At 37.7% G+C, this 116,307-nt stretch overlaps 1 protein-coding gene across 3 annotated transcripts; it reads right to left on the bottom strand.

The window, feature by feature from the left end:
- Window positions 1-4,437: 4,437 nt before the first annotated feature.
- On the bottom strand, window positions 4,438-104,215 carry ROCK2 (Rho associated coiled-coil containing protein kinase 2). Of its 3 annotated transcripts, XM_086745970.1 has the most exons (34): window positions 103,470-104,215; window positions 63,316-63,397; window positions 52,668-52,768; window positions 45,830-45,967; window positions 42,986-43,246; window positions 36,323-36,467; window positions 32,566-32,704; window positions 30,803-30,894; window positions 29,880-30,039; window positions 29,205-29,268; window positions 27,432-27,511; window positions 27,021-27,069; window positions 26,142-26,277; window positions 25,917-26,008; window positions 25,417-25,663; window positions 24,889-24,995; window positions 24,085-24,244; window positions 23,312-23,472; window positions 22,713-22,897; window positions 21,516-21,585; window positions 20,065-20,168; window positions 19,746-19,932; window positions 19,317-19,410; window positions 19,108-19,202; window positions 18,271-18,450; window positions 17,871-18,039; window positions 17,303-17,479; window positions 14,713-14,783; window positions 13,639-13,727; window positions 12,794-12,872; window positions 11,871-12,132; window positions 11,011-11,224; window positions 7,800-7,912; window positions 4,438-6,545 (listed from the first exon to the last, which is right to left on the bottom strand). In XM_086745970.1, exons 1-33 carry the CDS (start codon window positions 103,617-103,619, stop codon window positions 7,813-7,815), a joined length of 4,440 nt encoding a protein of 1,479 aa, XP_086602096.1. In that variant the 5' UTR covers window positions 103,620-104,215; the 3' UTR covers window positions 4,438-6,545; window positions 7,800-7,812. The 3 variants fall into 3 exon arrangements, with proteins under 3 accessions (XP_086602096.1, XP_086602098.1, XP_086602099.1); XM_086745972.1 differs by lacking the exon at window positions 7,800-7,912; XM_086745973.1 differs by lacking the exon at window positions 17,303-17,479.
- Between the last annotated feature and the right edge of the window lie 12,092 nt (window positions 104,216-116,307).

Here is a 116,307-nt window from a genome sequence, read left to right as displayed (position 1 = left end):
ACCATCACTTGTGCTGGGTCCAACAGCGGGACCTTGGCAGTCTCACAGACCCGAGTCCTGATGGACCTCAGGCGTTTCGTGCCTGATGGCAAGACAGAGACATCTTCAACTTCCACCTTGGAAGTGGTTTGGGGCAAGCACCATCTCTGTCTTGGAAAAAATCCAGTCCTTGGACTGGGGACAAAATAAGAGGTTTTTTACGCTTCGTGATACTCTTGATTAAATTTAATTGGGGATACCTTAAGGACAATTTAAACATTTGTCATAATTTTGTTCATGCCCTGTTCTGCTTTTCAGCTCATTAGTTCTGTGTATTATGTGGCATTACTGACTCACAGGAAGGAGCTTTAAGAGGGCAGACATCGTGCTTTATCTGACAAGGTTCTGGAAATTAATCTAAAGGACAGAACCTGCACCAGCCTAAAATGCGACGGGGGAAGTCAGCTAATGATGATTATGATTCAAATTGAATAGTAACATGGCTCCACGCTGAAAATAAATTCTACTTACCACCTTCCTGTAATTGCAAGTCATCTGTGGATAGGCCTGCTCTGGGATGTACACGCTTTCTGCTTCTCAATGTGGAGGCTTTGGCCAGCGGTACCAAGATGCCGCCCTGTCTCATACTACGTGAAAAGCGTAACTGGAAAAACAGGCTTCCTGTGCTTCAGTGTCCCCTTGGTCATGTGAATCAGGACTCTAATGAAGCACAAATTGAGCTTGTGTAAAGTATATTTAATTTACCCAATTACTATAAATAAATTCTTTCACCTTTGAGAAATTGACTACATAAAGATTCCACTGAGCTGACTCCAAGACAGGAACTTATTTTGAGAGATTTTAAATTGTTTTTCCTGAAATGCAGGTCTCTGATGGTCTCTCTGAGCTCAAGACTATTTTTCTCTCTCCGTGCTGATGTTTGTTGTAAGCTTGTTTTAAATTTGTTTTAAGCTTGCACCTTCCCAGTAATAAAACTTCAATTGCTGTAGCTCTGAACAGTATAGGAAGCATACAGAGGAGCTCCCTTACGGTATTTATCAAGCCCTTCCATCACTCCAGAGCAGACAAGAGGCTACACAGATCCTACTGAACCCCAGTTGGCCCCCAGTACACCAAGGCTGTGATATGCTGGACAACCTCATGCAGGCGCATGAGGCCATGGGATCCGGCAAGTAGATGCAAGTTCTGAATCTGCAGCCAGACCTACACCTAGCTACAAGATCAGCTTACACAGCCATTGAAAAGTGGAATACAGCTGAGGTCAGAGACGATGTGAGATCAGCGAATGTGAGAAAGGGTTCAGACAGTGGGGTTCCTGGCTCCTTCAGTCTTCTTAGAACCATTAATGTATTAAATATTTCATACCTCCAAAAAAGCTTCTACCAATTCGCTCAAAAAAAAGTAGCACGTACCCGAGATACATTGCTAACATGGCAATTCAGTGCTTAAAGTCAAAGCAGAAGGACTGGCAGTGAATCCCACAAGCCTGATGTACTTCTTGTTGGGGGGCCGTGGTTACTGAGCTGTGCAACAGCATCCTGGGCAGAAAAAATCCCAAAGAGCCATCAAGGGTGATGCCAAATGACAAGAAGAGCTGGATGACTTAAGAGGCACACTGGGACATGACAATGTAAGTATACAAGTAGGCTCACATCTCTGAACAAAAGTTGAAGGCCTAAAACTCAAGATGGGGTGACAGGACTGCAGCATCACACGGAGTTGCCTTGGCTGTGAAAGCATGTCTACGTAGCTCCTCCAAGCTCCTCCTGCAGGGACACTCAATTGCTGCACTCTCTGCCCTCTCTTTTCAGGGTGAAGGTGTGTCTTTCCAGATTTCTTTAAGGTATACAGAGCTACATACACTTTAACTTTGTAATTTTGCTACCTTTCACTGTGACTTTCATTCTGAAAGATCACTTCAATCCTAGAGCTTCTGTAAGATTACTGGAGCAAAAGCAGTAATGGTCAAACCTAGCTTCGCACGCGCAATAGAAGTATCAGGTAGCAACTTGACTTTCTTACCCTTAGAAAACAACACCTCCTGCCTACAAAGGGGCAAAGATTCAAAACCCCAGTCTTCATAACAAGGCTTGGTAATTAGCATCCATGTGCTAATAAATTACAGTTCCTCTGAGCCCCCACTTCTTAGAGCTATGGTTCTACAGTGAGCTTTTCTATTCGTTGCAGTACTTTCTGGGAGAACAAGATCTGACAGTGTGTTATTTTCTGCTGCATACATCTCGGTAGACTTGTCTCATTTCTCAGATGAGCACGTCTGAGTACATCATCGTCCACTTTGTAGGCAACTTCAAGAAAGAACATGAATATGTTTCAGAGCCACTCCATCAATAACTTTTACAGAGATCCAAAGATCCCTGTCATGAGGGATGCTTCAAAGCAGCAAGCAAAACCCCACGATCCATGGGATGCTGAGAATCCCCAACGTGGTTTATTGGATCATCTTAAAAAATAACAAACAATGTTTTCAACCTAAAGTGTAGTACATGCACATGTGGTAGTTCACAAACTATTCTGAAGATCAACTGTAATCCACTGAAAAAAAAACCCAAATGAACCACTGTTTTAACCTGAATGCTCAGGAAAACTAACCAGGAATGCAGAGAAGACTGAAGTACTCCAATTGCCTGAACTGGACCACGGACTATTATGTTCTGCCCTAGAAACAGAATAGGGAGGTGGTAAGGGTTTGTAAGAGCGATGCAGGTAAGAAGTTTGTTTTCATACAAGTTTCCCCCTTTTCACAGCAGCATCCCAAATACAACCTCATAAGCACAGGATAAGTGAAGGCACTTTCTGCTTCCAAGGATGATTCTCTCAAAGCTAGATGGGAAGCTAACACATTGTAAGATTATAAATGCTCAAATTTCTAATGATCATCTGGCACCGCCTGAGAAACTAAAAAGAAAAAGCCTATAATTTCTATTGGCAGCTTTCCTGGCCTTGTTGACTTCAGAGAGCCACTGAATGCCCATCAAAAATGTAGGAGGTTCAGTGTCTTCAACAGAGGTTGTAACAGATTTAGACTTGCAGTGAAACTTCAGTGATGTTTTAAATTTGGCCACCGTCACTGACTGCCAAGATACTCGAGTCTCTTGCACGTTTCAAAGTCCTGTGTGGTACCACGGCCCACGTCATACTTTGGTTACAGCATCAACCGCGCTGAGAAGCACAAGAACCACAATGTTTCCTTCAGTACCCAGACTTGGCGCTGGATTGCTGGCAGGGCTGTAAGGGGTTGAGCTTTGGCTGGGACCACTAGAAGTAGGAAACTGCAGTACACATCTAGGACAGAAGCGGAAATCTTCTTGCAGAAAGGTCTTTGTGACAACTGACATGTTAACTCCAATGGGGTCTTCCTGTCCTGCTTCTGTGCTGGTGAGCTCTTGGATGGGAATCAAAGAGCAACTTCCCTACAAGCATCTTGAGCTTCTGGCTCCAAGTATGACCTCTGATTTTTCCAGGAGGTTAATCTGCAGCTTGGCTATGCTATTTGTTTACTCTTGTGAAACAAAAGGACCTGCAATGAGAATTTCTATAGATAAAGTCATCCAGATCATAAAAATGTCCTATTGCTGAGACAGCCCTGTTACAAAAAGAGTTTAAATGTTAATGACTTTAAGACAACTATTCCTTAGTTCAGGAATATGCTCTTCTCGCAAAAAAATTGTAAAGGTTACCATTGGACAATAAGGAAACAACACAATCACCAGGAACTAACGTTTAAGAGTTCTTTGCATTCCACAGATCAGCAGATGAAAGCTCTGTCTTGAGCAGAAGGACAAGTGAGAAGAACAGAAGAGCAGCTTTGCCTTTTGTGTCCTGGGTGCAAAAAAATGTTTGTGCACATCATACCACTGGCCAAACGTTCTCCACATCACAGCTCGACACAGGCCATGCTGTTCCTTTGTTTTGGGACAAACTCCATGAAGGACAACTGAGAAGTGCTATAATACTTCCATCCTAGAGGCACTGAAAACTCAAAAGCCTTGAGGAACCTATGCTAAGTTGGCCCTGCTTTGAGGTAGAGGTCAGACCAGAGGACCTCGAGTGCTCCCTATCAGCCCACATCGTTCTATGATAGCATCTCAATACAGCTAATAACTACTTGTACAAGTATAGAATGTATAATCTGCAGCTAGTAAACGCTGTAATACAGTACATTTCCTACAATGTCAGGTTTAACAGGGCCCCAGGGATTCACAGTAGATGAGGGCAGGCCAAGGAAAGTGCCACAGATCCAGCCCCAGCACCTGATGGCCTGCCAGAGCAGCTCCCTTGGAGTCTGCCTTCCCCCAGATGCAGCCTCTGCTCGGCTTCCTTTTGAGCAACCCTTGCCTCTCCCACATCTGCTGCAGTAGTTGCCTATATACTTAAGTATTTCAATTAATTACCAGCTTCTCAAGTTCAGGAACTATTTTTAACCTTACTCAAATAGTTTATTTAAAAATATATATATAATATTCTCCAATTCAGAAAAAGGATAGAACTTCCCACAATGTAACATTTTAATATATATATATAAAATATTTATGCATTCAGTGAATGGAAACAGTTTTACTGTATACATTTTTAATGTTGTACTCTATGCAAATCTGCATTACTTAAAGATATACCGTACTTCTGTAAATCAAAACAAGCAGGGAAAAAAACACTGTAGCTGTGCGCTGGGTTATAATACCTCACAGAAATGATACGAGAGTTTTTGTTTTGAATTTAAGAACTCACAAACAATATTTTACTTTGCGAGTGCATAAATAGAAGACTAAATACATTCTGGCTCTGTTAAACTGAACTGTAGTAGAGGTTACAAAATGTAAATATATTTATTCATTTTCAGTATTTCAGTGTTTCCAAGTCCACCTTTCATGATAGTGTTAAATAAATCATGGTCCTATCCTTCCAAACATTTCAACACTCTTTAAAAAACAAAAACAAACAAACAAAATTTTAAAGTGAAATGTCCTCCTTCATTGAAGTGTTAGATCATATTTTAAATTACTGCACTCCCACACAATATTTTATATATATATATTTTAAATATATATATATATTTATATATATAAAGAGACCAAATAGGAGACTACATTTTTTACTGTCAATATGTTTAACATCGCATACTGTAGTTGTATAAAACATGCATTTTCTGGGATAATTATGAACACATCATGAATGAGCCCACATAAATTATATTTTTTTGTACAACTCCCCAGTTAAAAAAAAAAGTCAGATTAAGTGCCTCTGAGGCCCTTTCTTCCCAGCTATCAGTTCTCCAAACACACTACTGAAATATTTATCTATGTCTACAGCTATGTGCTAGAGAACTAGATTTAAAATTTTAAAATACATCTACAGTATGTTTTAGTTTTCTTAAAGTTTGTGACAGTCCTTGGATATTGTGTTGTGAAATGTAAAAATAGTCACAGATTCTTTTTTTTTTTTCCAGAAATAAAAAACACATCTAAGAGTATGCAAAAACAAGGCAAAATGAAGTTTCATAGCACTTAATGAGGGTTAATATAAGTCAATAACTAATAATGAGGTTTGTAAAAAGGGCTGGATGAGCAGTTACATGTACAAGCAAATGGTCTCATCATTCCAACGGTATCAGACATTGTTTCTGTAACCAACACTTGTCCACCCTTAAAACCAGTCGATATACATTCAAAATAGGCTGACATTGATATACTTACTAGGTGTAAAAATAGTGCACTATTTTTTCTGCCACAAAGCAAAATTGCATCCTAAGAGCTGGTAAACCTTCTTTTTTTTTTCCTTAAATAGGGCAAAAAACTTGAAAAAAATTAAATTAAGGCAATTAGACAGGTAAAACAGGACTGCCCATGATGATGTAGCTGAAACTAGTATATACTTCAAACTTATACTAGCTGCTGAACACTGACATGCAGCTTTTGATAGACGTGTATGAATGATATAAACTTCAACGTTATGGCTTTATACAAGTGCATAGTTGCAACTGCAGTAAGTAACGGTATCTGATTAATAAGCATAAAAAAATAAAGTGGAAAGATTTTTAAAACCCTCTTGCAGTATTACAGTACAATATATATACACAGTATAATGGTCACTTCTTACAGATGCAGTCTATATCACTATGGTGGATCTTCCTCCTCCTCTTCTTGCAGACGTGCTGGTGGCATCTTTACGAAAGCTGAAAAGTCAGTTTCTTCCGTTTTACTATTCATTCCTCTCAATCCTTTTATGAAATGTAGTGTATATGTCTTGCCAAGAAAGCTTTTGTGGAACAGAGTTTAAAAGGTTACCTAACATATCCTTTTACTATTTACCAAACACTCCTCATTTGATCAGTCACTCAGGAGAATACAGGAAAACCCTCAGAGATTAGTAATTTATATTGCAGCAAAAATGTAAACCTCTGATATATATAGCACAATCTCTCAGGAAAATATATATTTTTAATATATTTTGGGATATGTTTCAGTCTTGCTGTAACAGGAAGAAAATGATCACCTTGAACTGTGTCTGCATTCATGGAAAGCAGTTAGCTGAAAAAGAAGCAGGAAGTTTGGTCAGTAAACGCAACCAATATAAATCTGACAAAAATATACTTCCTCAAAGTCTTCAGTTAAGACGGGCTCATCAGCATACTTGTGAGAAACGTCATTCCTCTGCATTCAACAGCATTGTTACTTAAGTACAGTACATCCTTACGCATTATGATCCCAAATCAATTAAACTCCCTTGTGATATATGAGGGTAAAGTACAATATGTACAATGTAACAGTCACTTCTGAAAGATTAGTAATTTGTAAGCTTTTAATACGTAAAGATGCAGTATATTTAATTAACGTAATGCTTGTTACAGTAAACACTAAGCCAGTTAAATTATACAAGAGCTGGTATCTCAGGTAACTGAGTATGCAGCTGAGGTACAGCCCTAGTGCTGCTGTCATCGCCCATTCTTTTACAAGGCTGAGACATACTTTATGTACTATTTAAAAGAACTCTTAGGAATGTAAAATTTAGGGTTTTTTTTCCTGTGTAAGCATAACATTGCATCAACATGTAAAATGATTAAACATTGAGAACCATAAAATAGTTATCACTATTTCCAGTACATTCACACTGCATATTTGAGTAAGCCATGGGACAAATTACATCAATAAAACGGCCGTATCTTTTCTAAAGCAGTCAAGGAAACCATATCACAAAAGCTGCAAAGCTCATTTGTTTATGTAGTTTTCAAACGCAGGGTTAGGTACCCCAAAAGCACAGCACTGCAAAGGAAAGCCAAGTCAAATTCACTTCATAACACAGGTAGAAAAGCAAAATGCAGAACTCTGGTGATTTCATGTCTGCTTGCCACAGATCAGTCAGTTTATGTTAAAAGCTTAAAAATGAAAAGTATTTGTAAATAATAGTTCTGTTTCAGCTAAACATCCAACTGCTACAATCTCCCTTTTAGCATTCAAAAATAATCTGCAGAGGTTAGCACTATTAGCACTGTAGATGAGCAACTACACTGACAACAGCAGGTTTTACTTTTTGGGCAGGCAGACATGAATTTTGAAAAAAAAAGATCTACAATTAGAAAAACAAAACCACTGATAAAGGCAATAACTTCATTTTAATGAAAATAACTCCTCTAAAGATTCATCGACATCATGAATAGAATCTCATTTTTACTGTTTAAAATATTAAAATGAGATCTTGCATTTTCTCTGCTTGGAGAAACAAAATCCAACATAGCATGCTGTATTCAAAGGCAAACAAATCCATTCCTCTCTATTTAGATTTACCCCTTATACTTCTTCAGAAATCAAACACATCGTCATCATCATCATCATCACCATCAATATCATCAACATCATCAAATGACCAATCCCAGTCCTTAAATGCCAGATCAAGTAATCTGCAACAGGAGGGTTTGATGTTTAATGTGTGTCATGCTTCTATAAAGGACTTCAGAATTCCATTTGTTATCACTAAACTTTTTAAAGTAGAAGATCGGGATAAGGTAGGTGGATTCCTTCCTTCGTCTCTCATGGAATATGAAGATAGAGTTATAGTGTACATGTAAGCCAGGAATTGGCATTTCATTGGAAATTTTATCTCACAAGTCATTCAATTCTATAGAACACTTACCATATTGATTTTTTTCCCCAAAAATTTCACTAGAAAAGACCAACATGTACATTTCATAAAACATTAGCTGCTGTTCTTCTTGACTGAGGTGCAGTTTTATGCTCTCCTGCTATCCCTTTCCAGACAGTAACACAAGGCTAACAGTTTTTCCAATAAAATAAAATAATTTTGATTGCTGAACAGAACATCAAATAAAATTGTGTCATCTGAATTTACAAATACAGTAGGATTTTACTCTGTCCCAAATACAGTGGGATTACACTGTACAGCTATCCTGTAGCTCATTAATTAAAGCTAAGCAATGCCAAAAGAGAGGATCTATCAACTTGTTCTCTAGGCGTCACTGCCTGTGTTCCTTCTACGGTTGGTATAGAACAAAGAAAGCAAGCAAGGGAAACCTTGTCAGCAATGAGTCATTTTACCTATTTTAGGCATTTATTTTGTGATGGGATGAATCACTGTCTAGAAGCATTAATCTCTTTCTGTTGTTATTGAAGCATCTTAGAGAAATATATTAAGTGCTAACTTCCCAACTGCTATAGCTACAAGAAATAAAACCCAGTCTAGTCATCTCTCCAGTGAGCTCAAGGGATTTAGATCAGGATTAGATGCCAACCATAGGAGGCAAAAACAGGAATCTTACGTTAACAGAGCATTCAGTGTGTTTTAACTAAAACATGCTACAGTGTTTAATATAGTTACCCACATGCTTTATAAAAATGAGTTTTAGAAGTTCTTTGGGTTCTCCAGTTTTAAAGTTTTTACACTTTTAAATGTGATATATCCCTGAAAAGGCTCAATATTAATTTATTATATGAACGATGGCTATTGTAATTTCTAAAACACTTAAAATAATTTATTAGGCACCAAAATATATTAAAGTTGATATTTTCAAATTTGGAATTATCCTTTTGGCACAATCCAACTGAATGGATAAGCACAAATTTTATGGTCTGTATCAAAAACTGGTTTGCCCTTTCTTAAATCATCACTAACACCAACAGCCATTAAAACCTTGGAGAAACAACCACTGTGTGAAATTTCTAGCAGGGACAGCATTTATAGGACCATGCAGGTTGGAAGGGATCTCAGGAGGTCTCTAGCCCAACCTCCTGCTCAAAGAAGGGTCAGCCCGGGCTGTTCAATGCTTTGTCCTGTTGATCATTAAAGCCTCCAGGGATGGAGCCTGTCGAGCCTCACCAACCTGCCTCCCTACCTGGGTGTCTGTGTTGGCTTTTCCTTCTATCCAGCTGGAACCTCTATTGGTTCAACCAAGCCCCTTGTCTCTCACCCTCCTATCATGCAGCACTGAAGAGCCTGGCTCCGTCTCCTCAATACCCTCCCCACAGGCAGGGGCAGGCTGCTATGATACCTCCCTGGAGATATCCTTCATCCAGGCTGAATAAGTCCAGCTCCCTCAAAAGCCTCCTGGTGGCATCCACTGCACTTGCCCCAATTTGTCCATGTCTGGCTTGAATTTGGGGGCCCAAATTCAGAGGTAGTATTTCACCACAGACTAAGGAGTGAACAGAGGGGGATAATCTCTTCCCTCAGTTGTATGGCTCTGCTCCTCTTGGTGCAGTCCTAGAGCCTGCCTTGCTGGCAGGGCCCACTGCTGGCTCATCTCCAGCTTGTCCCCAGATTTAACTGACAACTATGTCTTTATTCTTAATAAAGTTTGTAACAGAAAATTAATTATTCCATATGGTAAACGCTTACACAAAAGCCTCACAGACGCACCAGTCAGATATAAATTGCCCATCACAATTACAGTAATTTAAAAGTATGTGGTTTCCAATTAAAAGTGTTTAAATCCATACAAATTTCCACCGGTCTGACAGACATAAGGTGACAGGTGAGATGACCTTACAGAACTACACTTTTCCATCTGTTAAGTGCATCTGCAGAGTAACTTGGAAAGTTTAACTGTGAAAATTAAATGGTTTACACACAAAAATATTCATCCTCCTCCTTTTTCCCACCATTACAAAATATATAGATAGAAAAAAACAACATTCAAGAATGATGTATAGTGGAGGACCACCACAACTGAAAAGAATGGTAAGAGTAAATAGTGTGCATTTTTAAAAAAAAGGTCATGAAGATTGAAAGAAAGCTGTTAGAAGGAGAAAAATTATTTTTAGAACACTTAAGAATAACAGTGGAAAAGAACTAGAATCTAATAATTTACAATCCAAATTATGAGGCCTGACTTTCTTTTAAATATGTAAAGTAAATCACCAAAAATTAAACTATATGGAAGTTAGGAGGGAAGTGAAATTAAGTTACTTTGAGTCCTTTCACTATGCATTTCCACATATTAAAATACTGGTGGTGTTTTTAAGATCTAACTCTTCATAGCATAAGGCTGTTTTGTGATATCAGCAGCATCAGAGTAAGACACGGTTATGCTGCACTCCCCATTGTAACTCTGGTGACTCACCCAACCCAGTTTTCAACCACCCAGCTTTGATACTGGTGGCAGTCTGGTCACAGAAACAAGGGGAGCAATACTGTCTAGCCACTGCCAAATATCTCTCTGGTGAAAAATGTTAAGCCTCAGCTGAGCTGTCCATTGCTACCGGAATATTGCAACAAACAAAACAAGTCAGACCAAACTTTTCACAGGCTGTCAACAACTGGAGACTGGTATAACTAGCTATTAGCTAGGACTCTAGGTGAAGAAGAAAGCAAACTGAAACAACACAGAAATTCTGTACTGTACAATCACAGTACAGAGAGAAGAAGATGCTAGACCACATGTCAGTAGTCAACATTTGTGGTCAATTATCCTTATCAACATATATGACACTGGTTGTAGTAAAATGTTTAAAACAATAAACTAAATAGCAGGTCTTGTGTCACCTTGGTTTGTTTGGAGGAAGCTGTCGACTTGGTCGTCTGATGGACTGGTTTGGCTGTACCTTCATGGAAGTTCTGGGAGAAGATCGAGCAAAGGGATCTGGTGCTGGAGGCTTCTTGGGTATTTTTTTCACCAGTCGGCTCACCCATTTTTGCTGTTCTTCTGTAGAATTAGCTAACAGTAGTAGATTCTTTGCCGTTGAAATATCATAGTACACTGCAATAAGAATTTTAAAAATAAAAATGAATAGTTATTATTATAAATGTGTTCCCACACCAAAAAACAGATGTCAGATTACCATACTCTTGCAGTCAACACAAAGAGAAATCAGCAGAGAAATCAAAAGCAAAGTGAACCAGATTTTGCCAAACTAAGTCTCCTTGCTGCTCATAGTTCCTCCCCCTTACACTTAGAGGATAACAACTTGGTATTGTGGAAGATACACTCTCACATGTTAAAAAACAGAGAGATGTGCCTGAGCCCAAGAAACTATGTAACAGGAGTCAAAGGAGTCAACTTCACTGAATGTCATCAGTTTCATAACTCCCAGTAACACTGTTGCCTTGCATAGCAATGTGGCACAACACACAGCATGAGCAGACTTACAGCTACCACGCTGCACTGCATGGGACTGACAACGCAACAGGTATGCATGTACATTGTCCACATGCCTTTATCTCACAGCAGTGAGCTGATCCTCGTCCAGACTCCCTTAGAAAGGTTCTGATGGCTTTGTACTCATAAAAGAAAAATCTACCTGCTTATGTTCAGTTGGTGTCAGACCATTTCTGGAATCCTCTTAGCTATTAGAATGCCTTGTGACTCCAGTGACTATATGCATATTCAAATGCTTGCTATTTACCTTTGCAAGGTGCTATAATTTCTTCCTTTTTATCCATGTGATCTTTGTGACATTTGATATGGCAACGGCGACATTCTAGAGCAGGAGGAGGTTTAAACATATGCCACAGTGGCTTCATACAAGCTTCACAATTGGTTGGAAAGTGATAAAGAGTAGGTATAAACTCATGTCCTTTGTGACAAATGTAATTTGACTTCTCTCCCATGGGCTCCACAGGAAATTCTTGTTCCTTTTTGCTCTCTCCTTCATTAGCATATAGAATCTAGAATCAAAGCAAAATAATCTCAGTACTCCTAGATAACAATTCAGAGTCATTATCAGAGCAATTATCTAAGCAGACAGATTGAAGAACTACACTGGACTTGACTTTTTCAGTAATTTTTTAGTAAACATTTCATCTTCTCCCGCGAGATAAAAAAAGATGATAAAAGGGCTGGAGCACCTCTCTTATAAGGACAGGCTGAGACAGTTGGGGCTGTTCAGCCTGGAGAAGAGAAGGCCTTCCAATACCTCAAGGGGCTTATAAGAAAGATAGGGACAGACTTTTTAGTAGGGCCTGTTGTGATATAGGACAAAGGGTAATGGTTTTAAACTAAAAGAGGGTAGATTTAGACTAGATATAAGGAAGACATTTTTTACAATTAGTGTGATGAAGCACTGGCACAGGTTGCCCAGAGAGGTGGTGGATGCCCCATCCCTGGAAATGTTCAAGGCCAGGCTGGATGAGGCTCTGAGCAACCTGATCTGGTTGGGGATGTCCCTGCTCCTTGCAGGGGGGTTGGACTAGATGACATTTGAAGGTCCCTTCCAACCCTAACCATTCTATGGTTCTATGATTCTATTTCACTAGACAAAGTTACAAAATTTGTTTTGACAGTGTGTGAAATACCATGTTTGTTACGCTAGAGACATTAATTTATTACCTGGAATATCCTAGGAATTTCCTTGGAATCTGCTCTGTACACATCAGTCTGCGTCACTGGTCGGACATGGAAGAGTTTGCTATAGAAATTATTTCAATAAGGACAAAAATTAATGTTACCAAAATTATAAATTTAAATTAACAGATTAAGTTAGGATACAACACACCACGGTAAGACTTAGAACCATTTAAGATTTGTCAGTACAAATTTCTAACCACTTGATTAAACTCCTATCTTTTGATCCTGCACATGAACTTGCAAAAACCCTAAATAAAAAGAAGTCACAATTATCCAGCTATATTTGCAAAAAAAAAAAAAAAAAAAAAAAAAAGACAGCACTGAAAAACCAAAATCATGTGACTTTAATGATTGCTAGCAGCTTTCTATCAGTATCCTCTCCCCATGCTCCAACCTCTGAATATCCACATTCTGCATTTATTAAAAAAACCATTTAATTAACTATACAACCCATCTGCAAGGACATGTTGTAAGTGAAAGTGTACAAACATTGAAAATTACAGCCTCTATGCTATAATTTTCTTAACGTTTTTTGCTACAATGCGTATGTGAGGTAGGTCTGAGCTGGTGGAAGCAGTTCAGTTACATCAGAGCCCAAGAGAGCTCCCTGTAACAGACCCAGCACCACACTTCTGCTGCACCACTGCTTACAGCAAATGCAATTCTTCATCACAAGGGACACCTAAGGTCCTAGCTCTGTAGTCCAAATTACAGAAGTATGCCCCATTTGACGTTGTGCTCCCAGACTGGACTTCAAAAGGCCTTTTCTCAAAGTCTTTCCAACAAAGTTCACCCACAAATCACGGAATCTCACATACAATACTTACTCTATATCTAATACCATATAGGGATTAGATTGTTCTTTATCTTGTTCACTGTCATAGAACAGGATCTTCTTACTGCTTACAATTACATACTGTTAGGAGACAGAAAAGGATAGAATACATGTTTTAATGCAGCTCATCACAAACGTCAAAGATGTCACAGCAATTACCACAGATATCACAGCAATATTTTTCTACAATTTTATTAAATAGTAGCTAAATGCACAATAGTAGTACTGTATGCTAAGTCCATGATTTGCCAATAAATTAACTGCACAATAAACAAAATTCTGATTACCTGATAAATCAATTTATGTTATCAGATTACTTGATATTTAAACAGATTTAAGTATCTATGAAGAGATAAAAATGAAGGTCTGGAACAAAATAAGAGAAAAGCTTTTCATTTCTATTTTACTGATTTAATTTTCACTTGGACTGGCAGTGCGAACAACTGTCATCTTATGATGCCTATTTTACAAGTGCAGTTCACAACTAATAGGGATCATACTCACAAAGACCACTGTTATACTTGCCAGCATTGCTAGCAATTTTCATAAAAAAGCTAGTTACCTAGAAGACATCCTATTTCCAGAATTTCGTCTAGAATGACCAGTTTGAGCAGTAAGTGAGCTAGTATGAAAATGTGTATGTCACTCTCTGCGCAAAGACCCATCAAAGAGGCTACTGAAAAGCAGTAAACGAGCAAAGGCTGGACAAGGCAGATGAGTAGTTCTTAGTTTTATCTCCTAAATAAAGACTTTGTGAAGGGCACCTGCTTCTAGACTCTGTTGAATTCCAGCTACATAATATTGCTGTGAATGCTTACGGCTGAATGTACAAATGTTTGACGATCATGACTGGCAGTTCTCACCTCTGGCTAGACAAAGAAGTGTCTTAACCTATTACAATTGTCTTAACCTGCTCCTTTCAGACATAGCTACACTAGCTAACATATTTTATACATTGAAATAATGAGAGAACATGTATCAAAGAAAAATTGAAGTGTTAGAAACCTGCAGTTAGTTTAAAATCCAGACTACACATGAAACAAGATCACAAATCTTGTTTTCTTACCTTTTTAACCCATCCAAATTTTTTAGTGTTATTTCTAACAGGGAGTGATAGCCAGCCTTCCAATCTTGATTCTGAAAAAAAATATATATATCAAAGAACATATTCACAAAACATTTATTTTTGAGACTACCGTGCATTTAAAAATAGTTATCAAAGATCAATAATAAAGCAACAGAGCAAACATGGGAACACGAACTATTTAACAAAAACAGGTCTTGTAAACTTTATCTCCGTACATGTTCAGGAATAAATTCAATTGTGTATTCCTGAATACAGACAATAACCAACAATGCAATCACAAAAATGTAGTAAGCACTCAGAAGAAGAGGAAGAGTAAACTTGCAATTATAGCACACGCATTCTCTTTAGTAATTTTTTCAAGACTTAAAATGCTTATGTCTATCAATCTTTACCTTTTAAAACAGCGTCTGAAGATACCAGTACAGACCACACAACATCCAGCTCAGGACAAAAAAAGGCAAGCTACCACCATAAATAACCTATACCCTCTATACGCCACGTAAAATTTCAGAAGTTTAGTATACTAATTCATATTTTTGCGCTGTAAATTTTTCTTTTTTCTAATTCTGCCTCTATCTCCTAGGCTTTCTAAACCAAAATAAGTTATTTTTGGCTAATACTTAGATCTTGCCTAAATTCAACGGCCCTTTCACACACTTGCAATATTTTATATTACACTGGCGCATTAGTCAGATTGGATTTAACAACAGTATTAACAGCTCAGCTGTTGCTTGGCTAACACATTTCAGTAGTAACCAAAAGCTCATCAGGATCACACTTCCCTAGTGCTTGGTAATAGACAGTACCACATAGCCTTTGACCCTATTTTTATAGCTCCACTTCACACAAACATTTCTTCCCCCTATGTTTTATTAAGGGGAACTACTCAATTGCAAAAGTATTTTTCGAAGGAGTTTCCCACCCTAGCAGATAATCTCTACTGCTGCTGAGGAATCTCCAAGTCAAAAAACCCGAAGCTTTAACAAACACAAGCCCATGAAAGGCACGAAAACATGCTCCAAGATTGCAAAAGCTACTTTCTTTCTTTCTTATCAGAGGGCATTTGCTCATGTTTAACATAGTGTGACAAATAGATATTAGATATTCATAGAATTCTAATTTTGTCCAGAGAAACTTGAAGCAAGGTTACTTATTCAGACAGGCACTGTCTCCAAAGTTTATTGCTCTATAAGGATTGCTTTTGATGACACATTTTAATGTACATACCAAGTACATGAAGTAGTTCTATAATGTATATTTTGCCTCATATCTGTCACTTAAATTGTTCCTTTCAACTACACCTGATAGGAAGTGTAGCAAGCATAATGCTGATGCAAAAAAAATCCTTCCCCACATCCAGGAAGCATGTGTAGTTTGTTAATGGTGTGAAAATAATATGCATTAATATTTTTCCTATTTTTTCTGTAATCTCTAATACTACTGTATGAAATTGGACAAAATGAGAGTTTCTGATTACATTTCTTCATTTCTTGTGTCCATTCTATACTACCAGATCAGAGAATGAGCACAATATTCCAAAATTTTCACAGTACAGGCTTATAAGCACTAGGAGGGGAAGAAAACAACAAAACACAACCATCATACCTCAAATCTGTTGTAATTATGTCAGCAAAAAGTTCTAGCTTAGATATTATTTTACTTTAGAACAAAACAAAACCATGCAGATACCACAACAGCAGCTAACAAGGAAAAATTATGTATGTACTTAACGATTCCTTTATTAGAAGCTTCTTAGCAAAAAATCAGAGAATAAGGAATATAGAGGAAATACATTATTCTTTACTCTAGTTTGATGAGGTAATATTAATATCCCAAACCAACTTTTGGCTTCAGTGGAAAGGTATTCACATTTTAAAAAGGAACCTCAAGTGAAATACAGAAATTTGAATGTAATTTAAAAAGCCACCTCTGGCATTAACACTAAACACTTTTGTCCAACACAGTGTATGTGTAGTCACAAAAAAATGAATATAGAATTAGTAAAACAAAGCTCTGTTTTACCAGAGCCATATCATTTCATTATATGCTTTATGCATATGGAAAAATGAATAAATTTTGCTTGCCTTACCATACAAGGATCAAATACAAGATTCAAATTAAGGCAAAACAATTTAATACCCAGATAGAATTTCTCTGAGCAAATAATGTAAATTTAGATGGTGATGAGTCAGACATCTCCACACTCCACTTAAATACAAAGATTTTACTTTTTGGTATCCTGTATCTTAGAGTCATACAGATAGCTGCAGATAGAGGCTACCTTGAAAACAAGGCCACAAGGCTCATTTATTCAATGCTTTAATAAAAAAAAGCGGTTTTATAAATGGCAGCAAGCATCTGTAAACATTTAGAGAAAACAGAGCAGTTATTTGTTCATGCAAACTTTTTAATGTCTTTGATGGCAATGTTTACTGCCACTGCAGTGTGTTTACTGGCAGATTTATTTTTGGGGTTTTTTTTTTTTTAAGTAATGTATTAATAGTGTTAGTTTTGAAATAGAGAAAACAACACATTAAGAACAAAACCAAACAGTTCTCAAGGATGTCACCTGTGCTATCAACTTCTGTAGGGCTGTGGGAACAAGACAAAGGTTCTTCCTCTGAGTCAGAATCAGAATCGAGAAGCATGCGAGAACTGGAAGGCTTAGTGGCAATACTGACAGAGGTGGAAGAGTGCTGGTAGGTAAAAGACATGGATTCCATAGTGTGGGATTGAGTGATATGGACTAAACATAAAGCATAAAGGAGGAAAAAGGCAGAAAAGAAGTCAAAATAGAACCTCTAAGAAGAGAGTACTAGTTTTACATTTCATCACGTAAAACAGTAATTGCAAAGTAACCACCATAATATAGTGGAAAGAAATATTTCATTTTAATTGAGTACAATAGAACTTTTTAAAGAAATTTCTTTAAATAAATGTAAGATGACGTGTGATTACAGACAGATTTAGTTAGTGGGTGCATAGTGATCACTATCAAAGTATCAATAAGATGGCAGAAACACATGGAGATGAAAAGCCACAGAATCATCAAGAGCATTAATTTAATACTTCAGCTTCTATGGTAAAACATTGATATAAATCCAATTAATGCAGCAATATTAATAAAATTAACCTACCAGGGAACCCATCATCTGCCTCAGCATCTCCAGGTCCACTGCCTATGCTACTGTTGTCTAGACCAATGTGCAATGACTGCAGCTGTGAACGAAGCTGTTCAATGTCACTGTCTTTGCTGTCCAGAGTCATCTGGAGTTCAATCCGTATCTGACTCTCTTCTGCTATTTGCTGTAAGGATAAATTACAAGATTTCCTATTATTACAATACTCAGTTACTCAGAGAAAATATAAGTAGAAAATAACAGACTTTGTAGCCAGTCTCAATATATATACTGCACATTTATTTTGGTCGTAGGAAATTCAGGAATAGAGACTGTATACACTACTTTAAAGCCTGTATCAATTCAATTAGAATTACAGGAAATGCTATCAATGTTTATATTTGCAAAAGGATCTTACTGCCTGCATTTCATTGATTTCCTTCTGATATTTGATCATCATTTGGGTTAACTTCTCCCTTTCAGATTTCAGTTCCATATGCAGTTTCCTATTTTCCTTCTCCTTCCGCCGTACATCAGTGTCAGCTCCACGTTTGACTGGACCTTTCCGATTCATGATCTCAGCCAATTTATTCACAGCCTTCCCATGGGAAAGCAAACAAATGACAAAAGACACACAAATAAATATCCAGAGTTATATCATGACAAAATAAAGTCTTCTATCCATGACCAGGTACTTTAACTGTAAACTAAGACCTCTGCAATCTAGTACTATAAAGTTGCTTTAATTCAATGTATTACTCAAAATTGAAAAGAAGGTAATGATGCCATTTTCACTTTATGCAAGCATCAGCTGTGAACACTTCTACACATTTAAATATTTCCTTTTGTTTTCATCAGGTAGCCCCAAAATATATCTTTGGATTAAAATGCCACCTGTTCTAAAAAACAATCCAGATTAAAATCAGAAATAAACTGTTTTATGAAACTCATAAAGGAATAAAAATCAAGATGGAAAACAGTAAAATATGAATTCATTTGATTGAAATGAAGATTTTTGCTAGTGGACTGCATCTGGATTAGGAGTTACTCTATGATAAATCATGCAGATGCAGTTTCACTACACTGAAATTCTACTTAGTAGAAGCAAAAAAACGTTCAATATATTTTCTTTCAGGGACAAAAAAGAATAAAGCATTAACAGTACATATAGATAGTTTACCATGGAAAGTTTTCTATTAAAAAATATTACCTTCCTGAACACTAGCTCTTAATTCATTTAGACACATTTGCTTACCTGGGTTTTCAATGTTCTTTCATTCAACAACTGTTTCTCAAATTGTGCTTTAATATTTCCTATATTTGCTTCTTCTTCTTTTAGCTTCGTAATTTCTGTAGCAAAGTAATTAAAAAAAGTTCTATGAAAGCTCATTACAAAAGAAAATAGTAATATTAAGTAACAAAACTGGTTTCAAATTAAATTACATTGGTTTAGCGAATACATACGTTCTTGTACTTCCTTCAGTTTATTGTTTAGTTCTTCTTTCTCATTAGCAAGATTAGCCACATCACTAGTTAGTGTCCTATTTGCTTCCTCCAACTACAAAACAAAAAGTACACGTGACCGTGATCAAAACTCATTCGGCATACAAAAGCATTACAGGACAGAAGGAAATGCTTCAGAGTGAAGCCAGGATAAGAGGACTAGCTCTAAGAGGGGTAGAGGCACAGAAGAAAAAATGATCAGAGAGATGCATGGAAGAAACATAATAAGAGATTTCTTTTTTCAAATTTCATTCATAGAAAATAAATATTTTTAAAATGTGAGATATACTTGTGTATCACTTACCTCTAAATAACAATGGGTAACTCAAACTGCAAATAAAATTCAAGCTTATTTAAACCTCTACCAAAATTACAATTCATGTTACTCACAGAGGCTATGGTGGCATCTTTCTCAGTAAGTTCCTGTTTATGCCTAGCCATCATCTCTTTAATCTCCAGCTCTTTCATAATCTTCTCTTTTTCCAAATCAGAGTACTGTTCTTCAGCAATGGAACGTGCAAGTTGTTCTGAATCTGCTTTCGTCAAAGTAATCTCTAGCTGAGCAGCCAAGGAATCTCTGCAAATTATTGATATATATTATTAACTTAAGAAAGGCAGGTTACTGGGAAAAAAAAAAGAAATAAAAAAGAAAACAACAAAAAGCCATCCTAATCTTTTATGTATTAGTAGTACAACTAGTAAAACCTACCTCTCATCCTGCAACTCTTGTATCTTTTGCTGCATTTCTTTACAAAGTTTGGTCTTTTCCTCACATTCTTCCTTAAGCTCTCGAACTTGCGTCTTATACAGAGTCTAGAATTTAAAGTTGGAAAGAAAAGGACATGACTTGCATATCCTAGCTTGAACTACACAAAAAAAGGATAAAAGATGACATTGTATATAATTCTTTAATCACACATTCAATTAGAGTATAATTGTGCCATGCCTTCTCTAAATTTAACTAAATGTCATCACCATTCACCAATATGTTTCGGTTATTTTACTTTTTTGTTGTTTGGGTTTTTTTACATGGACATATGTATGATATACATTTTTTAAGTTTGTAAACATACTGTTAAAGAGACTCTAAATGGAAAAATCACTATTTGATAGAAAAGCAGAAGTATCAGAAGCAATGAAAATAATTAATTTAGGTAGGTATGTAGAAATTATACTTTAACCATACAAATCCATGAAACCAATATGACAGTTAGAGAGCAAAAAGAAATACAGGAGGAAGGGAAAAACAGATGAGAAAAGCATTTGAAATCCAAAATTTTTTGAAATCGATATAAATCTAGAGCTCTAAAGGAAATGAAAGAAAAATTATATTGCTCTGTACACTCAAATGACTGAATACAGGTAAAGTGACAGACAACTGCAAGTGGACTTATTGCAGGGATTTCAAGACAGACTGTCTCTGTCTGGCCTGTCCACAGCAGTCAACTGACCTCAGCTCTCCCTTTCTCTCCCTTAATACGTGCAACTTTTTGATCTTCTAAAACTTCATATAGTCCTTCTCCTCACTGACTAAAGACCACAGTAAAATCTTATGTTTCCTTTAATTCTGAAATAAGCCTTTTGGCCTCTATCTGCAGCGCGACTGGCTGTGCATTGGTAATAAAAATTGACCTCCATGTGGTAGTGATGATTTTTAAGTACAATAACAATTTCTTCTGTTGTATCTTATCACAATAAAGCAAAAACTCCCAACAAATCTCTACTAAGTTTGGCTGCAATTAAAAAATTTCCTTCCAAGGCTTAAGTGCACGTGTTTCGTCACACCATGTGATTCTGAGAATGCAGCTCTTCTCTTCCATGAGGCATGGAAGAGATGCTAAATGCAAAACGCTTGAAACATGCAGAAAATTATTCACACTGTGGAAAAATGAGCTGCTTGACTCCTCCCTCCCTCTGAACTGTGTTTGGGACTCCCTTCCAAAGCTGCGACATTTCTTAACATGAGCTCTTTCACACTGCTCAGTGATCAAGAACAAGGAGTGATGACAAGGCTGCAGACAAGACTGAAGACAGACACAAGAAAAATAATTAGCTTTAGGTTAGAGATGTGAAACACCTGATGGCCGAGGAGGAAGAAGAAAAGCTAACACTGTACTTAGTAAACAGATTAGTATAAAAATGAAGTAGTATAAAACATACCGAGAAGTACTGTTCAGCTTCAAGTTGGTCTTGAAGCTCTTTCATTTGTCCATCTGCATCTTGACGTTCCCTAAAAAGGAATAACAGACTTTAAAGAAAAGATATTACGATATTCCAAACCAGTAAATAGAAAAGAAAGCATTCACATGCAAGATCTTCAGTCATCTCCCGACCAACGTATGGTTGGTAATTAAACCTGAGGCTTCCTCTGCGTACCAGCTGAGAACACTGCACTAATAAAAAAATCAGTTTAATACTGTTAACACACTAACTACAACAGTGTCACATAGTTTAACCAGTAAGAAACACTGATAAAGCAAACAGCCACTGACAGAATCTTATTTCCATGTAAAACATCACTGATCTGACAGACTGTTTGGGGTGTCTCATTTGCTAAAGCTCAGTCTGTGAAAACAAGTCTGTATCCTTTGAATCATTTCTTGAATTAATCTGTTATTAAAACAACTCAGAAAGTCAATTAGTCAGTCCCAAAACAAAGAACAGTAATGTAGCAGAAAATACTTCTGCCAGTGTTTCACATTACAGCAACTGTCACATTACTCACTTCTACGTGAGTAACTGCATCTTGCTGACAGAGAAGATAAAGCACAAGGAGATAAACCATCAGAAATCATGAAGGAGCTAAGAATGAGTTTACATGCTAAACTTGTCTTTTCATTCACAAGAATATTCTTTATGTTTAAATATAATTATTTATTTACTTATTATCAAGTGCAAATATTACTTGTAAGACCTTGAAGAACTGCTGGGATTTAACATAACTCCTATTTGAAGGTCCAACGGATGTGTCATTTCCAACTCTAATAAGGTCTCTTGGACAAATAATGCCAGTATCCTTCCTCTCCATTGAAGTCCTATGTGATTTTGAAAAAAAGTACCTAACTTTCTGTTAAATAAGTGTTTCTCTGAAGTTCTCACCCTCTTGTGTTTTAGCTGTTTTGTTTTTTTTTTTTCAAGGTTTTCAGGACAACAAACATCTTTTACTACAAATCTATACATTGCTGAATCACTAGGGCAAATCTCAACTAGATTCACTGTAAATTATTTTAAACATTGCATTGTAGAACAGTATATTCTGTGCAGCGAATTTTTAAAATTAATATTGCTCTTAGCTTTTGCCCAAAACCAATTCCAAATCAGTAACATTACTAAAAAATATACAGCAACTTCGCGTACTTGCGGAGTTCGTTATTTTGTTTTTCCAGACTTAATTTGATTTCCTGAAGATGGTTATTCTCCTGTTTTAACTGCTTCTCTGACATTTTCAAGGAGTTGACTTGCTGCGTTTGCATCTTGAGGTCATTTTGAGTGAGACAGCGCTTTTGTGTTTCTTGCTCTATTTTTAATGTCAGGTTTTTTACCTGAAAAATAAACAGAAACCTGTGAATTTTACAGACCTACACGAGAAAGAAACATTTAAAGAGCGTCTCTTTTTGACTACTACTACATTTTCGTACAATATGCTTACATCTTTTGATAAGTCAAAGCTGTTTCCTCAATAAGGGCATTAGCACACAATAAATAAGCTATTTTTTCCATGTCAATCTCACATCATTTTGCACTCCAGAATAGAAACTTTTAAAGATCAATAATGCTGAAATATTACAGAAAAATGAAACCACACTCCATAGGCTTTTTAAAGCTCCAAATACAGAAAAGGAAAAAGTTGCTGCCACTTCCATTGACAAACATTCCTAAATATAGCTACAACAGAGAAAATATAGGACATTGAAAACCAGCTTCCACTCAAGACTCCTTCTGTCAGTGTTCCTTACATCTTCATTTAGTATATCCTTTTGCCTAAGGAGCTCATTGATTTTCTGTTGTGATTGTTTGAGATCACAGTCCAACATGGAGCGCTGTTTTTCAGCTTCTAACAACCGATTTTCTACTTTTTGCTTTAAAGCTCTCTCTTCCAAAAGTTTCTTCTCCATTTCTGTGAAGTAAGAGATTTAAGATGTCAGTTACTGTAAACTAGGGGATTTTGGAGGGCGAAGGGAGAAGGAGGTCTATCCCATATTAACAATAAGCAACATATTTGTCCTTTCAACACTGAAGAGAAAGATTGCTGAAAAATGAGTCATGACTCAGACTATGGAAGCCTAGCAAAGGCTTTGCTATTTCTAGCTCTATCTGGTCTACATATTTAAACTATTAAGTTGCTGACATATATTTTATTTTATTTAGGAAGACACAAAAAGGTATGAGTACACTGAGTAAGAACACAAATAAGCTCTTAACAAAAATGTTTCAAGCATTTTTAGTAATTACATTTAAGAAAAATTAATTCAGAATACACTAGCATAGAAAATGAATTAGTGGTGTGTGCAACGGAGAACCTGTTTTACTTTGAGACTAAAACAATGTCCCTTAACCTAGCAAAGCAAGGAGAAAGGGACTACTGATTTTTATGACACTAATTATATTTTAAAAGAACGGGAGAATCAAGGAAAAAAGCCTGCGCTTAGGCTTCCACTAGCATTAAAAGATTATACTATCTACTTCGTATAATTTACACCTAAGTCCAACTATGATGTCAAATACATACCTTTCATTGCTTCAGATTTTGCTTCCTCTATAGATTCGTAGATCTTATTTTTGTCTGCTAATCGTGCTTTTGTGGCTTTATGTTCAGCTTCTTCTTGTTCAAGGTTCTGCTGCATAACTTTGAATTTATACGTCATATCTATTTCCATGTTGCTCTTTTCCTGTTAAGAAAAAATGACATTGAAATAAAATATTAAATACATCAAGTTAAAGAGAAAATTTTGAACAACAGTAAGATGCTGCTTGTAAGTATGCTAAGAGCAGAAGAGAGAGCTCAGACTCTAAAAAGCTAACTGAGAATTCATTTCTACAAATGTTTTTCTGTGGTTGGCAAAGTGCTCAAAAAATGCACAATGACATCCCCAGTTGCAAACAACTACAGAATCACTGCCTTAACAACCAGCATTCTGTAATTAGAACAGCTCAAAGATTAAGTTTACTGAAGAATTTTTTCAATACTTTCAGTTCAATGACAAATTTGTCGGAAAAAAAAATATTAGCAGAAGCTTTTTTATTTTTGGCAATTTTGAGAGTTAAAAAGAAATCAGATGAAATTAAATGTTACTTCTGCACTGTTAAGCAGTGCACTGTATTATGATCTTGAGGGAAATGCTGTCTTTTTTTTCCCCACTTCTCATATTGCATAAACAATAAACAACAACAAAAAAAAAAAATCAAAGAAAAATAATAAACACTAAAAATAAGGTGCTTTTTTTTGCATTAGATTTTGTCTCCATGTCTCAAGTAATAAATTTTAAAACACCGTAAAAATGTTACACCAATGTTCAATTAGAATTGCTGTTACCTTTTCTAAATCTGTAAGTTTTTCCTGCAATTGTCGCTTCTCCATCTCCAGTTTGGCTAATGCACTCTTTCCATTTTTCACTTCTTCTTCCAGGCTAGAAATCCGACCTAAATATAACCAAAACATCAATGAGGCTGAGCAGTATGTCAAAAAAGAATGTACTTTATGTACTGATCTGGTTGGAGATGTTCCTGCTCCTTGCAGGCGGGTTGGACTAGATGGCTTTTAAAGGTCCCTTCCAATCCAGATCATTCTGTGATTCTACTTAGAGATAATTTTTTTTCAAATTTAACAGCTTCTAATACTGACTATCAAGAACATCTCCCTTTAGGGTGATTTTAAAAGTTATCAGTAACATTTTATAAGTGTTATCACTTACTTTCTCTTAAATCTCTGTCCACACTTACAGAACATTGTATAGAACAGTCTGCTAATCTAGTCACAATCTGAAGCTCAAACAACATAATCAACATCTATTTATTTCTGAAATGAGAAGCAAGCTTAACTTCAAAACACTTGCAGGAATACCTTGTAAATCACTGATAATCTCTGATCCATGACTTCGATCTCTCCTTTCCGATTCCAGAGCTGACTGAAGGTTGAGAAAGTCTTTTTCTAGTTTGAGTTTAGCATTCTCTAGCAGGCAGTTCTTATCTTGCAGCTCTCTATTATTAGCTTCCAGCTGCTGGATTTGCTTTGTGCTTTCTGTCTGATTCTTCCTTAACCTGGCTGCAGTATCAGACTCTGATCGCAGTGAAGAATTGGCTTCATCCAACTAGGGATTGATAAAAACATACTTCAGAAACAATTAAAACATAACATCTACCATTTCTACTACAGAATACTAGATTTTATGGATTAAAGAAATAAAAAGCAATGTTTTGTAAGATTACTTTTGAATACCAAAACATGACAAGAAAGCACAGCTTATAAAACTCCCTCACACATCTCAACTCCCTCCACTACTAGTAAAATCTGTAGTTCAAACAGCTATTATTTTTAAATATACATATAAAAAGTTGACATGCCTGTCTTTGTAGTTGATTGATTTTCTCATTGGATATTTGAGAGTTCTGATTCCTCTTTTTCAAATCTTCAAGCTGGTCTTTCAAACTGTTAACTATAACAAAAAAAAATTCAAGATTGTTAAACACTGTCATGAAAAAGCTTTAATTTGAGCTATATGCTGAAATTTATTTTATCTTTTAAAAACCCATATCAACACAGAACCCTCCAAGCACGGTTCAACATACCCTCATTTTCCAAATTGCGTTTCTTATCAGCTTCATGTTCTGCTTTTCTCTGGTATTCTGTATTCTTATGCTGAAGAAGAGCCTTCTCTCTTTCTAATTGTCTGACTGCAGACTCTACATTCTTCCTTGAAGTTATCTGGATATATTGAAAAAACCACCACTAATTACATACAGAATAGTGATATTCTTTGAATGATAAAAAGACAGCTCATGCACTCAGTTTAGTTCCTAACGAAGAAGGACACAGTCTATTTGCCTCCTGCAAACACAGCATATCAGAACACGTGATCAAATCCAGCACAGGATGACTACAGCCAGGAGCTTTCACAACTTAAGACTGTTTTATTGTTTAGATTTGACGATTCTGGTAAACCTGCCTAGCAGTGACTCAGGAAGCACAGAAACCTACGTGTAAGGTAAGGTCTTGACATGCGCCTGGATGAGCAGTACATTAAGTTGGACACATCCACTAAAGATGTGACAAATCTGTAGTAGGATTAAGATGCAAAGCTGGACAAGAAATAGGCTGCTTTTACTGACACTGAACAGTGCAAAGAATGGCCTTCCTCTTCTAGCAACATTATTCTTACATCTTCAATTTTTAGAATAAAATATGGGATATTTTTATTATGCTATCCTCTAAATTAAAAACACAGTAAAAACAGAGTTCTGGAAACAAATGTGTGGTTATAGTAGAGAAATCAAAATGAAAATATTTTAGCAGTGATAACAATTTCATGCTTGCAAATATCAAGAAATCAACTGGTATTACTTGCTATAAATACATAACTGCTCAAAAGTAATTTGCTGTTTCCTAAGGAAAAATCCACAAACAAATTTTACAGTTCTAATTCCAATAAGAAATAACTACTGACTTACCTCTTCATCTAGCTCTTTCACTATCTTCTCTAAACGTGTATTAGTAGACCTGAAAAAATCGGAAACATATTTTTAAACTTTGCTAATACAGAAATTAGAATGTTTGGATGTGTCTCATTAATTTTATGTAAGACACTATTTTCAGCAATCACACAAAACTTCAAGGACTGGGGAAATCACTCAAACAATAGAGGGATTCTTATAGAAAGTTAAGGAGAAGAAAAAAAGAAAAGAAGAAGAAATAAAACAGTAGTCACAGGAGTAGCAAGAATTAAGCCAGCAATATACAGTGAGGTCTGCTTACAGGTTTGGGAATCGTCAAAGTGGATTAAAATACTTTTAAGAATTCAAAACCAAAAAGTGTAACAAAACTCCTTTATAAACATACCAAACATGTCAAAACAGTCTCACCTGTACTTCTGTTCTAGTTCATCTTTGGCTTGTAATTCATTACTGAGCTGTTCTTCTAGCTTGCTTAGTTTTTTCTGAAACTGTGTAAAATGTCAAAAAAACACAGCCCGCATATAAAAATACTATCCCATAAAACAAGTGTAATTCAATTAAATAACAAAAAAAGGGAAAAATGAGGAAAATTAATTCAATCTTCCACTATATTATTTCAAAACCATCACTAGAAGGTTACATCTTTACAAGGTATTAATCCTGATGATTTTAAAGATACAGATCCATAGCAACAAAATTTGCCACATGCTACATTAAATCTACCCATTGCAGAATGATATGCCATAGATTGTGTGTGAGTCATAACATTTCTACAGGCAAAGAATATTGTTACTGGCTCTTTGTTGTACTCTCTCTCTGTAGACAGAGACTTTCCACTGCAGCAGAATTTTTGGGATAGTCTTTTCTAAAGGAAATTTAAAAATAAAAGGGGGACACATGATCAAATTGGACAATTTTCAGAGAATATTACTAAGCATACTCCATGACTATGCAGAAGCTAACAAACACTTTTCAGGTCTGGGAATGTTTTCGTTTGCTTACTAAAATTTAGAAGAAATTGTGAGTCAAGTACCCAAATATTCATGAAATAAATTACAAATAATAAATTTTTGGAATTGTCTCATGTCTTCAGGCTTCCCCCTCCTCCTCTAACCCCCAAACATAAAATAGAAAAATGTGGTTTTCTATAACACTTTATAATTGTTACAATCAGACAATTCCCAGAACTGGGACACTGAAAAGGACACCAAAACCAGAGATTCATTGCTTGAGAAAATATATTTAAAAAAAGTTGTCAGAAGCGAAATGCAAATTTTTACCAACTATGTTTACTATCACAACATAAAGCAAATATCATGAATGTGACACTATGTATTTTAAACAGCAGTAGCATTTCTTTTTAAAAGGCATACTCTAAAACTATCTATTCAGCAATGACAGGAAGGAATGGAGTCTAATAAACATTTGGATTCAAATTTACACTTGCCAATACATAATGCATTTCCTTTATTTATTTTTTAAACTTTGAAAAGAAGTTGTAAGTTTTAAGAAATGTTAAAAATATACTATCTACACCTGACTAATACAAATGTTTAAGTAACGTAATGAAGTAAGTACATGAAAATTCCATAGCATTCTCCTGTCATCTGCAAATTTAAATTCAATTGGCAATTTTCAAAAGCTGGATAAACATGCTCCATACACTCACTTCAACTGAGAGCACAATTTAAACATTCCTTTATCACTGCAGGTGACAATTTACTTTTCCAAACTCTGAATATATCAGCCATGAATCACTCAAACAAGTGTGGAACCAAAATCTACAGCCTTCCCAAGAGTGATGCTGTTTGTGGCAAACTGAGCCTTACAAAAATTCTAGATGACAAAAGAATTTGAGAACAATCTGTACTAATTTGTCTTTGTACTATAGTACTTTAATGCTTGAGTACAACTGTTTCAAAATACATTTGGTTTACTGTTAACAATTTTGTGAATAAACATTCAGGATATTTCCCATTCACACAAATTATGCAGGATTTTTTTTATTCCTTTCATAATTCAAATAATATACCTACCTCCTTGCTGTCCTGTAAATAGAAAATATCATTTTTATTAACGTTCTTTAAAAGACATAAAGCCCCTCACAAAATTTCTTGAAAACTTATTTTAGATTAATGGTAGTTAATCATACCATTAATGCTTACGAAAAAAGGCACTAACCTCATTTTTACTAGATTGCATGGATTCATTTTCTCTGCAAGACTGAGAGGAGTCACTTAGCAACCTGTCAAAAACAAAAACAAATCCGTCCAGTTCTTATTCTAGTTTTCAACAACACTGGCACCCTTGACGATCAACTCATTTTAATCAATTCTCTTAAGTCTTTGTTTGTACTATGCTATTCTCAGAATGAAGCTTGGTTTATTTCAGTGTGAGTGCATCTTTCTGATTTGAATCTTATTCTTAAGTGAAGTGTAACATATGTTTTCAAATCCATAGTAGCTCATAATTTTTTAATTAAGAGAATTATTTCTTAACTATTCAAGTTGAGTTCTAGCAAGCTACTATCTTGTGTAAACACTCTTCTAAAACTAACAAAAAGCCATTTTAGAACTAAAGTACAAATCTATCAGTAGTTTAACCCTAAAACATTTTTAAATAAACTATATAATTTTGTGTGTATAAAAATACTGCACTGAATGAGATATATTAAAATAATCAAAATAGTAGCAAATTACGTATTCTACTTAAACTCCGCATTTTGTATCTTCACAAATGGACATAAATTAATATAATGCAATTAATAAAATATCTATCTAGAGTGGAAAAAAAGGATAGGATATAACAAAAATCTGCAGGTGTATTTCTAGAAATGCGTATTAAAGTATCACATACAAATTCTCTCTATAGTAGGTAAATCCTATAAAAGGCAGTTGGTTTCCAACGAAGGCTTTGGGGATTGGAAAGGTTTCCACATCTCCCTTGTCGTCCTCAATGTCATCAAAATTACTGCTGTCTATATCACTGCTAAGCTCAGGAACAACAGGAGCAGCAGCTATAAAAAGGAGAGAAAATAATCAACTTCACTCCAAGATTGAGACACTTGCTAAATATTGGTATCTCTATAATGTTAAAAAGTCTATAATATAGAGTTAGTTAAATACGTATTAATCATGCAGCAGAGCTGTAAATATTACTGTGAACCCTTTTTTCTAGATAAATCTATTTTTTCATTAGTTGCCTAAAGCACAAAATGTATTTGCTAAGGTAATCACATTTGAGAATAGAACTCAATACAGTCGTCATTTTAAGAAACTTCAGTAAATACATGACTATAGAAGTTACAATCAAGCTCATGATCTGAACTGACATACTTCGGTTTTTTTTTGCCTAAAGCAATCAAATTTGTAATGCCTTAAATGGAAAGCAGTAAAACTGACAAGATCACTCTCAAACTACTGTTTTTAACTACAGAAGGTTAAAAAACCCAAAACAACAAACAAACCCAAACCAAAACAGTAAAAGCCACAAAGAAACAGAACCTAACATGCATTCTTTTTAGTTAGAATCCTGAAACATCCAGTTCTGCTGAATTCTATACATTAAAAGTAAGATAAAGGTGAGGGTAATTCCAGTAGGAAAAATGTTTCTTTACTAAGCTGTACTGGTAGAGTTTTTTTAATACAAATTATAAATACAGAAGTTTGAGCAAGATTCTTGATAGATAGAAAATAGTTAATTTATACAGCCTGAATTTTTTTTTTAATTTCTATTATTGCAAATACTGAATAATAGAACTTTTAAGCTAATTTACTTACTCTCTCGAATGTTGTCCCAGTTCCACTGATCACTCTTGAAGAAAGGGTGATGCTTTATTTCTTCTACCCCATTTCTCCCAAGTCGCACATCTCTAAACATAGCAATTAAGCCACATTCACATCAGGAAAAACAGCACTCGTTTTTTGTTACTTAAGTTCTGACTTGCTCATAAGCAGCAAAGAAGCTTTCAGTAAAGATTGTCTGTGTTAACCACATTAATAGTCAAATTAAAAAAAAAAAATAAACCACCAACCACGGATCTGTAGTTTCTTGTACAAAATGCACTCTGTTTCTTAGCATGCACACTGCTAAAACGTCCAGAATTTGGAGTCTGCCACGTGGGGAGTAAAGAAAGAAAGAGAGCACTGAGGCAAAAACTAAGAAAAAAACTGAAAACACAAACAAAAACCCAACACCCTCGGGGAAAAAAAACTGCAGAAGTTCTGCATCTGCCAAACCACATGACAAACCTTGAGACGCAAGTGAAGGAAGGTCTTAACTGCACAGAACAGTTATTCAAAGCTGGACTCAAATAAATATTTTAAGAATTCCATCCTCTGCCCCATAAGTGACCCTGACACATCTTTTGCTGATATTTGGAGGGAAGTAAACCTTAAGTGCAACAAGAAACTTTCAGTTTGACCAGAAGTCCCTCTTAAAACTAGCTACAAGAACAGAACATAAAAACAATGCATGTAAAAGAACTAATAAATCACAGAGTCGATGCTTATTCATTCTTAAGCGCTTCAGCAGTGATCACGCATATGGAAAGAAGGCATCTGTTTCAAATAAATTGCTCAAGCACTGTATTAAATATAAACAGGAAGACGGACACACGTAGTGGAAGTACACCTCGCCACAGTAACATTATTAAATTCTATTCATACTTTCTCTCTACCCTTCAGCTACTAAGGGTGAAAAATGCTGTTAAAGCAAATCCTTTCTGAGCAACCATGATCTTGCTCAAGGGAGCAAACAATCTCTCTCTGAGTGTAAAAACCAGTATAAGGCAATTCTATAAAGGCCAGATGCTGTGCTGCAGCCACGTTCAGGTGACCACAGCAAAGCGTAAGAAGGCATCGATCCACAGTTAACTACGGACCTACAGCGTTCTTCTTTTAAATGAGAGAAATTGAAGACAATCTCTGCTTTTTAGAACTACATATAAGTGTTCAGATGAAGAACAAGCTTACACAGCTTAATAAATGTCTCAGTTCCACAAAAGGAGATCTCTAGGATCTGTTTACAGACAAAACAATATCCTTCCTGGTTTGTTAGCTGTACTTGTCAATTAAAACAACAAAGCAAATGACAAAAACTTCTAACATTCTAACTTCTAACATTTCATTAAGAAAGCTTAAACAAACTCAGTAAACAAATTCAGATGTTTATTTTCATAAAAGTATTTGCTTTCATTTTTTTAAGCAACACTCGCTTAGACACTGAGCACAATAATTTGGTCCCTGCCTTGGAGCTTACAAATTAATTACATTTAACCTTGCAGGTTTGTTACTGTTTCATACACTGCAATTGGAAGGATTTGTCTGGCACAAATTGTGTTATTAACAAGAGCTGTCAGAACTGCTCATAGAAATAAAATACAACACCTGAAAAAAACACTCCAAAAGGAAGACTAACGAGCAGAAGATTTAGCAGAAGGGATTTGAAGAGAGATTAGGAGAAGTAATGGAAGGAATTAATTTTTGCAATGTGCATGTGCTAATACCATTCGAAATAAAAATAGTACCAGAATAATACATACCTGTCAGTTAAAAAGGCACAGATAAGGTTCTTTGCATGCTTAGAGATTTCCACATCATCTGGGAAATGTAATGAGTTCTTATGATCCATAATTTTACTGTATGTTCCTACTAATGAGTCTGCATAAAAAGGAGTATCACCTGGAAAAAAAAAAAAAAGTAAATTTACTGCATATTTGAGTCATATAAGTAGAAAAAGACAAAAGATATAAAGAAAAGTATTCAAGTAATTTTAGGTGAAATAATCCTTAAAAAAAAGCAGAGTACAAAATAATGTATGCTACTAAAAATACTCCTTCCCAAAATGGCTGTGTTAAAAAACTACACTGTTTTCCATCTTGCTGCATATCAGTACCAAAATCTTGCCCAGTGAAATACATCTTTTGTTCTACCTGAAGACTATCGCTGTGTTTTCTAATTTACATGATGGTTGACAACCACATAAATCCTCATCTTTAAGAGCTTCCATGAGTATAATGGATCAAAACTCATTAAAGATTTGCTAACACACATTTGTTGGAGGGAATCCACCAAAGTCCAAAGACCGTTTCAGAGGCACGCAGGTGTACCATGCCAAGCCCCAGAGCTGCCTAAGGCAAGTCAGCTCTGAGCAGGAGCCTTCACAGCATGTTACTGCACTGTTAAGCCCATATTAATAAATCTTGTTGACTGACAAATTATATGAGCTTGGGTGCCCATATTAACACGGTCAGGTGGCTCTTAAAATTATAGCCTTTCCTCACACAAAGGTTTGCAGCATAGGCTTTCATTGAGTCTAGTTTCTTTACAGACATCTCCTTAAGAAAGGTAAAATTGGGACAACTGAAAATAATCAGTATTGACAAAGGTAACTGACATTCAAGTTAACTGACAACATTCTGAATATACAAATAGTTCAGGTCAGTAATCAAGAGGCTGCACCTTTTATATAAATCCTTTCTCACAACTAATCCATAGTTTAATAGAGAAGGTGAACAATAAATAGCATGAGCTAGGCTCTTTCCTCCCTCCTGGTGTGCTGCGTGTGGGCAGGGATCACCTGGTGGGGCCATCAGCGTGCTGACTGCATGCTTCCAAAAAGGTACTAAAAATTTCAAAAGCTACTAGCTACATGAAAAAATGTACAAACAGACCATGGACAAAAACTACTTGGCTTTCAAAAGGAATATAAATGCAACAATCCTGCCTTTAGCCACCTTCTGTCATTTTATGGCAAAATAAGAAATTAGTACATACTAGCTTGAATTAAACTTCTAGTAAATTAATTAGGTTGCCATACCAGTACATCTTGGGGGGTGCGGAGCAGAATAACTGTGATCATCTGATTCGACAGGTACTTGCTCTGGCCTCCCTTTTTCCAAACCTTCCCCTTCTCTGTTGTCTTTGGTCTCAGAAACAGCTTTGATTTAGGCCACATCTCAAAACTGCCCTAAGTCACTGAACTGAAGTAGTGTTAGGATTCATCCTCTGACCAACGTTTTCGCTTTTAGTTAAGCGCACAACAAAAAACAGAACTGTTTTCATTAGTCCTGTGTCTTTACTAAAACCAGAAAGTCAGAATGCTTTCTGTGCTTTCTTCAAAGCGTAAAGTTTTAGAAGACCATAGAGAGAAACTGATAATGTAAACACAAACAAAAATAGGTACTTTCTACCAATGTGTGGGATATGGAGAAACTAAGTAACTTTACCAAGAGAAAACCAAGTGTGACAGTCCACAAAGGCTTTAAAAAACAATTGTTGTTAATGGGATCTTGGAACTGGTAAGGCTATTTAAGAATGGAAATTACAATATTAACATTGTTTTATGGTACAGGTTGTCAAGGGTGAAAAATAAGACATTTTCTAGTCAAAATACCATAAGATTATAAAGGGATAAGGGTTGCAACAAAGGTCAAAGTTACTCTGTACTATTCCCAACCATTTTATCACTGCCTGTCTCTTAACAACACATATGTGGGAGTAGAAGATCTGTCTCCTTATTAAGGGAGATCTTAAGTCTCATAATAATGAGACTACTAAGAGAATAATCTCGTTATTCCTAGTTCAAAAACAAGGACCAGAAAAGCCATATTATTATAAAAGAGAAGCTGCATGTTTTTCTAGACACTTTGTCAAATGAATTTGACCTGAGCCTCAAACACTGTGTTTGTAAACAAAGTCATTGAAGGAAATTATGTTGCACTGTCAGACAGGAAATCCAATTGAGATGGGAATATGATGACTGGAGAACAACAAATAAACAAAAGAATTACAGGGCATAACTAGGTCCAGTAACTGTGATTATCAGTAAAAAGGTGAAGCAAGTTTTAACATTTCAAGATGACTGCATAGCTAAAATAGAAAATCACATATCTATTTCAGAGGAAGAAAGAGGCTCAGATTTAAAAAAAAAAATAAAAACATAAAAAAGGCAGGAAGAAGGCTCCATGAAAAGCACAAAGAAAGACTATGAGAATTCAGCTGAAAGGGTACAGTGTTAACCACATGTAGGATTATGGCACGGCTAAAACTGAAACAGAAACAGAATTGTTATTGCACTCCCATCAGAAAAAGTGTGTGAAAAAATCACAAAGTTAATGAAAGCAAAGTTTCCAGTCCAGAGTAAACACAAGGAAAAAAGTTTCTTGGAGTACTAAAAACAAACAAACAAAAGTAGTAAGAATAGCATATCTTCCAATACTAAAACACGATATACTTCGGGAAGAACAATGAAATATGAAATATTAGAAATTTTCCAAAACACAACTCCAAACTCTAGGAATAACTACACCAAATAAAGCCCTTAAGCTCAGCAACTCATACTGAAACCTCAGAATAAAAACACAGTGTGTTGTACTGAAATGCAGATGTATTCTTGTCCTAATCAGGTACAGGCTGCTTCATATAATCTAGATCCTGCAGAAAACTGTACCTCTCCACAAAATGTTTTCATTAGAAGGATGAAAAGGGGAAAACCATCTCTCCCAGATACAAAGGCAAAAAATAAAAGAGGCTCTGAGAAAACATTCTGGACAGCTATGTCTATTATTTGAGTAACCAAAAAATTTTATTTATTGCTACGCTATGAGAGACTATTAATTATAAATCACACCTTTTGTAAGTCAAAATGTCTTAATTTTGAAAGACACAGAGATTGTAATAGCATCATATATCCAAATGTCTTTCCTGGCTCAGGATACCAGAAACATCAGATATATAATATTCCCAGAACATGCTGATTTGGATTTTTAATAATTATATGCTCAATTCCATCCTTCTATAATCAGTATTTTGCTACCAGACTATAATACTGAGCCTCGCTGTATTTTAAGATGCAGATGACTCATCTCCTTAACAGATTATGTTCTATGTTAGTTGCCATAGCAGTCCAGTGTATTTTACTGGAAAATCCTGACTCAAGCATGAAAGAAAGAATCAAGCCATACTTCCAGAGTCATTTTGACTTAACAGATGCCACTGCTACTGCCCCTGAGGAGGCATGAACATGCATGAGATGGCGAGGTAGCTGACCCCAGTTAAAACTATTCTGAGAATCAGTTTTAAGCCTAACCAAGTCAGAGAACCAATCACTGAGCATGCACGCAAACAGCTGTCACGGCATAAGAGTGACAGAGAGCGAAGGGAACAAAAATAAAACAATAGCATCAGCCAAAAGTCAGAAGCTGTTAGATGAGGTACAACCACCCCTTGCAGGGGTACAGCTGAAGGCACAGCAAAGACTCAATGATAATCTCATTAGCAGAAGAAATCACTACTTACCAACTAGCATCTCAAAAAGGAAAACTCCTACAGACCACCAGTCACATTCCCGTCCATAATAACCATCACCCCCTTGCGATTTCAAAACTTCAGGTGATATGTAGTCGGGGGTTCCCACAGCCGTATCGCAGCGCACCATACCTGTCTGTGCAACAGTAAGAATTCAAACAGCTCAATTAAAAATACTTCTGAGTCTTTAAACAATTAGTCTATTAGTAGACTAGAAAACCATAAAAAATATAATCCAAAATATTTGTTTTGAGGAATGTGTTTGAAAGTCTCATTTTTTTACTCCAGAAGCATATGGACTGAAACGACAATTCCTGATCATGTGCTCTTCCCTGGGTGGTTTTTCTGGATTACACCTTTCAAAATTTGACCAATTTTATTTTTACCATTAGTTTCAAGATGAAGCTACACACCAAATCGAACTGCTCCTTATCTCACTGAATTCAGGGACAAACTGCAAACTTCAGAACAACTTTGACAAGCTATGAGTTCTAGGTCCTGTATAGCACATAACGGTTTTGTCTAATTCAGACAATACATGAAGCGATAGGTAAATCTTTCTAGGCACAGCTTGGTTTTTAATTAAAGATAGAAGAAAAAAAAAAAAAGAAAAGCTATTTTTAAAGAACAGCAATGTTATGAAGAAGTAAGGTAAAATACAACCATCCAAGTGATTTTTATTAAAATATTACCACAGTTGTATTAATGGAATATTTCTTCATCCTCTTGCTTCACACTGAGACTAAAAATGCAGGTGCTAAATGATGCAGAAGCATTGTCAGATTTACCAGCATGCTGGTTCAGACTTATAAGCCCTGTTTCCTTTAATTAAATTCACTGCATTCATTACAGAGAGACCAGATGGACGAATGAAATTAAATCCTGGATGAAGTTAGAGAGGTACCAAAAATACACGCATCTTCAATTCTGTCTCTCAACCTCAAGTCTTTTCTAAGTCATCTTACAAAGTTCTTAGTGTTTTTTTGCCATCAGCTTTGGCTGAATATTAATACTGAATATTAGTAGCAACAGCTGAAGTCAAAACACATATTTAAGAAAGGAAGATAAACATTTTGCTTTTGGAACTGTATTGACATGTAAAAATCAGACACTAAATTACAATATTGCTTTTCATACACAATATGAACTGCCAAAAGCTTTTCTTCATGTACTAAACCAGAATCCTGGTAAGTCATGAACTGGCAGGCAAAAACTAGTGATGACTAAATACTGCAGAGACTACGGAGTATGTCAGACGTCCTCCTGGCAAATGCCTATCTTCTTCTACAACTCCATGCTGAAGCTAAAATTTAAAGGAAGTTTTAACTTCCCAGTTCTACACTGTGAACCAGATAGCACATAGCTTGATCACTCCAGAATAAGGAAATTAAGTTAACTCTTTTCAAAAGACCTAATACATTCTTTGAACATAGCTGAACACATTTTAACACTTAAGCCTCTCTTTGCTTTAAGCACTGGAGGAATCGCTCTAGGTTTATGTGATTTTCCTGACCTAGTAGAACTGTAGCATCCTAATGAGGCCTCCAACACTGGTGCATGTCTCTCTCTTCTTTATCCAAACACAAAACTACAAAGGGAAGTCTGAAACTTCACTCAGTAAAGAGCGGCTGAAGCAACCTGAATCTCTCCATGGGTAAGAAGCTTATTTAAAAACAAAGTCACCGAAACATTTCTGAAAGATTTCTCTGAAATGTTCAGAGTCACGGCCTCACCACCTCCACACCTAAGCACTTAATAACACCCCATTTCCCACTCCTCTATAATTAATACACACCAAAACAAGAACACTTTTTAATATGCTATACATGTCCATATTTTATGAAGTCTTATGCAAACAAAGCAAAGGTTGTGCCAAAAAAAAAAAAAAGCCAGCCCTACCAAAGTCCGATGGCTTGTATGTAGCAACATAAGAAGAGCTTCTAAGCAAGCTAAGAAGTTGTACAACAACTTCTTTCCAATGACATTACAAATGCTAAAGAACTCCAGGTAAAAATGCCTTAAGTTTTCAGGAAAGATGTCAAAGAATTGAACAGTAAAACAAAAACCCATATTTCTACAGTTAAAAGAGATCTGTGCGCTAACATTAGTTTTCAATGCACTGTACCACTCTGAAGCAGATGGAGTTGATTATACTTACTCCCCATAAAATTCTCTACTTACTGTCTCAGAAACAAATCTAAAAATGCATTCACAGAAGAACTACAAAACAGCCCAAGTTGGAAGGGACCTTGAAAGATCACCTGGCCCAGCCTGTCATGGGAAAGGGAGCTTAGATGAGATTATTTAGCAACCTGTCTGATTGCATCTTGAAACTTCCAGCAACGGGGATTCTACAACCGTGCCTAGGGAGCTTAGTCCACTACCACCTGAATATAATATCCCCAGATTTCTGCTCCTCTCATTTACACACTTGTTCTTTCAAAGAACTTGGGTGTTGCTCTGTATGTATTTTTAAGTACTAGACACTTTTAATACCACAGTCAGAGTAGCTTCTGTGATCTCTGGCATCAAAGTCAATAGGGACGTCCTCTCTGTGCAGTACACGGCATCCCGACAGTCCCTACATTCTGCACAATGACTTAGGCCTTCTGTATTTGAACATTTGAAGATATCTAAAGGGGGCTGTTTTCTCTGGACAAAGTGTTACTCCTGTGCTTCAAACACTAAGCCTCTGTTCTATGCCTGAGTAACACACTTACTATAGTAGTTCTCATACAAAGCTTCCTTTGGGAGTCTCAGGCCAGTGTTTTACCTTAGACTTTTCTCACCACCTCAAAAGATCAAGGTGGATCTTGGAACCCAAACTTGAGGGAGGCTCCTACACCTTTGTGAGAGATGTACAGTGTAGAATTTTTTAAAAGGTTGTCCAGGAGACAACAGCATGTTCTCACAGCTTACAACTTGGCAGTGAGGCTGTAGTGTTTCCTACCATCATTCGGAATTATGATATTCCTGAAGACAAAGTAATTCAGTTTTCATCCTCAGGAGGATCTCCCAGATACGAATGACTCGTTATCTTGGACCACGGATGAGAATCATAGAATGGTTAGGGTTCGAAGGGACCTTCAAAGGCCATCTAGTCCAACCTCCCTACAAGGAGCAGGGACATCTCCAACCAGATCAGGCTGCTCAGAGCCCCGTCCAATCTGACCTTGAATGTTTCCAGGGATGTGGCATCTACCACCTCTCTGGGCAACCTGTGCCAGTGCTTCATCACACTAATTGTAAAAAATGTCTTCCTTATATCTAGTCTAAATCTACCCTCTTTTAGTTTAAAACCATTACCCTTTGTCCTATCACAACAGGCCCTCCTAAAAAGTCTGTCCCCATCTTTCTTATAAGCCCCCTTGAGATATTGGAAGGCCACTATAAGGTCTCCCCAGAGACTTCTCTTCTCCAGGCTGAGCAACTCCAACTCTCTCAAGTCTTTCTTCATGGGAGAGGTGTTCCATCCCTCTGACCATTTTTGTGGCCCTCCTCTGGACTCGCTCCAATAGGTCCGCGTCCTTCTTATGTTGGGAGCTCCAGAGCTGGACACAGTACTCCAGGTGGGCCTCAAGAAAGCGGAGTAGAGGGGCAGAATCACCTCCCTCAACTTGCTGGCCACGCTTGTTTTGATGCAGCCCAGGATATGGTTGGCCTTCTGGGCTGCGAGCACACATTGTTGCTTCATGTCCAGCTTTTCATCCACCAGTACCCCTAAGTCCTTCTTGGCAGGGCTGCTCTCAATCCCTTCATCCCCCAGCCTGTTGCCCCACCCATGTGCAGGAGCTTGCACTCAGCCTTATTGAACCTCATGAGGTTCACATAGGCCCACTTCTCAAGCTTGTCCAGGTCCCTCTCAATGGCATCTCACCCCTCAGGCACATCAACACCACCATTCAGCTTTGTGTCAACTGTAAATTTGCTGAGAGTGCACTTGATCCCACTGTCCGTGTCATTAATGAAGATATTAAACAGTACTTATCCCAATATGGACCCCTGAGGGACACCACTTGTCACTGATCTCCATCTGGACACTGAGCTGTTGACCACTACCCTCAGGACATGACAATCCAATTCCTCATCAACCAAATGAGGCTTTCACTCCCTCATGAAGTTCTTTTCAGTAAACAAGAGCTGGAGAGTGCTTGCTTGGAAACACTAGGACAGCTCAGATCAGGTGTTACCACTGCACCCGGATTGCGCAGAGTGCTGCAGGCAATTAACTGAAGCAAGAAGGATCCAGCAAAGTCTTGGATGAGCTTCAATGAGAAATAAGCTGAGTTCTAAAAAGAGGAACACATTCCTTCTTTCAGATAAACTGCCTGAGCTGAGGCGATAACCCCAAATGGTAAAAATAGTTTCTGTCAGTCACATCTCTTTTCAACAGACAAACTCTAAACCTGAGCTATTCTAAAAGCTCAGTTAGCACAAGATAGCATTATGTATTGAGCCTGGCAGCACTAGGAGTCCCTGGCTTTATGAGACCTACTGAGGCTAATCATGCTACTGTTGAGTTTCTTACAGAAAATCTGAAAATTAGAGTCTGGTGAAACCCGCCTGGGGCTACCTTAACACCAAATACAAAAAGGGAACTACAATGCCTACTAAACCTTAGAGGCCAACTCTATTCTTGATTCAAGTATAGAAACATTCACCTCGTTGTAGATTTTTTAAAAAGCAGAAAATAAAAAAAAAAACCCACAAACCCTAAAACCATCACAACTGAGCTACAAAAACAAGCCAATTCTTTTAATGTTGGAAAAGATCACCAAAACACTCAGCAATTCTTTTCTCATAGTGGTAAGGAGGAATTCTGCTGCAAGTCTCTGGACTGGCCTGGAAGACTTAAGCGGACACTGACTTCAATTCCACATTAAAGGACAAAAGTCTCTCACCAAACTGCAACATAATTTTCCTGAGGTTTTAACAGCATAAGGAAGATGCTAATATGCACAACTGCTAAAAAACCTCCAAATCAGAAGAAATAAATGAGTGTCGGGTACGCTTATATTTTCTAGAAATCATCCTGCCAACATCAATATTATATTTACACAGCTGGGATGTGTTCAAGTTTTGAAAGAAGTAGCATGAGATTTGGAGAAAATCCAGAACCTCTCAACTTCTAAAGCTTCCTGTATAAAAAATTTTTGCCATTCCACTGAGTCTGAGAAACACGAAGAACTTAAAATGTAATCTGTTAAAAAATTAACTTATTTAGGAGATCACTGGTTCACTGACAATGCCCAGTCCAAACTGGAGCTCACTATAACTCTTTATGAGAAACGTGCATGCAATCCTCACGTTTGAAATATGATCTTAGGTTCATAAAAGCCTAGGTTCACCATTTCTGGGATCATCTTTTTTTGTAGATTTATATAATGAACTTTCTGATGCTTTTTTAAATTGTCTCATCTGTTGAACATTAGATTCCCTTAAGATCAACAGTCTATGGTCTCAAAACTAAGATTTTTTTTTTTTAAAGGATTAAATTAAGAGATCAAATACTACTTTTGATTTTTTCCCCCATTGAAGTCTACATTACTGTCTCCTAAAACACAAGCAAGTAAATAATCAAAGTGGAGGTAAACAATCTATATGTCTTTAGAATAACAACTACAATATCAGCAAAACTAAATAGATTACCAAACCTCAATAAACACCTGTAGTTGTTCAATTAAGTTAATATATTGTAAGAGGAAAGAAAAAACCCCTAACCAGAGACAGTACTTCCTAAATAGAGCTGAAGAGACATTAATTTAATGATGCAAATGTAAATTAAGTAGATTGAAGAGATTTTACCAAGCACTGCCTAAACAATACAGGAAAAAAATCTAACACATTAAAGCAAGTAAGTCTAAAAGGATCATCCTTGCCAACACTAATAAAGAAACCTTTCAAAGGCCAGGCACATGATAACATACATTCATATAGTTTTTTTAGAATCTGTTATATTTTTTCACAGAATAATAGATTGTGTAAATCACAGCATAACATTGTTTGTCTTTAAAAGGGCAAACTACAGAAGGTAGCTTTATTTTTAAGTCTCCTTTTAAAACATAAGGTATTACATCCTGTTAACATTTCTTATTTTAACAATGTCATTAGAAAACGGCTGTACACGGTAAAATCTAGACAACCAGAAGGTATGACAGCCTGATGAATAGCCAACAAATTTTAATCAATGTATCACATACCACTGCTGCCTTACTGTGACCTCATTTTAATGACCACTAGAGGATGCTATGAGAACAATTAGACAGAGGAAAAAAAAATGGACTGTATTTTGCCTATAAAATAATTTCATTTACAGAAAAATGTCAATTTATGAACTCTTCCAAGGTTACTAGCGTTGAAACCAAGAGTTGTCTCATAAGCTTTTCAGACATTTGGCAAAAAAAGTGAACCTCAGAAATTTATAAACACACATGCTTTCAAAAATAACAAAAAGTAAGTTTACTTCCTTCTTCTGTGTGCCAGAACAGTTTATTATAGACAAGGTTACACTATTTAAAGTTCCCTTGTACTTAAAACTAGGAGACAAGGAACAGCTTTCCAACCAAGTGGACTATTCGATGAATATTCCTTTGGGTATTATCATTCAGAAGAAAATAACCTTAGAGATAATAAATTATTCAGTTACATACTTACTTCATCCATTTTCATGCAAGTGCCAAAATCTGCCAGCTTCAGATGCCCATATTTATCTAAAAGCATATTGTCAGGCTTCACATCTCTGTGTATCAAGCCCATGGAGTGAATTGCATCAAGAGCAAGAACAACTTCGGCTGTATAGAACTTGGCCCATTTCTCAGGCACATCGTAATTGCTCATAAGGTTTACAAGATCTCCACCTGGCATGTATTCCATTACCATGTACAAGTATTTATCATCTTGAAAGGCACAAAATAGCTGCAACATTAAAAAAAAGGAAAAGAAAAAAGAGCAATTACTTTTCAGAGACAGCTAGAAAAAGAACAAAGCACTTTATTTTGAAGTTTCATCAAATCTGAGAATATACTTGCAATTCTGATGTAAAGTAACTTAATTTTTTACAGTCAGATAATCTACATTTTCTGTAAATTATGACAGTACCTTGAAATTTACTGAACTTCTAAACTCCCTCATTTTAATTTTTAAGAAAGCAAAAAAGATTTCCTGATGATTTAACAGTATGAGCTTCTGTAAATCCCTTGGCATTTATATATCCCATTGGCATTTTAATGCCAATGTTTCTTGGAATTAAAAAGTATCACTGAGTCAAAATTAAAAATATCAAATCTGAGAAAGGGAGCATCTTGTATTGATTTGAAAATAGCTCAACGGTGAATAGCAACTTAGATTGTTTCTAAATTTTGTATATTATAAATCTCCTTGTCTCTGTACATATTTAGAAAACCACTTGTCCCTACTGCTTTTGTAGTGACAAGTATACTGAAATAAGAAAGATAAAAAAACCCCTGAAGATAATTATAATAGAATACAAAGAAATCATCCTTAACAATAAAATAACCGTCTGGTATAGGTTGCAGCTAGCATGTTTCCTACTGGCATAATAGTGAAAGTAAGTTTAATCTCTTTAAAATTTCAGACCTAGAGTGCTGAAGTTTTAGAGATTTCACTCAGTGATCACCAAGTCTGAAAATGGCCCAAATCGGCAAAAAGCATTAATATCAAATGTTCAATGGCTGGTGTGAAAAAGTCTCTGAAAGCCTCTCACCTTATTTCTCGGGGAATACTGTTCCTTTACATTAAAAACTGAAATAATTCACATCTTTAAGTTACCCACACAAAATTCAAAGGCAATTGAAAAAGAGTGTGAGTGGAAAGGAGGAAATAAAAACCAGGGAGTTTGTGGAGTATGAGTGACCATGGAAGGCAGGAAGGTCATTAAGGAGATTTCAACTTTAGATTAATTTTTATTGTATGTAGTCACAGAAGACTTGTATTATAAATATATATTGTAATACATATATATTGCCCTGCATTTGTGTTCACAAATGGGTAGTACACACAATATATAATATGATAATACATTTGGCCATGAAAATCTAAAATAAAATCTGAAATAGTTTCTGTATTCTCACATGTAAAGATATTAATATTACACAATAGTAAAAAACAACACTATGCCTTTATACAGCACTTTCAGTACTTCCCTCAAGGAATTTCATTTAAAAAAAATAATCTAGGGCTCTGGTTTCACTTGTTTTTATATAAGAAAGAAGGCACAGAGAAGCAGTGTGATCTGTCCCAGTTTCTAGCTCAGAACAGGACCTACCTACATCTTCTTAAAACCAGACCAACGTCCTATCACACTAATACACTTCATCATAGAAGGCACAATTTCAACTACACTTTAATTCATTTGCTATTTACAAATACACACATACACACATATTTATATCATGCTTGCTATACTTTCCTTTGAAAACTGAGTGTCATACATTTCTCATTACTTTCAACTGCATGTGAAAAATAATTCCAGGCAACTATTGTAACTAGAACAAAACGAAAGAACTAAATAAAAAATCATCTATTTGGCTAATATTTCTGTTGAATACAGGCAAGAACACAGAATATGCTCAGAAGAGCAAAACATCTAAATAAAAAAAAAAACCTTGTAAAACATTTCTTGCATACATGAGGTAAAGTGCTACGAAGAATATATGGAAAGCATAAGGCCAGTCTTATTAAATATACACAAGGACGGCAATATATGTGAGAGTATTTAAATGTATTAATTATTTAACAAAATGAAGTACTAACAATTTCTCTAGGCATATGCTTTCGCTACTCATTTTATTAATTAGTGTAATTTACCAGTTACAACAAATTGCAATATTTAGTACTAATTCTTCCCAAAGGTATAATTCATATTACAAACATGATGATGATACATTGTCATGAGACAGCTGCAAGCAACTCTGTTCAAGATCAGCTGAAGAAGTCAACTCCCTGTTACTCGGGTATTACTTCTGAGCTGAGATGCAGTAATTGACCACTAAACAGAAGATGCTTTCAAGCAAAATCAGGCACACCAGGAGTGTGCACTCATCCATCTACCAAATCACAGCTGAAAAGACAGTAACTACTTAAAGCACTCTGAATACTAATTGCCTGTGATCAACTCACTGTATCATGAGGAGAGACTGGAATTAATGATGACATTTGTTTCTACATTTCTATACAGAATTTGTCTTAGTTGGAAAGATAACCATCCTATTACTCCTAATAATTATGTAGATATTTCAAAAATCTGTTTAATTCCATTTTATGATGCATTTGGAATAACTAAAATGTAAATTAATCTACTTTCTAACACAGCCAAATACATAAAACTCAGTGAAACTGCTGTAGATATGCATCTTTAAAAAGTAAAATCTGAACCTAAACCATTATTTCAGTTTAGATGTAAATCAAAAATCACCTCAAGACAAGGAAAGATTTATGGCTATATTGTTACTATATTTTACTCTTACATCTCTTCCTCACCTGAACGACCCATGGACTGTTGGCGAAGGCCATGATATCTCTTTCTTCCCAGAAAAAGGCTGAATCTGATCTCTTGATCATTTCAAATTTACTAAGTAGCTTCATTGCATAAACTTTCTGTGTCAATTTATGGCGAACCTGTTGTTTGAGAAAGAAGAGAAACAATATTTAAAAAAAGGATAAGTATCAGCACAGTACATTTCTGCTATACGCAAACTGCTTTCTGGGATGCAATGCCTCCAGGTCATCATATACCCAATTTTTCTACACAGTGATGATTTGAGAACTTCCAAACCTGAAAAGAGAAACCTAACAACTGCTCCAAAAAAACATAGCAGGAGTGGAATAAGATTATGCCAAATGAAGAAAGATATGCCAAATGAAGAAAGATATGCCAGAGCCTGGCCAACTGCTGCAGCTCCCACTGCAACCCTAGAAGAGGAGTTGCAGGGCAAGGAGAAGGACGTGCTGTGCCCTCAGGGCTGCAGGAGCTCTCAGGAGGTAGCTGTTTCGTTGAAGGTGCACCAGCACATGTTCTTCTTCACTATGGCTATGAGCACAAAAATGAAAGCTGACTCCAGTAGTCTGCTTATTCAAACTGAAACTACTAAAATAACTCCAAAAAAACCCAAAACTCAAGAAACCTAATCCAAAACTCAGAATGAGAAAAGCACCATCTTTCTCTAAAGAACTGGACTGCTCGTTTTAACACTTTATGAGTGAATGTACCTACTTCAAATCACTCATAACACTATTAAAAAAAAAAAAAAGATAATAATTCTGTTTACAGAATAAAAAGGAAATGCTTGTCTATTCCCCTTTCAGAAGTTCCATCGGGTAAGGAGAAATAAAATGTAACTATGTTTATATTTTCTTATTCTGAACACCATCTATCCATTGCATTCATTCATCCATATTAGAAATTCTGCAAGCAGTCCACTTCAGTCTCTCTCAATTTTTGTTTTTCACAAAAAAAGATTGCTCCTATTTCTTTACTTAAGTAGTTATTAAATTCACTCTAAGTGGTGCAAAATCAATAACATAAATCTTGTTGGAAAACTGAAACTAAAACTTTTATGACAAAATCTGAAAGTATTTTAGAAAACTTCATCTGAATATGAACATGAAACAAAATCCTTGAAGCACAGACTATAAAGTCTCTACTCCTGTTAACGAAACAATGTTAGATTTATGCTACTTTATGAAACAACTACTAAAGGACCAGTTTTTTAACATTCTTGAGTGTTCCTTGTAGAAATCAAGGTGAGAAGTATTCAGCTGTAAGATGTCTGAGTCAGCAGAGAAAAAAAAAAAAACCCTGCATCTTAAGTTTCTGCATATTTTCTTCACATTAACATAAAAAACTCTGTGGACTGATCAGTTAAATCAGAACCAAATGGTAATGACTTTCTGGTGCATTTAAAACCTCACATTTAGTAAAACAAACCATATACTCCAGCCTCTTAGTTTTACACAATGTCTATTCCCAAACAGCTGTAAATATTATCAGGTCTGTTACGTTTGCAGTGCAAAGCTTCAGAGAGGCACCTATCTGGAAGCATCAGTCTCCCGCTATGAGGAGCTGTAAACATTTATGCTGCTGAAGACAACAGGAGTGATCTGCCAAAACAGGAGAAGCAGGGGTGGGGTGGGGGCGGCTGGTGAGGAGGAGGAATCTTGGAAAGAGTGAGAACATGAGCAGAAACAGGATTATTTATGAATTTGAGATTGGGGCTTTTTGCTCTTAAGATCCAGCTACTAGAGTTTTAGGATTAGCATCTTGCATAGTTTAACACTAACCAACATCCCTCTGTACAGCGAGATCACAAAACCTTCAATCAGAACAAAACCACTGTTATCTACATGCATTAACAACTATGTAAGTGTGTATATTTTAAGATATTAACAGTTAGCTAGCTAGTGAAGGTGTCCTAAAAAAGGATTTTGAAAACTACTTCTTTCCCATTTGCTAATCCCACATGGGATTGTTCACAAAGACACCACAAACTACACTCCATAAAGGAGAACTTTAGTAATCCTGCTCAAAACAGGACGAAAAGCAAAGACTAGCAACCTCAAAAAGACACTGCTTAACTGAAGACGCGCTTTCTGTTGAAGTTCACACAAAGCTCTGCAATCTATCTGGTAGTTCACAACTCCCGAAATCATTGCGTACTCTTGCCTGGATGTAGTCAGTATAGCTGCCTTCATTTACAAGAATAACTGTCTCCCACTACTTGGGGAAAAAAAACGTCTTGCAAAGTCAGCACAGCCTGAAGCAGGCTCATGCAGAGGAGAAGCAAAGTAAACAGGGGTAGGGGGACCAGAAATCACAGCCTGTGCACCCCTCTGACGCAGTGCCAATAGGTTCTTAGTTGGCTATGTAATTTCTTGAGAAAATGTCAAGACAGGTTCATTCTGTGTACAAAAATCAAGGAACCAAAGCAACAACCAGCATACTGGCACACCAGGAGGCTGAGTGTGTCTCCACATGCCTTACAGGTGAACAGACCTACCGGTGATATTACTGCTTATATCACCACCATGGCCCCTGGAGACTGCTGATTTAGCTGCTAGCCACTCTGCTCCTTACCCAGAGCTATATTTGTACATACATATATTGGCTCATATAGCAGATTATTCACATATTAAAATGTCATGATGTTTCAATTTCTTCCAACTGTTTAAATGAACTGCCAAATTTAAACTGCAGCTCACCAGAGTAACTCTCAAAATAGGTAGGAAAATCCCTTCATGCCATCGGCACTGAGTAACATGGCCTCGTTTAACTTATGAAAATGGATTAAGAAATAAGAATTTCCCTCTATTCAGATTCATCAGTCTTAAGACTTGTGCATATTAATTTATTGGAAAATGCATCCATAATTTCTACAGCACTCGGGTCAGAAGACAATCTGTAGGCAAAGAAAATAACATAGCCATTTGAAGTTATCAGATTGAGTACACAGTATTGATAAAGGTACCATCTCTTTTATGAGAAAAGAAAAATAAGATCCTAGAGTGGAGCTGTGAAATGAACTCTTAAGGTCTGAAATAATCACAAATATCTTAAAATACTTAATAGAGCCATAAGAAATCACTACAGATAGGGTACCAAAGTTCACATGCTGACAAATTTTCAGGTAATAGACCACAACTGCTTTATTTGCGTTACTACAGAAGTGCATATCTGAGTGGCTGGGGAACTAAAACTAACAAACAAAGCATTTAATGGAAAAAACTAAGCCAGCATCTGTTTACATAGGCCATGACAACCACTGGCTTTCAACACTAACAAATCACATAGTAAAGACTGTCACCCAGACCATCTTTTACTACCCAAATACAAGAAAGAGTTAGCCTTGCTTTAGTTTTCTATTCAAGTACATGATGAAATCAGTTTGCTATGTCACTGCAATGTTACAGTACTTTGTTATTAGACCTGGGAGAGGGAACGGAGGATACGTTTCAATATCAAATCAAGAGGATTTTTCTTCAAGTGAAAACAAACAAGAGGTACTCAGGATGTGCTTTCATAAATTACTGTTTCTGCATAAACCACAAGTAACCTATTAGGCATCATAATTCAATTTTTCTGTCTGCCCTAGACACCAGTCACTTTAACTCACAGCACTGCATAAGAGAAGCAGCTATCTGGCAGCTGGTAATTATTTTCTTAGCTTTCCCCACCACTACAGACCCAGCAAAGCCAGCGGCCAGAGCTCAAGAGCAGAGTGTCATACTTCTGGAGTTATAGGAAATTGTTTTTCCAAAGTCAGACGCTCAGATCAGAGTCATCTGACCTCTTTACTGGACTAAATTTTTAAATTTGGGGGTGGAGGAGGAAGGGCAGAGGGGAAGCGCGGCTTTTTTTAAAAACCTAGCTGTAAGATAAAACAGTAGATAATGTGTTTTCCTTTCTTGTTAGAATCCAAAAAGCTGATCTCTCCACACCACTCCTCTCAAAACAAAATGCTATCTGGAGCAGAAAGCTTGGGGGGAAAAAAAAAAAAAGCCTAAATGAAGGAGGTCATACCTGACTATTTTATGCTACATGTTAACATACACATTTTTTGGCTTGTTATATTTAAATACTACAAATATTTAACAAATACTTGTGCTACAAATATTTATGCACAATGGCACACATTGATAACATGACATTCATGAATTTAACTCATATACTAAATCATGTGTTATTTATGGTTCTTTCTGTGTTTAGGCCCCACTGAAGCAAATTTCTATTTTGATCACAGAATGTGTTGCAAAATATTTTGATTACTGCAAATCCATCATCTGCAACTCTGGTGTTAACATTCTGAATGGAGTAGAAATAGCTATAGCTTAGCTCAATAGTTTAAACTTGTATCATACCTTGTGAGGCAAAACATCTAGGTATGTATGCCCTCATCACCAGCTAATATTAGTTCAGATCTACAGTTGTATTTATTAACCCACTGCTTTTTAGCCGTAAGACTAAATAGTATTATTGTTTTAAATTGGCATGAAGTACATAAGAGGTCTATATGAACACACAGAAGTTCCCCTCCAGTACCAAGCATTCTTAGCTTTTTTTATTTTGGGGCTAGAAGAGCTTATTTAAAGAATAATAAAAAAAATCCTATAACAACAACAAAAAACTCCCCAAGAAACATCATTATATGACCAAGTTACTACGTACTTTACCATTACATTATAATGATGAGGCAAATGAGAAGTAAAGTTTGTCATCAGATGCCTCAAACTACCTAATTGGAGCATGTATGCTATGAAAAATCATCTCTACTTTAGAATTTAAGTTGTACATGACATTGTGAATTTAAAAAAAAAAAGTTGCCATTCCAAGCAAAAACAAATTAAGAACTTATATTTAAAATTAAATGTTAAAAAGAAAATGAAAATTAGCTAGAAAAGCCCTCATGTTCTTAGAAATATAAATAAGAAAACACTCTGACTTTTGAAGCACATTAGATATACAATTTTCTTGGATGCTTCCAGCAAATATACAAGTGTGACACTCAAAAAATCACACATGATTTCTGTTATTGGGATCTTCGCTTTTTCATCTTACCGCTCAAACAAATGGATGAGGAACTCTGCTCCTTAAAACTTGACTCTTTGCTGACTTCTCATGCAAATGCATGAAAAAGGAGCTTCTCTATTAGCTACTGTAAATGGGTATATCTAAAATGATAAAAAAAGTCTAATACAAGACTTTCAAACAAACCATTTGACGTGACTGTCAGTGAAAAGACAAAAGTGTAGACTGCTTTCTTACAAAGCTCCCTGCAGCAGCCCCTTCTCAAATAAGTAAGGTTCTGCTGAAGGTTTTTGTTTTGTTTTTAATCTCTTGCCAGTAAGGATATAAAAGCATATGCAAGATACATATTAACTCTTAAAGATCTTGTTCAAAAGTGAGGATCTTTGGAAATACTCCTCTCCATACTTTATAAATCCTTCTGGATAAAAATAAAGCACAAATGACCCATAAAAAAATAAGGAAGAGGGAGCTACATTGTGGCTACACTGCCACACTTGGATGTTGCCTTAAAAAAAACAACATAAATGAATAGAAATTGCTGATTAACTGTTGTTAACTGCCACATTAATTACATCTAAATTTGCAAATTACTCATGAGTCATGCAGAGAGCGTTAGGCTAGTCGCAGGGTTTTCTTTCCCCAGTTACAACCAATTTTACCAATACTAATATGGAAAATTAAAATACAAATAATTTTATAAATCGATCGTAAATTTATTGCCATTATATGTTGTGTACCTCTGATAAGCTCTTCAGAGCTAAGATCTTGCCACATTCCTCAATAATACTCCATAAGATCTGTGTATTTTCCAAAATTGATGTATGTTACAAGACAATATGATTTTCCCAGCTTCCTAGTTCAAACTTAGCACAGAACAGTACAATGTCAGTTCCATGTCAAAATGCACAAGCAAAAGGGTAATTTTTGTTACCTTGTGGTAACAAGATAACAAGTTTCTATTGCAGCAAACTAGTTGCTCCTCTTTCCATTGACTTGCTTCACATCTCTCTTCCTCTAAAAAGTGCTTACACAGACAATTATTAAGGATCAGCTGATATGCAGTTATCTGTTAACTCATGATAACTTGTCCCTGGTGTTTGTGTTCTCAGATTCTATCTGGTGCTCACATCCATAGCTTATTTCAAATCTGACATTTCAATCCATCTTACACATATGCTCACATTTTTGTGCTATTTATCAAACTGTATAACTTGGAAGTCCAGGAAAAATAAAAACTAAATGAAAAGCAGACTATGCATGATATACTATGTTACTTTTTGTATTTTGATTACTTTTTTTCAAACAGAATTTCTCTGCAATGCAAATTTTAAAAGTAATCCCGTTCTTTCACTAGATATTATAGAGGATACAATGTTTAGTGGACAATGTTAAGAAAAAAATCTTACATGAAACATATCAGTTAAATACAATGCAAGCATCACAATTATAAGAGCAAAACTTTTTTTTTTTTTTTGGTTGCACTATTAGCTTGCTCTTTCATAGGAATTTTTCAGATATTATACAGTGAGGCTTGGGGCCAAAAAAATTTAGATTTGCCATGAACTGCCTTTTCCATTTTGATGGAAGGATAGCAAACTGTTAACCAAGTCCTTCCCTTCCAATCCACCATGTTTTAAACTCATATGTAGTGTTTACTATGCACAGAAATGACCTCATGATACAACGAAAATAACACTCTCTATAAGAATGCATTTTTAGATATAAAGCATGCAAGACTGAGGAAGGTTTTGGATAGAGCCATAAATCGGTCTAATTATTAATTCATCACATTCTTACCAGTTGCACTTCTCCAAAAGCCCCTCTTCCAATCACCTTAACAACATCATAGTCTTCAGCTTTCATTTGTAAAGCTCGGATTTTCTCCACAATCTTCTCATCTAAAACAAATAAAATAAAATTTGCGATAACACATGCATTAACAGAATACAATAATTTTCTTGAACACTTTTCATTTAGAGTCAAAACAAGCTATTTTTATTTAAATGTTTAGAGCCTTCTTCGTGATTCCTGAAATCTGTAGTCATCATTAATAGCTCCTTTCATTACTGTTTGAAAAGGGTTAACCATCTACCTTTAGTTGTAACAACTGAAATGTCTTTTGTGTTTTGCTGACTCTCATTTCACACCTTTAATAGTTACTCACGAGCTTACAGGAAGACTCTGGTGATGAAAAGAACCAGAAATGCCTATCCCGAATTTTCAGACAATTATCCATTGCCTCCCGCTGTGCTGCCAGGATCGGCTGACACTCCACTGATAAGGCAGGAGTGTGAAGTACCTGGTACACTCAAAAGCATTGCAGGCGCCACGTGCTCCCACACATCTGGAGGGTTCAACAGCAGTCAAACAGCGAGCAGTAACTCAGCAACAGCACTCAAACAGCGAGCAGTAACTCGGTAACTTTCAAGTACAACTTCAGATCGTGCAGAGATATGACTTCAGATCCACTCATTCACTCTGTATGAAATATTGATTCAGTTTACTTATGTTTATGTAACTGCTGGCTATCTCAAAGTATGTTTTAGTGTTCACTGCATGTGTAGCTCTACGCTTTTTAAAATCAGATCGACAATGTTCTTTGTTCAAGTATCCTCTGGTGCAATAAACACAGAGATCATCTGCAGAATAAGTATTTTTCTTGTCGTCAGTTGCAGGAATCTGCAAGGGAAACCAGTGAAATTCTGACGTCTGACAAATTCTAAAAATATGGAGGGTCCCAGACTCTTTAATTTTACAAATGCATGTGAGTGCATTCTTGGGTAAATGCATTTTAAAAATCTATTCTTATTACAAGGACAAAAGATAAAGGGAACAATGAACAGAATCCATAATACTGGAGGTAATCTTTCTTAAGCATGACAAGCTTTGACACTGCCCCCATGCATGCTTAGAGGAAGAACAAACCAAAGCAAATCAGGGTGGCTGGAGCAAGACCTCTACCAGGGAAGAGCATGAAATTGTATTAAGAGCTGTGGATCCTTATACTCAGAGAGGAGTAGAGGTACATATTGTGAGATCCTTGTTTAGGGTCAAAGACTGTGGAATTTGATCCCTAGAAAGGCATTACAGGCGATGTCAGATCTGAACACTGGAAAAAAAAAGGGATCAGAGGTACAGTTAATTCAGTATGACATTAAAGATTACATGGTCAGTGGGGAGTTAATGACAATGAACATCTAGTAAATAGTTGAACCATTCCTACATATACATGAAGGGCAAGCTGGCAGGGTACAAGCAATCCAAGAGATTCCTGATCATCAAGAACATTTCTTTTGACCCAAGTGTGCCACAAGCCCAATCAGGGAGATACTCCAATCTATTACTCAAAACCAAGAAAGAACTGTCCAAGGATGACGAAGTCTCTGTCAGACTTGGCTGAAGTAACCATACAATGGTGGAAATTAAGACCCTGAGAGAGCTGAGGAAGGAAAATAGCAGACCTTAGACTTCAAGACAACAGACTATGGCTTGTTCAGGGAACTCACAGGCAGGATCCCGTGGGAAGCTGCTGTGGAGGGCAGAAGAGTGGGTTGATCTTCAAAGATGACATGTTCATAGCACAAGAACAGCCTGTTCTAGTTAGCTAGGAATTGAGCAGGCATGGCAGACAGCCAGTTTGGCTGAATAGGCAATCTCAGCCTCAACTCAGGCACAAGTGAAGGTTTGGAATATGGAAGCGGGGACGGGCTACCCAGCAGGAACCTCCCCAGCATGCAAGGATGGAATTGGGAAAGCCAGGCTCAGCTGGAGTTGAAACTAGCCAGGGAACGGAAGGGGAACAAGAAGGGAAAACAAGAGCTTTACAAAAAAACTGGCAATAAAAGAAGGAACAAGGCAAATGTGGGCCCACTGCTCTCAGTGGGCTACTGGATCTAGTGCCAAAGAACATGGAGAAGATCAAGGTACTCAACGTTTTTTTTGCCTCAGACTCCAATGGCAAGCTCAGCTCACAGGCCTCCCAGCTCCCCAAAGCTAACAGCAGGGTGTGGGGCAGGGAAGTCTCACTGAAGAGGAAGTCAGAGTTAAGGACCAATAAAGCAAACTTGACATAGACCGGGCCATGAGATGACACACGATGCATCTGAGTGTGCTGAAGGAGCCAGTCAACACGCCTACCAGACTATGCTCTGTCACAACTTCATGGCAACTTGGGGAGGCTCCTGATGACTGGTAAAGGGCAAATATCATATCTGTGTTCTAGAAGACCCACAAGGAGGATCCAGAAAGCTACAGGGTGGAACAACAGCCTAACCTCACTGCCCACAATGATCATGGAGCAAATCCTTCTGGAATCTACTTCCAAGCACTTCATGGACAAGAAAGGATGGAAACAGCCAGAATGAATCTAAAAAGGACAAACTGTGTTTGATTAACCTGATTGCCCTCCATGTTGAGTTGTCTGTCTTGGAGAGCAGTACACATTTCCCGTCCTTGACTCTAACATGACTTTCAACATAGTATCTCAAAGTATCTTTGTAGCCAAACTAGGCTGACGTGGATTGCAGAAAGAAGTTAAAAGGTGGGTGGAAAACTTGCTGGAGTTACTGTCAGCAGTTCAAAGTTCAAACCTGATACACCAGAGGGCAGGGCTGCTCCTAAAAGGGACCCAGGCAGGATCTGTAAATGAGCGGACAAAACCTAACACAGTTCAACAAAGGCAAATGCAGAATCCGGTCACTGGGACGGAACTACAGCACAGAACAGTACAGGATGGCACTCGGTAGCTAGAAGGCACCCCTGAAAAAAGAGGACCTGAGAGCCCTGGTGGACAAGATGAACGAAGAGGAAAAAGCAGCAAGCCTTTTCACAGGCTGCATACAAGGCTGCATTGGTAAATGCATAGCCAGTGGGTTGATGGAAGTGATTTTTCCCCTCTGTTTGTCACTTGTGAGACCACATCTGGAATGTTATGTCTAGTTTTGGGCTCCTCAGTGCCAGAAAAAACCCAAAACACTCCCTACCTTAATGGAAGGCCACTAAGACTCTTAGAGGGTGGGACCACGTGACGCTTATGGAAAAGCTGAGAGAACCGGAATTGTCCAGCTTCGGGAAGTCTAAATGGCTGGCCTCAAGAGAAGCTGAAAGCAGGTTTTACTTCTAAGTGATGCAAAGTGAAAGGGCAAGATGCAACAGACAAATTGGAACATCAGAAATCCTCCTTTGTAGGAAAAGAATCCCTAGAATTGGAGAATGGAGCAGACTGTCCAGCTGAGCTGCAAAATCTCTGCCTCAAAAATTCTCAAATTTCAACTGCTCAAGAACCTGAACAACCTGATCTAACATCTAAATTGGTTTGGCCTTGAGCAGAGAGCTGGACCAGTTGATCTCCAGAAGTCCCTCCTTAACCTGTGGAATACAAAAATGCAACTAAAAGTTTCTTCCTCTGAGGAAAAGATTAGGTATGCAGGGTAAGGGGAGAGATTAAAAAAAAAAAAAAAAGTTAAGAAAAATCAGGGGAAAGAGCCTGCTAGTAAAGTTGTAAGGACAAAGGCAACTAAAACCTCAGAAGTAGACAAATTTGCTGCATTCAGTGTATCAATAAGACTGTGAAAGAAATCTGGAGGAAAAGCAGTTGAGAGACTGCTGAGGCTGTTTTCTACAGGGAATCATGAAAGATTTGACTGAAAGCACAGGACAGTAACAGTGCTTCACCGACATCAAATTCATTATTTCATTCACGACATGAACTAATTTTGCAGTTTGAGAAGGTAAGACTGTGCTTGGAAACTTACTTAATTGCAAACCAGAAGCTTTGGCCCAAGACAAGGAGGAAAAATGCAAATTCACAAGAAGCAGCAGTAGAGAAAGAATACCAACAAATTTCATGTCAGAGAGAATGCGCAATTATATATTTGAACACAACATTACGTCTCACAAGGGAAGGAAATCACATGAATTTATTTTTAAATATTTTTGAGATGTTTCACATGCTTTCAGACGCATGAGATGAGATGGCAAGGATTTAAACATGTTGTGAGAGTGAGATATAGTTTTACATAGCTCCATTATTGGTCAGAAACTCATAGGAATACCTCTGTGTTCAAAATGTAATACAGAAATTATAAATAATTTTAATACAATTCCAGTGAAACTGTTTAAGCATTAAACACTGCAGTTAAACAATGAAAAACTCAACAATATATGAAGTAAGCAAATGAGATACCAACAACCGAGGAGTTAACAGTTTTATCCCCCTTGTGAAATACTGAGGATAGAGAAATCCTACTTGCTCTACTAGAAAATTAAATAATGTCAGTTAAAAATAGTAAGCATCACCTAGGGATGCAGGTTTTGCGAAGGTACCAGTTATACAGATGGATTGTCTATTTTGTGATAAAATTTAACAGATATGGAACAGATATCTAAAGCATGGAACTAACCTGAAACAAAAAACAAGCTGCCAGAAGGCAAGCCCAGAGAAATCCCAAAGCAATGTCATAATTGCAACATGCTTGATATATATGATTTAGTTCACGTATTGCATAACATGATCTAATTCAAGGTGCAGGAGACCTTTCCAACACTACGCTTTTAATAGGACTGAATTTTCAGAAGGTATCACATAGATGAGTTTGTAGATTTGTGGTATCTGTATGCACAGTCTCATGAATTTGCAACAGCATAAAGCCCAGCAGAAGAAAAATGTCAGGCTTAAAGGAAGATATTAAATGGACTGTCCAGCCCCAGAATATAATGGAATCTTATAAAAATATTGTGACATTTGAGTAGAACTCCTAAAATGTGGGAATGTCATCACCTATGACTTAGGTTTCTCTTTAACACAAGAAAGATCAGGAATGCTGGATAGCAAGAGTGTTTAAAGACAGCTTTTGATTTACTACTGGAAAATAGCACTATAACCTTTAAACAAATGAAGCTTCGCTTTCTGAAAGGGCAGAGTGTTCGGATCAGTCACTGACAGCTGGCAGCAAGAATGTGGCTGAAGGTTACAAGTGCTTGTGAAAATGGAACAAATACCTGACTAGAAGAGTAAACAGGGATGGGGAGGAGAAGAAAAGCAAGCTTTCCTGCTTTTTAAGGAAAAAAAAAAACAAAACAAAACAAACCCACAACACTAAAAAATCAGTTCATATTCAGGTTATTTTCTTAAAAGTTAAAAAGAACGTGTATCAGGCAGTTCTGGGGTGTTTATATATGAGGAACAAAAATGCAAGGGAGTGCAATTTTATCCCCACAGACCAGACACATTCAGTCAATGAGTGCTGCTATGGAGTAGATTAAGTCAAAAGTTGCTGCCCTAGGCAAAAGTCTAGCCAGAAGTCAAACTGAAGTACAGCCAGGAAGTGCTGCAATCCCACACCCGCCCAAAACCAAACAAAAAGCACAACAGAAAGACTGAAGTAATTAGAGGTACATACATAATATCTGGTCAAAGGTGTGTGAGGAACAAGAAGTTGCTGGACACCTTGCAGAAACAGAAGAAACTAGAAGGCACAGCTTCAGACAGGTTAGTGGTTTTCCTTCCAGAGAAAAGAGAGGGGGACACAAGAAGTATTTTGTCTTGCACAGAGGAAAGGAGCAGAAGATAGGGAAACAGAAAGCAGCAGTCCTCTGATTTGCAGAGGACACATCCCTGACTGTGAGTAAGCCTGATGGCAGAAGTCAATTGCTTTGTATCTACCAAGTACTCAAATGGAAAAGTGGTTAATAACACTGACCTAGAACTTGTTTATACATCTAAGATATTCTGTCTTAAACATTGTGGCTCTGACTCATGTTTGCTTGGGAAAAGTTGCTTATTTGATACCTCTCCCATCACTACTCTTACCAGAACAATATCATTAAGAATGGAACTGGAGCCCAACCTGCTGAGATGACTGCAAAGACCCGACCAGGAGTGGCCTTAAAGAAGCCAAGAGAAAATCAGAGGCGCAGTTAGCTCTTTAACTCAATGTAAGTTCTACAGTGCACTGAATTTCTCAGATTCTTCTTGAGTTCTGACATTTCCTCTCTGTCACTGACAGGAAGTATGGGGTACAGAGAATTAAAGCCACCCTAGGCATGAACACCATAACAGACAACGCATTTCTGTTGGTAACGGCATGGCTGGCATTTGATTCAGCAACTTCAAGCGACATAACAAAACATAAGGGAACTAGAACTACTACTTTTGCAAGAAGTTCATCTTAACAGATAAATCTTCTAAGTAAACAGTGTCTACTGGGAAAAGAAAATGGCAAAAGCAAATTTCTGGGAAGTTTATCTAGGAGGTTAGCAAAGTCGCTGCATGAGTGACACATTTGTGCTAAAAGTTCCTTCTACTGTAAATATGTCCATTGTCATTACACTATAGAAGTTTGCCATCCTCCAAAACATCAGCAATCATTTTAACAATGGAGATTTCCAATTTTTGAGTTATGTCGGATAACGCATAGGAAGTCACTGATCTGTTCAGGGAGTCAAAGCTTCTGGATTGTCCCAGGCCTGTGATGGCACCACTCCCGCTGCTGCTATTTGGACTTCCCCAAAAATCCATTCTCCATGCCCTTCTATTCCTGATGGTAAGATCATAAATAATTAAATATTTTTAACTGTTGCTTAACATTGTTGCTTAATTATTTCTGCTCACAGAAAGTTAAAGCAGCTAACAGGTTATACAGTACCTGCACGGGAGACCACAAAAAAGGCACAAGACTCTAAGACATGAATCAATACTTGTCAAATCTGAGATGGCAGAAAAAGTGACTTGGAAAAATTTACTCAACCTGTTGTCATAGCCTAGATGATAGAATAGGAAAAGAAAAGACCAAGAAACATTTGTTAAACCAAGCCCATGCTGGAAAGCTTAAGCTTGTTTTCTAAAACAAGCAAGCTAGTTTTTGCTCTGAGGACTATGAGACTCCTCTCATTGTTTTGGGTATTAAATAGTACGTTATGCTTTCCTGTCCCATGAATACTCCAAAAAAAGCAGCAATTTAACCAGACTCCTAACAATTTATTAAAGCAATACAGAAGACTGAAAAGGAATGGCTGTACTTTTGTAAGAGATACTTATGTGCCTCTTACAATAAATACATGCTCTACTTTGGTACAATGCCTTGGAAAAAGTGGTAAGAAATTAACATAGTAAGGGAAAGCAGACAATGAAAAAGTTTCTTGCATATTAAAGACGTGAAGAGGCTGCTTCTGCAAAGCAGTCACAGAAATGGGATATACCAAACTCCTGTAGTATGGACAATTGATAAATTGTAGCTTTGTGAAACAAGCTGGGAATATAGTAGAAAATAAATTTTCTTCTCTAAGTGTTATTGTGGAAGAACTAAGTTATTAAATGAACTGAAAGTGTGATGATTACCACAGCGTTCTCAACAGTTTTTGAAGACTTGTGTAATACGGATTAAAACAGTCAGAAGCAACTACTCTGCCTCAGCTGCTTCACTTTGCACGGTAGAGTGCCAACGCACAAGATGGCCTTGCCACCCCTCTGAGGTTACCTCAGGAAGCCTGGAGGTGTGCTTCTGGCACAGACCGCTCACCAGAGTCTGTCAGAACCTTTTGATAACAATTCTCATCTAAGCATTTGCTACAGCTCTTCAGATGCTGAGAAAAATCAGAAGAGACAAGAACTCACTCTTCCTTAACCGAAGAGAGCAACAACTTACAGTTCCATAAATTTTTAATACTATTCCCAACTCTTCTTCCAAGTCCATGGTAGCGAGAGGCTTCAGCAAGAATGTGCATGCTCTTCCTCTCCATGGATACTTGCTACCCTCAGAATAGTTTCCAAAAACACATGTGATATGGGTTCAATAACTTTAAATTGCATAAAATGGCAATGCCAGTAAGAACTGAATTGTTCTGGTTTGTTGCACACCCGAGCAGATTCCTTGGTGCTGGCATAAATATTGCTGAAGCAAAATGAACATCAGGAACTGGCCTTTGCTTTTTTTTTTAGCCTGATTAGTTTTAACAAAAAGCAACAAACAAACCAAGTCCCTCACACTTTGCATTAATTCTGCTCAGCTTCCCCATCTGGCTCATAATAAACCAAACTCGCTGTGGCAGGACTGATTCTTTCAGTTGCAATGTCAAACTATTACCAGCTTCAAATGTTTACAAAATTATCATTTCACAAATATTTTTTTAAGTGTAAATCCCAAAGGATATGTAGCACTATTTTTCATTCTCTCCCAGGCAGCACAGAAATGGGAGAGAAGTTACATCAGTGATTCTTAAGAGATGCATGGCCTCACAATGCGCAAGCCAAACCAGCCAGCTCTTACATGCTTTTTTTAAAGTTCAGCAGGTAAGGATGAAGTGCACCCCTGAACTCTTAATTAACCACTGTGAATTTTTTTTGTAATACATCTCAGAATTTTCTTTAACTGGCTATTTCTGGTTATTTCAACTGTAAACTGTCAGCTGATTTTTTAAAAAGGCAGTAATAAAATTGTGAACCAAAGTATATTTTTGGATTTCTGCCATTGCTGATAACCTGCAGGCCACATCAGATGCTTAATAATACTTACTACAACAATGGGAGAGAAGCTAAAGTAGAAGGAGCAACAACTGTCAGAAAAGGGAAGACAGACAGCAAGAATGTTTCAGGGGCTGCGAAAAAAAAAAAAAAAGCTGTTTTCAAGGTTAAACTTGTTTTCCCATAGTTGTAATTTCTAATGGTCAGATACCAGCAGATACTGGTCTTCTGATTAGAAAAAGGTTTCTATTTTTGTCCCACTGCAAAAATAGTATTGTAATGTAAAGGTGAATCTGAAGAGCTCGTAGAAGTTACTGATACTGTCATTTAGGTCACTTTTGTATTTGCTGTAGACAGGGCTTTTCCCTCACATCACACTTATAATGCACATTTGCAAATGTGCAAAATTACTTAAAATGCTGTTCCTGCCCCTGTCATAAATACCTGCTTGAATTCCTTTGAATGCAAACTGAGAAGAATCCCATAGTACGCCTCTCCTTCCTGGAGAGGAAGGAAGGCTCTGGAGCCCCCAACAGAAGGATGTGGACCTGTTGAATAGGGTCCAGAGAAGGGCCGCAAAGATGATCAGAGGGCTCGAGTACCTCTGCTATGAGGACAGGCTGAGAGAGTTGGGACTGTTCAGCCTGGAGAGGAGAAAGGAGAAAGCTCCGGGGAGACCTTATAGTGTCCTTCCAGTACCTAAAGGAGGCTTATGAGAATGATGGGGAGGAGCTTTTGACAAGGGCATGTAACGACAGGAGAAGGGGTAATGGCTTTAAACTGAAAGATTTAGATCAGATCTAAGAAATTCTTCACTATGAGGGTGGTGAGGCGCTGGAACAGGTTGCCCAGAGAAGCTATGGATGCCCCATCCCTGGAAGTGTTCAAGGCTAAGTTGGATGGGGCTTTGAGTGACCTGGTCTAGTGCAAGGTGTCCCTGCTCATGGCAGGGGGGTTGGACTAGATGATCTTAAAGGTCCCTTCCAACCCAAACCATTCTATAATTTCTAATCTGCTGTTTCTTATTTATTCTGTGTTCATTGACTTCTCCAAATGAGACTCTGCTGTCAACTGTAAAGCTGTATGTCCAGCTATGGGGCTTTGCTAAAACTCACAGAGAAGCACAAATTCCAAACATAAGAACTCACCACAAATGGCTACACCAGCCACAATTCAACTGAGTAGCATGAGTGGATATTCAAAGGAGTACCAGAGCAACAACGGGCAGACAGACATAGCTCTTACCAGTAAAGAATCAAAAGAGGAGCGGCTGATAAGACTGCATCTGCAGTAGCCTTAACATATGCAATAGAAAAGGCTTTTAAAAAAAAAAAAAAAAATTGAAATAAGCTCCCTACAAAATATAGCTGTTCCGAGAAGGCTTCCTCAACATTTTAAAGCAAATAATCCACTATTTTTACATTACAAAGAAATTGTTTATATACATGGATAGAAAACACTTTAAAAAGACAAAATACAGCTACTCCGATGTAAGTGTCTTAGATTTTCATATGCACAATAAACTCCAAGATCCTGTCTAAATGGATTTGGCAAGAATCACAAAAATTTACATAAAGGTTCAAAAATGTACCAACAGATTTTAAGGTGCAATAATTTAGTTTTAAAAATCAACAGAAGGCTTCTCTGTTAGATTAAGTAAGTCTGTATACACAATGTTGACATTTTGAGTAATCAATTCCTAAAGAATAATAACTAGGATATGCTTTGCAAATTATGTTGCAGCACATACTTAAGATAAAATATAACATAAAAGGGTTTTTCCAACTGTAGTTGGAAAAATCACAATCCAGAGCTGGTATTTTCCAACATATTTTCAGCAATAAATGGTCCTCCATAGCCTTCTGAATACAGAAGCACAGTTATAAAAATTAGAGAAATTAAAATTAGCAGTGCACTTCTGACAACTCAGCTTCCTATGACTGAGATCACAACAATGCCATTGTTTAAGGGCCACTTGCAACTTACATCTATTTAAGAAATTATCGATGTTCTTGTTCTTCCTCAGCGCTGGATAATCCAGATCAAGGACCAAAGAATTCAAACCATCCTGAAAAGAAATAAAAATAAGTTAATTGAGTTCTAAAATTACAATTAACAATTTTCTTAAAACAACTACACTGAGACTGATTATACATCATTCAAGTATGCATTACATTCCTAGCAGGCAAATCAAACAAGCTCTCAAGTATGTTTATAAACCAGTCACTGCAACGGAGCTAAGACATGCTGACTGGCTCCAAGTTGGTCTATAAACAGTACGGATATGTTACCACTGATTAGTGCCACTGGAACGTAAACTGGAGTAGTAGTTTTAATCTTACCCAGCAAGTAATCTTACTCATTTAACACTGATTTAAGATACTCAGTTCAGTCAATCTTTTTTTCTAATTTCCATGACACTTTTCCTGCATATTCAAAAACTTTATATTATCTATATTATTGCCTTGATCACATTCTTTCTACCTTCTAATTCTGGATATTAAAAAAATCAACCGCACATTTTCTTCTTGGAAGCAAGACATGACCTGAACTTAAGACGACAATTCACCACATAATTCAAGCTCATGAGACTAGATTACTTTTTCTAAGCAACTCAACAGAAGACAAGCCAGAACACTACATGCTGTTCTGCTATCAATTATCAATGCCTCCACAGAAAACTATTGAGACCCCTTAAAATGGCATGGGATGAGATCACCAAAATCTAAACTAAAAATAGTATTTTAAGTGCCTGTGACAAGATTTAACTCAATTCCACCTTCCAGCAACCTAGAAAAACTTCAAAAATTACTCTTCAAAACACAGAGCCTTTTCCAGTTACGCAAGGACAAATAGAAATAAAAAATAGTTTCAGATCATAAGAGCCAGAGACTCCATTCATTCTCCAGAGTCCTGCCTGAACTTGTAATTTTGTTCATTTTTCTAAGAACAAAATCCTGAGATTGTTTCTTCAGGTTTTTGAGCCTTGACAGAGAATCATGGAGATTTAAGTCAGAGACCACATCACATTTATTAAGAGGCAGCCAATAGAACCAGACAGCTTTTCAGTCATCTAAATAACTGAGGCTATAGCTAACAACTTTTTTTCTCTATATATCTGGGAAGGGATCATTTCTGTTGCAAATTTCACTGAAATTGTTATATTAGTTCTAATAAAATATCTACCTGGACGGAGTTAAAGGCAAGGCCTGAAATTATTAAATACATTTTGAATGCCAGACGGTCCTCCTTATCTGTGGAGATGTCACTTTTCAACACAAAGAAAAACCCCATTAATTATTAGATAGATTTTAAAAATTAAGAGATTTGATTGCAATATTATTTTTTTTTAATGTCCTAACAAATGAAAGTTTCTTGGGAAGTACCAGTAGCAGCCACTAGACTGTATGGAAAACAGGACTTGCTTAAAGGCTGTCCACAGGAGAAGTGGACTACTGCAAAGTTCAACAAGGGGAAAGGCCAGGTCCTGCATCTGGGAAGGTACATCCAGGCACCAGGTACAGGCTGAGGCCTGACAAACTCAAAAGCAGCTCTGCAAAGAAGGACATGAGAGTCCTGGTGGATAGCAAGCTGATCACGACCCAGCAATGCACCCTCACAGGAAAAAAGGGCCAACAGTATCCTTGGCTGCAGCAGGAAAAGCATTGTCAGCAAGTAGAGGAAGGTGATCCTTCCTCTCTACTCAATACTGGTAAGGAAGGCCACACCTGGAGTGTGGTGTCCACTCCTGGACTCCTCAAACCCAGAAAGACAGGGACTTACTGGAGCGAGTCCAGCAAAGGGCCATCAAGGATTAAGGCACCAGAGCATCTCTGTTAAGAGGAAAGGCTCAGAGAGCTGAGACTTTTCAGCTTGGAGAAGAGAAGACTCATCAGTTTGCGTAAGTACCTGATAGGAGGGAATGAAGAGGAGGGAATTTTACTCTTGAATCTCTGTAACATGAACTGTGCCATGAAGGTCTTATACATCATGTTTTAGTACTTCCTTACAAAAAGAAACATAAGACACAGTGTTAACAAGGAAAAAGGGAAGTCAATGAAGACGAGACAGTATCAGTCATTAGTTACTTTAAAAATGATACTTAGAGGCATTATTTTAGCCTTGACCATAACTGTTCCTGCAAGACCCATTCAGGATAAAGGAGCGATGGCAGTAGGACATCGTACTCATCTTTCAGAGGGACAGAAGACTTAGCACCTATTGTTATGATGACATTTTTACAAAAGATACAATAAAACTAAACCAAAGTAGCAAAGTTGTTAAATACTTATGGATTAGTCACTGCATGAATTGCACAGGAACTGCCCGATAACCTGGACAAATCCAACGGAAAGTACTCTGACTTGAGGTGATTTCCTGCAAAATAACATAATAGAATCTGTAATACTAAAGTCTTTATTTAGCCAACGCTGCCTCCCAAAAAAGGATATCTCATTCTGTAGCACAGTGTGTCAGCAGAAATATGGATCTTCATCTTGTTACGTGTAGAAATGGACCACACTGTATGCCCTGATGGAAAACAGCTGGGCCATCTTTTATGATCTCACCTAGCACAATGAAGTCTTAATTCCAGTTAGTGGGTAGTCTACACACAACACCTACCTCCAACATCAAATACGACTTGAAGCTACACCTTCACTGATATATTTGCAATATAACTGAATTAATACATGACTGTAGATCACAGTATCAATTTACAGTATCAAAGAGCCTTTCTTACTCTTTAGAATCCCTTAATCCAATTAGAGTTTCACAATTGGTCTGGAATATATTTTTTCTGATTACTTACAGTCCCCATTTCTACTGCACAGATTCAAAAACAAAAACTAGTTCTTTAGAGCTCTGAGCACCTTCTTACTCTATTTCTCTCTTCACAGTCTAATAGCTTATTTATCACTCCTTTTACATTATCCTTTCATTGCTATTGAAACAATATTTTAACGATCACTAACAACTGGGTAGATATTTTAAGATGTAAAAGCATTTTGTGCTGACACAAATCAATAAGGCATAGTTTTGTTATTCATATTTTTAGGGGGGAGAGAGGTGAGGTCACCTGATATTTTAATGTTTTTCATGCAAAGAGATTTCAAAAGTTGACCAAGTAAAACATTTGTAGTGTGCTCTACTTATATCTTATGCACAAAGTCAGGGAAGAGAATAAAGTTATCACTCTCAACAGACATTTTAGTAAAGTTGGATTACGAGGTCCAAAACAACCATAACTTCAAATTCAAATGGAGCTGTGTATTATCATTTCAGATGTCACTGTTTTTTCCCCCCTGGGTCATTCTGATTCCACAGCCTTTTTGTGGGCTATAAAATCTGAGAACCATATTTGCAGCTAATTTTTTAATTAGCTCTTTCTGCCTCCTTTTCATGGACTTCTGGTAACAATTTTCACAAGTAGCTATTAATGAACAGAAATTTGAGAACAGTGCGACTGCCTCTCCTTGACTGTCTGGAAGTGTCCTAACTCTTGAGGACAGTCAGCTACAGCTGGTGTCAAAGAGAAACGATTAGTATCATCACGAGGAACAGAAAGTGTGTCAAGTTTTTCTATCCCTACTAACAAATCTTATTATCATACTGTTTTAAAGACAAGATTTTAAGCTCTTGAACATAAATTTAAGGTAAGGGATTTCAAGTTCGTATGAACATGTAATTTATGAAAGGCTTGTCTTTCACATTAGCATTTTGTCAAAAGGTGTTTCCTTAAAGCTTTACATTTTCATAAAAGGCCTAGTTTACATTACTTAACACAAAAATTGCACTATGATTAAGAAGCTCAAAAAGGTCAAAAGATTACACAGTAAAACAGACCGTTCAAACTGAAGAGAAGTAATCCAGGAAGTGACATCTCCTCTGTCTAGGCCTCACAGATAAGTCACTTCAACCAGGAAATATGTTTTTAAAGTGATTTCACTGTTCGCTTCCTCTTTCTGCCATTACAAAAGGCTCAGAAGCTAACAGGCCAAAAATAGCAGCTTCCAAACAAATGCACTGGTGGCAAAGACAGCTCTGCCCCCATCAAAAGCCTTTTGCTCACGGCAAACATGCCAACATGTTATCCACAGATTGTTTTCCAAGAGAAAAGTTCTAATTTGCTATTTTTGCAACACCCTCTTACACCAAGAGAAGAGCTCCTGGCTGCTCTGGCAGCAGCTGCCACCTCTAGGGACAACACGGAGCTTGGCTTTCCCAGCAAGCAGCTTGTAGTGTTACAGACCTGACTGAACCAAAGAAAACACAGGCAAGAAAAGCTCAGGAGAAAAGGGAACTAAATGTTTATATTTGTCTCTGACAAAAGGAGCAGTAAAAGGAAAAAGTAGCTTCTAAATAGCATGGTCAACGTTAATTCCACACAATTCCACTGAAGCTGTCACCAAACTAAACCATGCTGTGTTGATATAAATTTCTGAGATTAAAATAGCTATTTGAACCTGTCTAATATTGATATGTACATGTAAACTCCACAGGCTGTCACAACAGCTTTGGCTACTTCGATTTATTCCTCACTTTCATGATGAGGAAAAACAGTAAAACTTCATTAAACCATTACATAGAAGAAAACAGTATTACTAGTAATACAACAGTATCACTTTCCCCTTCCAAATTCTCAAACAACATTTAATAAAATATGCTGCAGCGGAAAGTAAGGATAGAAAAGTCTGTAACTTCAGATTACACTTTTCTACCTTGACCTACATGTTTTTTAAGACAGAACTTCCTAGATCTATGCACACAGGAGGTGACCATCTATCGATTTCACTAGGATTAAACCTCCACTATATTCCTCCATATGCCAAATAGACTCTTAAATAATTCCAGTCTTTCCTGAACAATTACTTCTTTCCATATCATAGAAACTACCCTTGGAAACAAGGAGAACAGCTCAGTAAAAGCATTCAATACAAAAAAACAACAGAAAGGTCACATGCAAGACAAATCATAGAATCATAGAATGGTTAGGGTTGGAAGGGACCTCCAAAGATCATCTAGTCCAACCCCCCTGCAAGGAGCAGGGACATCTCCGACTAGACCAGGTTTTCTAAGCTTGTCCTACTCAGTGATCATTAGGATACGTTGCAATTCATTTTTCTCTTACTTAAACATAATTAGTATGTGAAGGAATAATTAGTATGTGAAGGAATAATTCAGGGCATGATAACACAGCCAACATTTACTGTTGGGAGGTCTTGCTATTCTAGAAGTTCTTTAACAGTCCCTACATTAATTAATAAATTTACATTTTTAAAGTATTGAGTATGTACAGTTTTGAAACCTAAAAGCAGCTGCTGTCCACAAATAAGAATGCAAATACTTAACAACAGGTTTTACTTACAATCTGATTTCTGTATATGAAAGTAAACAAATACTGAAACGATTTAAGTTACTGAAATTATTTTAATGTTCTCTGCTACTGAATAAATGCAAGTTTTTCTTCACCATAGAAGCAATAATCCTCAAGGACCGTCATCTCATTGGCTACACCCTACACCCACATTTTAATGGTTTTATACAATTTACCTTGCTATTTGAAAGCCACAGTGTCAAACAGTTACATTGTAATGACAGGACGAGAACAGACCAAACATAATTTATCCTTAAATACTAACAGAAGAATAATCACAAAATTGTTCAAGATGCAACAAGAAGAACTTTAAGGAACAACACTATGTAACAGCAAAAGCTCATCAACAAGGATCAGAAAGGCAAAGGTGTGTAATGAGTTGTAGTTTACAAGGGAGAGAGGAAATAATGGAAGATATTTTACATAAGAATGATTAAAATAAAAGTCCATTAAAGGCAAAGAATGCATAGCAGGCTTAAGTTTTCCACGTTTTCTTTAACAATTTTTTTTTCTTAATGTTACATATCTGGACATATTTACAAGAGATAAGAACAGAAAAAAATTCTAAAGAAAATCACTATACATGAAGAAATGTGCTGAGGACAGCAAGATCAACTGAAATTCACTCTAAAATATTTAAGGAGACTGTCTTAATCAATTTTCTTTGAGAACTCAAGGAAACAGGAGAGGTCATCAGGACTGATAAGGGCAAATCAAAGCATCACCCTTAAAATAGGGAGGGCTTTCCAAACTACAGACCAGAATACGTGGGAAGAGGGACTTAGAACAAGACACTAATCCACTTTTAAACACCTAGAAAATCAATATGTAACATCCAGGGTTTAAGTTCTTTTGTAGTCTTCTCAAAAATAAAACAGTGTCATGTAACTGGTTTCTGGCAGAATGTATGGCCAAAGCATCTTAGTACAGGAACTCACCACTCTCATTAGAAAAGTAAAAACAAAAAAATAGTGTATACGAAATCATGGAAAAAATATCCAAAAGGTAATTATCAGAAGTTTGGTAATTATCAGGACTTGGAAGAGTATGTCAAAAAGAAATTCCCCTGGGTTTATCCTGATCCAGTTATACAGAATATTTTCATTACCACAATAAAGAAACAGAATAAGAAACTTACCTGTTAAGAACAAATAAAACTCAGCAAATGATACCAAGCTCAGAGTTCTGAGCACATGCTTTTTATTGCATTTAAAATTATCTCAAATGAAGGAAAAAGTTTGAAAAAAAAATTCAGATGCAACTCAAAGAATAAGCACAAAAAGAGGGGGAAAATCCCCACCAACATATGCTTTTGAAATAAATTAAATGCACAGAACATGAAAATGGAAATAATGAGTAAACAGGAAGATAACAGAAAAAGGCGCAGGGTTAGAGCAGACTACAAGTCCAATCTAGGATGTATAAACAGGAGGTGCATTGTATAAGACCTCACAGAGAACTAAGGTTCTTTTGTAAATAAAGATCAAAATAATTTGCTGATATTGTTATAGGCTAAACCAGAATATTGTGTCCAGTTTTGTGAATGCCTGATGCAGAGTACTGCAAAAGACAAGACAAAAAAACCTGAAGGTAAGTTAAGAAGAGCAGGGAAGCAATAAGCACTTTGCGCTAGGGAAGACTGTCAAGACTGGAGACTTTAGTTTTAAAAAAGCTTGGCCTAAGAGATAGGACAACTTCTCTGAGAACATAAAATGCTGTTATGAGTGATGATAATGGACATTTCCTCACATCCTCAGAAACAGCATAAAAACTAGCTGAATTAAGAGTTAAGATTTAGGTTACAAATTAGGAAAAAAATTCTAAACAGCAGTAGTGAGGAATTGATGTGATATACCTATCCAACGAAGCTGAGAAATCACCTTCACAAGAGATTTGTAAGTTAGAAAAGTATTTATTACAGTATTTCCAGCTGTGAATCCTACTCTAAAATTCTTTCCAAGCCTACCTGGAAACTCTTCATAAATTAGTTGACAAAATACACAAAAGCAGTGAACTAAGCCAAAGCGAGAAGACTCAGAAAGAGGAATAAGCTAGCAGCTGTGAATATACAACTTAATCTCTAAAATATTATTCATTAAAAAAAAAAAAAAAGTATTAACACTTAATGATTACCAAAATGCACATTTTCATCTCCAAATCAGTTGTTGGTATTTTCTCCTTAAGCCTTAATAAAATGAAACTGGTCTTGCGTGTCTTGCCGGTTATCACTATAGCTATGGAAAATTCAGCAGCACAGCACGCTCTGCGTTCATCAGAAGTCACTGTACGCTTCCAGGTTCTTTAGATACCTTCGATTTTAGAACTCATATTCCTTTCAAAAAATTAATGGGCACCAAAAGCCCAGAATTGCAAATCCGTTAAAGTAACACTAGAGACAATTTCCTATTAATTGGAATTCTCCAAGGCCTTTAACAGCAAGCCTAGCTCCTTAGCAGGAGCGCAAAAGCCGTCTGGTAATCCCGACTGCTGCTCTCCTGCAGCAAGCCGCTTCTGCATCAGTTCAGAAAGCTTTCCCAAGCAATCAAGCAGATATTAGAACAGCAAAAAGACTATCTACAAAATGAACAGAAAATAAACCCGTGCCTGGAACTGTTTCTCTAACACTAAGAAAAAGCGTAATTACCTGCTGTTTCATAAAAATGCAAGACACAGCTTTTTATTAATTTCTCTTTTCCTAATCACAGCTGTCAAAGGCTACCGCTGCAGGAACCAGAGGTAACACAATGAACACGGATAAAAGGTCAGAGAGCTCACCTGTGGTTGAGGTAGGAGACTGATGTATTCTGCAGTCTATTCTTAAAATCATGTTTTGACCACAAGGCCATCCTTATTTCAAATTGAATAAGAGTCCTGCTTCTCCATAATGAAAATGAGTCTATTTATCTTTTTGTACCCTCAAACAGTTCAGGCTGTGAAGTTCGTTTCAGCAACTAGCCATTGCACAGTGCACCCTCAGAGTCATTTATCCCTCGATTCCACTGTGAGTTTATTTTTTGATAAACATATTTCTTATATATTCCTTCACATAATGCAAATAGTTGCATTATAATATATTTATAATATATATTTTACTAATCTATTTAGCAGTCTTGGATAAATAAGATGCAAGAACACAATTTAATAACGAAAAAACCCGATACTTTTACTACTTATTAAATAATAAAAATTATAAGAATCTGTTTTACAGTAACTGGAATTGCAAACAAGGCTTGAAAGGAAAATCAAGATACCATCTAGCATCCTCCTCCCCTAAAAGCATAGAAATAATAAAAGAACTTGTTTTTTTCTAATCACTGATTCAGAACAAATGATTACAAAATTTCTCTGTACTGAAAATACCAGCAACTGTTTAAAATCACTCTTTAGAACATTGCTAACCCAATAAATAGCAGCTTGCTTATCATCTTATCTCCTGTCTAACTTCAAATTTGATAACAGCAGCATATTCTAATCAACTGAATCACATATTTTTTAAAACATAAGTGCTGTACTCCACTGTAATTCTATGAGTCCAGTTAAGGTGATGAATAAAACTGAAGCAATCAAAATCATGTCTAACTTTGCAATACAGAATTTGGATGCAGTACGGAGAAACATGGAACACTTATTGCCGTAGATGAATTTTTTTTTTTTTTTTTTTTTTTTTTTAAGGTCAAGATATCAAGACCAATCCATCAGGTACCAGGATGTGCTGATCCATACGTCCATATGGTAGCAGAAAAAGGCACTGTTTCTACTCCAGGGGAGAAACAATTCAAGTCAAATAGAAACAGTCAAAACAGAGAGAGTCCTACCATTTAGCTGCTGTTCACATATTAACACACAGACATGTTTTGTTGATAACTTCTGGAAAAGCCAATAGTTGTAGAAATGATTGCTGGAAGAAAGGGATCTTGCAGGTAAGAGATGGCAGGAAAGATTAAACTGACATGGAAAAAAACTCAACAAAAGTGGTAAAAATTAATTTTAAATAATGACAAATCAAAAGACACTGTTCAACCTTAAACTACTCTTGGTCTGTCGTCTAGTAATACGGACAAAACAACTATTTTAAGATTATCTTTGCATGAGTAGCTACTTAATTACACTGGAGGAAAATTAATGGCATTTAAAAAAATGTTATACCAATCACCAATATCTAAAATAAATGGGATTAAAGAGTTTCAACATCAGAAAAATAAGTTTTTATTTTTGCAAAAATATATGTGCATTATTGATTAGTAAGGAGATTTTTTTTTAATTAAAAAAAACCCTAAGCAGACCCAAAACATGGCTTTTTCACAGAAATGGATTTGATAATAAAGGAAATCATTTAGAATCATTTAAATTTATTTTATTAGTAAAGCATACAGTATTTTCTTGAAATATAAGTGCCTTATTTTTACGTCTAAGTGACATTCCTGGAAGTAGCTATATCTGTTCATAATCTTGGCTAATACAGATCTTCTCTACTATTGACAAAAAAGGACACACAACTTGAAAAAACATTTTTATTGAATCTGTTTGAAGAAATACTTTTTAGGTTTTTTTAGTAGAAGTGTGTGCTCATATAGCTTAACACCCCTTTCATATATCACATCATACTCGTTTGGAGTTTCAAATAAACACATTACAATACACTTTTCCACAGCTCAACGTGCATCCTAGATGCAAACTTCACTGATGACCCTAGACTCCACTCAAATTCACTATTAATTTTGTCTCTCAAACAGGTAATGCATTTTCCCATAAAATAAGACTCTATGTAAATATGTTGAAATATGTAAATACTAAAAAATGTTTAAATATGTAAAAGAACATAAATATTATTTCAATTCCAATTCCTGTGTCAGGACTACCAAAGCAATACTCTAGGTTTTAAAGCAGAACAGGAACTTTTCCAGATTATCTCTGCTGAAACTCAATATATGCTTCTAGGGATTGACTAAAGTAATAATTCCATCATATGTAAAATGCATGATGTGGTATTATCACATAATTGAATTTTTCTCACCAACTTCAATAATAAAAAGGTATTTAAGAGGTCACTAGCCTCAGCCTCTAGGACTGGAAAAGAATGCTGGATTTCCTGACAAGTCCAACTAGAAGTGTTTGATCTCCCATATTTTTCTCAGAAAGAAAAAGATCAAGATTGTCATCTGAAATAATTTGAAGAAGCTTCCTATTCTTTAAATACCTGCCAGAAAAAAAAAAAAAAAAAAAAAAAAAAAGGGAAGCAAACAACCTTCCCCCGCCTATCAAGCCCACATAACTGGCTGTCCTGTATGAAAGAGACCGGATTCACACTTCAGATGGACATTAAAGAGCTGCGTTGAGCAGGGGTTGAACCTAGATGACCTCCTGAGGTCTTCAAAGCCGAATTATTCTGTGATGCTACAATTACCTCTGACCTGAGCATATGGAGGTTGGCACCATTAAAATCAGTTTTTATATCAACAAGTCCAAAACCTTCTAGTGGAAGACAAAGACAATCCTTAAACAATCGATTTCTTTACTGTAAAAAAGTATCAAGTAAAGTAGCAGCAAAGAAGTGTGGCTGACAGGAACCTCCTCTCTGCAGATTTTGAGAGACTAGCTTCAGAAAGTCTGAGGAAGTGAGGGTCTACTGCAATCTGCTGCTGCAATTCCTAATTTTTCTACTCCCTAAGCAACAAGTTTGTTCTGTGTACAAATGTATACTAATTGGCTATTTCACCTACAAGATCAGTCAGGACTTTCGCATTGGAAACAACCGCTCTGCAAAGACGTGGGTAGGCTGTGTTAGGATCTTTGGCCTTCTTTCTTAGAGGAGGAGGCGACACAAAGGGCCACAGAAGAGAGCAGAAAATTTCTTCTGAAGGATTTTTTAACTACTTCATCAATAAAACTAATTTAGTCGTGGAAGAATGGTCACTTGTTTAGTCACTAAAATCCACTTAAGGTAAGGTCTAAAAGACATCAAGGTGAGTGCAGAACCCTGTTTTAGAAGTTGCTACCAGAAGAATTCATTCCAAAAATCTAAAATTTCTGCAAGTTGACCACAAACTGGGGAAAACAACATCTCTCAACCTCTGATCTGTTTATCTAGCCATAACTTCCAGTCAGGGGGTGTTGTTATACCCTCTGCTTTATGAATCAAATTGAAGAAGCTTTTAATGCTAATTGCAAGTTATATCAGAGGGAACTGTATTTTAAAATAAATGTTACATAATACTAGACATCCAAGAAAAAACTCCAAACTATTGCAGCTTGAACAGACAAACCGTAACAAATATTTTTTTTGTGTTAATACACAGGACCTCAGTTTTGCTTCAGTGGGGAAAAAAACATCACCTTATCAGTGTTTGTGAGATATTCAAATGCCATACAAAACCATAATAAAATAAGCATATTATGTCACTTTGGTTACTGTAAAACGTCCTGTGAGAAGCATAAAAGAGCAGCTAAATATCTGAATGACTGTGATTAAACCCGTTTCTCTTGAACTGGGAAGTATTTAGAATTACACTGTCCCTAGAAAACCTAAACATATATACATACATGTGTACATCCTCACACACAAAGACAGGTTCAGATCCCAGCAATGAAAGGGTGTGAAGGGCAAGAAGGAAGGCTTCTATAAATAAATTAGTGGGAAAAAAAAAAAGTAAATGTGGGCATACCTTCTCAGAGCTGCAGGAGACCTAGGGACAGAAGTCAGGCACTTGATACCTTTTTTGCTGCTGTCCCTTGGGACACAGACTCCAGGGACCCTGACAGGATCCATCTGAGGATGGGTGCAGGACCCAGTCAAAACCATTACCAGGCTGCTCTCTACCACCCCTGAAAGGCCACGGCAACTCAGGCAACCCAAGGCACAGGAGCTGGGGGAGGTTCCTGTTAACTGGAAAAGGGCACGTGTTGTGCTCATCTTCAACAAGGGCAAGAAGGAGCATCTGCAGAACAACAGGCCAGAATTCCAGTTACTTCTGGTCCATGGACACCATTTCCAAATACAGGAAGAAAAAGATAACTCAATAAATGGTTCATAAGCAAATTGTGCCAAATCAACTTGATTGTCTTCTATAATGAAATGACTGTTTCCGTACCAAGGAGCGAGCAGTGTATGCTGTTTATCTGGACTTCAGCAAAGTATTCAACATGGATTCCTACAGTAATCTTACAGAGCAACTGGGTAAGCAAATAATCAGTTGGGTGGAAAGCTGCCTGGAGCATCACCTTCAAAGAATTATCATGAGCAGTAGTATCAAGTCCAGCTGGGCAGCTGGTGACCACTGGTATTCCCCAGGGACTGACACTGGAACAAATACTGTTTAATGTTTTCACTAATAACCCAAAAGCTAGGACACAGTGTACCTTCAGAAACTTAATGGATAACAACGACGCCACCACACACCAGGAGAGGCTGGCACTTGCTGGCTAGACAGTGCCTTTGAGGAAAAGGATCTGAGGCTCCTGGTGGACAAGAAGCTGGCTGTGAGTCAGTAACAGGCCTGTGGCAGAGGGGTGTGACAAGAGGCAACAGACACAAGTTGCCACTTGGGAACTTGCAACTGGGTGTATGGAAACATTTTTTCCACCATGGCCAAATGCAGGAACAAGCTGCCCAGAGAGGATGTGGCACCTCCGTTTTTGAAGATTTTCAAAACTTAATTTTTAAACATCATCTGATTGAACCTGCTTAAGAGCATGTCAGCAGCTTGGACCAGAAAACAAATCTAAAATAAGAGATGCCTAATGGATAAGCACAAATTGAAATAAGCAGGGACAACACCAAACAGTATCACAGGCAATTAACTGAAACCTGGTCTCCTACGCATGTGGTGACTCAGACTCACTGGCTAGCTGGAACCCCATTAATAGGAAGACGGAAAGCAAATTAAGCTAGAATGCAAGAGACTCAAAACAGAGGGAAGGGTTCCTTTCATATCATAGAGTTAAGCTAGAACTTGTTGTCATGGGATGTTTCTGCTGCCAAGAAGCTTACATTGAGCTGACGGCTATTTGATTTGAGGGAGATAAAGCTGTCAAGAGCTATAAGACAGAAAAACACCACATCTACCTTAGAGAGTCCCTGAGATGCCTCATCTCCAGAGGCTGAGAGAATGTAATGGAAGGGGAAGAGTCCTTCTCCTGCTCTCTGCCCCAGGCACTTCTGAGCTACTGGCTACTGCTGCAAACGGGGTATTTAGGCTAGACAAACTCCTGATTCAATCTAGTTTCCATTCCAATGATCCACTTTCATGTCATTACTTTGGGCAACTGTCTTTTTATTCCTATGCAAGCTGCTTCAATCTCTACAAGTAATTACAAGAAAATAAGACACAGACTTTCTTTCAGCCTTTTGTCCAGCTTCTGGACAAAAGAGGACATCAGGTGTCAAATTAAAAAATACAGAAGAAAAAAGATAAGAGTTTCAACAACAGAGACTAAGAGAAACCACTCTGAAACGAGCAGTACATTGTATCTTGCCTCAAACATGAGAAAATGGAGGCTGGGTTCAGATGTCAGCTCTGGCAACAGCCAAATCAAGTGACATTGCTACAAAGCAGGCTATGAGCTTGCAGAAAACATATGAAAGGACTTAGTATCAGCCCTATGTGGAATAAAACAATTTTTCTAATCTTAGCAACGCACAGAACAAGAAAACTATTTACCATTTAGTGACGTTTTCAAGTTATACTGCATCTACTTTAAGCTCACTTGTTGCTACTGGAAGTAGCATTACAACTACACATACATACAGTCATATTAAGAGGAAAAATTTTCAAAACTTAGGATATAATAGAATAAAGGTTGAGCACCCAACCTTACTTCACTTCCCCTTCCACATCATGACAATCTTTCCAGCATGGAATGGGTGCCTGTGCAATATTGCTTTGTGTCCTCTTTCCCAGATGCAACTTCATCTCTCACTCAAAGAAAACAAAACCAATGGAACTAAGTGTATAAAATTTCTCTTTGCTAGGTTAAAAACAACATTTCAGGTACATTCAATGTTCTAGGAGCTTGATTTTCATCGCTGCATAGGCAATGCAAAAACCACTCACACTGCAGTTTCTGAAATACCATGACTGATTATCAATTTTACAGCTGGTTAAACCTCATTCTAGTTTAAAAAGGCTATTTGTTGTGGTAATATTCTAGATGGTAACTCTGAAATAAAGTGAGACACTTGGTCTGGCATTTGCATAACGAGTTCCCAGAACATTCTTCTTCCCAAGTGCTCCAGCTGTAGGTGCAAATCAAATAGTTGGGTGTGTTTATGTATAAAAGATCTTTTTGTTTGCATTTCTGACACGGAATCACACCAAAATAGCAAAGGAAACTAGTCTCTTTAGAAGATACTCAAAATCATAATACAATTCCTTAGTCTTTTACTTCTATGAGTGAAAACAGTTGCAAGTTGTAGTAATATTTTAAATGTATGATTTATCTTTAAGAACTCCAGTGTTCTATTCTTTTTAAGACAGAATGACTATCTCAATTTTCAATTTAGCATTAGTTGCACAATTTTGCCAACCTAGGAAATTACTATATTCAAATCTAATTAAAAAAAAAAAAAGACTTATCTCTACCACAACACCAGCAGTATTGCGAAATTGTTCTGAAATTAGAAGAGTAAATATATTTTCTTCATAGTAAAGATGATGTTCCTGAGCTATTGTACACTCACTCTTCTGTTCATTACAGCTGAAGTAAAACTAACATTTTAGCTGTACATATGTACATTCATACTTCTAGCCATGAGACCTGTAACATGATTTTCAGATGGATACACAAGTTTTCAAGCTCTCGAGAAAAACCCCCATCCAAAATCACTACATTTTGAAGTCGACATGCAGCTTCACCATCTTTTACTCTTTAAAGAGAGAGATCCTGGTCCATAATTTCCTGAACACAAATCAGGAAAACGAAGGCATGCAGGTGAGAGATAAAAACGATTCCCTTTTTACTTTCAACTCACAAGAACATATTCCAATCCTAACGCACAAACCCAGCATTATAAAAATGTAGTGCGTTGACTTTAATCACTGAAAACAAAAGTGCAGTAACTCACAAGGCAGCTTACTTTGTAATACTTATTTCTAAATTTTGTATCACATGCTATGCAAGTCTATATTTAAGCCATTCCTTCACTCAGAAGGCCATCAGTCAGTGGAAATACTTTAGCTAGATACCAAAATAGAACACCTAGAAGCAGTAGTCCTTCATGCTGACTCATTTATCTGAAAATACAACTTCAGTTCTTCGAAAGCATATACCTAACTTCATTATGTGCTCAAATCACCAATGTTTGTGTACTTTCCAGAAACATTGTATTGGTTATTGTTTTCACCACAATAACAGCTATTCGTAAAACTTCACTAATGTGCAACTAACCCCCTGCCATTTTGTCTGATCCTACAGCAACTTAAAAACATCTGAAAAATAAACTATGAAGTGTCTGTTTGAAAAGGATGTATAACTATATTTGCCCACAGCAGCAATGTAAAACCTACAAGGGATAGGCAAAGAAGTGTTAAAAAAGCTAAGAAATAATGCAGTCATCAAACTAGGAGATATTTAAAGACCTGAAACATTAATCATCACAAATATTGGTGAAAGTTTGGCTTAAAAAATAGATCCCATTTGTTCATGCAAAGGATTTGGAAGAATGAAAATCCACAGACAGGTTTCTACAGTAAATCATGGCACTGAAAATCCAAGTTTATAGTAAATGGTTTATAGTAAAATGACCAGAAAAAACAGGCCAGAGTTTTAGCAGAGATAATGCAGACAAGAAAGGAGGTCAACAGTTAAAAAGATGAAAGGATAGAAAAGGATTACACAGGGAAATGTCAACGATCATTCCAAAGACATTTTGAAAGGAATTCTAAGTATTGTTATCACTTAGACTTGGGCAAGAGGAGGAGAGGGCTAGATAAAATTGCAAATGAATTAAACAGAAATTTAACTTCCTAACTACCACTGAACCACACTGTGAGAGAAATAGAGGCTGCTTATTCCAAAAGTGAGCTTTCCCATAAAATTTTAAAGTACTATTAGCACAAACTAAGGTTAGAATGCTAGAACTTGTTCTAGAATTATTTACCATTTCTTTTCATACATTTCTTTAGTGAAATGACTATGGTTTTTGTTTTTTTTTTTTTTGGCAGGTACTCCTACATATGTATATAAAAAACGGCACTCCAATAAAGCATCATAAATTGATAATCAGATTTTACGACCTCTTATCTGAGTCCTTCCCAGATTCAACTAGGGAAAAATACATGTGCCTTGAAGTTGCTTGTAGTGCCAGTAAGATCTTTCAGGTGATTCACCAGTACATGTATATCACACACTACATGGATTTGTTACTTGCAAATGGTTTCCAGGATGCCTCACATTACACGCACGGGAATAATGTAGGGATAAATAATCTGGAAATTGAAGTTTGTTGCTTTGTAATGTTATGTTAATGGTTAGAGTTGATGATCTTAAGGGTCTTTTCCAACGAAAATGATTCTATGATAAGCAACCCAGTAGTCAGATGACTGCTGAACTTCCCCTCTCCTCCCTCTTACTAATTTTCAGTTTACCAATGTCACTGCTTGTATCTCACTCATGCTGCAAACTCAACACTCAGGCAAGCAACTAACTTTCTTGGGAAAAAGGATCAGTTTAATAAAAATGCTGCATTTACACCCCTTTATTAGCCAAAACCAGCATGAGAAACACACTGTGAATGAGAGGCAAATGGCCTCAAGACCGAAGATAAATTTGTGAGGTGCCGTAAACTAAAATAAGCAAATGTTTACCAGCAACATCCATTAGTGAGAAAACATCTACCTATGCAATGAAAACAACTGAAGCAGTTCAGTAGCATCTTTTTCTGTTTCAGGAGTTCCTACAGTTGAGGAACAAAAAAATCTCTTTACTTAATACTTAGAAACCTTGCACTTCATTTAAAGTGTCTCCTGTCTATAGCTGTATAAATACATTTGTTAAAAGTGCTAAGTGCTGTATATAGTAAGAGTGCTTTAAATAAACCAAGAAAGCACAGTATATTTTTATGAAGTATCTTTCAAAGTAATAAAACCTGTAACTTATTTTAAACTTGGGAAGAATCTTCATGGATCACTATCATTCAGAACTGTCACGTTCAAGGAAGTTGACCCTCTTGCTATATAATTCATCTGCTGACTGAAATTCTACAGATTCTTATTTGGCTTTAAAAAACTCAAGTGACTCAAAACAAATATACAAAATATACTATATCCAAATACATGCTTAAAAGGGATCTATTGCTTTACCCTTATCAAGCACTCTTAGCAAGGCTACCCTCCACTCCCATGCCCATCAGCCAAGGCTGTGCAGAAGAAGATCGGACGGCAGCAGCTGGGAAGCAGCACCCCGTGCCCCAAAGCTGTGCCAGCAGCTTCCACTTCTGGAAGACATTTCCACAAGTCTCTCAAGTTCTGAAGCTACCTATAAATTTGCTACCTATAAATCTTACATTATAATATACATAGAAACATGCAACCATGTTTTGCTGTATATTAATTTTCACCCCCTCAGTTGCTGCAATTAAGACTGTATGTGCAAAGTTAACAGTACAATGTTTTCATTCTCTAAAATGTTTAGGAAATTATAATCATATTTTGCCTCATGTTAAAAATTTACACAAAGTAGTTAAACAAAAGCAGAACAGGGCACCTGCCCACCCCTATGAACAGCCGCTCAAATACTAATCTCTAGTAAGTACATGATTAGATGGGAAAACTATTTAATTTCCGGATCTGCCTCAGGTTTAAGAAAGTGCTACACAACACATAGCCATCTGCGTGAGCTACTGTGTGAATGTTTGTGTGAAAAGCAGGAATTTTTAACAATATTACAATGACTTGTAATTTATCCAAACTATGCATATGTCAAACTTAAAACTCAAAGTGTGAGTTAACACTTGTTAAACTCTTGACATTTGCAATAGAAAATACTGAAGCTACACTCAATGTAGCTGTGACAACATAAATCACAACACTCTACGCAAACTCACTTTCTGACTGACTACATAAATTATGGCACACTGTAATCAGGCACACTCTTCCAACTAGCCATGATCTTAGTAAACCAACTCAATTTTCTCACCAAGTCAAAAATGAGGAAGCATTCAGAGACCTTCAACAACCCCTCCGAAAGCCCTACGACACTGCCGCTCAACCCTCCCGCGAGCACCTCATGTTTCACTAGAAGATCTAGGTCCTTCCTTGGACAGAAATGGACTAAACGCACATTTTAAAATAAGATAGAAGCATGAAGATCAATGGAAATTTATGTTGTGATTTTTTTCGGTAACTCAGAGAAACATGAAGTATTGTTCCCGTACATGCAGAGGGAAGCTATTCTGTGCAGCGGGCACAAAAATGAGATAACTGCTTTTGCAACTTCCACTTGCAAACCAAGCTGTAGCAACTCTTTATGCTTCTGAAATAAGGAAAAAAAGCTAAAAGTTTTTTTTTTCTTCATTACATGTGAAGAGGTCTGCTGTTAACAATGTATGCTGCTCTTCTCATCAGATCACATAGTAAAAGTTCTCATCAACTTTCAGACTGAAAATACCACAAACCTTTGAAGACTGGGGACTGTTTTTAGAAAAGCCAAGCTTTTAAACAATAATTTTCACAATTATTCTCTTTACATTATAATAGTTTAGTTAGTTCTTCTTTCCACTAGCTGCACATACAGACCTGTGGAGGACACCAGGAGTTTTTCCTTGAACTTAGTGCCTTCTTTAGATTGCTCTCTGAAGGTTTTTTGGTTTTTAGTCTACTCAGTAGCAAAAAACAACAGCCAAGCCTACTTCACAGCCAAATAATAGCACTCTACTAACTTCACAAAAGCAGAGAAATTCTGTATAACTACTATTAATAACCACTTATAAAGAGGTTCTGGAGGTCTGTTGCATGGAATGATACTGTCTCAGCATTTTCTGTGAAAGTATTACATTTACCACGTAATTTTAGTTAAGTTATAGCTTTATTATAAGCATTTAGCTTCCATATGCTTCAAAGAGAATTTTTAAGTGAGCAAGACTGAAATTCAACAGAAGTATCCAATGTAATCGAAAAACACTGTCAGCAAATTAGCAATTGTTTGATGGAAATGTTATTTAAGAGCACTTCAAAAACTTGAGTGGGGAGCAAAAGAGGGTCCAGCCTGGCACTGTCGCCTAAGGAGATGCACACCACTGCATAAAGCGCTGGGGTTTTAGAACACCAACATCGACAGAATGCCTGGGTGGCCATATGAAGTTGCAGCTTTACATTTGTAGTATTTATTTTCAGTAATTTCTTGGAACGCAGTTCACAGTTTAACACAGAAGTCTTTCCAATCTTTAAGTTTTAGCTGTATGACGTCATTTCACCCCACAAGATACTGCTTTTGGCCAATTAAGCGTTTCATTTAAAAGGTTATGTAAATGAGAACATTAATACAAGCTCTCCCCTCTTACAAATTCCTTCCCTAACATGACATTAACAATAACGCACCCAAGAGATTTATAAATAACATCCATGCACTCTATGCCTCCTAGATTGCCTACCTCCAGGCCTCAACATCTCAAAATATCTGGCTTATACAAACCAAATCGTAGCAGATCTTGCACACATTAACTACACAGAACGTATAAAAATTATTCTAAACACCAGTTTAAAAAAATAAAGTTAATAAATTTGAAACTTACATCTAAACATATTCTAGTCTATTAATTTAAATAGGATTGTGTTAAAGGTAAAATGAGAAAAAGCCCAGAAGTTGTGGTAAATAACTCTTGGAATATATGATGAAGTAGTTATTTGCAACATCTTTTAACAAAGCCGCAAGGACTTCTACAAATAGCAAATGTGAAAATGCTGAAATTGTAAAATACATTGGTAATTGCTTTGTTTTAATTCACTGAAGAAAAATGATCAAAAGTAGTTCTTTGGGAGAGGTTCAGAGACGGAATTTAGTGAATAGCTTGTACTTTTTATTAAGACTGATCAATTCTGATAATTTTCATATAAAGCAACTATTATTATATGGCATTCTAATATACTTGCTCTATCAAGAAGTGTAAAAGAACCTTCTGAAGCTTATTTTTATCCGTTTGCCCCAAACTGCAGAAAACAGCCATTAAATTGTTGATACTATCAAGAAGCGTTTGAATAAAAACTGCAGAGAAATTGCAAGCTCAAGCCTATGCCGTAGTTAAGTGAAATGTGATATCCACAGCAGTTAAGAAGGATGTTTCAAGAACTTACCCCACCTGACTCCGAACAGACTTCGAAAGCAGGTTAACATCATCATTTGCCTCCAAAGCTGTGTACGTTGCAGGCATCTAACAATAACTAAATCAGTTATAGCAACCCACAGTAATTTTCAGGGCTGCAGATGAACCAGTCAAGCAGCATATGTTTGCATGCAGCAATGATCTATTCAAGGTCTGAGGATGAAGTTCCAGGACAGTCTAAACCAGTCTCCCTGTCCCCTAAACAAAAATCCCCACCCCTCCTTTGACTCAGCAGCGATGCCTTTCTCATCCTGAGCAGGCCAGTTTCGGGAGCTAAACTGGACCGGTCTTTTGCAGTTTTTATTTTTAGCCATTTTGCTCCTTAAACTCGCTCACTGCAGGGTCAGATAAGTAAAATAATCAGTGGGAAGGCAGTAGAAACAATATAGCAACCAAGATAGATCCATTACAATCACAGGGAATTACTCCTGAGAAAATGTAATTTCATTCAAACTTGAAAAACTGAGAGAGGGAAAAAAAGAAAAGCCAAAAAACTGTAAAGAACTGGTTTCTTTTATTCTACTGATACAACTTCAACTGAAAAGATAATGTATTAAGTCTTTAGAATTTACTGTTTCTTGTCTTACTAATTAAACTATTTTAAGAACAGATAATATTTTCATAACTGAGTAAGAAAAATACACTAAGCATACTATCATTAGCTATTATCCATAGCAAATGTTTTGTATTTCACTGAGTTATGGTTCATGTCCAAGTGGACAGACAGATAGATGTCTCAAGAACAAAACACTCCTTACATTTTGCAGAGTAATCCCATAAGTTCATCTTTTATTTCTTGATAAACAAAAGAAAAAAAAAAAAAAAGCAAAATCCCAAAAGAGTGAATATTTATATAAATAAATATAAAACTGTTCAAACATAAATATAGTACCTTTTTTTTTTTGCTTAGGAAACAGCATAAGAAATTTAGAGTGTGAAAAAGAAAAAGATAATTTGTAAGAAACTCTTATTTACATACTGCCCAAGGGTCACGTTCAGCTATAAATTAATACACACAGCTATATGAGTAAGTATATACTTGGGAAAAGATTAATCACAAATTACTGTCATTTAAATAATTCTATTTTAAATTGGTCCGTCCTCTACAGAGAAATGGTAACATCACTTCACCTCTTCAGACAGTTTTTCTTTCTCATTCTATTTAAGACAACAGTCATGACCTCTCATAAAAGTGTTGTTTGGATTTATATTAAGTAGTTTGAAACAATGTTTATCCTGAGTTTCATCTATCTGCACTGTCAACTTGAAATTCTCTTTGTTCCCATCCTAAAAAAAAAAACAAAACCAAAACAAAACAAAAAGAAAAAACAAACAAACAAAAAACAAACCTGCAAAAATCTGAACGACACTTTTCCTCCTCAACTCCCTATCCCATTCTGCAGATAAGCCGTAGTTATTCTCTTATCTAAAATCTTGGCTGGAGTACTGCCATACAATTATAAGGACATGAAGACTTTTGGAGCCTAGTCCTGCTGTACAAAACACAAAACAGCATTCCTCCACAGCCAGACTAGCCATCTCAATACGTTTGCCTTTGGCTCCTCTGGTTGATTTGGACTTGGAAGGCTGATCTTAGCACTTCTCAAGAAAAACTGTGTTCATGAACTGCACCTTACAGTATCAAGACATCAGTGAAATCTCCCACCTGAAGATCTTGGTCTATAATTACGTTCCTCTTGAGCAAAGAGGCTTTCTTACAGTAGAGATAGTTTTTGTCATCTCTATCTAGAAGCCTGAGCTTTTAAGAGACTGGTCCAAAACTAGAGAACGAAATTCCAGACAAATTAAGGATCACAGAACAGCTCACAAACTTCTTCAGCGCTAGTTGCATTTCCTAGTGAGATGCTACTTATTTGCGACAAGATTTGTTTACATATATAACAGTTGAGGAAGCCAACATAACAGCTTATGGAAAAGTTAATATAATTCTCCAAACCCTAAAGACAAAGAGAGCTTGCAAGAGCTCAGAGGGCAGCCAGCCCTGCAAGTCTGAGAAAGACAGACAGACTAGTTTTCTTCACTTACGTTGAGCTCATTCTTAAAACACATTTCATAACACTGAAGTGTATTATTGCAACCACATTTGAAGTTTGTTGCAGAGTTTCTCCTACGTACAATAAGGAGGTTAGCAGTTACCACAATTACTTATAAAATAAGTTGTTAGAAAATACTATAATTTATCTCAAAATTTTCAAATATATTTATTCTTTAAAGATGGCCTGTGTGCATATGGAGAGAAGGGGGGGAATAAAGAGATAATAGCTGATTATTATTTGACAATTCGGGTTGAAATTGCTTTTCAAAGAATAGCCCAATGAAGGTAGTGCAGCTCACAGTAAGATGAACAAATCTATATTGAAGTGATCGGCACTAAATGCTTGGCAAAATTAGATGAACGGACAGAACATCTGTCAGCCAGTATCACCCGATTAAACTTACTGAAAAGCTCAGAAGAAAGAAAACACAGGTAATGTATGTATTTCCCCACTAAAAATACTAAAAAATATATTTTATTATTATTTCCAGTGTTACATAGTAATATTCGTCAAAGTGAATGAAAAACGTAGAAAATAAACAACTACTTAAATAACCGCAGAGGATATAAAGAATAACACATTTTTGTAACTACTCGAGTTATGTACATTAAATAAATGTCTAGCAATTTCATGTTCAGTAATATAAAGAAACTTTAACTTCCAAGTACACATACATTCACATGCATAACCAGACATGCTGTAGCTCCTACAACAGATCTCAAAGAAAATCTGATAGTACCATGGAAAATATTCAAACACAACCCTTTCAGAAAAATAATAAAAAAGGTTCTATCAACCTGTTCACATTCAAAGACGTGATAACTCAGTAATTTTAATTCTGTGATTTCCATCTCAGTGGCATAGCTGCAAATATTCCAGTTACACTTCAATTCAAGTTTCACACAGCTATTCTATCAAGAGAACAAAACATCTAGAATGTGAAAAAAAGAAAACAAAATCATCACTGGGCCCAGGACGTCTGCCCTTTCTTCTTCCTCCAATTATTTCTCTGTAAGGCATACAAAATTCACTCCAGAAATACAATTAAATACCTGAGAAAGAAGAGGTGGAATTCCACTGAAATAAGTTGACTGTATTACTAAATTACTGAATTTATTACTAAACTTCATATAAGGTGAAGTGTTGTGCTTCAAAGCAGTAATGATGAGGCTCACAAAACTACATGTTAACAAAACACACATTCAAACATTAAGTCTAAGATGTCAGGAATCCATTTAAACAAAATATATTTTTATTAGGAAATAGACTTCATTTGTTAGTCTCAACTAAATGGCTCCATGTTGCTCTAAGATGAGAAGAAAGATTAAACGAAGTGGGTAGAACAAGTATCTTACATATCAAAGAGACAACAAAAAAAAAAAACAAACCACCAACTACACAGTCAGTGGTGACAATCACCAAATCCACAGTCCCTGGACTAACACAACCTCATGCCTAATGCAGGGCCCATAAGTAGTCCCACTCACTTAATCGCATCCATTAATTGTTCTAAGCTAAACATGCATATAAGTGCTTGTAAAACTGCATCTAAATAACATTTCTGAAAAACATTCTCTCCCCTCAAAGTGTCTTTCAAAAGACTTTCAGGAATTCATCTCTCTAGGATCCATTTCACATTCATGATTTGTTAAATAATAATAAAAAATCCTTGTCTAGCTGTCTAATCCGTTTATCTTGGGGAAAGGAATTCATAACAAAAGAGAGATATGAGAGAAGATACAAACACCCAAAGAAACTCCCCACTGTGACAGAGAAACTTGTTTCACATTTTTTTATGAATACATGATAAATTCACATTTTGAGAACATCTGCACAGTGTAACAACACAAATTTTGGATTTGTGGTATTTGATTTTTCACATTAGTGTGGTCAAGAAAGGAACTTTTATGAAAATAACTAATACCATCCCCCGGGATACATACTTCTCTGAAAGAAAATCTGCGTTAGCATGTCTGACCAGGAGATCTGGTATCTACAGAAAGTGATCTCATCACAGTTCCTGAACTGTAATGGTGAAAAAATATTTTTTGTACCCCCTTCAATCTGTTTTAATGGGTCTCTGAACTGCTTAATATGAGGCTACAAATAGAAAACAAACTGAACATAAAACTGACTGTGGTGACCCTGCAGATATCTATTCCCTCCATAAATCATATTTGACATAGTTTTGTAAGATTTTCAGACAAAAAGAATACCAACTCCATTTGTAACTCCAGTAAACTATTGGCCTATTCCTTCACGTGAATCTCATGAAGTTCAAGAAGGCCAAGTGCAAGGTCCTGCACATGGGTTGGGGTGATCCTCTATATCAATACAGACTCAGGGACAAATAGATGGAGAGCAGCCCTGTGGAGAAAGACTTGGGGGTGTCAGTTGCTGAGAAGCTCAACATGAGCCAACAATGTGCGCTTGCAACTGAGAAATCCAGCCGCATCCTGGGCTGCATCAACAGAACCGTGGCCAGCAAAATGAGGGAGGTGATTCTCTCACTCTGCTCTCATGAGACCCCACCTGCAGTACTGCATCCAGCTCTGGAGCCCCCAACATAAGGACATGGACCAGTTGGAGAGGGTCTAGAGGAGGGCCACAAAAATGGTCAGAAGGTTGGAGCACCTCTCCTACGAGGACAGGCTGAGAGAGTTGGGGCTGTTCAGCCTGGAGAAGAGAAAGCTTCGGGGAAACCTCACTATGGCCTTTCAATACTTAAAGGGGGCTTACCAGTTACTGTAGTGGCAGGACAAGGGGTAACAATTTTAAACTGAAAGAGGGTAGATTTAAATTGGTCATAAGGAAAAATTTTTTTTACAGTGAGGCTGGTGAGACAGTAGAACAGGTCACACAGAGAAGTTGTGGACGTCCCCTTCCTGGAAAAGTTCAAGGTCAGGTTGGACACGGCTTTGAGCAACCTGATCTAGTGAACAATGTCCCTGCCCATAACAGGGGAGTTGGACCATATGATTTTAAAGATCCCTTTCAACCCAAACCATTCTGTGATTCTGAAAGACTTCTGTCACTAGTACTGAAAAAGACAGTCTACACCAATAATCAGCTATTTTCTCAATAACTTGTAAATGGTATCCATCACTAAAAATACTTTTTTTCTTTTACCAACTGTAAAAGTCAATGTTTATTTTCTGTGGAAACTTCAGAACAGTTTCATCTGTGATAAACAAACCTACCTCTCCATTAACAACCTAGAAGTAATTCCTTTTTTTCTTTTAATTTAAACAATCTTGATTCAATGTAGTTGATGTTGTTATGCTGGTGTAAGAATATGAAATCAGAAAACACCGTGTAAGGTCACAGTGTAAGGTCAAATTAGTATTTGTGTAATTTAATCCAGTCAGGTATCAAAGCAAGCTGCGCTGATACCAATCTGCTTTGTGCCAGTGTAACATAACATGTATTAGAGATGGAGCAATCAAAACAGGGCACCAAGAACAATTTCCAAATAAGCACTGGCAGTTAAGACCTCAAATTAGTCATTTTGGCTTTTTGTATGTGGATGGATTCCACTGTTTTCAGCTATTTTCAGAAGAAAATATGAGCCAGTATTCATCTAAAACAAGCCTGTTTACACAAACAATCCTGTTGTTTCCTTAAAAGAGGAGAAGAAACAACAAACTAAAGCAACAGGCTACAATGCAAAAAACAGGTTTAAATTACATGAATTCAAACATAGACAAGTACTAATGACAACTAGCCTTTTACAAGTTTCTTTAAAAAAACAAAACAAAACAAACCTTTCCGGTTGCCACAATTTTCTCTGCACACAGGCTAGTAAGACGGTACGCTATTGCTCCATTACGTTAGGTAGGTCTGAATGTGACAGCAGAACTTATTTTACTCTTTTATTCTAATTCTCTTTTTTTTCTAAGTTTATATTAGCAGATTTTAGCTGAATTGAAGTTTTTGCAATTTTGAAAGAAGCTACAGTATTTGCACAGCAGTACAGAGCTTTGTGCTTGTCCCCACACTCCCTTCAAAGTTTCGTTACTGACATTGTAGCAAGAGACGCAGATGATGGCCTGCATTCAAAAAAAGTAGGCTGCGTATTTTAATTAATAAACACACCATTCATTAGAAATCTAGTTCTTTGAAGAAAAGAGCTATACTGTGGATTTTTTTAGTTTGTTTTGGACAGGTTTAGGATTGTGGGTTGTTTTTTTCTAAAAATGTCATAGTGGTAGTTAGGATTTTCTTCTGCAAATCTGCCAGGATTAACTGGGGAAATGATTCAGGTTAGTTTTAAACCAGATTAGTTATTCAAGTCAATTCACAACACACCAGCACAAACATTTGTGTCACCATTAAGGTGGTGCCCCATGGAAGCAGGTGGAGCTACTTCTTTAACTGATAGTGAAACTATTTGTGGAACTCTGTTAGCCATTTGTTTTTTAAATGGATCCATATAACTAAGGGAGAAAGCCAGGTTTGAAAGTTTCTGACATCACTCAGGTTCAGTTTCCCCATACTGGAAAACTTCTGTCTTCTTCAGATCTCTGAATATTTACTGTTCTAATCTTAGGAGCTGCTTGGTATCTCCCTCCAACAGTGTACAATTGTATTGGTTCATTTACAATCTGTTGGAAGACAAATATATTTTTGCTAAATATACAAAAACTTGATTGTGACTATCCTTAATGACTGAAGCTCTTAAATACAAAAATACACACAGTTGTGGGGTTTCTTTAATAATAATCTAGACTATTAAAGAATAATCCTGAAAACCTTATTTCAATTATGAAGGCTATCATGTCTATCCGTCTTCTAAACACGCTACTCCTAAGGCAGAAAAGCCAAGTTGGCTCCATTAATAATAATTTTTGCACATACATACCACTGAGAACGCATGTCTGTCCTCTGCTATGCCCACCTTTTTAAAAATAAAAGGTCTGCCTTCTTTGTTGTATTTTCCTTCCTTCAGAGCATTACAGACTACCTGAAAATCTTAATTACTGCTGTATCTACTTCCACATTGCAGACCAGAGTTGTCTGACCCAAGGACCATACTCCTGTATTTAGTAAACTCCTGTCTACAAAATCTCATCTCTTCTCTGCTTCTGGAAGTCACTCAGAAACAGATACTGCATCCTCCAGCATTTTAAGGTTTCCCTAATCCCCTGACTACTCACGGCTCTTAAAGGGATGATGACAGAGCTTATCTGACACGACAGAAAGACATTCAAAAGGTCTTTGTCTATGCCTGATAGGAGATCTTCACAAAGGAACCCACATCCTCAGGAACTTTGGTCTCAATCTGACAATTAAGTGCCTTGTATCCTCAGAATTGCAGGACTATTTCACAGTCTTTTCAATCTAAAGCTATTACAACAAAAGACTCTTAGGCACTGTAAACTTAAACCAGGTATAAAAATTTTCTTCCAACAGATAATAGCTTTGCAAGTTAGTGGCATTATCTACATACATTTGGGCAATGAAATGTTGCCTTAATCACCATGTCATTTAATAGAAGACATGCACGTCTGCCTTTAATGAGATAGTTAAATTACAATTCTATCAGAATTTGTTTACATACTCATATTAAAAATATCGGCTGAGATTATGGCAGCTGGAAGAAATTTTAAAATTAAATAATATTTTTCAGGTTTTTAGCTTGTGTTTATTCCAATATGATCAGTTTCCCCTTTCTGTGCAAATTTATCTTTGGAATACAAAGAACAAAAAAACATGATTGTGAAACAAAAATATGACAAGAAATTCAGAGCTGAGTGAATATCCGAAGTTACTTGGGGAAAGAAAGCAAAACAGAAAATAGATTTCAAGTTCATCATGGTTCTATAAGAGGAAACAAGCATAGATAATAACTCGATGTTTCCTAAAATTCCCTTAAGCTTTGGAAACAAATGATTCTGACAGGCAAATATTATCTCGCCTTTCCATAAGATCCGAGCAGATCAATTCCCCACAAGAGCCATCTGAACAAGTTGCTTCCTGAAGGAATGTCATTTTTTACAGTTGAAGGAAAAACTCCTGTGCATCAAGATCACATCAAGATCAGGAGAGCTGTATGCACTTGGCTAAATGTTGTGGAGGAGAAGAAAATTTACATACATCTCTGGTAAGAGCACTGCAGCACACATCCTGTACGCATATACACAAGTACAGAGCACAGACCCAGGAACCAGAACAGGACAGCCTAGAAACAGGACAGCCACGCCAGTCTGGCACTACCCTACAGCAAGCAGAGACCATTACTGGCTGTCTGCTAAAGCAGCACTTAAATCTGGGGAAACAAAGTCCTTATATCAACAAAAAAACAATGTATCAGCTTCACTGCACATCACTTAGGTAAGAGCATGACCCTAATGTTTCAGAATATTTCAGACAAAGTGGTGTCCCTAATTGACTTGGGTTTCTTGTCGTTCCTCACTACCCTTCATAGAAAATCTGCATACAACTAGCTATACACATGTCACTGTCCAAAGGAGTTCAAACACACAAAACAGTTGATTAAGCAATAGGGCTATGTCCATTTACTCACAGACCAGCATTTTCAGAAAGTGAGCACAGGAATAAGACTAGATAATTGGAGCTGTATTATTCTAGATTAAAAGACCTCCTACTTCTACTTTACTTCCTCTTGCTCTGCTGCAAGAACCTAACACCAAATACCACCACAACATTGCTTAGCCTCTTCTGTCACACTGTGTCTAATCTCGCAATTAGGTCAAAACCGGCAGAAGAATCATCAAGGTATGCTTAAAAAGAACCTTGACAGCACCCAGGGTGAATGATGCTTTCCAAGATCACATGTGTAGCAGCAAGTGAAACAGTAACAGCACCTGAGCCCCACCCAGTGTGAGACCTCCATTCCCCATGCTGTAACCACAGCATGCTTTTGGAAAACCGCAGGCTAAGAACTTCACACTAGCGACAGGCAAGACCATGCCAGCTAGAACACGGCAGGACCCTGACACTGTCTAGTTTACTGTTATAGATTCAGGCTTACAGACTACAGCGATGTTTTACTTTCATGACTATTTTGCATATAATCAAACATAAAGAAAAAAGTTACAGTCCTCTTATGATGTCTATGTACTTTCAGGATCGGTGACCCCACGATTTGACGGCATCAAGCATGTTTGTTTCTTCTCCTTCTTCTTTCCACTTTAGAGAACAAAAAAACCCAACAGCAGTAAGATTTCATACATTAGAAAACAAATCAAGACATGATGGCAATAAAAAAAAAATAAAAATTCTGCAACTCAGAAAATTACTCGGTGTATAAAATGAAGAAAAATTCCCATGTCCCAAGAAAGGAGTCCAATCACATTGTAGCCTCTTCTGATACTTATGCTCTAGGAATTAAGCTTGAAATAAAAATATAACTAAAAAGTTTTACCTTGGAATAAAATGTGTATAAGGCTTTTCTTTAGTCATGTTTTATACATACTACAAAGTCAAAACAGCTTACACATAACGTCATCCCTCTCCCCCCTCATATTCAGCATCCATTTGATCTAGCATGTTGATAAGTAGAAATAACTTCATCATACATTGCTCGGTTTTGATTTAATAAAAAAGCACTTGGATTGCAAGTAATTTACATCTAAGTCTGAAAGACTCACTGTGCATCTTCCCTCATAAATTTAAGACACTGTGATTTCGAAACATGAATATCTTCTTACCAAACATACTTCCAGCAATAAAGTCTAACCAAAACATGCCATGCTGTATAGAATACTTAAAATAAACTCTACAGTTAGGCTCAATGTTGTCTCTGGCTTTCTGATTCAGTGAAGTAAGTCCTGCAGTAGAGTTACATAAAATAAATCTAGGAATTTTTTACATAGTGAACATTGTCATACTTTACAGATTTGGTTTCAAAGTTACATTTTGCATTTTTAACATGCAGAATTTTGGCAGAGATGTTTTCACAGGTAGACAGGGGACGTTTGGGACTTCGGGCACTTGTGAAACACTGCTGTGTGCATATAAGAAAAAATACTGGTATTCCTTCTTAAAAAATGAAGAGCACTGAAATAGTTTATTTTGACATTTAAATCGCCTTTCTTCAGAGGCAGCCAACCATTAAAATAGATGAAGTGATTCACACCTCATGGTGCTACTGTTTCAGGCTTCTACATGTACGAACCATTCTTCATCATACTGCCCATATTTAGAGGTTTTCTTTGTCATTCTAACAGCTGGAAATTATTTTCAAAACGGAGAACTAGCTGGACATCTACAATTGAAAGGATTTGCCAGCATAGTATTTTTCAGGAGATGCAGCTTCTATTAGTATATTTATTATTTCTTACATATTTATCTTCTAATTCAAGCTTAAAATATTTCCAAAACAGAACAAACACTATGTACGTACAAAACTGTGTTCCTGCTACCTTATTTGCTGCTACATTCAGGTTTTGCCACCAGAATTTTGACAACCAGAGTTCTGCTCACCACTCTCACTGGCGTAAACGCCATTTCCAGAGTCAAGACACATCCTTCAATTCTGGGGAGATGAATACTGGGGAAATCCATAGGGATGGAGATTAAGGAAAATAAAAAATAAAACAAAGCAGCAGCACATTTCATATAACTGAAGTAATTTTTTCATAGCAATACTGAACAGTCAACTTAACAGCAATTAAAAAAAACAGGGCTTACAAAACTTTATAATTTAGTAATAGAAATACCTTTTTATTTTGAAAATACAGTTATTTTTAACTTTCCCGATCAGATCTGTAGCTTAGCTCAGGTGCTTATGATACCAGCATGGATGCAACTCTCAAGTTTAACAAAATTACTAACTACGTTGTACTCACAGAGAAAAAAATTAAACATACGATAATGTTTAAATTAACAACAGTGGTTGCAGTACAATAATAAACAGTCAGTACCTCCTTGCCACATGAGTATTCAAGTAATTGTTTTCAGTCACTTTTCATATGAAAGAATAAAAAAAAAAAAAGAGGGAGGGTACTTTGCAATCCAGGCTTATACACCCTAAAGAGGTCATTAAATTGAATAGGCCAAGAAACAAAACTATGGCTTAATGCCTAAGTGGGCTGACTTTTACTGTTGGAAGAAGAGGTCTTGAAATGTTCATTAACGGAAACACATCATGCGTGCATACAGCTGGCATGAGAAAGGTTTTCATCATTTACTAAACCAACAGCTTCCAACATGGTATTACATCCTGCTCTTCTCAGTTTTCTTGCACTATTAGAGGGAATAATTCTATTCCTAAGGCGAGAGACTTCATGGTTATTCAATCACAGAAGTTTAAAAATTCCATGAAAAAAGCATTCACAAGTCAAACACGGTTATAAAATTGTGCAAGAAGTGGCAGAAATAATCTTAAGTAACCTCATAACATCTTCTATCTGCTTCCTACAACTTGTTCCAAATGACTTCAGCTGCACATACTAGAAGTCTACCACAACATAGACTTCCCTGTGTACCAGATGGTGCTAAAAGTCATTTACAAATAAAAACCTATGTCCTATACATGCAACAAATGACAAGGCTTGTCTCCCTAATCTTGAACTGAATATAATCAGCGCTAAACTGAAAAGGGAAACCAGAACAAGCCAGTTTCAGAAGCCACAGGGAAAACCAGTTTAAAACTAGTTTCTGTATGAAATAGAACATTTTCACAGCATAGGTAAGCCAAATAATTGTATACCCCTCGACCAAAACCTGTGCTATTATTATTTTTAGAGCACAATCTCTTTGAAGATACGTACGTACACACTACAGTGAATTTATCAATGCAGCACACTTCATTTTGAACAAAAGAAAAATACAAGGAGTCAAACAAGCTGCACAGTAGCATCAAGCACAAGTAGAGTAAATTTTCCAAATTCACCACTAATTCAAGAAAAAGTAATTTCCAAGGAACACCTGAAGGTATTTGTCTATATCTGTACCATACTAGGGTAAATCTATGTTGCTGAGAGCACAATGTTTGATATTTAATCAACAACTAAGGTACAGACTTCGGACAACTACCTATAACAGAAGTGACAGACATGGACAAAGAACAATGATGCATTACAGCCTTTAAATAGTAATCAAGATTTTAGTTAAACTTTAAACACCATTTGGAAGAAAGTGCAGAACTTCACCATTTTTTCCTTCTAGTGATTTATTTATTTGGTAATAGTAACAGTCAAAATTATTTGTTCTGAGATTAAAAAAAAAAAAAAAATTTGATAAAGATCAGCTTTTTCTTCTTTCATCATGGTTCAAACCTTCTTTCATGTCTGTATGTGACCTCTTCTTAATTTCCTCCTGAAGAAAAATATAAAAAAAATTCTTGTGTTTGGATGAGTCACCCAAACTTTATCCTGTTTTATGCAGGATCCTGTTATCCTGTACTTTAAATGCAAACCAGTAAAATCAGTACCCATGATTTAGAATAGTCAAGAGGCAATAAAGCAACCACTCAGTTATCTGAATCCTCAGGATTCAAAATTAAACACTTTGACATAAACTCTCCTCATGATCGTCTTTTTATATCACATAAGCTCATTCTAAACATTAAATTCTTCTCCAGTACAGCTTGGTTTTTTTTGTATGTTTGTTTGTTTTTTAGAAAAAGGGGCTTCATCATCTCCGTTTCATATAGTTGGAAACAAAAAAAAAGATTTGTGTGATGACATGTAGTGCTAGCACTAGATGAGGGTTCAGACCCTCCTGCACGCTCTCTTTTTTATTTATCCCTCAGCTTGTACTGTCTGAACTACACCATCCTGCTAACAAAATGAACAGCCATATGACTATGGCATTCAAGTAGCAATGCCGCTCATGGATGTCAAAACCCGGTAGTCTCCATGTGGGCACAAAGAAAACAAAAAATATGTGATTGGTGATTGTTTGCAAAAGACTTACTTAGGTAAGTCATCCTATATAACACAAAATTAATGAAAGACAGGCATAATGAAAAAACACTTATATGTGGCACCCAGATTGTTTTTATTCTCATGTCTATCACCTTCCAGATCCTACAACAACTGAAGCAGAGATTGAACAGGAGGGACGTTTCACAAGCCAATGAAGAAATTTGTGTCCATCCCTGCATGTGAAACAATAAACTCCATGATATTTCATAAAAGTAAAAAAAAAAAAAAAAGGCCCCTCTCTCAGTAGCTGTAACAGTAGCAGATGAACACAGAAGAAAACCAAAAAGCTAAGTCCACATCACATAACCAGCTGTTACTGATTGAGACTATCCAAACGAGCGAAATCTGGACAAAATTCACAGCATCACAACCTTCCAAATACAGAGCCTCTGCACATTAGGAGGTGGCTAAATCACTGTTTTAAGCATACAGTCTTAAAACTTTATTAGCAGGTAATTAATGTTCCAAAATAAGGATGCAAGTGGCACTTCACCTGCACTAAAGAAGCCGAAACGTTGCTGGCTGTGAAGATGCACTGCTGCTGGCAATATGGGGAGTGTTTGGCATTTCACTACTGTAGCAACAAAAGCTTAAGCACAGTAGGTATGGCTTCGGAACTGAGCACTACACTCAATGTTCTGTTTACATAGCGAAAGACTCATTAAAATAAGTTTATTACTAGCAAAGGCTGCCAATATAAACACAGTATTCTTGTTCTTAACCAATGGGATGTATCAAGAAAAAAATATTTTAAAAATTTGTTACCAGAAACATTTGGTGCTTTTCAGTATAACAGTTTAGAACAACCTCAGACACAATACAGTATCCTGCCCCCTCAAAAAAAAACCATCTTTATGGGTTATAAAAACATATTTAAAAAAAATATTTTCTTTCATTATGTAAAACTCTACTACCAAGTTTCAATCACTTTCATCCTTAAAATCCAAGGTCAGTTCCTCTGTGACAGTGATACAATTTCAGTCACAATTTGTAGATCAAACTCCAGCAAGAAGTCATCAACTGACAGCTGCAGAGATTGGTTACTGGGGTAACACTTCTTTTTCTTTTTAAATCAGGCAGCTTTCGTTATGGACTGCATTACTAGACAAACAGCCAAATGCCTTGGCATTGCTCTGCCCTTAGTTGAAAATTGAAAATGTACTGGGGAAAAAAACAAGTTTCAATCAGCATTTGCATACTTTCCACAACTGACACCAAGGCTACTAATATTTGGAAAAGTGAAGAGTTCCTGAATTTTTATTCTACCGCATACAAAGCAGAAGAGAACTGTGCTGATTTGATAGTCTGGTTGTCTTTGTTTTTTCCCTAAAATTGTTACAGAGACTGAACAACTAAAGGATACTAATGACCCACTCTGCAATCTGATCAATACAGGTGAAATACTGGGAGTGAACATTCCGCTTGTGAATGCACATACAAAATCTGCGTGTATCTCATATGTGGCAGTAAAAGTACTGAAGCTGAGCAAACTACCTTTAATTCTAGCGTGGAACAAAACAGAATATAAGAACACGTAAAACTGTCAGAAAATAGAACTGTCCTTTTCCAGTTAACTGTATTGCTATATATAAATCCCATCACATGGGAACAATGAACAAAAGAGAATTCAGTTTCTTTAAAGCTCATCTTATTCAACTCTGCCGTAGACATTCTGAAATTACAGATCAAAAATTAAGAAAAAATTATAGAAAGAGCCAGAAGCTAAGAGAGAAATAATAGCAGAAGAACTATAACAAACAAGAAAAAAAAATTATTTATTCAATAACAGAGAATCATCTGGCCTTTCAACTATTTATTAGGCAATGAATTTCAGATCAGATCCTGCTAACTGCTATGTTTTCGGCTCTTCCCATGCTTGCTGGCTCAAATTAACACAACAGATTGTTCTTACTGATTCAAAATTGTGTGGCAATAAATATAGGAAAATGAGATTACTTCGATATTAAATATGCAATGCTCATATTAAATATTAAACACTTTGAATGCTCGTAAGGCCAAAATCCTGCAAAGGGATACACATGTGTCAGCCACGATGACCTGGAGACCCTGTATTAAGAGAGTTTAGCCCAGTGATTTGCTAAATTAACACTCTTGGTATAAAGTTGGTATCTATTCAGCTGATGAGATTGCTACAGACAGATGCACCTATTGAAAGGATCAGAGCCACAGCTGTATCTGCAACTCACTTTTCATTAGGAGTAAAGTTCTAGGGTTTCGATGGCAAAGATCAACTTAGATGAACATCTATTCATGTTCAAACTAATACAATACACAGTTTACCTGTCAGCTTCATTTTAACAAAGAAATAAAAAGCAAATTAATTCAGTTCTAGTTTGGTGTTTTGTTTGTTTGGGTTGGGTTTTTTTTTTCAATTTTTAAGGAATGTATATTCTGAGACACTTAAGCACTCTCCTGCTAATCATTCCTCCACTTCTTAGTCCACCAAGAAAGCGTTCCCAGCGTAGCCCAGCACTGTGCTCACCATTTCACTGCTGCAATACCTATTTAACAGTTTTAAGAACTCCTTCTTTCAGAGGCTGACACAACCATAGCAGAGTAGGCAGAAGATACTCAACATTATACATATTTAGTATAACGCCAAGGTTTAAGCTTAACTCTAAAATCCCAAGGCTTGCACTGAACAAGACCAAGGGCAGACACGAGTTCCTTTCTCTATGCAACTGCATTCGACTGCAGCTCCAGCAAAAGGACCAGGCAGACAACTGCAGGGAGGAGGATGATGATAAGATTTATCGGAGCTGTTCGTCACCACCATAAAACTCTGAAGTTGAGTTCAGCATATGCTGAAGTGATACAATTACACAAGGCAAGGAAGCGGAGGTCTGGATTAGTTTTACATAGCCTACATTGACCAATCTGCTCTAGTTTTAGAACACATTAAGCATTCAGCTACCACTTACCAATGCACCCTTAAACAATGTGAATTTAATACCATATAAAACAACTCAGTTAATACTGTAGATAGAACATACATGCAAAAGAATAAATATACAAATGTATTGGAGAACTGTTAAGCTCTTCTTAAATGTAGCTGTCAACTAGGAACTATTCCGTAGGAATGTATTTATAGAAGGGTTTCTTATAGATCACCCAAGGTCAAATACCATTTAGTGCTATCATCAATGTGTATATGCAGTACACATAAAAATGTCACTTCATTAAAGTAGTGGATGACACAAACTGGCAGAAGAGCAAATAAGAACACAGCAGTTTTACGAAGTGATCTGCACAACCTAAATGTAATACACAAAACAGGTTTTCACAACCACTAATGCAACGTTACGTGACCCAAAAGAGTAACAGACTGTATCACAGAAAGCTGTGACAGTAAAAAAGTTATTTATCTTAGCATAGGCAACCTAACACAGGCGTTCAGCACGATAAAATGAGAAAAAGAACACTCAGTGGATGCCAAAAGGAGGTGAGAAAAATCACTTCCCTTTGTAGATGTCTTTGCTGAAATCTATCATGGAACAGCATACGCAGTTCTAGCATTCCCATTTTCATCTCTTTATCAGACCAAAACCAGAAGAAACCCACCAAGCACAGGCTAGCCATCTGAACCATGCTAATAAGTAGAAACTCCTCTACATTTTTTTTTTAATTTAGCAGAAAAAGGATGGTGATAACCATGCTACACATTTCAATTTGCTTTTTTGTTTTGTTTTTTACAGAAAATTTGCCTTCTTAACTACCAGGACAAATTGAATGGCAAGTTCTTAATCTCTTACTGCCTCTGAATTGAGACTGCATGTTTTTTTCTAAGATACATTTCAACAAACACAAATGATTATGCTCAACACAGGCATAAATAGACAAGTGTTAAGGCATACAATATAGCAAAAAATCACATTAGAAAATCTAATGGTCTCTCTGGAGCCCCAAAGTAGGATGGGAGGAAAATAATCGATCAATGTATTTGGATTCATAGATTCTCCTGCTAAAGAAATAGATGGATGTGCTCAGCCATCCTGTGGTCAGAAAGGTACACAAAGAAAACTTCTTCATTTAGAGCCACTGAATAAATTATCTCTTGATAGGTAGTGGAACTGGTATCTAAAGACAGCTTATTACCTCAGCTTTTCATGTCTTTCAAATTTGCACCATGTGTTCATGTGTTGTAGATTAACAGTTAGGTTTTTTTCTTTTTACAGCTTCCCAAAATAAAGCATGCACACAAAATGCAGCTGTTTATTACTTTTTACAGTGTAAGGAAATGAATTCCATTTTGAATTCCATTCCACATTTTTAGTTTTGGTTATGTTATTTTTGGAGGATGAAATAGTGGCATTCCAGCTAGTCCAGCTTTTTAAGACGTTTTCCCTGACTCTTAGTTTCTGTTGCTGTATTTCTACTTTTAACTGAAAACACATTTCCACTTATGATAACTTACGCTGAAAACGAGCTGTTTAGTAAACAAGTACATTTTGCAATTTGAATATGTTTTCATACTCAGATTGCCTAGCAGAATGTCAACACAAAATGAACGTCAAGTAGCATAAAGCAACAATACTAAAGCTCAAAAGAAAAGGCTTTTACAGGAAATCCGGTGCAAATTTCCTAAATAAGAGTAATAAATAAATAAATAAACCTGAAGTAGTTCATTATTTCGTACATAGACCTGTAGAATGCACAAGCTAGGAAGTTTGATTGATTAGCATTTTATTTTACTTGCTATTAATATTTTAAACAATAGTTACAGAGGGAGTGCAGAGAGCAAAGTGATGACCTTTACTATAAAAAATACGCATTTACAATCCAGCTAATACTCTCCCATGGTTTGCTAATTTGTTCAATTTATTACACGAAATGGTCTATACTGTAAGCGTACAAAACACACACACACACAAAATCAAGTGCTAAGCAGCCCTGTCACAATTTTGCAATTAGAATTTATCTTCAGAAACATGAATGGTTTTTAGTGTATCTAATCTATGTCCAGAACAGGGGACATGAGAGAATAAAAGAAACACACTGTTTCAGCAGAAAGTGTGAAGAAGTCTACTGTGGTTAAGCATTAACCTGATGCATTTTTCAGAACGACTGTACTATTTTTAACTGCTCTTTTTTGGCCACAGGTCAAAGTTTTCCTAGCAAAATACCAAAGTGAAAATGCTGGGAGCGAAGCCCAGAGGCAGCTCTCTTTGCTTTGGCCTAGGCAAAAAACTTATCTGAATCCAGTCAGATATGTAGTACTGTTTCCCACTCCCCTTCATTGACTACTATGCGTGTCATTATGCCTCTGAACATCTATGAGAGGAGTAATACAGCACTAAAGCCTCGACAAGAACATTTTTTAGATGTTATAGGAAATTCCTATATTCTCCACACAGCACAGGCATACATACTGTTCAGTCAGTTCCTGTATTTTTGGCCAAACAGAACTGAGTTATTTGAAAGCAGAGAAAAAAAAAATTAAAAAGACACAGTGTAAGTGTCTGGAGCAACTCTTGGAAGGGATTTTTTTCCCCCCCCGCCTTTTCTATTCCTCCTAACTGGGACACATTGGAAATCTTGGGACAGACTGGAAATACAAGGTTTGAAGACCCTGAAGTTCAGTTAAAAAAAAACAAAACAGTAATAACAACACTAATCAAGACTCCCTCTCACTGCCTTTCCAGGGTTTGGACGTTTTAAATGGGGAAATATAACTCCCTTCCCACTCCTTCCTGAGGGCATGGATTTCTTACCAAAGGAAATTATATTTCAGACACTCACACAGAAAAATGCTATTTGAAACAGGAGACAGACGAATCAACTTGCCCCAATAGAAAATAAAAGTGACCCCACAGGACCCCCCAGTTACACTTCTCCCTTCGTCCTTTTCCTTCATTATTTCCACATCGCTCAGCAAACCCCACCTTTACCAGGAGACGACTTCACAGGGGGGTCGAGAGGATGGGTACTGGGTGCCCGGCAGCGCACACAAAGGCAGGTACTCGGGGAACGGACGGTTACGGGGACCGAAAGTAAACGGTGTGAACGATGCTGGGAGAGATAAAAAAAAAAAAAAAAAAAAAAAAAAAAGGGGCGAAAAAAGGCGCTTTCCTCCCCAGGTCAGATCTTTCCGGAGAAATTTCTCACTTTCCCCAAAATAAGCTGTACTTAAACAGAGAGCGGCTCACTTGTCGGCTCACGGCGCAGTCCCTCCACTTTCCCCCAGCGCCGGGGGGCGAGGACTCGCTCCTCGCCACCTCCCCGCCCGGCGGGGCCTCCCCTCAGGTGGCCGGGCCCCACTCGCCGTCGGGCCGGCCGGGGCCGTGGGGAGGCACCGCCCGCCCCACCCCCGGGGAAGGAGCCTTCGTCCTCCCCCAGGAAAGCTCCTCCGGGACGCGGGAGACCTCTCTTTCCTTCCTTCCTCCCCGCTCCCGCCTGCCCGAGGCGAGGGCAGCGCTCCCTTTGTTACCCCGCCGAGCGCTTCCCCCCGCGGCGCGGCCGGGCCCGGCCGCCCCCCTCACCAGCAGGCTCTCCACGTTGACCGGGGAGCGCGGGTCGCGGATCATGGACTCCAGCTTCCTCTGGCGGCCCTCGAGCATCCCCGCCGCCGACTCCAGCGCCTCCGCCGTCAGGGGAGTCGCCGACATCTTCACCGCCGGCTGCTGGCTCATCCTCCGGCCCGCCTAGCGCCGGCGGGAGACCGGCCCCCGCTGTCGGGGAGGAGGGGACTGAGCCGGGTCGCCCGGCGGGCCGGCTCGGGGCCTAGCGCGGCGGAGAGGCCGGGGGAAGGGCGGGGGCCGCGGCGGGCCGGGCCTGGGCAGCGAGGCGGGAGCAGAGGGCAGCGCGCCGCTGTTGGCCGCCTCGCGGCCGCCCGGGCATGAAGGGCGCAGGGAAGCGGCCGCTGCTCCGCCCGGGCGCGGGGAGAGGGAGGAGAGAGGTGGGAGGGAAGGAGAGAGGGAGGGAAGGAGGGAGGGAGGGAAGGAGGGAGGGAGCGAGCGCTTCCCGCCGCACCCCCGCCTCTCCCTCCTGCTCGGGGCGTCCCTCCGCGGGCGCCGGCTTCACTGCCCGCTCCGCGCCGCCGGCCGGGCCATCGCGCCGGCCCAGCGGCCGCTCCGAGGGAGGCGGGGAGGGAAAAGCGAGGCGGCCGCCGCAGAGTCGGGCTTGGACTCGGGCTCCCTCTCTTCCGCCTCGTCTGCTGCTCGGGCGGGAGCTGCGATCCCCGCCGGCCTGGCCTGGCCTCGCCCCACCGTTCACTCCATGCTGCGGCCGCCGCCTGCCCGCCCGCCCCCAGCGTTCTGCTCCTGCCGCTGCGCCCGCCCCCCGCCTGGCTCGGCTCGGCTCGGCTCTGCCCGGCCTCCTCCTCTCCCGGCCTCTCTTACCCACAAGGCCCCGCTGCGAACGGCGGCGCATAGCTCCCCGCTCACTCACCGTCTAACTATAACCCTGAGCTCAGCGACCCGCGGCCCGGAGGGGAGGCCCGGGGCTGGGTCCGCGGCCGGGGCCCCCCCGCCGCCCTCAGCCCGCTGCCCGGCCGCCGCACCAAGGTGACCTCCCGCTCTGCCGGTCCCCGAGTCGGCCGCTGCGGGCAGGGTCCGGCGGAGGGAGTGGGCCTGGGCATAGCAGCCGAAGACAGAGAGAAAGGGCTGTATGGTGGCTGGGTGAATTTTGGCTGAGGCCTTATCCTGCCCACATAGCGTAAAGCACAACAAAAAAAAAATAGTAAACGTTTGAGAAAGTGGGCAGAAAGCGTTTCAGATAGAGCAGCGGTGCTCAAGACACGTAGGAGAGAGAGAATGGAAAGCTGGAAGGTGAGGAGCTGTGGCAGGGAAGATGCAGACCTCCTTCTTTCACCCTGAGGAAGACAAATCTCCAAGCGCTGTGCTGCACACTGCTTGGCCGGCATTTTGAGGATGGCAGGATGCTGTTTATCAGACCCAGGCAAGAGCAGGCTGTAGCGAGGCGAGTGCTGTTGGCAGCCCGAGTTGTGGCTGTGAGGACAGAGGAGGCGATTTGGGCGGCAGGGAGGCTCGGTGGGATGGCGTGGTGAGGTTTGTGGCTGAGCTGTGGTTTCAGGAACCCTGGAGATGAGGCCAGCATCGCTGGGCAGAGCAACAGAGACCGTGGAAGTACCATCTGCAGAAGTGGAGGGACCTCAGGGAGGAAAGGATAACATTTTGGTTTTATTGTCTTGACTTTCAGCTGATAGCTGGATGTCAGTGAGCTGATGTCAGAAAAAAAATGGGCAAATATTTTAACTTGAAAGGAAGAGGAGAGGGAGTCAAAAAGAAGTAAATACATGAGTCACTTGCATGGTTTTCAGTGAGATCATTCTGTGTGATATTCTGAGTCAGGGCCCTGGCGCTGAACAACCCCCAATTCAGGGGAAGTTCTGGTCTGAATATCAACCCAAACCCCATAACTGGATTCTGGTTTACAGAAAATCAGAATTTCTGAACCTGACAGAAACAGTCACGTGTGTCAATGTTGTGAAAAGTCAAATCGGACATTGTGGCTCACACTTCTGCCACTGAAGCACATTTAGGAGTTTGTGAGTTTTCTGCAGGAATCAGTTAAAATCTGTTTGGGGGAGGCACTGTTTATTTATATCACAGGACTGCTTCATCCCGAAAACAGATTAGGATCCACTTTACCGCAATGCCACCAAAAAGATCCCATGATTTGCTCTCCCAGTTTACTTTGTGCCAAGCAAGTAGGTACAGCAATTACTAGGGTTGCTACTAGGACTGGGACATGGGTACCAGTAGGATCATGAAGTTACACGGCCTAGCACGTCGACCATTAAAAGCTCTAAATTTCCTGAAAGAAACGTGATGTCTTCACGTGCAGCCCACTCACAGCACAAATGTTTTGATTTTTTTAAAGAAGGGATTTAAAATAGGTTTGGACAAAAAAAAAAAAACAAACAAACGTGGGGAGTGTGTCTCCAGTGATCAACACAGAGCCCATACCAAGTTTTGCTAATGTCAACAGCAATTTTTGGGGTGATTTCAATGAGCTTTGAGTCGAGCACCAGGTGAAGTGAAGTTCTAAGTTCTCAGTTTCCCCTTGGCTATAAGGCAAAGCCACTTCTCTTTTCCTCATTTTTCTTATCTATAAAATAAGCTTTGTAAAAACTAATCTTAACTTTATCTAGCTTATATGATTTAGTGACATTGTTCAGGGTGCTATTTAAACGACCGTAACAAAGAAATTCTTAAAGAAGCACAACAGCCCTTTCTGCATACAAAAAAAAAGTGTGATTGTGACTTCAAAAGCGAGTGTGTAGAAACAATACCTTCTTGAAATTCTTGCCCAAGAGATCTGTTCCTCCAGCCTTCAGGACATATCTGTTCACTGACAAACAAGTTTTACTCTGTTGCAGGGACAAATTGACAATGTCAGAGTCAGCTGAATTCCTTTGTATGACACAAATCCTCAACAAAATCATCGGCTAAGGTCTAACAGCGGAAGCTTTAGTGCTGGTTATAAGTGATTGCGTGGCAAAAAAGTACCCGGAAAGTCAGACCCTACCTTCAGTATTTGCAGAAATCACTATGTTAATGTTGAGTTGAGCAAATTTGATATGGATGGCCTAAAGGAAAAATAACACCACCTTCTGTGGTCTTTTTACAGCTCTATCTTTTCTGCCTATAGTGGCACGTATCTCTTAGGGCAACACCTATCCCTAACAATGACCAGCTAAGGAAGAACTGTTTTTACTTGATCCACGTACGATAGTTTTGAAGCCCGATGCAGTGACTTGTCAAATATTATTTACCATGTTTTGTAAGGCAAAGTCCAAGCCTTCCAGCGTGCATGCTGCAGCTTTAAGCTTGTGAGTCCATAGTTGGATCCTTCCTCTCTCTCACTACTCCGTGCTCTTTAGGGATCTACCATCCAAATGTCTTAGGTGTCCCGAGGCACTTGGGAATTTTCTGTCGACCATTTTCAGAACTGGCTGCATTTTTATAACCAGATTTGTAAGAAATTGGTAAACTGGGCTTATTGGTTAAAAGTCACCAGCTTCAGGTTGTTCCTTTCAGCTACTTCCATAGGGATCAAGCCTTCTCAGGAAGAAGAGGGATTTGGCTCTGGACCTCAGGCATGCTTTATCTACTAGCTATTGCAAAAGATGAAAAAGGAGACAAACTGCCCATCTGTGCATCTGTTTTAAGAGAAAGGGCTGCTATGTTTTTAGCACTTGCTGCTGTCTAGTTAAGGCATTTGCCTCTTCTTAGGCTCTCAAATCCAGAGCCTCTTCTTAGGCTCTCACTCGCTGGATGTATTGTATAGAGAGCATAAGAGCACTATTGACAGGGGAGTTCATTCTACTAATTGGTAGGGTCCCTAAAATTTAGGTGTAGCGTTTCATGTGGATCTGGTTCATTTTTGTGTTTTGCATATGGGAAAATAGATTCACAGAAAAGTTAAGTGAGTTGCCAATGATCTCATGGTCTATCTCTGCCTAGGAACATGGATTGACTCTCATCCTGACTGAGAAGCAAATTGTGACAACAGTAAGAAGAACAAAAAAAACCCCAAGTAGTCCAAACAAATACAGAGTCTTTGAAAGCTGCCAAAATTAAGCCATGTCGAACTGCTGTGGGCAAAGGTGCAGAACTATTATCCATCCCTGCTGGGGCATCCAGGACACTGCGCGGAGGGTTTGAACATCACAGTCAATCATTGTTGTTGTGATGGAAATAGGACAAGAGTGGTTTTTTTTAGGTAATGAGGTCTTGAGACTTTGGAGGTTGTAGCTAAAGATTGTCATTCTACCTTGAGAAAATAATTTACGTTTACTTCACTAGCATAAGAGTTTCTTTATTTTTACATTTATAAATATGAAATAGGGATGCAAAAGAATACAAGTGTGTTGTGGTTTTGTTTTTTTAATTTCCTTTTCTCACATGCTAGTGTTTAATCCGTCTAAGGGTTAATAAATTATTTTTCTGGATTAAAAATAAACCCATTTTTCCTCATTTTAGGTTAATAAAAACAGATGGGAAGAAAGGTTCATGACTTCTGTATCTGGGAGATATAAAAGCACATGTTTTTGAAGGAGTTGCAGAGTCAGCCACAATCATCGTCATTGTTGATTTTCTGATTCCAGTGTTGTCTTGGTGCAAATATTATAGTTATGTAAAGTCCACAAAAAACCCCAATTTTTTAACATTCTTTCATTTAATTCCTGGTACAGCATCTGTTGCATTGCAACTAGCGGCTTTAAATACAAGCAGCTTTTCAAACCCCATGTATTTCCAAACCAGCCCTCAGTAAGAATGACACTACCACATCAATCACTAGCAGAGGCCAGCTATAAAATTACAAAACCACTCAGCCATCTGTGTAATTAAATGCAAACCAAAGTAATCAAGCAAATGTTAAAGAAAATACCTTCATGTTCTAAACTTTATAGGTAGAGGCCTATATCTAGTCTTTCTACTTGGGAAGGAATATAGCTTTGTCGCCAGTAGGTATGCCAGGTATCATTGCTTCCCACTCTTTCACACAGCATTTATAGCTGATAAGTGCAGAAATATTCGTTGGTCCTGTCTGTGTTGTGTTGAATTCAGTGTCTTAAGCACAAATACCAGAGGATCAAGAAAAGGAGGTGTGAAACAAAAGTGGCTGCATAATACCTGGGTGTGTCCTGATAATGCAGGATTTGGTCTCAGCCTGTCTTTCTTCTAATTGGTTACATAATTCTCCCCAGCTAACTAACATCGCTTTTGCTAATAAGGTAGTTTCGTAGTTTCTTGGATGCATTAGGAAGACAAAACTGAAACTGTGAATCTAGGTTAATTGAAGTGCTTACGTGATGTTGATGTGCCAGATTCTCTGCTGCGCATCTCAGGAGGAAACTTGCAGTAAGCGTAGCTTGGAAAGTAAGGACAAAGTGACCTGAAGTTTTCCTTTGCGGCTTTCTGTGTTTAGGTGAAGTTAGGGCTGTGTGGCCTGTAGGTCAAAGTCACAGCCATTCAAGGGGCTGCTCTGGTTTATTCTATCCTCCCCATCGTGCTGTCAGTGGGCTGCTTGTGCCTTGCAGTACCTTGGAGCAGGGGAGGGTTTCTGCCACTCTTATTTCTGCTGTGAGCATTATCTCCAGCACTTCCTTTGTGTGACACCTTGTAAAGGCTGCAGAATTGGAAGCGTGTGTGGTACAACGCTGCTGATCCCTCAGAAGTGCTGGCCGTACCTTCTCAAAGCTGTTTCTGCCCCCTTTTAATCCTGACAAGGGGACTAAGGATTGATTCAGTCCCATCGCTTGCGTGCCTGTAATACTTATCTCTGCCAATGAACCTGTACCCCTATGAACATAAGCATTTCTGATAGTTTTTTTCTGGATTTGAGATCAAACATTTAAACACCTGCTTCCCAAAATGGAACTCAAAGTCCAGAATTGGGCAAATAGGCTCCTTATAGAAAACCTGAGGAGAAGCGGACATTTTAGAAAGGAGTGCCCAACTGCATACTGAACAGAACTTGTTATAAGAAGTGTTCCCGAAATCCTATGTTTTCCCAGTTAATATGTACGTCTGAACCAGCGTGTCCATCCTGATCTGATCCAGAATTCTTTAGCAGAGTGAGAACCCACGTACGTATTCTCCTTTCTCCATCCCATGACAATTCTTGCTGGTTATTCTACTTCCAAATAACTTTCCTAGCTGCAATCTTGCACGTTTTTGTGTGGTTTTGTCTCTTTAAGGATGCACTCTGCTGAAGCAGTCTTTATGCAGTAAAAATGCATTAATAAGAGTATAAAGAGTCCAGGAAGAAAAGGCTCTCTAGCCTACTGATGAGAGTGCTCAGTAGCGTGGAGGCAGAGAGATAGAGAGCAAACTTAGGGACCTTCGTATTAGATGGCTGTTGAGTATTTTTGGATTGCAATCTTGGATTTTAGTCTAAGAGCCATTGTAGGCACCTAATAAATCCTTCTTTTGATCTGGCCTTGAGCCATAAGTATGCAGGAACTGGCTTGGAAAGTGACAGCAAAACCCTGGGCACCAAACACTCCCTGCAATTAGGGGGGAATGCCAGTAGAAGATGACTTGTACAGAACGGACTAAATAAAGATGGTTATTGCTGTTGTTCTGGATGCATCTCTGAATACCCACATTATGTGTCTCCATATTAGCACTGTCATTCCTACGATCTGCTTTTCATCAAGACTCAGCTACTGTTAATTGTGGGGAGAACAAGCCAGTCTAGCTGATGCTGGGGTGTAAACAGCTACAGTTGCTGGGCCAGCTCTTGGGGAACTCGCGGGGGCTGTAAAATAGGAATCAGAACAGTCGTGAGTGTGGTAGCGAAGACACAGCTTCGCAGATAAGGGTTTGTGCTCTTGGAGAAATGGTGTCATTTTGTTTTTAAAAAACATCACAGCCAAGCAGCAAAGTAAATGCTCAGCACAGGGAGGGAGGGAAAGAAAGAAAGAAAGAAAAAGAATGTCCAGGAACCCTATTCCTTTTCTTCCTGTTTGGAAAAAACACAATTTTCCTATTTCTCCTCATTTTGTTCAACAAGAAGGACAGTCTTGTTTAACAACTGCTGTTACTAGACTTGACTTTCAAATAGTAAATGGGATGACTGTGTGAAGAGGCTGACGTAGAGATGATGTTAAAGCAAAACACTTCCAAATAGGAAGAAAAGCTTTGAAGATTTTAATAAATTTTATGTCAGAAAAGCATCAGAATTCTGAAATTACTAAAACTAAATCTCAATTTCAATTAAAAAAAAGATTTCCAAATAAATTGCAATTGCCAGGATGATGCCATATGATTGAAAATAGTCAGTATGGATCTGTATCTTAAAAGAAGACAAATATGGCAGTTGTCAAACTCTTCCTGTGACCAGACAAAGTTTAAAAGCACATTTCTAGCAAATAACAAAGATATGGAAGAAGACAGGAAACAGGCTAAATGTACGTCATACTAGACTAATCACAGCTATAAAATAATGGCAAAAAAAAAAAAAGTGCAGCTGATCTCATTTAGCTTGTTTTCAGTAAATAATTTGAAATGGTAAGGCTGGAGTTAATGGGAATTATTAAGGGAACTTTTCATGTACCTTATTTATAGGATATCTGTCTGTAAAACATTCCAGAGGGTAACATACTATTCTTAAACTGCAACGAACAGACTATAGGTAGGACAGCAATGTGTTATGGGATGAAATAGGAGAGTATTACTTGAGTCCTTGAAGATTCGTATTGGTAGGAATTACAAGGGCCAGGCTTGGTCCATCTTGTTTAACATTTTGAAATTAGAACCTTTTTGTTTACCAGCATGAAATCAAGAAGTTGCTGATGATGGTGGCTATTTGCACAGAGTCAGAAGGCAACATGAATAGAGGGCTGAGGGTTGGGGTATTGCTCGGAAGATCTGGATCATCTCAGTGACGGAAATGATAGAAATAGGGTATAATTAAATGGTACAGTCTATAGAGGGATGTGCCCTTGGGAACTAGTAAGAAATTCTGATATAACGTGGGAACTTATCTTTTGGAAACATCTGAGGAGAAATATTTCAGACTTCCATTAGTTGATGGAAATGTGGAATTAAAAAGGGTAAATGGTATTGCAAAATTGAACAGAGATACTCAAGTAAGATAGGGTAAGGGCAAGATCAAGTAAAAACACTGCTGGAACATAAATAGTTCTATTCATCTGTAGCAAAGGAAAGGAACTGAAATTGGGCCTTGGGCAGAGATAAAGGAACAAGGCAGTGTGTTTTATGTGAGGTGACTTGAATAACTCGATTTGCTAAGTGCAGCAGAGGGGTGACTGAGGATGCAGTGATGTCTGTAGATACACCAAAGACATCAACGCCAAGGACACTGAGAGCTCTGTACATTACAGAAGAATGCTGGCAGAAGAATGTATGCGTGTAAACTGGCCACAAGTACACTTAGGTGGGAAATAAGAAAGTTTCTAGCTGTAGGTGATGGGGAGTTTGGTACAACCTTCATCTGAGTAAAGGCAGCAAGAACACTGATTACAGTGTGATCAGTGCATTTTGAAAGGGTTGTAGGATGTGGTGACTGGCATCATAGTGACTGGAGTCCTCAATGTCGTTTTCAGTTCTTTGTTTCTGTGGCTGCAGACATAATGGCTTTAAGAAGGGTAGTGCAGCTTGGACGAAAGTGAAACCAAACTATTTAATGGCCAGTTAAAGACTTTGGGGAGGTTGCATATTTTTTTTCAAAACCCACAGTGAATATCATAAAAACAGCACAGTTTGGATATAGCCAAACTGCCTGTTTCTCCTTTCTGAAAGAAAATAACGTGGAGATATTTCTTTGCTTGGACCATTAAATGTTTTGTTTGACCCAATGTAGAATATTTGCGCTGGATGCTTGAAAGAAGAGAGACAGTCTCTTTTTTTTAAACTCATAGCATGGAGAATAAGGAAATCCTACTTTTATCCAAGGGAATTTGAAGCAGAATTCTGCTTCTTAGAAAGCTGTCAAAGGACTGGGGATCCCTGAAGTGGGAGAAAGGGAAAATTCTTCCTTGCCTTGAAGTTGTTGCCCTGCACAAAGGCACCAAGTTCGTTGGGTCAGCAAGGAGGAGCATGAGAATCATGGCTTCCCACCCTGGGAACCAGCACGCTCCCCTGGGAGATGCGTCCCTATCCCTCTCGGTCTGGACAAAACCAAAGCAGTAACAGAAAGGACTGAGCGTAGCCTGCCTCAGAACAGCCTCTGCTAAGGAATCTCTGCTACCTGACTAAGTGCCCTGGTCACTGAACTGTTGGGTAGCTGGGGACTTTCCTCCAAGAGAGTTTATCCCCTCCTTTGTTTTTTTTTCCAGCCAAAACAATTCAGCAAATTTGAAGCAAATAGTTTAGACGTGACTGAAACCACATTTTCTGGGCAACTAACTATTAAAATAAATAAATAAATCACCCAGCTCTAGCTATTACCACTTTTAAAATCTATGCTGCTTCTTTTCCACCTAAATTAAAACACATTTTTATCTTTTCTTAACTATAAGAGTTCAACTAGGGTAATAAATTAGGGCTCATTAATTATGTTGTTCTGGAGCACGAGGCCTATTATAGCACTTACAACTAATGCATGTTTCTTCAGCTTACCATTTTTTCCCCCTCTTTGCAGCCCCTTTCATCCAGTCAGTTCCAGCTGCTGGTCCCTGTAGGAGGAGGGACTCTTCACTATTAAATTTTCATCCTTTTCTAGTCAACTAATTTAGAACTAATAAAAAAATAAAATGAAGTACTTTTGTCACTGAGCATACTGCTAACTTGTTGATAGTTTATAGATTAGATAGTTTATAGATTATGCCATGCCACAAGGTACAAGCTAAACCATAGGTTACAAACAAAAAAAAAAAAAGGGATATCTAGCTGCAGTTGATAAACATGTAGGAAATCATAGAATCTTAAGGTTGGAAGAGACCTCTGAGATCGTCAAGTCCAACCATCAACCTAACACCGCCATCCACTAAACTATTTCCTGAAATGTAAATGTAAAACAGAATTTCAAATCTGAACCAAGTGCTGGATCTGAAGCTTCCTGCAGAGTGGCAGCATGAAGAGAAATTTTGCTACAGAAAAGAACAAAATTTAGGTTTTTCAGAATTTTCTGAGTGGCTGTCCAAGATTCCCCCCCAATAGGTATTGAAGACAGGCAGGTACGTAGCCTGCATAGTCAGTCAGCTGGTACTGCCACCCCCCAGACCTCCTGATCTTCCAAGACCTCAAAGTCCTTGAACTTGGGCTGTCAAAAGGACTTGGGTGGATCAAGTCTGAGGTACTGGAAGGAAAGCAGCAGCTAGGGATCTGGGGGGAAGCCGTTTGCTTTCCACCAAATTAGAATTTTATGGTGGAAAACTGTTCAACTGGAAGGTGGAAAACTGTTCACTTGGACCTTGGGTGCACCAGTGTTGCGTCACATCTTTCCAGACTGGTTGTTTCTGAGTGCTTTCCCTAGGCCGTGGTGAGCAGCCGTCTGATCTGTTCTTTCAGCATTTTCCATTACTGTTTGATGCTGAGTGTGATTTGCAACTGGTCAGAAAAGTTTGGCGATCCAGAAGGCGGTGGAAGGCTGGTTGCAGACATCCCTCTAGTGGCCCTGCAGCCCCTGGGAAGCCAGCGAGCAGCTCTGGCCGTCCCCAGGCGCAGACTGGATGTGAGCACATGTATGTGCTCATCTATAGAGTTGGGTTTTTGCACTCTGTGCGCTTCAGTCAGTGTGGGGTTTGGGACCTGTCTGACAGAACTGGATAAGAAATGGTGGGTAATTTCTCCTTTTTTTCCCCTTTCACCAAAGTTGCCCTTGAAACTCCGCACCAGTTCAGGCTGTTTACTGTTTATTGCGTGCAAGCCACGATGCTGGAAGGATGTACCCATTTTGGTTCCTCTGGCCACTGTAGAAAAGATGTCCTTGAAGATGAAAAAGGGGTGAGGAAAGGGTTAATCCTATCTCTAAGCTTTTAAAAAATGTCAGACTATTTAACCTAGAGAGGGAACAATTTTGTCATTGTTGAAAAAAAAGTCCAAATTATACTGAAGATTAATCAGATGTTTCAGATTTTCCTGTCTCATAATACAAGACTGATAGGGTACCAAAGGAAAAAAAAACCAAACCCACACTGTATGTAAAATAAATGTAAGGAACATTTAGTTGTACATTTTGGCTTCTCAATTGAAATTGTCAACAAGATGCTAATTTTGACTATGTATTTGGAACATGGAATTTGTTTTGCCATTTACTTTCTTAAAGGGCATGCAGTAAAGACTGAGAGCATCAATAAGCCCTGGGCCAGCATCTTTCAGGCTAGCAGAGAGCTTTCCAATGCTGTCTTCAGAGAAGATGCTGTCCTGGGGCACCTGGGAGGACCGTGCACTGATTGCTTCATGAAGCACAACAGAAGTCCAAGGACTGCCCTTGTTGTTGCTGGGGTTTCTAGGACAGGCGTCCTGCAGAGGGTCCCGGGGAAGCTGGTACACTCTTAGCAGTCGTTGCAGAGCAGGACTTACAGGAGTTTGCAAAAGGGGTCAAGGCCATCACCCCTTTTTTTGCAAATGCTTTTTTGCAAATGCTGTTGCACAGCACAGGGGAATGATTTGTCCAGAGGCAGGAAGTTGCCTGCTGGCAGCGTGATGTGATGTTGAAAGGATATGTAGGTTCATATGTAAGTAAAACTGTCCTTAGAGGTCAGCCCGCACTGAGATTCTCTGTATGGAAACAGAAACCCCAGATCTCATCCTTCTGATAATCATGGTTCTTTATCTCAGTAATTCGTCTGTATCAGCATCACCGTTGTGAATCCATTATTACTCTTAAACTGAGAATTACCTATATAAAATATGGAAGTGTAACAATTCAGCTCCAAGTATAATTTATTCAGTTTACTCGTGCCCACTTCAAAGCCACTGTTTGCTGTCAATAAAGCACGTGGCTGAATGACTGTTTCTAGTTGAATCTTGATTTTGTTAAACTGACCAGAAGCAATAATTGAATGAACAGACACCATCCTGATCAGTTTTTGATTTCAAAGGTGATAAAAAACTTTTAAAGTGGTGTTGAAGGGGATTTTTTTTTTCCCTCTACAGCTGTATCATTTTCTCTCCAAATCATAAATGCCATTTTGCAGACTTCCCTCCCTGTCTCACAAAAATAGCTCCCACTTGTCAATTTAAGAAATGGTCAGTTGGCATAAAGCCAGCAGAGAGACCATAAATGCCTGAGAAGTTTTCAGGCAACATCTACGTAAACAATTATTGTTGTCTTGTTTTCATTTCTAGGCAACAGATCCTCAGAGACACATACATAGAATACAGACAATATCTGGACAGCCTTCCAAGCCCTTCTGTCCAGCTGTAATGGTCTGTATTTCCTCCATCTATAAAGGAACATCATTTTACAGATTAGGAATAAGAGAGATTTCCATGTGGAAGATACTTCTTTTTTAAGAATCTATGAAGTGATCATTTAATGTCACATGTTTAATTCCTTTTTTAAAAAAGTAAAATTCCTGAGCTGCTATCTGCAGTAAATTTTTAATACAATCTGGAGTCTTTCAGAGTGGAAGAAACACACAATTAGTTAATAAATATACACTAATCTGGATTTTCCTTTTATGCTATTTGGTGGCACGGGGCTGTCAGTGTTCTTGATACTTTCCAAACAAATCAAAACCACTGATCTGTGCCCTGAGACTGGCAGCCTATGTGTCAACTTCGGCAATTCAAAGACTGACATTTATATTTATCCCTCTATTCAGCTCTGTAAGAAAAATCTGGAATTAAAGGCTTGTTTGATCTCAAAAGAGAAGCAACGCTATGTTGTCATGGTATTTTGCTTTTATTTTCAAACCTCTAATCACATGAAGAA

Source organism: Chlamydotis macqueenii, chromosome 3, assembly GCF_036417535.1.
Source record: "Chlamydotis macqueenii isolate bChlMac1 chromosome 3, bChlMac1.mat, whole genome shotgun sequence".
In the NCBI taxonomy this organism is placed as follows: domain Eukaryota; kingdom Metazoa; phylum Chordata; class Aves; order Otidiformes; family Otididae; genus Chlamydotis; species Chlamydotis macqueenii.
Note: the sequence above shows the minus strand (reverse complement) of the source record. Positions and strands in the feature narration are given on the sequence as shown.

Excerpts from the sequence above, each read along its gene's own strand:
- ROCK2 (XM_086745970.1), bottom strand. The coding sequence starts at position 103,619 with ATGAGCCAGCAGCCGGCGGTGAAGATGTCGGCGACTCCCCTGACGGCG. Across the intron at positions 63,398-103,469 it reads TCAACGTGGAGAGCCTGCTG|GATGGTTTGAATTCTTTGGT; the intron begins GTGAGGGGGGCG and ends ATTTCTTTTCAG. Across the intron at positions 18,451-19,107 it reads AAAGAACATTGAAAACCCAG|GCTGTGAATAAATTGGCTGA; the intron begins GTAAGCAAATGT and ends TCCCATGGGAAG.